This window comes from Physella acuta, unplaced genomic scaffold (genome assembly GCF_028476545.2).
Source record: "Physella acuta isolate Inbredline_101_S28 unplaced genomic scaffold, ASM2847654v3 ptg000532l, whole genome shotgun sequence".
Taxonomy (NCBI): domain Eukaryota; kingdom Metazoa; phylum Mollusca; class Gastropoda; family Physidae; genus Physella; species Physella acuta.
The window spans coordinates 310,493-454,671 of record NW_026732051.1 but is presented as its reverse complement, the minus strand read 5'-3'; the positions used below and the strand labels follow the sequence as shown (position 1 = coordinate 454,671).

Genomic DNA, 144,179 nt, shown 5'->3' with positions numbered 1-144,179 from the left:
GCACATCGCCTCTAGAGTCTAGGACAAGTGGAATCATTTTATCTAACAGGGTTTTAAACAAGTATAACAACAATAAAATGAAATTTACTCAACCATTCCATTGTGCATGCAAAGACCTCTACCAAAAAATATAAAATGTAAAATTTATAAAAGTTTCATTTTAAAAATAGTACATTGCTGACTACCAGTCACTCTGTTGCCTTAAATTGATCTCTATTGGTAATATGCCTTGACAGCAATTTATCATTTGTTTGGTGGTGTTTTTTCCCATTTCTTTTCAGCAACTTTCCTGCTTTTTCTACATGTGTAAATATTTATGTCGAAAAATAATTAAGCTCAACCTAACATCAACCAAAGAACCAACTTGTACCAGAGCTATAAAACCTTACAAACACAATCTCACAAGTCTGCTCATGTAAGTCTGTGCTGCAACAATAACCGAGTTGTCTCCCTTGTTTCTCATGGCAGTTTCCCAAAGGGCAACAACTTTCCTTGTTGTTTTTTCAAACACAGGGATGAAATCTAAAAATAAACACAGGGATTCTATATTTATAACAAACCAGAAAATGAAATCAATACACAGGTATTAAATCTATTAGCACAAATATTAAATCTATATAATATGTAAATGTATTCATTAATGATCATTTTCAAATATTTCAATGCAGATATTCTAAGTTCTTTGACAGCAAATCCTTTACTGCCAATTAGAAAGTTAATATGTAAATATTGTGAAAATGATTTAAAAAATCATCAGCTTATGTTAGACCTATCTAAGTCTAACTAATTCCACTCATTTTGTTAATAAGCAAGACTCACCATTGACAGTATGGCTATTAAAGGCAGGATTTAAATGTTTTCTCAATACATGGTGCTCCTCTCCATTTAGAAGAAGTAAAAACCCGGGAACAATATTTGCCAGCAGACTGTTTGTGGAACATTCATAAATCAAATTTGTTACTATTTGACAGGTTGGATTTTAAGTTAAGATTATTTTGGTGTTCCTGTAGTGACCACTCGTACAACTACCACAGAATTCACCAGTTCCCTCCCTATATGAAGACAATGTTTGCCACACCACTTTACACAGCTAACATCCTAGCTTTGAGAATGTAAATTCAAATATAAAAGTACCCAAGGGATAAATCAGCATAAACAAATTTCTACAATGTTATCTATTAAAATTAAAAGCTTTAATTCTATAATTGTAAAATACCTTTTTACAATTCAGCTGTATTAGTGACTTCAGCATATTAAGGGATAGTGTTGTCAGCACTATGCCCAGCCACCTTTACTTTCCCAATTGTGAGTCAGGTACCTATCAGAGCAGGGAGGACTTTGAACTCAAGACTTTCAGGTAGGCTGTCATATGAAAAATGACTCCCTAAAGGTAGTAAGCATCTGATGGATTTGAACCAGAGTCATTTGGTATTATAGTCACGCAGTATTCCATTTGACTACTCAATATCACTCTCTTATTACATAAACTATAAATATTTCTGACCTTTTAAAATAAATGTATTAAAAAGTAATTTTTATTGTAATTACTTTCATTGTGAACATACCTGGAGGAAGCATGGATGTAATTTTTGCTGTTTGTAACCATGATATATCTCGCCATCTCCGGGTCACCTACTAGTACCCTTCCTTCTCCACCTAAAAAGTAGAACCGGATAATTCTGGATTTGTACTCTACCATCCAACTGTAAATTTATTTAAAAAATTATTTAGGCATTTTTATTTTATTTTAATATTACATTGTATTTTAATTATAAAAAATGTAAATATCACACAGTTAAATTAAAGTGGTCAGGTTTTTAAGCTAGTTCAACGACTAAGTTAAGTAGGCTTAGGTCATATATTAAAAGATATTGTTGATGACGCCTACATACTTAATCGTGTTGTTCATGGCCTCTTCGTGTAAGGCTTCTAGCATGTTGCCAATAAACGGTTTATATGGTCTTCCGGGAATCTAAAATTAAATTCAATAAAAAAAGTGCTGTCATAACTTATCAAAGAAGTGATTAAGGTATATATTATAGGCCTATATCCGATATCCGCCCTATTTTTAAATTATTATAAGGGTAGAATTTACATTTTGCCATATTCGTCCATCAACATTAATTTTGTTTAAAATTATTTCCCCTGGGGTTTGACCCCATTCCCGTCAACAGACACACACAGGAAAAAGGCAAAACAATGTGTACCGAATTGTCACCAAATGAATTTACCTTTCTGATGGGGGAGAGAAATGGTTTGATGAATATTTTGTAGATGTACCAGGTAGCAGCAGCAGCAGCTAGATATGCCAGAGGGGATTCTCTGATGCGATTCATGTTTTGGTTACTGTTTTTAACACATTAACCTGTGAAGGAAAAGTATATTTCTACAGTCTATCCACTATAGTTAAAAAAATTATAGGCAATAGCCATAGGCCTAAGTTAAATTAGTTAATATATATTTATAGTTTATAGAATATATAGATGGATCTAGTATAGTAAGTATAGGTCTACACTTAACTACACTATTACTACTTAAGATTATTAAATTTATTAGGCTTTATGGGCCATAATGGCTAACATTAATAATATGAAATTAAGGTAATCTATTGTTTTAAGTATGTAAAATTGGCCGAGACTAGTAATGTGAAAAAAAGGTGACTCATTAAATTTTAGTAATTATTTCACATTTTTAAGAGGATTTGTTTTGAAAGTTACAAAAATGTTTCAAAGTTTCATTAACAAATGATTAATGTACCAATTGTATTAAAACGTGTCAGTAAAAATAATGACTAGCGATGTTTTTATCAGATGCAGCCAAGCTCATTTACTTTTAGCAGCCATCTTGTTTAAGTTTTTTTTTTTTGGTAAAATTATAGTTCGAGATTCAGGGGAAACCACACTTACTTACAGATGGACGATGTTTATAACAGCAAATCTTGCAAGCAAACACTGTATTTTTAAGTTAATTTCTGGCCTATATAGTAGTATATAGTATAGTATATAGTATAGGTGATATGTTATTTACTAATATTTAGCCACTGATTTTAGTTTATTAGGCCTATTCAGTTATCTCTAATATATTTGACACAAATATAATAATATATTTAATATATCCCAATATACTAAATAGGCCTAATACACTTCTATTAAAGCATTAACAATGACCAATGAAGCAAATTTTCCGCACATTTCTAGATCTAGTAGTATTCTAGTCTCGGCCGATTATACACTTATTTTAAAGCTAATGTAATTACTAACTAGATCTAATTAATAATTATCTAATTACTAAAACGATAGTAATACTATAGGTATATACTAATAGGCCTAGAGCTATATACTATATAAAAAGTAGTGTCGATAGTTTACCAAAATTTGTAATTAAATAATAAATGATATTAAATAGGCCTAAAACAAATAATAAAATATTTTAATATAGATCTTTTATATAGTATAGATCTAGTATATAAATAATATATATTAGTTAGTGTGCCCCCAATCATCTTATTCTAAATTCTAATGAAGAATGGGTTATTTAATAGGCCCCCTAATTTAGCCCTATTAATTTAATAATTTAATATTATTATTATTAAATTAAGAATGAAGAACAGTAAATTACTAAATATATAGATCTAGTAAATAGTCTCGTTTGTGGTCAAGATTATTATTTCATCTACTAGATCTAAATTATGTCGTATTTATAATCAAGAATTTAGAGCTAGCTTGGGCATAATACTAGCTCGGGTGCTTTCTTCAAAAACATTACCTTTGAACCCAAATAAACTTGTAAACAGGAAACACAAATGCGAAATTGAATGCGAAACTGTGTTAGCTGTTAGACTAGTTCAAAAACTAATATTTAGATCTATATTGTTTTGATTTTTGCTTAATTTTAGTAAAAGTTTTTTTTCTCTGCATTTTTCCTGATATATTATACCAATACAGCTTAAAATTCAAATGGAATTTATTTAATGTTAGTTTTTTAATAAAGTTATAATGAATATTAGGTCTATACATTTATTTTGAAGCGTTTGATTTCAGTCTTAAGAGATTGTAATTTTTAAGTTTTTCTGTTTACATTTTTAGGGTCTAGCCCGTAGTGTCGAAACGAAAGTAGAAAAATTTTAGTATTGTCCGTACTGTCGAAATTATTTTTTGCTATTTAAAATATTAGATATTGATTATAGTTATAAACGTTTTTGATTTCTTCAAAATATATCACAAATACAATATGTAATTTTGTGTATTAAAAAAAAAATAATCGCAACGTAAATCGGTGTTACAAAATAATCGTACGTGTTAATACTCGATTATTATAAGGGAAAAAAATGTCTAAAACAAGAACCAAAACAAAAAATTACTAAAACAAATAAAATTTTATATTCCTTCGTTTTTGAATTTACAAAAACTGAAATCGTCATTTAAAAACTCAGTTAATGGCATTTTTACAAGCTTTTATTTAACTTGATTGCTCGTGCTATTTCTCTCATGTCTGAGTCAGAGTTTCTTTCAGGCATCTCTTCTGGGGGGGGGGGGGGGATTTAATGGATTTTATATAAAAAAACATTCTTTTAACAGTGTCCGCTTCCCCCCCCCCCCCCCCCCCCAGGTGAAAAAAAGTCTGGAAGAAACACTGGCCTGGGTGGAAACTTTGCTAACAAAAAACAAAAGTATACCCGAACCGATGGGGTTAAACTTGAATGTCACTTAGGTTAGATCTGATAATGCAATGTGCCACGAACTTTGACATAATTAGAGGTGTTTCGTTCCTTTTTAAAATTAATTAAATATTTCTATGGCCTATAGTGCACACTTACTTATAATTTAAGGCCTATATATAATAAATATAAGCCTTTTTTTAAAAAAGAAAAACGTAAATAGTAACAAAATATATGCGTGCACTATAAAGATGTATGGGACGGAGTGGTCTAGCGGTAGAGTTCTGAGGTGGATTGTAATGACTGACGAGAAGCCGCGTTGGTTGTTAACAGCCTTTATTATGTACAGACGCCATGATGCAAAGAGAGAAAGACGGAAGTGGCGAGAGACTTATATACATAACAACATGTAAGGGACATCACTCAAGATAACAATATAAATATAATACTAATACAGAAGAGTGAGTTCCCTTGACCTCACAATTATTTCAATCTATTACATCCCTTTACCCTTAGAACACAATAACACATCTCTCAATAGAACAATTGATAGTATCCTAAAATCACCAATTATATTGTAACATGAACACTATGGTAGATTACATCCTTACAAACAATGCACAATATGCCACAACATAATCAAGATACAAAACAATAATGTCAAAGTCCTTTTGACCTTTAAAATCATAGGTCTAACTTATTTGGGACTTTGTCCTGTTTGACCTTCTCAGTGGCTTTTGATTTGGTGACTCAATATTCTGACCATCTGGATTCTCTATCTCAGGAGGTCTAGGATTTAAATCATTAACTCCAGAATTTACATTTTCTGACTCCAGACAACTTGGTTCACTCATATCAACAGAACTTGGTTGTGGAACAAACTGAGTTGGTGTGAACTGTTCAGATTTGGTGGGATTGACAGATTCACACTTATTATCTGCACAAGTTATTTTTAACTTTATAAGGCACAGGTCCTGTACATTGAACAATTTGACCTGGTATCCATTTTTCCTTTCTCCCATAATTTCTTAGATACACATTCTTATTTACACCAAATTCTCTTTCAATGCATGAGTTGTCATGATTTAATGGAACTATTTTTGAATTGGCATCTGAAAGTATTAAATGGCAAAAAATCTTTTTTTTTTCTTTTGATGTTACCCTTTTAGTTTCTGTAAGTGCTAATGATGTTAGCAAAGTTGTTTGATGATCACATTCCTTCTTACTAATGTATTCTCTTTAAAACATTTGAAATTGCCATATCACCATAATCCTTTATTAAGTTATAAATACTTTGTTTAGGCAACTCTGACTGATAATGGACTGCATCTTCTCCATCTTTTATATTATCTTCACAAAGGGTTTTAATTTCTTATTTTATATGGCCTTAAGTCATCATTCACAGACTCTTCAGGCCAACCATTCATACAGTGCTCATATACTTTTATTAAGCACTCATCTTTTTGTGTTTCTCTCTTAATATCATTCACATTTATATTGGAGTTATCCATGATAGTGAAGAGAACAAATACATCTTCTGGTACATAGCTCAGGCTTTGGTTTTTTAAAGGTAATCTACTAAGACTATCTGCACTATTCTCAGATCCAGGTTTGTATTTCAATTCATAATTGTATGCAGTTAGTGTGATAGCCCATCTTTGAATTCTTGGTGAGGCATGCTCAGGTAGGGTTTTGTTTTCTCCAAATAAACCTAGCAATGGTTTATGATCTGTAAAGATGGTGAACTTCCTACCAAACAGAAACTTATGAAATTTCTTAACACCAAAAATGATGCCTAAGCCTTCCCTATCTAACTGAGAATAATTTTTCTCAGCCTGGTTCAAAGATCTACTGGCAAAAGCAATGGGTCTGTCACCCTTCTCATCCATGTGGGACAAGACTGCTCCTACACCATCTGGTGAAGCATCACATGTCAATACAAGTCTTTTCCCTGGGTCATAGTGAGTTAGTAAGGTGTCAGTAGACAAAGCTTCTTTTGCTGTATTAAAAGCAGCTTCTTGTTGTTTACCCCAGTGCCAAGTTGCATTTTTCTGTAGCAGCTTGTACAGTGGTGATAGTTTACCAGACAGATTCCCTATGAACTTTGCATAGTAATTTATCAAGCCCAAAAAAGCTCTTAGTTGTTGGGTATTTTCAGGTTTGGGTGCTTCTTTAATGGCTTTTGTTTTCTCAGGTTGAGGTCTGATACCTTGCTTGCTTAATATATAACCAAGAAAACTAATTTCTGTCAGCATGAATTGACATTTATCTTTGTTTATCTTTAAACCTTTTTCACCAACAATTTTCAATACTTTATCAAGTGTTTTAAGATGTTCAATGTCATTCTTACCAGTTATGTACACATTGTCAAAGTACACACAAACATTTGGAATATCCTTAAAAATACTGTCCATGACAGCTTGGAAAATTCCAGGGCTAGATGATATGCCAAAACATAGTCTTTCATATTGGTAGAGTCCTTTATGTGTGTTTATTGTCGTATAGACTTTTGAATCTGGATGCAGTTCTAGTTGAGTGTAAGCATGACTAAAGTCTAATTCAGTGAATTTGTCTCCTCCTGCCAAATTCAAAGAAATTTCCTCAATGTTAGGTATAGGGTACCTATTTAGCTCTATTTGCTTATTCAGTGTAGTTTTATAATCTCCACAAATTCTTATAGAACCATCCTTCTTTAACACTGGCACAATGGGTGTCGCCCAATCGGAATAGTCTACCTTCTTTATAATGCCATTAGATTCTAATCTACTTAGCTCATTTTCAATTTTATTCCTCATTGCATAAGGTGGAACTCTAGCTTTGCAGTATCTTGGATTTGTATCTTTAATGCTTAACTTCACTGTTCTATCATTTATGTGAGCGGGTGAATGGATTATTTATTTTGTATTAATATATTTGTTGCGAATCTGCGAGTGCATGGTGGTCCTATGGGGATCAGACACGGGGTCCCCTTCCGTCCGAAGCGGACAGTATAAATTAACCGGTCGGACGATTTTCTCCCTCTTTTTGACCCACGGCGAGATGTAGGTCGGGTCAGGTTTCTGCGTGGCGCACCGCACGCGTGGAGGTATTTGTTTTTTTATACTTTATTTTTATGTGATTTGTATGAATGCGACTGCCGATGTGTTCTCGTTTGATTTCTTTTTTCGTCTAAAACGAGATAGTGAGCATCGGCATGTCTGGTATGCACGTGGTGTGTTATTCTGTTATTTTGAATTAAAATGTATTTTTGATGTTTTCTAAACCCTTGGCGTGTGTTTCGGACCACGTGGTTTAGGCCAGTGTGTTTAGGAGTGTTTTCCTAAACTAGTATGAATGCGTGTGTGCATTTACCTGATTGTTTTATGATGTTGTTATTGACTAGGATTGGCTTAGTCAATAGTCAGTTGGTTAGACAGTAATTAGATTAATATATCTTAGTTGCCTCGAGTTTTAGGTTGTTTAAAATTAATGTGTGTGCTGTTTCGTGCAACGTCGTATTGAGTATCGCTTGCTTTGTGTCTGCCTTCATTGGGGCCTTAGCGGAGTGTGTTAACTTTAATGTTATCAATATGGATATTGTTTAGGTAGACCAATGGCTTCGGGCTTCCTTGTGTAGGAAAGATTGGTTCTACGATGAATTTGTTTACACGTTATTTTTAAGTTGCTAGTTCTTCTTTAGACAGTGGTTAGTTGTTTTTGAGAATTGCTTTTAGAATTGTATAGTAAGGATTAGTTTTACTCGAGGCTTTAGCTAGATAGTAGTAGTAGGTAGCATTTTGAACTTGTGTATATATTTATGTATATATCTGCCATTACCATGCATTTTTCTTATGTTTTCCTTTTCTTTTTCCCCCCCCCCCCTTCCAGTGAGGTTGCTTGGGCAACTTGGCTGGGTGTTTTGTTATATATGAATTGTGGTGTAAAAAGTTTGTTGTGTACGTATTGTGTTCTACGTAATGTATTGTACGTAGTGGTTTTACGTAGTGTTTTGTTTGGTGTGGACTTTTGGATGTCGAGAATGGATGAAGGGAGGTTTCTGTGTGTCAGGGCCTGGACCATCCTAGACATCATAAGTCGGCGCAACACCAGCAAATGGTCAAACGTAATGTTTTGTTTGATGTAAAAAGTTTGTTTCGTTTGGTTCTGTTTTGTGTCAGTTTTTACCTATTCTTTTTTTATAACTTTTGGTTCCATGCAATAAATTTTATTAAAGTGTTAGAAGTTTTTGTTTTATTTTAGTAGCTTATTATTTAGACTAAGGTTAGGGTTTAACCACTGTGGGTTCTACCACGGTTGCACTGACCGGACAGTTAGTTAAGCCTAGAAGGGTAGATTTTAGGTATCCCCCCCCCCTAGCAGGGCTTACAAATTGGTAGCACGAGTGGGGTCAGTGCTTTAGTCTAGTTAAATTTTTGTTTTTTTGCTAGGGTTAGGTGTAGCTTAGTTAAATTTTTTGTTTTGATAGGCCCTTTATGGAACCATATGTGTTTAGTTTTTGTTTAGTGTAGGAATTGTTTGTTGTTTAAACACCCAGTCAGGTTGGCGGAGAGACGTGCCTCGACTAGCCTTCAGTGTGCGTGGCTGGACAAGGCCCGGTGTGTGGCACTGGACCTGGCGTGTGATGAAGATGGCGGCCTCGTGTGGTCTAGACTGGACAACACACACGGGCGTGGCGCGGATCTGGTGTGTACGGCAGACCGGTGAACAACGAGAGGCCTATGACGTCAATTCCTTGACCCACAAAGAGGGCTACTGGACACCCGCCCCACAGGTGTGTCGAAGCGGAGGCACGATCGTTGGGGGCGGGTAACAGTCGGAGAGCCAGTGGGGCAAGGCGGTTGCGTCACCACCTGGCCCAACCAAGCGGACGCTCCCCACCAACGAGAGGCCAATGACGTCAATTCCTTGACCCACAAAGAGGGCTACTGGACACCCGCCCCACAGGTGTGTCGAAGCGGAGGCACGATCGTTGGGGGCGGGTAACAGTCGGAGAGCCAGTGGTGAAAGGCGGTTGCGTCATCTCCGGACCAACCAAGCGGACGCTCCACCAGTGTGCCTACGGTGACGCAAGACCAGAACACGGTGTGTTGTGTAGTGGACGGGATGGACAGGCAACGTGTGCCATTAGTAGCGGGCGGGTCTAGGCTGACCCCCCCCCCTTGTCCTTCCGGATGAACGACCGACAGGACTATAAAAAAGATAGTAGCGCGGATCAGCCCTCAGTAAAGGGAACACTATCATGGTGCCTTGAGTTTTTTTTAGGAAGCACAGAGACGCAAGATTAATGTTATTGTACATTGTTTTTTTTGCATTCAAGCTTATAGGCTTGGTGTGAGAGATGGGTGCATGTTTTATTTTAAGATTGTTATATGCATTTTGTCTTACAGGGTCTGTAAGATTTTAAAAAGGGGTGAATGTGAGCGGGTGAATGGATTATTTATTTTGTATTAATATATTTGTTGCGAATCTGCGAGTGCATGGTGGTCCTATGGGGATCAGACACGGGGTCCCCTTCCGTCCGAAGCGGACAGTATAAATTAACCGGTCGGACGATTTTCTCCCTCTTTTTGACCCACGGCGAGATGTAGGTCGGGTCAGGTTTCTGCGTGGCGCACCGCACGCGTGGAGGTATTTGTTTTTTTATACTTTATTTTTATGTGATTTGTATGAATGCGACTGCCGATGTGTTCTCGTTTGATTTCTTTTTTCGTCTAAAACGAGATAGTGAGCATCGGCATGTCTGGTATGCACGTGGTGTGTTATTCTGTTATTTTGAATTAAAATGTATTTTTGATGTTTTCTAAACCCTTGGCGTGTGTTTCGGACCACGTGGTTTAGGCCAGTGTGTTTAGGAGTGTTTTCCTAAACTAGTATGAATGCGTGTGTGCATTTACCTGATTGTTTTATGATGTTGTTATTGACTAGGATTGGCTTAGTCAATAGTCAGTTGGTTAGACAGTAATTAGATTAATATATTTTAGTTGCCTCGAGTTTTAGGTTGTTTAAAATTAATGTGTGTGCTGTTTCGTGCAACGTCGTATTGAGTATCGCTTGCTTTGTGTCTGCCTTCATTGGGGCCTTAGCGGAGTGTGTTAACTTTAATGTTATCAATATGGATATTGTTTAGGTAGACCAATGGCTTCGGGCTTCCTTGTGTAGGAAAGATTGGTTCTACGATGAATTTGTTTACACGTTATTTTTAAGTTGCTAGTTCTTCTTTAGACAGTGGTTAGTTGTTTTTGAGAATTGCTTTTAGAATTGTATAGTAAGGATTAGTTTTACTCGAGGCTTTAGCTAGATAGTAGTAGTAGGTAGCATTTTGAACTTGTGTATATATTTATGTATATATCTGCCATTACCATGCATTTTTCTTATGTTTTCCTTTTCTTTTTCTCCCCCCCCCCCCTTCCAGTGAGGTTGCTTGGGCAACTTGGCTGGGTGTTTTGTTATATATGAATTGTGGTGTAAAAAGTTTGTTGTGTACGTATTGTGTTCTACGTAATGTATTGTACGTAGTGGTTTTACGTAGTGTTTTGTTTGGTGTGGACTTTTGGATGTCGAGAATGGATGAAGGGAGGTTTCTGTGTGTCAGGGCCTGGACCATCCTAGACATCATAAGTCGGCGCAACACCAGCAAATGGTCAAACGTAATGTTTTGTTTGATGTAAAAAGTTTGTTTCGTTTGGTTCTGTTTTGTGTCAGTTTTTACCTATTCTTTTTTTATAACTTTTGGTTCCATGCAATAAATTTTATTAAAGTGTTAGAAGTTTTTGTTTTATTTTAGTAGCTTATTATTTAGACTAAGGTTAGGGTTTAACCACTGTGGGTTCTACCACGGTTGCACTGACCGGACAGTTAGTTAAGCCTAGAAGGGTAGATTTTAGGTACCCCCCCCCCCTAGCAGGGCTTACATTTAGTAAACCTGAGTTACCAAAAACACATTTATTTTCAGATATAACTTTATCTAGTGAAGTAAGACTAGATTCTTTTACATTCTTCAATGAACAAATACTCTCCCAATTTAACTTAAGATCACTTAACCAGTTCCTACCTAGTAATGGCGGTCCATTTCCTTCAACCACAAGAAGAGGAAGTTTAACACTTTGACCATTATAACTTACATGAACCATACACTCTCCTATTACCGGAACATTGTCACCAGTGTATGTTGTTAGACACTTGTGACACGGCTGTAGAGACACTGATCCTCCTGTGACAGCGTCAAAATCTTTCTTTGTGATGACTGTTAGTGATGCTCCAGTGTCAAGTTGGAAGCTGATGCTCTTACCGTTGATATTAACTTGTACATTGATGGGAGCATGACTTATTGATTTCACAGAGAACAGGCTGAAATCCGGCTGCGAATCAATTTGAGCATTTTCACAGGTAGAGTGGTTCATTGGTTGGGTTAGGTAGTCTTGGTGAGAGTTAACATAGTGCTGCCTTTGGTTGCGGTACTGTCTTGACTGGCTAGATTTAGCAACAGACGAAGACTTTGCAAGGCAGGCCTTGGCAATGTGACCTTGCTTACTGCACTTATAACAAGTTGCTAACTTGAACTTGCTGTCATCTGGTGCTAGGGCCTTGTCGTGGCTTGGCAGCTTGCGTACCCTGACGACCCCCAGAGCTATACCAGCGGGAGTGTTAACTCCTGGCAGGTTCAACCAAGCTGGGAAGGTCTGCGCGGGTAGGGGTCAGACCAAAGCTAGCACCCTGGTCCTCCAGGTTGGGGGTTGAGCATAAGGTCAGCAACCTTATCTCGTAAAACAAATTACCCGTGTAACGTTAACCTATCTATCAGCCAAATAGAAGGAGAACGTCCCCGGATTCTTTTTTCGGGGTCATATGCAAATGCCTTACGGCCTAAGTGGATGAACACTTAACACAACGCACCACTAGGGCTCGAATTTAATGTCTAGGGAAGCTAGTGATACCATTGTAATTAACACTCATCCAATCTACATACGACCTTTTAATCAGCGAACTCAGAAGTGGCAGAACACAAGGTTGAACTAAATAAAATATTTAATGTATAAAATATCAAAAACCAACTTACACAATGTAGGAAAAAACACTATCACTGATTTCTACACTGTCTAAAGAACAGCTACAGGCCACACAACACTGCTGTAGTTTCTAGAATTACTGAGCGACAAGTAATATTAAACTAGAAGACTAAATCACTTTAAGAAAGCAAGGCACACACAGGTCTTAAGTACTCTCACGTTCAAATGGTCAGAGTCTATAGCCGGACAATATGGACGGCTGCTAGACTAAGGTAAAACTGCCTCGTAGACTGCCAGGTCAAGATAAACTGCCTCGTGTTGCGAGTGTGCAGTGCAATTATAGACTTCTGTGACAGGGGAGGTTATCCTCAACTCATGTCGCCATTGGTTGGGATAATCATCTGATCAGAATCATTCAATCAGATTTTAATGGAAAATTTCTATGTCTCAAACACCTTAATAAGTCAGTGGAAAAACCCCAGGTGTTACACCATCATTCCATATAAGGAATTATACAATGTCAAAATAAAAATGACTCGACCTAAGTAGGTCACACCCGCTACAGAAACGCAGACAGAGAGAAACAAAGACAGCTCGGACCAGGGGAAAAATGGATCTCCCGATGGAGAATTTATGAAGCCGGGTGGTGAAAGCCAATATGTATTGGAAACCACCAGGTCGACCACCATTATTTCCACTAGGACCACCATCAATATTGGAGCTTGGAATGTCCGCACGATGTTCGAAGCTGGAAAAGCAACCCAAGTAGCAGCAGAAATGAGACGCTATAAAATAGCTATCCTGGGTGTCAGCGAATCAAGGTGGACTGGCTCAGGACAAAAAAGGCTGATATCAGGAGAGCTACTGCTGTACTCAGGTCATGAGGATGAAAATGCACCACATACTCAAGGAGTTGCACTCATGCTATCAAATCAAGCACAAAGGGCTCTCATCGGATGGGAGGCACACTGCCCGCGGATCATAACAGCTACCTTTAAAACTAAAATAAGACGAATAAACATGGACATAATACAGGCCTACGCCCCAACAAATGACAGCAAAGAGGAGGACAAAGACGAATTCTACAACAGGCTAATGACCATTATCCAGAACCGCCCAAGAAGAAACATCCTTATACTCATGGGCGACTTCAATGCTAAGATTGGAAGCGACAACAGAGGATATGAAGAATGTATGGGACAGCAGGGTTTAGGTGAGATGAACGAAAACGGAGAAAGATTTGCTGACTTGTGTGCCACAAATAATTTAGTCATTGGCGGTAGTCTCTTTCATCATAAAAGGATACATAAAGCTACTTGGGTATCACCCGACCTATCTACAGAAAACCAGATAGACCATATATGTATCATAAAAAAGTTCAGGAGATCACTTCAGGATGTACGCGTCAAGAGAGGAGCTGATGTTGCTTCAGACCATCACCTACTGGTAGCTAAAGTAAAACTCAAGCTGAAGAAAAACATGTTGGAAAACAAAAGGAAATACAGGTACAACACAGGCCTGCTAAAGGACCCATCTAAACTCAACGAATTTAAACTTCATATGTCCAATAGGTTCCAGGTACTACAAGAACTAATAGAAGAAGAGACGATAGAGGAAACATGGGAAAAAACTAAAAGTATATTAACATCAACATGCGAAGAAGTGCTAGGCCCTATCAAAAGACAAGCGAAGGAATGGATATCAGCAGATACCATGAAAATTATTGAAGAGAGAAAAAGAAAGAAGGCAACATTAAACAACAGCCGCACACGGGCTACGAAATTAAAAGCACTGGAAGAATACACCGAAACGAACAAAAATGTAAAGAAACACATAAGGAAAGACAAACGGAGCTATTTGGAACTGCTGGCAAGAGAAGCGGAAGAAGCACTGTACCATGGTAATATTAGGGACGTGTACAATACAATTAAGAAGATATCTGGTAAGTACAGTAAGCCAGAGAGGCCAGTGAAAACCAAAGATGGAAAGACAATACCTGATGCGGAAGGACAGATGAAGAGATGGGTAGAACATTTTGAAGAACTACTGAATAGACCAACACCAGAGTGCACGCAAGACATACCACCAGCTGAAAGTGACCTCCCTATAGACTGCAACCCACCTTCAAAAGAAGAGATACATAGAGCTATAAAGCAGCTGAAAAATTGGAAGGCTCCAGGAATAGATGGTATACCGGCAGAAGCACTGACAGCAGATATAGAAACTAGCACCACACTACTATACACACTCTTCAAGAAAATCTGGGAAGATGAACAAATACCAGAGGAGTGGAAGGAGGGACTACTCATAAAGCTTCCAAAGAAAGGCGATCTTAGTGCATGCTCTAACTATAGAGGGATAACACTTTTGTCCATCCCAGGCAAAGTCTTCAACAGAATATTATTAAACAGAATGAAGGAAGCCATAGATCCCCAGCTTCGAGATCAACAGGCGGGCTTTAGGAAGGAAAGGTCATGCATAGACCAAATTGCTACCCTGCGCATCATCATTGAACAGACCCAAGAGTGGAACTCATCTCTCTATATTAATTTCATAGACTATGAGAAGGCCTTTGATAGCCTGGATAGGCAGTCAATGTGGAAATTGTTGAGACACTACGGGGTGCCACAGAAAATAGTCAACATTATTATGTCTTCATATGAAGGTCTCAAATGTAGAGTAGTGCATGGCCAACAGACTACAGAGGCCTTCCCAGTACGGACCGGAGTAAGGCAGGGTTGCCTACTTTCACCATTCCTGTTCCTACTGGCCATAGACTGGGTTATGAAGATGTCAACAGAGAAAACGCGAAACGGTATACAGTGGACACTGTGGAGCCAGCTGGATGACCTGGACTTTGCTGACGACCTGGCCCTCCTTTCTCACACACAACAGCAAATGCAGGATAAAACCAACAGGGTTGCAAATTTTTCTACAAGCCTGGGTCTGAACATCCACAGAGGGAAAAGTAAAGTTCTCAAAGTCAATGCATCAAACAACAACCCTATAACACTGGCAGAAGAAGCCCTAGAAGAAGTGGATAGATTCACCTACCTTGGAAGTATTGTTGATAAGCAGGGTGGGACAGAAGCAGACATAAAAATAAGGACGGGTAAGGCAAGAGCAGTCTTCAACCAACTAAAAAATGTTTGGGGTTCGGGAGATTTAACCCTTAGAATAAAAATCCGGATCTTCAACACACTAGTAAAACCTGTTTTACTCTATGGAGCTGAGACATGGAGAATAACTGCTATAAATAAGAAGAAAATACAATCATTTATAAACGCATGTCTCAGAAAGATCCTGCGAATTCGCTGGCCTAAAACCATCAGAAATGATGTTCTATGGCAACGGACAAATCAACTGCCAGTGGAAGTAGAGATCCTCCAGAGAAAATGGAAATGGATTGGCCACACACTCAGGAAGCCTGTATCCAGCATAACAAGACAGGCCCTCACCTGGAATCCACAAGGCAGGAGGAAGAGAGGCAGACCAAGAAAGACCTGGAGACGTGACCTGGAAGAAGACACCAAGAAGATTGGATACACCTGGGGACAGTTGGAGAGACTAGCCCTGGACAGAGACGTCTGGAAAGCTCTTGTCAGCGGCCTATGTCCCAGTAGGGACGACAGGCAAACATGACATGACATGATGAACTTGAACTTGCACCGATGAGATGCATGGGGACCTTTGCATCGATGACATTTTTGATAATTATTACTAGATTTAGATCTAGGATTTGAACGAGCAGGCTGTTTAGCATAAGTTGGAATGCTCTGATGGGGTTGATGTTTATTGACTAACCTGCTGTTTACTGCATGGATCTCTGAAGGTGCTAAAGATCTCGCCGCATCTGATGACTGCTGGAATGACATTGCAAGTTGTATTGCTTTTTCCAATTTTAGATCTGACTCGAGCAGCAACTTTCTTTGAATATCAGGGCTGTTTACACCTGTCACAAACTTTTCACATAGTCTGTCAGACAGCGTTTCTCCGAATTCACAAAATTCACTTAAATGACGTAAAGCAGCAACATATTCTGATATTGACTCGTTTGGTTGACGAGTCCTACTGTCAAATCTAGCTCTACATAAAAACTTTGATGGGGTAGGCGCATGGTGGTCTGTTAGCAATTTGCTCAGCTCGTTAAAGCTCTTGGTAGTTAGACTAGCTGGTGCGCATAAGTCCTTTAGTAGCCTAAATTGTTGAGGCCCTATGACTGTTAACAAAACAGCTCTCTTTTTGGCTTCTATCGTCACGTTGTTTGCTTCTAGGCAAAAGCTTAACCTCTCTAGGTAATCTTGAATGATTTCATCATTCGCATCAAATTCTTTTATTTGGCCATACAGCGCCATAATTCTAGAAATAATTAGCTAATAAGCTCTAGCAAACCTCTTTTTTGCGTAAGTAGGTGCTCTTTCTAGTAGATGTTTATCCTTCGTCGCCAAATGAGGTGGATTGTAATGACTGACGAGAAGCCGCGTTGGTTGTTAACAGCCTTTATTATGTACAGACGCCATGATGCAAAGAGAGAAAGACGGAAGTGGCGAGAGACTTATATACATAACAACATGTAAGGGACATCACTCAAGATAACAATATAAATATAATACTAATACAGAAGAGTGAGTTCCCTTGACCTCACAATTATTTCAATCTATTACAAGTTCGAATCCGGGTTCAAGTCAGTAGAGTCCCTGAGTCCACCCAACTCTGATGGGTACCTAACTCACGTTAGGGAAAGTAAAGGCGGCTGGGCATAGTGCTGACCACACTATCTCTTCATATGCCGAGGTCACAGAAACAAGTGAACTCTACTCAGTGGCGTAGCGAGGTCGGGTGTCACCCGGTGCGGCACTTAATGGTGTCACCCAACCAGAGGCGTTGAGACCCTCCCCGGGGACAAACTTTCAAGTTTTCGATTTGCACCCCCCCTCTCAAGTTTTTCTCTATATATTTTGCTATTTTTTGCCTTGGTGTTACCCACCTAAATGGTGTCACCCGGTGCGGTCCGCACCCCTGCCCCTGCCCCCCCCCCCCTCGCTACGCCCCTGACTCTACTTCACTTGCCCCATAGACCGTCAGGTTTGAAAGGGAAACTTTACTTTACTTACTAAAAAGATGTAGATCTAGAACTAAAACATAATGACAAAAAATTATTAGCTTTAAACATAATATTGCACCATATTTACATAACTGTTCGTGACTATATATACACCCTTCTCCCATGCATAATATACAGCGATCCATGCTCTATTTATATTATATATATTTGGTTTATATAAAATGTGGTGCATTAATTATTGTGTTTAAAGATAGTCATTTTATTTTATTCTTTTTTTAAGACAGTTGTTATACTTTTTTATCAGTATTATTCAACAAATTTAATTTATATCAGTCTCATTTTGTTGCGACCGGGCACCCAAAAACATTTCAAAGTGCAATATTTAACTTTAATTGTGTTTTTCAAGGTTTCTAATTCTAATCTAAATTTAGATGGGTTAGCTGAGCCTAGTTTGAAGTCTTGAGTAGCCTATATGTTAAATGGCCCACTCTCCTGTCACCCAGAGTTTCTTCCAGGCATCTCTTCGGGGGGGCGAAGCCCCCCCGAAAATTTTTTACCGCCCCCCCGAACGAAATAAAATTTATATAATTTATATAGAAAATATATACTTTTAACAGTGTCCGCCCCCCCCGAAGAAAGTTTACCGCCCCCCCGAAGATTTCAAGTGCCCCCCCGGAGAAAAAAGTCTGGAAGAAACACTGCTGTCACCTGTCTATATAAAAAGGTTGGTTATTGGGCGTTTGACTGCTATCCGTAGGTCTTGAGTTTAGATCCCAGAATCAAGTACTTAGGACGTATCTGAGTTGACTCAGATCTGATGGGTACCTGACTATATTTAATAAAGGTCATAGAACCGACCACATTATTATTATCACTTCTTATGGGTCTTCAATGGTCACGGAAACAGGAAAACTCTTCTTTGAAGTATGCCCTACTTACTGTAAGGTCCGAAATGGTATTTCCACGTGCTTTATTTTTCTGTAAAATGATTATTATTGTAGTTCAAATTGAATTTCTCCGACGAAGTTTAACTTAGAAATCTTTTTATTTTTTAATAAGGGGTCATCCATAAATGACCTCACGCTTCCCCCTACCCTCCGTCACACATCTTCACAAAAATCAAGACCCCCCCCCCTAAATGACGTCACAACCTCAGTCTACAACCCACCCCCCCCCCCCCCCCCCTTAAAATTGCTGTAGAATTTTTCTTATAACATCGATATTTTTCCAAAATCTTGTCAGAACTAGATGTATGTCAACGGGAACAGGGCATTTCCACCCTGTCAATTACCCCCTGGATATCCCCCCCCCCCCGACATTACCCCCCAGAGTAATTACCCCCCTGTCAATTACCCCCCCTGTCAATTACCCCCCGCCCAGTAGGACATTACCCCCCCCCCCCGGACAGGGTTAGAGTTAGGGTTAGAGCTAGGTTTAGGGCTAGGGTTAGGGTTAGGGTTAGGGTTAGGTTTCAGGGCTAGGGTTAGGTTTAGGGTTAGGGCTAGGTTTAGGGTTAGGGTTAGGTTTTAGGGCTAGGGTTAGGGTTAGGGTTAGGGCTAGGTTTAGGGCTAGGGTTAGGGCTAGGGTTAGGGTTTGGGTTAGGGTTAGGTTTTAGGGCTAGGGTTAGGGTTAGGGTTAGGGCTAGGGTTAGGATTAGGGTTAGGGCTAGGGCTAGGGTTAGAGTTAAGATTAGGGTTAGGGCTAGGGTTAGTGTTAGAGCTAGTTTTAGGGTTAGGGTTGTGTCTAGCTTTGGTTTTGGTTTTGTGTGAAGTTTTAGGCTAAGGTGGATTCTTAGGTTTTGGTCTTTTTCTTAAGGTTTGGATTAAAGTAGTATATAGGTATAAAATTCTAGTTAGAGTTAGGATTTTAACTTGAAAGGGGGGGGGGGGGTAATTCCCCCGGGGGGGGGGGATTGACAAGGGGGTAATTGACGGGGGGGGGCGGACACTGTCGAAAGTATATATTTTCTATATAAATTCCATTTTGTTTGGGGGGGGGGGCGGTGAAAGAGATGCCTAGAAGAAACTCTGCCTGGAAGAAACTCTGCCTGGAAGAAACTTTGTTCTTGTATTTGTTCTCTCTGAAATTGATTAAACCATCATAAAGAAGTCGCAACCCACCTTGCCGAGCTTTGACTTACGTTGGTATTGTTTTCTGTACTATTGTCATCGTGGATTCTGGGGCTAATCGCTTAAAGTTTGTCAATATTAGTGAATGAGGCTGACCAGGCGAAATTTTGTTTTTCTCTGGGTCACGAGTAAACTTTTCTTCGTCAGATTCTTGTATCTTACCTTGCATCAGAGTGGATGTACTTGAGAAAGTTGGCATTGGAGTAACTCAGCCTTTTAGAGCGGCAAATAGATTGCGGGGGTGAACATGTACAACACTATTTTAGTTAACGAGTAATATACTTGACGTGTAACTAACTAGTACCTACTTATAAAGTTCATGAAGTCTACATCGGTGTTAGAGCCAGAAAGTATTTTATTACCGGTTTACTAACAAACATTAGGGTACTCTTGTAAATTCCCTAAATCTGACATCCTCACCTACTTCTGTAATAAAGGTGATCCACCTCCTCCAAGCAAAAGTTTGAAATTAATCTGATTAATCCTGTCATAAATGAAGCTCTCGTTGTTCATGAAGCGCCGTAACTAGCATCCCTTTCTGATATTAGACACTTGCCCTAACCCCCCCCCCCCCCCATAAACCTCTCGTACATAAAAACCACACTGGTATATTAATCCTTTGCTTTTTATTAAGCACCTGTCAGTGTCATCAAGCCATACATATCTTGCAACATATTACAGCTCAATTAGTTGTACAAGTCCATGTAGTACTTTCAAGCCTATTTACTAGTGATTGAGACATTGTCGCCTGTGCTGGTACCCTACATTTTTAAAAGCTTGTCAGTGGGATATATATACACTTTGCTACAGAGGCGTAGCGAGGGCGTGGAGTGCGAACTAGCGACGTCACTGCTTTGCTATACTTTAATGTATGTGTTAACTATATATATGAAGATTGATAATGTGCATAATTATTTTTTTTAACCTCCCAATACAGATGCATAAAAATATGCAATTTGCAATTCTCTTGAATTACTTTTACTAATACTAGTGTAAATCATAGTAAATGCCAGACATGTTTACTTCACTGTGAGATGAATGCCCTTCCCCCTCCCACTACAAGAAAATTACAGGTGCACAAACTGGCTACTTAAATTTATACTGTAACATGAAGCGATAGTTTACTTGTTTAAAATTTTTATTCACATTAAAAGAATACTTTTGATGCTACAATTAAGTAGTAGATCATATAGGTTACAAGTGGACAAGTAAGTAGATAGATAAATCAATATTATCAGATTTCAGTATGCTCAATAACTAGACAAAATGGAATCAATACATACAACCTCCACAATAAATAAAAATTTGATGGCAACAGACAATCTCTAATCCACATCTTAATCTAACAAGTTTTTAATATTATATGACTGTGTGTAACTAGACCTTAGTTTCACACACAAACATAAATATATGCATATATATATATATATATATATATATATAGATAGAAACACATATTTATAAACAAATACTGCGTAGCAGAATATCTCTACATGAAAGCCAACCTAGTGAAAAAATTGAATTTGCACATTCAATCGCTAAGAAATTCAGCAATAGTATCCAACACCTCCACAAAGACTCCAACTGCCAGATTATCCACAAGTTAACCAGCCCTTTTTCAGTGAGTACAGAAATGTTATAAGTATAAGCTTTTCACCAATAAAGTACATCAGACCAAAAGGGTGGAATTCAGTGGACCCTCACTTAGCTGGAGGTCTAGATATTGAGGATGCTATACTCTCACATTGACAACAACATGCCCAGTCCACGCTAAGCAAACTATGATGAACCTTCTTAATATAGGCTTAATGATCAACTGGAAAAAACAGAAGAGATAAGAATCAACAACAAACAGGAGTTCCACTTAGGATACAAGAAATGACTATTTTGGAGCAGGATCGCTTCACACATCTAGGATCTGTTGTAAGAAGATGGGGGAGCAGATGAGGACATCAAAAGACATATCAGCAAAGTATCCAACATCCTCCGCACAATATGGATGTCAAGAGCTGTCTACAGTTTTCCAAATATGACTGTTGAACAGCAATGTAAAATCTGTTCTCCTCTATGGTTCTGAGACTTTCAATAATGAATGGCTGTGTAGCAAACTGAACATCAGGTGGGCTGAAAAAATAACCATCTGTGATGTTCTAACATCCATCTTGAAGAGACGCCTTAATCCTCAGGCTGGTAAATCCTGGGAAACAAAAAATACACATTCTGTAAGAAAATAAAGACAACTGTTTAATCTTTAAAGAGACGCCCTCCACCAGTTGCTGTTATGGTGACATATTAAAACTGAAATATCTTGAGTGTGGAAATTGTACTAAAATAAAGATTGTCTACAAAGGTCTACCCTTTATTTCAAACATTTGTTTGACAATGTGGCTTTGGCAAACATGCTGACTGATATAGCACACATTTTGAATTAACAGTAAGATATCTGAGTTTTTTACATTTAGAATCAATAGTGTCCACATATTAGTTCATGTATGAAAATATCTTTTTTAGTTTAGTTCAACTCATATATAGCCCTACTAAATATTAAAATAAAATAGCATCAAAATTTTTGTTTAGTTACCAGTTATACTGTGATAGCACCTTCCAGCAAGATTTCACTGTTTTATTAATCCAGGTTCGCTGCAGACAAACAAAATGTTTTGGTTAACAAATTAAAAATATCTGTATCACATCACTTAAGTTTATTTAGCCTGCCGGTCCATGGGGCAAGTGCAGTAGAGATAAGCTGTTTCTGTGACTTCAGCATATGAAGGGATAGTGTGGTCAGCACTATGCCCAGTCTCCTTTACTTTTCCTAACGTGAGTTAGGTATCTATCAGAGCAGCTGGGTGAACTCAGGGAAGTTCTGCTGACTTGAATCCAGATTCAAACTTGAGACTTTGGGTTATACCGTCTTGCTCCATAGCTAAGCCACACCATCACCTTACATAATTTGCTTTAAATCAAATGTTTGCACCCCACTTCTCATTGGGAAGTACATTGCAGTACAGTTGGTGCTTGTTTAGTGTAACCTTAAATTCACAATGATAAATAAACAAATGATTTATAAAATATAACTATATACAAATAATACAGTGTATGTGAGTAGCAGAACATTGGATAACTAACCTGATAGTCTCAAGTTCTAATAATGGGCTCTAGTAACTGGTTGGGAAAATAAAGGTGGCTGAGCATTGTATTGAACTTGACTACACTATCCCTTCCTATGCCAAAGTCAGAGAAACTCATGATCTCTCCATCTGTCCCATGGACCTGAAAGGAAGCTTACATGTACAAATAAAAAAAAATTAACAAAATACAATCACAACAGTTCAGCTCTACATAATGGTTTTTAATTTATCATTCAGCTTTATTATTCAGTGTTACATTTTTTACTGTTATAATGCAATTAGTTTACCAACAAAAGTCTGTACAATAAAATTCACCTTTAATTAAATCAGATTGGAAATTCTTTCATATTTACAATCATACCTGGTTTGTTTCAACCTATCACAGCACTTGGTTTTATTTTTTACTGTAATCATAAACCCATAAGCACAAAACACCTGCAAAACAATGACAAGATCAGTTTACTTTATTATACTACAGTATAAATGGTACTTAAAAGTGATACTAATAATATTACTAATATCTTAATTTAGTTTACACTCTTAAATGGAATACTTAAAATTTAGAATGTAGTATAGTCCTCCACCCCACAGAAGTCACATAAAGGGATCTGAACAATTAACTCTTAAATAAAGTAACATACATGGTAGTACTCTAGCCACTTGAATACAGAGGGTTGTAAATCAGTTGATTGCAGTGTTCTAGAACATTGTTGGTATCTTTGTCCCTGTGTCTGTCTTATTCCTGTCTCCATGTTGAGAGAACCTGAAGATTAAAGTTTTGAAATTAGTAAAAATTTAAATAAAGTGCTTACGTCTAAGGCCCAATGGCATCGCTAGATCGGGTGTCACCCAAGTAACGAGGTTTATCTTTAGTCTGTTAATAATACAGTTGGAACTTGGATGTAGCAATGTTTTCTCTATAGTTAATAGTTAGTACTTTAGTACCTTTACGACATGGTATCACCCCCACCCTCTGGTAATAATTGTCAATTTGTACTTAAAAGACTATTTAACTTTAATTAATCATTAATGGGACTGGCAAAACAACATTTTTCTTCTGTATATTTTGCAATTTTTTGCCTTGGTGTCACCCCCTTAAATAGTGTCATCTGGTGCAGTCTGCACCCCCCACCCGTGCTATGCTAGCTAAGGCAAGGGTTATCAATAAAAATGTTATAAATAAAAAAAAAATATTAATAAATTAGAAATTAATTATTAATAATGTAATATTAATTATTATAATTAATTAGGCCTATTATTAAATTAATTAATAATAAAATACGCTCAACTGGAGGTGAACGTGAAACGGGGAATAAAATACGTTAAAATAGAGATGTAGATGTAGATGTAATTATTGTGTAATTTACTAATCAGTGCCAAGATCTATTTTATTTTCTACAAAAAGATCTAGAGATCTAGATTCTAGATATTTCCCACCAAATCAATTAATTATGTTTTCTGTTGGATCTTGTTTCGGTATCGTAAATTATTTAAGTAAAATAAACAACGATCTTAGCTGTTCGACTACTTAAAAATATTTCAGCGGGATTTTCGACAGTACGGCCAAGTTTAAAATATCTGTACTTTCGTTTCGACACTACGGGCTAATCCCCATTTTTATGAGAAAAACGTCACCACTACTTGTGGCGGAAACATTCAAATGTAAAATCGACAACAATAAACAATCTGGACCTATTTCAATGAAAACTAGATCATCTAGAATCTAGATCTAAATGAAGACTAGATTTATTGATCTAGTATATTAACTTCTAACTTTATACTTTAAAAAATGGCTAAAAAGTTATAGATCAATAAGTAATTTTCAAAGGCCGCAGCGTAAAACAAAAAATATGTTCAGGTAAGCAGCAAGCACTCGTGACTCAACTCTCACTCAAAACGTCAAAAGCAGTGCAGTAAAGTAAAGTAAAAGTAAAGTCTAAAGTAAGCCGAAACTAGAAGAAAATCTAAGTTAAAACTGTTAAATATTAAATAGATCTCTAGTATTGTCTAGTCTAGATCTAGTAACTTAGTAACTAAAAATTTAAAATTACTAAAATGGAAAAGTGGAAAAAACAGTAACTTGTAGTGAGTTAAATCTAGATCAATCAATATTAAATCTAGATACTAGAATAACTAGATGAGTAGATGACTAGACTCTAGTCTAGAGACTCTACTAGACTAACTAAACAGTAGGCTACTAAAATAACCTCACCAAAGTTAAATGTTCTCAGTGAATCATAGATGTAACAAATATTAACTAGGAATAATTCATAATATCATGATTTTTATACCGTAGATTGCACAAAGTTAATAAAATCAAAATGGTATTAGTCTGTAATCTGTATCATTCAACATTTAAATAATTAATTCTATTGCTGCAGTCGATTATTTGGGATTAAACGGGATAACTTGAAATCCTCAAGACGACGAAGTGCTTCTTGTCCAAATTTACAGCAGGCAGCAGATGATGGTAACTTTGATGGAGAGTATTGCAGAGTTAAGGATGTGGATGATTCTTTCATCATCATTGATCAAGGTTGGTCCCCTTTATGCACAAATATAGATTAACGTTTTAAAATTTTGACTGTCTACTTTGCTGCATGTTATTATATACAGGATTATTGACCAAACTAAAAAAAAATGTAATTTTATTCATCAATAGATTTTGGAAAGAATGATAAGGAAAACAAATCAGAACGCATTAATTCTCAAACAAGTGCAAGTTACAAAGTACAAAAGAAAAAAGAAATAGTCCCAAATGGTAAGAAAATACTTATTAATTTATCACCTAAAGTGTTTTATTCACCTGAACCTTTTTTTTTTAAATACACTTTCCTTACTTAAACACTGGTATATTCATTTTCTAGTACATTTCCTACACGTTAAGCCTGATGTTGTTATATATATAATTTTAATAGCTTTACCGCAGGCCGGAACTGTGCTAGATTAATTTCAACTAACTATCTGTTTAAAAAAAAACATAACATAATCTGCAAACCAAAATGGTTGAAGATTTATTCAAACTAACTGTCTGTTTAAAACAATGTTTTTTCTATTTATTTTTAGAATTGATATCCATGGATGACTACCACAGTAAGCTGGAAGAATTAAAAATGTGGCTTCACGAACAGGTTGCTAAAAACTTTGATTCATTGAGCTATTTTGACAATATGTGTTATTTGAATACAGTCTCTATAATAACAAAAAAAGTGTTATAATAGAGATTCTGGTGTTTGCACATCAAAAACCTGTAGTGTTAATTTTTGTAGATAAAGTATAAAGTGTCTGACCAACAGTCCTATAGAGAGCATATTTATATTTTAAAATATTTAAAGTCTTTCTGTTGTTGGTGCTTGCTTTGTTTAATTATTTTTATTCTGTGTTACAGGAGAAGAAGGATCCCAGTCTGATGAAGTCCCCCAAGTTAAAGTCTCACTTTAAAACATTTATGAAGCTGTGGAACAAAAAGAAGCTACCAGCTAAATACTACAACAGAGATGCTGAAAATGTTGGTCCCAAAACTCTGCAAAAACTGGCAGGTCCCTCTAATATGTCTGTTTGTCCTATGGGAGAAGGTATTGTGGCATGTGAACCAGTTTCTTCTGTTAGTTCAATAGGATCAACTACGGATTCTCCATTTTCAACTTTTGGAAAAGCTCCGGAGAATCCTTTTTCTAGTCCGGCATTTTTAGCACAACAGGTTTGTGAACAGTTACAATTATTTGTATAGATAATGTTGCAAGCTTCAAGATTTTAATAGTTCTCATTTTAAAATAATTTTTTTCTAATCATTACAATCTACAGGTAGATTTAACACAGATGAATTTCACAGCTAAAGAAAGGAATGCTCACACACATCATTATGATCATGTTCATACACATCATTATGATCATGTAAGTTAAGAAAATATGTTTGACTTCCACAATTTTGATGAGGAATAGTTAGGGTTCATCTACAGATTATTATTTTTTTTTACCTCTTCCCTACATTTGTCACGAAAAATAAGTCCGATTCTTTCTCTCTTCTCCTCCCCCCCCCCCCCCCCCCCCCCCCCCCCCCAATGATATCACTCTTTTGGCCTCAAGTTTGAAATTCCATTTTGAAATGGCATCATTCTAAAATGTCAATTAACTTACTACTTAGGGTGCGTTGATCAACTTTTATAGCAATTTAAAAATCAAAAAGTCTTCAAAAATGCAAAATAACTGCTGAAGTTGTATCAAAAGTTTCATTTTAAAATGTGTGGTAGTATGGTAGTGCATTTGACTGCTAACACAAATGTCTAGAGTTTGGATGGTTTGATGTCAGTTTAAACTTGAGACTGTAGGACTTCCCTGAGTACACCCAGCTCTGGTGGGTACTCGACATGCCAAAGAAACAAACTCTACTTCATCGGCCCAATGGAGGTTTATTTTGCAAATGCAAAATTATTTTGTCACACTTTTTTAACCACATCCCCTCATTATACACCCTGGAATGTGAAGTCCTGTATATTCTTTACCTTAGTAGCATTGGCCTGACTCTGGTTGAGTAATTGAATCATACCATCCCATTTTTTTATGGTTAGTCTATAAAACTGCAACTTGGGTGCTATTCATTCAGCTCTACATGCTGGTATCATTGTGTTTGAATCTGAGTTTTTCAACGTCTGGGAAGGAGGAAGTGTCAAAATCATGGTCTTTTCCCTACTAGCATTTAGGTGATCATGTCATTAATGTAGAAATCAAATGTGTATTTGTACTGTTTTCATTTTCAGAGCCAGTCATGTAGCACAAGCCCTCAGAAATTTGCCACTATTTCACGCTCGTAAGATTCTAATAGTTAACAATTGCAAAAAGCCTTAGCTAACATTCAAGTAAAAAAAAAATGACTGTTTGTAATTTAATTGTCAGCTACTAAGCAACCTTTTAACATATATATATATATATATATATATATATATATATATATATATATATATATATATATATATATATATATATATATTAGTAAATCAATGAGGTAATTGTAACAAAGAATTGTGTTTGAACCCAGGACTCCAGTCACAAGCCTGTACAAGTTCTCTGCCCAGCCCTGGCTTGCCAGAGATGCCACGACAGTTCAACGTCCTGTCTTCAGTCCAAAGTGCCCAAAGTTGTCACAAGATCTACGCAAGTCAAACTCTTTCTCAGTTTCCAAAACTCATCCCAGCAGTTGCGTATCAGGTAGGTTAAAGGCTAATCTGTATTTGGTTTTTTCATTACACATTTCGTTAACTTGAAATTTTCACTATGCTTTGTAAATTTTTTAGTTGTTTTTTCTTCAATGTAGGATGTTTATTAAATTTTACTGAAAATAGCATGTTATACTTATTTTATCTTTAATTTCATTAGCAGGTTAATATATCTGAATTATCCATCTTAAAAGTTAAAATTTAAAAAAAGCAACAATTTCATCATAATTAAATTTTTAGCTATATCATTTACATGTTGAACTTAATGTCTTGACAGCTGCCTCTGATGGGGATACTGACCACATGCGCGAGAAGTGGGTCGCAGGTTGGAACAAGCTCACTGAGCAAAGTCCAGTTTACGAGACTGTCCTGGACGCCGTCCCCACCACTTCCATCTCACCAATTTACTCCGAGATCACCGGAGAAGTTTTCCAAGAATCCGACTACTGCACCCTGTCCAAGTACCAGAACTGGAAGACTTCAGACATCAAACAACCAGTTGTGAAGAAGTCAACTTTTAACCGGCGGAGATCGAAGAGCATGGAGGATATATACACCATGCCAGTGAAATATGAGAGAGAGAAAACCAAGCCAGTTCTGTTTGAAGAAAAACCTGACATTGCATTTCCACCACCGGTGCCTGAGAAACGTTTTAGTCCGAAAAAGTTATTCACTACAGTTTTAAGTCCTAAACCTGTAACGTTAGAAAAAGAAAAATTTATTCCCGCAGTTGTCGAGCCTATGTTTTTTGACATACCAGGCGTGGGAGATGAAGGCAGTGGCCAGAAAAGACGTTCCCAAGAGAGTGTGGGCTCGTCTCAGCAGGAGACCACACCTTCAAAGAAAGCCAAGGGTAATGTGAGGCCAAACTGTGCTGGAGATACTGTGGAGTTTCAAGACGAGGGGGAGAGCAGTGCAACTAAGTTGTCTATCCTGACAGGAAGTCTTAGACCCACCACTAGGAATAAAGTTAAACATGACGACAGTCTGGAACTGCAGGCGGAAGCTAATAGTTTTTCTAAAAGAAAAGATGATGCGGAGCTGGGTGTTCTACAGGTTCAAAAACTGGAGGAGTCGCCCAAATTCCCACGGAGGAGAATTAAGCGGCGGTCGTCCAGTCTCAGCACAACCCCAGGTAAGGGTTTAACATTCGGCAAGTTAAACATGTCCTCACCCAAAAGAAGAGTTTCCTTTGCCAAAGATGTCAAGGAAACTGAAGGCAACTCTGCAGTTAGAAGGAGATCTTCATCACGATCCGTTGTGCCATCCCCGGTCATTATTACCAAACAAACGCTGGACAGAAAGGAATTTGAAACTTTTTTGTCCACCCACACTTCTCCGCCTAAAAAATCACCATCAAAATCACCAGTTAAAACTCAAAGTCCGGATAAAATATCACCAAAAAAATTATCTTTCTCTGCACCTGTTATTAACTTGAAGAAAAGAACCGATGAGAAATTAAATGAAAATAAATTTCCATCCCCTCCACCAGCGGAGGAAAGGTTATTTCCCTTATCCCCCACAAGACAAGTTGGCAGACGGGTGTCTGGAAAGCCGTCTGCCTCCCCTCAATCTTCTGTCAAAGTGTCTGTAGATCAAACCCTCACACGGAATACCAGAACTGAGGGGAAAGCCAATTCTCCTTTAAAAACCTTCAATAATGACTACAAACTATCTTCGCCTGTAAAAACTAACCCCACCAAAACCCTTTCCCCTCAAAAACTTTTCAAAAGCCCATCGATCAAGTCTTCTCCTCCTAAGAAACTATTTGAACCCCAACTGTCCCTAGGACTCCCTAAAAAACTGATATTCAAACTTGGAGAAAAGACTGCAGCCATCTGCGCTAGTGAGATGAGTGAGAGTGAGGGCTACTCCAGTGGGGATGACCTTTTGAACCCACAAACTGACCATGTACTGACCAAGATGGATACACATCCCTCAGCTTGTTCAGATCCTGACCTAAATTTTACTCAAGATATGTATGGCGAAAGTAATGATGTAAATATTAACAACCAAAGTTTGTCCCTTCTGACTGAACAAATTGAGGAGTTTACAAGAGATATGAACACAGAATTTGAGGATATGTTGCAGAAGCTACCCCCACCAAGTCCTGAATTAACCTATCAATACATGAGCACCAGCCATAACATTTCAAAGCAAGCTAATTGTATCAACAAAACTAATTCCTTACATGATAAAATACCTGACTCCGTAAATCTTCAACAAGCTCCTGTTTATAACTTAACACCCAGTAACATAGTCTCCGGCCACTATGAAAATAAACCTGCTTTGTTTCAAAAAGATGTAACAAGTACGCAACTCTCCACTGCTATTGATGAGTTTGAGCTGGAAGCTAAATTATGGAATGAGAGAGTGGCCTCCCCTGGCAAATCTTCCTTATTGAAAACCTTTAATTTTGTGGCTAACTGTAAGTCACCCTCTACCTCCCACTCACATAAAGCTGCAGCAGGAGAAATGTTTTCTGAGAAACACAGGGCTGAGACACATGCTGGTCCAGGTTCCAGCCCTGAAAATGTGGCAGTGAAAAAGTCTGGTTTAGAGAGGCTGGAGAGCATTCGAGCCAGTCCAAAAATTGTAGATAACGATGGCTGGATCACAGAGAGGAGGAGGAGCAGTAGAGGCAAGCTGAAGCAGTCCTTTAGGTCGGCTTACAACAAGTACTTGCTCAGCTCATCTGTCCTGGATGATACTTTGTCATGCGAGGATAGTATCCATGACTCTGTGGATGATACTTCGTCCTGTCTTAAAAACTATGTCCATGAATCTGTGGATATTTCGTCCCATAAAGACGTTCATAGTTCTAAGGATACGTTATCCAGTAAGGACATCATCCATGGTTCATTAGATGAGACACATCCAGAAGCTAAGCCGCAGCAGGAAATAAAACCCACCCCTGTGTCGGAGTACACACAGGTTTACAGAGTGGCATCCACTGTTGTCACGTCTGTCCAGTTACCACAGGCCAGACAAGAGTTCTGCTCCATTAAACAAAAGTTACTTCCCTTGCCAAGCCCTGTGAAAGCCAAGCCAGCCATTCTACCTAAACCTGCCAAGGTCTTATCTCTGGCACAAAGAAAGCTGAACGTGAACAATTCTGGCACCACAACTTCTGCTAAACGGAGAAGCTCGGTTGAAAAGAATATGAAATCCCGCAGGGAATCCAACGCCAATTTTATCCAGAGAAATATCAACGCTGTGAGGAGAGATTCCAGCGTGTTAAAAAATTCACCCAGACAATCAATACTCACAGCACAAAAAACTGACAAACAGCTGAGCAGGGCTGGTAATGTTGTCAATGGAGACAACAGTTCCCTTGGCAATAAACGTAGGAGCAGAACGGTCACCAGCGACGCAGACTCGGCTGTTCGTAGAAGAAGCAAAACCAACCCCGCGGTGGAAAATACAGCCACAGCCAGACGCAGAAGTAGGACCAGCCAGGAGAACAGGGTCCCAAGTTTCTCCGAGAGAAGGAAGTTCTTCCAGCAGCTTCAGGTGCAGGCTGAGCCCAAACCTGCCTTAAAGCCAGGTTCCCTAACACAGCACAGAAATAAAATTGCTAATGTTGTTCCAGTTACTTCCCCTGCTAAGGCTAGCTCACAGTCAGGATTTTCTTTAGCCAAAGGGGAAACACAGTTGTAGAATTTTCCAATTTTTTTTTTCATTTACTGGGATAGTATATTAATGTTTTATTAATATTTTTTTTAAATGTATGATATTATCGTACTTGAGGCATGCAATAATAGCTTGTGTAAAGAAACTGGAAGAAATTGATGCGTAAAAACTTTATTTTAATGTCTGTTAAGTTTTTTTCCATTTAGTAGGATAGTGTATCGATGATTTATTTCAAACACATTTGTTTTTAAATAAATAGCGTTACCCCCCTTTAGCCATGTAATAATTGCTAGTGTAAAGAAAAAGGAAGAAAATTATATGTAAAAACTTTATTTAGGGGAAAAACTTTCTGTACCATTAATTTATTAAATAGATATTAAGATATTTTTTAAAACTTTTTTGATATGTTACAATGTAAAAACTGTATAGGTTAAAGTTATAGTATTGAAAACTAGTTTTTAAGTGTTCAGCTATTTGAATGCTTTATTCCAATCCATGCTTTTTTTTTTTTATTGTAAAAAAAATTTACAATAGTTATTTGCTATAAAACAAATAACTATTGTAAATTTTTTTTATTTCTTAACAGCAGCTCATGGCAACATTCCCATGTTTTTTATACACCTGTATAACACACAATTAAATAGCATACAATGCACAATTAAATCTCATATAATGCACAAATTAAATGAAATACATCACCATTCCTGCTAAAAAATAGAATAATTATAAATTTTATATGTTCTAAACTTTGCTCAAGTAACATAGCTATAGTTTATAATAATAATTATTTCTTTACATTATTATTTCATGTTTTTTTAGTAACAAGCCTACATTTTTCTTTCTAGTTTGTTTTATATCTGTTGCACTTAGTGTGCTGAGTATAGGATGGAATGCATGAAATGGCCTTGAAATTGTTTATCATCTAATGACATCTAAGATGGGTCTAGACATAGGAAGGTTTTGATTGGCTGATTTGAAATGAGGCTGGCTTTTATCTTTGACAATCCTTCTTCAATGTCTTTTGTTACTAGACAAGCTGTTTAGCCCCCGCTAGTTTCACGTTTTGTTACATTTTTTCCTCTGATTCACATTATTATCAAATGTAATTTCACATAATAATGTTTATTTATTTGTCATTATTTTTTTTAAATTTTTTTTTAAAAAATATTTGTTCCTGTTTTTGCATAATTAAGCTACATGACTAATTTAATATATTTGTGTGTGACTGTTTATTTTAAATAATCACACTAAAAAAATATTTGATTGCAATATTAAAAATATTAGTTGTGCACATATATAAATTTTTCTGTTTTTTGCATGATAAACTTTATTGAGATTTTTTATTTTTAATTTGGAAAAATTTGAAAATATGTCAAAATTTCCAAAACCAATAGAACTTTTGTTGGTCAGATTTTTTAAAATTAAATTTTATTTAATGCTTGTGTAGCATGCTTTTGGTAAAGTGTAAATTAAGTATTTATTTGAAATTTGTAATTTAGTTTCAGACAATGGTCACCTAGAATTTACAGTTCTTATTGATTTTCTATATTGACATTTATAATTTAAAGCTTGAACAATTACTCATTAATTAGTAGCTACTTGAGGACTTTGTTCAGTGTTAATGTGACTGGTTATTGATATGATAATTATGACAATAGCTCTGTTATGTAGTGATTGATTGCCTCCCATGTGTACCATATGTGTCAGCACACACCTCTAAAATTAAAACTGGCTTCCTCAGTTGCAATTTTTAAGTACACACCTCTAAAATTAAAACTGGCTTCATCAGTTGCAATTTTTCAGGACACACCTCTAAAATTAAAACTGGCTTCATCAGTTGCAATTTTTCAGGACACACCTCTAAAATTAAAACTGGCTTCATCAGTTGCAATTTTTCAGGACACACCTCTAAAATTAAAATTAACTGACCTCCCATTGCAATATAGATTAGGACACACCTCTCAAATGAAATGGACTGCTCTCCCTTACTTTAACAAAGTTCAGGACACACCTCCCAAATGCAATTGTTCTAGTGGCTGACCTCCCCTGATCTAGATGATTAGCCAGCTGATTATCTGTGTATCAGATTATCTTGTAGACACTGAAGTCATGTGCTGAGCTTATCTCTGTTCAAACAACACATCACAGGACTTACTACTGGCTTACACATCTAGTAATTCAACATTACTCCACTACAGCATCTATGTCTACCATTGTACAACATTTGCTGCTGAATTCATCTCTCTTGCTGTTGTTGTTTGTCCAGTTTAATTTACAAGTAACATATACACCTAAACACTTGGTAGCTTTGCTTTATCTTGTTTCATTTGTTAGAAACTATGACTGATTTTTTTTCTATGCTTTTCTATGCTATTTGTAACCTTGCTAGTCTTTATTTAATCATTCACTTATAGTACTGCACATTTTATAATTTTATTTATACCCCCTCCCTTCCTTTCATCACTGTACTGCTATTATTGCTAATGATTCCTCACTTTAAACCTAACCCTATGGGTTAAAGTCTTTAAGCATCTTTTCTTATGATATACCTGACTAGAAAAAGTATAAGTTATAAGGAGATTGCTGTGGGTAATATAAAGGATACTTATGTACAGATGTATAGACCTAGTCACTGCATGTAGGAGTGGCATTGTTTTCTTTACTTGGAATCTGTAATCCATTTTTCTTTTCTTTCATTGTTTTTGTAGACTAGAACATTAAAATCATTTCAACTCTGCTGAAGCCATTGTTGTTTCATTAAAGATATTGGTGGGCATCTGTAGTGCTGAGAGGCTAACTGTTATATTGTTTTAAAAAATCATGATGGACAGTGTTTTTGTATTGAAGATTTTGATGGATAAATGTATTTAATATCTTGATGGACAAATATTGAATATCTTGATGGACAAACATAAAAATATCTTGGTGGACATTGTATTGAAGATCTTGATGAACAGTGTTTTTGTATTGGATATCTTTATGGTAAATTGTGTTGTATTGAAAGCATTGATGGACAAGTGTTATACAGTTGTTGGAGATCTTGATTCACAAAATTGTGTTGTATTGAAGATCTTGATTGTATTTGTATGAATGTGTAATCCAACTCCTTTGTTAAAGATGTTGGTTTAAGTATGCTGGCACTTGTCTGTTTAGACATCACCAGAAAACTTTAAGATGGTTGATTGCCTTTCTACTCGTCATGATAACTCTATTTTAACAACACTATATGCATCCAATGATGACTGTTGAAAATGCGTCTCTTGCAGTTACGAGTTGGCTCATTATGAGCCATATGCCTATTACAATGTTGCATGGTTTAGTAAATGACATGCAAGGATGGATGGTTCAGACATGGCCATTGCAATGTTGGATGGTTCAGACATGGCCATAGCAATGTTGGATGATTATGTATATGCCATATGTAAAAATGGTTGGATCCATATATGCCCCTTGCAATGATTTATGGTTCAGTATATGCCCCTAGCAAGGACTTATGGTGAAGTATATGCACCTTGCAAAGATTAATGGTTCTTTAATGTGATTTATCCCTTTGAGAACCTGCTAGGTATAGTCGAAACAAAACAAAAAAACGATGGTGGTATGGACGTGTCAAACTAGCCAAGGCCCTATCAAAAACAATAATGCACGGTGTAAGGAGGGTGAGGCAAAAACGTCATTAGAAGATGGAGGACGTCAATGTGACAGTGCCGTCCGTCTTCGTCGTCGTCGTCGTCCCCCCCCCCCCCCCCCCACGGAGAAAATGGAAATGTCCGAAAGAAACACTGCATAGCAGTCTGCATTGGACGTCAATAAATGGACTTCTTCGTTGCGTGCTTTATCGAATTTACATCACTAAACATGAATGTATAGCATTAAGGGGGGGGGGGGGGGGGTGAATTCGAGCATCCACCCCAGGAGTAGAATCGTCTTTCTCAGCATATGAGCGGAAGAGTTAGTACAGTTAACGACACCCAAAGTTGCCCACCCCCACCCCCTCCTGCGATAATTATCTTAATTAAGTCAAGGCTGCGATCAGAAACGTTGGACAAACACAATCAGCTGGAGCTACTTGCAAGTGTTATCAGACAAGTCGTAGGTCTGTTCGTGACTGGTTGATGGCGAAATGTTAGCGCCTTAATATGGGACATATTTTTCCGTGATTAAATAGGTTTTCTTTATTATTATTTTTAACTGATCCTTACTTGAACAAAGCCTTTTTAAAATATGTTGTGTCCTTGGTTTAATAGCCTTTTGATTTTATTAATGGTTTATTTGTCAATCTAATGGTAATTTATTACAATTCATTGAAATTAGTTATCCTTGCTTAATTGAATGGGAGAGGAGTGGTTTTTTTTGGGGGGGGGGGGGGGTATTGCTTCTGGTACATAGAGTAAATAAACGTGTTTTTTTCTTCTTAGTCTTTTGTTTTCTTTTTTGTAAACTGCTGTCACGTTTTCCATAATTTGATAATAGCCTGTCAAAATATTGTGTTATGAAACTTACTTATAAACAATAGGCAAATTATGTGACTGATTGTTTTCCTACTTACATTTTGCATGAGCTTTCAACACAATTAAGTATTACACGTCAAAAAGTTATGCGCAATATGACCCGTTGACACCTCCTGCCTAGAATGATTGAATTTCTGATCGGTTTCTCTTAGTGGATTTCATTCCCCGCACTCATAAGTAGGCTACCTCATTAGATAACCATAAATGGGAAGAAAAATTACGTTTATTTATTAATTTTAATTACTACCACGTGAATGCCACGACACATTTTATTAGCTCCCCACTCTCCAATGTAGAACACAGAGGCGTAGCTAGAGGAGGGCGGGTGGGGCGGCCGTCCCGGGCGCCGACCTAAAGGGGGCGCCAAAAGAGGTAGAGAAATAAATTTGAAAGCTCATTATAAGCTGAAGTATCGAATTTCACACTGTCAAAGCTACGAAAAATTAAACGACTACAAGGCTTCACACACTGATTTAACAACTTTGTGAAACCGATATAGAAATTGTTACAGGATAGTAACTGGTAAGAAGTGCCACAAACCTTTCCAACTGGGGGGAGGGCGTTTTTTCACAGACAGGAATAACTATATAGAAATAGGGGGGGGGGGCGCAAAATTGATAGTCCACCCCGGGCGCCGGATTAGGTCGCTACGCCTCTGGTAGGACATTGTCATAAAACTTACAAACCCCGCCCCTACACGTCACATTTAGATGCGTGGCGCTTTATGTTGACGCCCCCCCCCCCACACACACACACTTACACACACCCCACTCCCTTAATCTTATTAGCGATGCATCGTTGATGACGAGACTGCCTTTCAATGGAGATGACCCAACTCTAGAATGTAATTTACTTCATTTTAATGAACAACTTTAGCCCACCCGGCAAATTTTACACTCGATTTAACTTTAACCCCCTAGTCCCTGCTACACGCATCAACACAATTGAGCAAATAATTCAATTCTCCGCCAGGTGTAATGTGGCAGACGTCAAGCATCGTTAACGTAGTTCAAGTGTCCTCACGGTATGTCTAGCCTCAGCCTAAATAAAAAAAACACCATCTAACAGAATTGTCTGGAATTTTTTTCCCCACAGAAGTAGTTCAGCCACATTATAAGTGGCCTATAATTACATAACCTACATGGGGGGGGGGGGATAGGGGTGGGGGCCTCACGGTGGATGCAAGTTGGCTAAAGATGGCCCACGTAATTTTAGGTTTTATTGATCTTCAAATGTGAAGATATTTAGCATTGAGTTTGGAATTATTACTTTTTTTTTACACGACTACATGTCTAAGTAGGTTTATTTATAGAGATAGCAAAGTAGGTCCCAAATATATTACTATTTCCTTGTTGTTTTTTTTTTTTTTTTTTTTTTTTTTACTATGGCCAGGAGTCCGCCAAATTCGAAAGCAAATCGTTTTAAAAATAAATTTTCTTCGACTGTCATTCGTATGTGTGTGCGTGTCTGCTTCTCTTGTTGTTGGGAGTAAAATTGACACATAAGACATCAAATGTAGGTCAATGCCGTAGCAGTCTAGTCTGACGGAGGAAAGGGGGGGGGGGGGAGAACTCTACGAAAACAGACCTATAAAAGTTAATGTCTTACATAATAGAAAATTTAACACCGTCTGTCTAAAAATACATCCAAACATGACAATGATAGGCCGTCTTTCTTTACCATTCGCACCACGTGAAGCAACGATTAATCAATCATAGCCTTATAAATGTGCTAGCCCGATCTAGACAACATCAAATCAACGGCAACCTATTTTCTCCCAGTGATTTGTTGATTTTGAACAATACTCTTCGTTACAGTAAAAATACTGTCTGAATATGGGATTATCTGAAGCTACTTCACGTCATGTGATAGGGTTTATTATCCCACGGGCTCAACATTTTTGATAACACAACCGTATGGCCAAATAATCGCCTATTATTCGCCAATCTCCCGGCAGACGCGAAAGCCGGGCGGCCGACCATGAACTATGCATTCTAACCCCTGACCCATATTTATCGTCCTTGACACGGGGCAACCTTACCTGGAAAATCATGTGATGGCTGGTGATTCCCCTTTGATTGTGTGAATGGGGCTAAAAATAGAATGTAGGAAGTTTTAAACATGGTTCGGGTTTACAAAACTGGCGAAAAAAGTCATAAATATGTGGGCTAATTCATACAATAATTATTAAATAGCTTGATACAATACTTTATAATTTAAAAAAATAACGACGTAAATTAGACAAATTTATTCGATTTAATAAAAACCCTTTGCCGTTTTTCTTAGACCCCCTCCAAGGTCAAGTCTATTGAGTTTGCTGACTGTATTTTTTGCCATTAGTAGGCCTACTTGAGTAGAGTCAGTCCCATGCCCATGTGTGACTCTGTATATATGGGCAGAGAGTCACACGTTATGAAAAGACAATCAGAGTTGTGTGACGATATTTACGTGACGATGGGGGTTCAGTCAAAGAAATGTGACGTAACTTACATATTTTTAAGGGGAGACAAGAAAAATGTCATTTAACGATAAACTGAAAGTATTTCACTATTTTAGTGGACATGAGTGACGTCATTTATGTATTGAGGGAGGCTTGTAAGTCAGCTTAAAAACACTATTTAAACTATTTACGTAACACTACACTTCAAACTGCATATTCTGTGTTATTAAAACATCTATCCAGAACCTTCAAAAAGATGACAGTTGATCTAACATAAATATAACTGATGTTCCTTGTTAGGCTCGATCCAGCAACTTATTTTTCCTTCAGGTTTTCATGATAAAATTGTAATTAAACGTTTTGTAAAAGATCAGGGTTCGGCAACCTGCGGCTCGCGAGCCGCATGCGGCTCCTTGGAAATCAAGATGCGGCTCTCCAGTTCCTTGCACAAATATTACTAGTTAAATTATTTCGTTATCAAAACTCGCATCAAATATTATACTGTTAAGAAACAACTTTAAACCGGATAAAAACACTCAACAGTGAGAATAGGTGAAGTAGAGAGTACACGGACAGCTGACAGCAGCTTGGGCACTAGTCCAAGCTTCACAGCCGTGTTGTGGACAGCCACGTGGCAACAATTCTATGCTTGCCACTGCCCAAGTGCCAACTTTTTTGAATATCGTTATATGGGGAATTTTATTTAGAATGCATTATTCTACTTGTTAGTATGCATTAGTTTCACCTAAGTGATTATTGTTTTATTATTGTTCTTAGCTACCTACGGTCGAGTCGGATACTGGACGGTAAGGTACGGGTTTACCCTGCGTTCAGTGGGGTGGAAGATAAGCCTGGTAAGAACCAAAGGACAGAAGCTACCGATACACTTTAATCAAACCTATACCCAAGCCAGTTAGAAGGAGTTTGCCGTGTTGAGGCCTGCCTGGCTAATGAGAGACACCCTCTAAGCCGGTGATGACCGTAAACAGCTTCTAAAGTGGATAGTGAGAGTCCTATAGTTATATTATTTGATTATTAATTTTATTACTCTGGCGAAACATGTGTATGTTTTTATATGAATAAATATTATTTCGTATTTAAATCTATTTATTTTAAATAGCAAATATAATGTATTTACCTAATCCTAATATTAAAAAAAAAACAAATATTGAAATAAAAATGTTAGTGGCTGGTTAAAAAATAGAAACTTTTGAAATGTAACTTTTGGCTCTTCCGTCTCAAAAGGTTGCCGACCCCTGTATTAGATCTATGTATAAGTAAACCATCTTAAAAGAATGAAAGTAAGAAAGAAGTATTACTATTGTAAATTTGTATCAGTCCTCACAAGTCGATGATGAAAACTGTAATACTAAAGCGAGCATGCAAGGCAAACTGACGCTGTAAATTACATGTCTGAGGCGAAAAAAAAGGTTTTCATGTGATATTAAAAAAAAAAAGTTTTAATGTGACGCGAGTTAGATTCTAACTTAGAAATCATCTAGAGTACAACCTTAATCTTACACTAATCACTTTAAGCTGTAAATATCACGTAGTGCTTAAAACTCTCGTAGAGGTGAGATTCTGGTTATTGTTCTTAAAACTGTGACGTTAAGTTCCCTAAGTGCCCTAGTTCCTGTGACCCAGGTAATGAAGGGATAGTGCGGTCAGCACAACCATCATGTTATCCGGTTTGTGCCCAAGATAGTGTGGTCAGCACCAGAGGCTTGGCGAGGGGGGGGGGGGATGCGGACCGCACCGGGTGATACCATTTAGGGGGTGACACCAAGGCAAAAAATAGCAAAATATATAGAGAAAAACTTGATGGAGGGAAGGTGCAAATCGAAAGTTTGAGGGAAGGTGCAAATCGAAAGTTTGAGGGAAGGTGCAAATCGAAAGTTTGAGGGAAGGTGCAAATCGAAAGTTTGAGGGAAGGTGCAAATCGAAAGTTTGAGGGAAGGTGCAAATCGAAAGTTTGAGGGAAGGTGCAAATCGAAAGTTTGAGGGAAGGTGCAAATCGAAAGTTTGAGGGAAGGTGCAAATCGAAAGTTTGAGGGAAGGTGCAAATCGAAAGTTTGAGGGAAGGTGCAAATCGAAAGTTTGAGGGAAGGTGCAAATCGAAAGTTTGAGGGAAGGTGCAAATCGAAAGTTTGAGGGAAGGTGCAAATCGAAAGTTTGAGGGAAGGTGCAAATCGAAAGTTTGAGGGAAGGTGCAAATCGAAAGTTTGAGGGAAGGTGCAAATCGAAAGTTTGAGGGAAGGTGCAAATCGAAAGTTTGAGGGAAGGTGCAAATCGAAAGTTTGAGGGAAGGTGCAAATCGAAAGTTTGAGGGAAGGTGCAAATCGAAAGTTTGAGGGAAGGTGCAAATCGAAAGTTTGAGGGAAGGTGCAAATCGAAAGTTTGAAAGTTTGTCCCCGGGTCGCTACGCCTCTGGGGGGTGACACCATTAAGTGCCGCACCGGGTGACACCCGACCTCGCTACGCCACTGGTCAGCACTATGCCCAGCCGCTATTTTTTCCTTAGGTACCCATTAGAACTGGGTAGACTCAGGGACATTCCACTGCCTTAAACCCGAATTTGAGACTTTCGGGTTAGCAGTCTAGCGCTCTACCACTACGCCATGTCGTCCCTTAAAAACCGTAAAACTATAGCTGTCAAACCATCGTAGTTATAAAACTCGCATTAAAATTCTTTAAACTCTAATGCTGTAAAATTATTAGCTGTAAAACTCTCGGCTGTTAAAATCTCATAACTTAAAAGCAGATCTTAGTTTTGATTAATTTAGTCCTGATTCGTCTAATTAGATTCGACGTAGCTTTACCAATTATCTCCCGAATTAGGCCTATATTTTTTAAATACAGTTAAATTGAGTTCTAGATAAATGTGTAACCGTAAATACGTAAACAGTATGTGTCTCAACGTGTATGTCTATTGACATACACTGATGTGTTATGTGGGTTCTATAACCATACTTGACAGTAAACTCTCTTGTATGACTTGAAACTTTATTAACATGATACTGATACATCAGAGGCGTAGCGACCCTTTCAATTTGCACCCCCCCCCCCCCAAACTTTCGATTTGCACCCCCCCCCCACCCTCAAACAATTTATAATGCAAAAATGCAGCTAAAATGACATTTTAATTTTTTTTTTCCAACCCATTTTGGCACCCCCTAAGGTCGGCGCCCGGGGACATATGTACCCCCCCCCCCCTCCCGCCCCCCTCGCTACGCCTCTGTGATACATTCAAAAACAAGTTTTGCCATCTTAATTCGGGGTGGGGGGGGGGGCAGATGCGTGGCGACCCCTCCCTACGCCCGGGGACAAATTTTCAATTTTTACTTTTATAATTCAAAATAGCAGCTAAAATGAGCTTATTTTGGCGCCCCTAGAGTCGGCGCCCGGGGACATATGTACCCCGGTCTCTACGCCTCTGGGGGGGGGGGGGGGGGGTGGGTGGTAGGAACATTCAGGGCTGTAAAGTAAAACTACCAGAGCCATACAAAGGGTAGTTGTGTCTGCGTTATCTAGGCAAACACCTTTATTTAGGAATAAAAATAATGTCAAACCTTGCCATACGTGTGGTTAAATTCCACTTGATAGAAATATTATTGAGTGTCATTTTAAGTAGTAACAATCAAAGATGTAAAAACATAATAAATAGGGCCTAATACAAATATGAAGACATTTATATTCACAATCCATGAAATACTCGGAAAATAAGAAAATAAACGAATCTTCGATCAGCGGTAAAAGCGTAGCTGGCGAAAAATGCGTGTGAAATTTCGAGTGCGCTCAAAGTTTTAAACCAAGAAAGAAAATTAGTTTTAAAAATTTTTTAGTCGTTTATCAACAGATCGTTACGACTTAATTCTCTTTTTCTCCAATTTTTGTTGAATGACTTTTAAATTATTTTTAATAGTTTATTAATTTTAAATTTAGAATCTTGCGTTGTTATAGGAAAGGAAATTACCGGTGAAGTTGAAATGAAATCGCTGCATTATAAAAAAATTGGATCAAAACTGAGTTATAAAATTTTCCACAAACCAATCTACAGACAGAAAATATTGTGAACAAATTAAAAGCTTTTAAAAAAAATAATGTCGAGTCAAATGTGTTGAATCCCATGTTGTGTCACTATGTTTGTATGAATTATGTCCCGATTAAAAAAAAAAAGCAAGGAGTTGATAAAAGCAAAGGGGTCGGCGTGGTCGAGTCGGTAAAAGCTCATGGTTGCTAAACCGAAAAGTCTCGAGTTCGAACCCTCGGGCAGATGAGGCTCGTTAGCTGGGGACAAGCCACTCTTCTAGGAGAGATAACTCCAAAATTAAACAACTGCTGCCTTGTAATTTGTTCTTGGTTGGACAAAGGCTATGGAAGCAAATCCAAAAAGAAAAGCAGGCTGAAATCGGAGTCAATGGCCTCAATGGCGCATAACCAGTTGACACGTAAGGCTTAATTGTGTTGGAGGCGTGGTCGAGTCGGCAAAAAGCTCATGGTTGATAAATTCGAACAAAGTCTCGAGTTGAAACCACTGGCAGATAAGTCTCGATCCCCTTCAACACTAATAATTAAGAACGAAGAAGAAGAAGATAAAAGCAATAGTTGGGAGAGTTCACTTAACGAAGTAGGCCCTAAGTGGGTATGTGGTTTTCAGCTAGACCAGCAGGGGTCTCCAAACTACGGCCCGCGCACCGAATGCGGCCCGCATTCAAAAGAAACTGAATATGTAGCATTAGGTGCAAATACCATTCAAGCAAATGTGGCCGGTTGCCCAGCAAATGACCTTAAAGACAAGTTCAAAGAAGGGCGGGTGGGTTTAATCAGTATTTGCCCAAGGAAGACTTTCCTAATATTAAAACTTTTGCATCAAAGTACCTTTCAAATTTTAGAACAGCATACAAAAATTTTTTAAGAATGAAGTAGGCCTACATGAAGAACAATTCAACAACAAACTTGGACCTCGAGTGTGCTGTCGGTCCCCGACAGTGTTTCTTTCAGACTTTTTTCTCGGATGGTGGCACTTAAAATGTGTGTGTATATATATATATATATATATATATATATATATATATATATATATATATATATATATATATATATATATATATATATATATATATATATATATATATATATATATATATATATATATATATATATATATATATATATATATATATATATATATATATATATATATATATATATATATAAATTTCATTGGGGGGACGATCTGGGGGGGGGGGGGGTGGTCTCCGCCATCCCGAAGAGATGCCTGCTGGAAGAAACTCTGGCCCCCGAACTTATATTTGATAGTTAATGCGGCCCTCGGGCTGAAAAGTTTGGAGACCCCTAAAGGGGATTGGGGGACGGGACGTGAGCCGGAGTGTAGATCTTCTCTGTGTATGCTTTTCTGCTCTCTCTCTCTCTCTCTCTCTCTCTCTCTCTCTCTCTCTCTCTCTCTCTCTCTCTCTCTCTTTCTCTCATATATTTAAAGAATTAAGATTTAGAAAGAGATCAGATTGAAAGGTATACGAACTTGTCAATGGCTGTATTTGAACTGCTAGTTGTAATTGTAGGGGTGTCTGTGTGGTGGTCTAACACCCAGCTTACACCACAGCATTATATATGTATGTAATGATTTACTTGTTTCATTTCTTACATTTTTATTTTCTACTGATAAAACGTATACATTGTTGGAGTTTTAAAAATCTCTTTTGCTGATATATAATACAGTTGCTTTCATACGTTGTTTCAGCCATCGCAGTAATTGGTACCTTAAAAAATGTATAAGCTGTTTCATTAAAGTGTATACGCTGTTTCTTTAAAGGGTATAAACTTTTTCACTAAAATGTATAAACTGTTTCATTAAAATGTATAAACAGTTTCATCAACATGTATAAACTGTTTTATTAAAGTGTATACTCTGTTTCATTAAAATGTTTCACAACTGTTCAAATCAAGCACAAAGAAAAATAAATAAAAACCAGTCGAAGCAACGTATTAAATAGTAAAGGAACAAAATTTACAATAACCTATTTTTTACAAGCCGCAATTTGCTTTTTGTTTTTCGAAATGAATTAATTCAAGCGGCCATACCTTATTTTAAAATTTCATTGATTTGTTTGGAAACTAAACAATGGCCGCACCAAACTTACATTCAACTTCAGTCAAATGGCATTTACACTGTATGAAGTTTGAAAATATTTTATTTTGATCTAATTTAGTTTCTTACGGCGAATTAATTCGTCCCTACGCATTATTCGAAATTAATAGATTTTCTTTTTGACATTTAACGTCCTTAAATTTTATGTCGTGTTTACCGACTTCAAAGTTAAAAATAATAATTTTGTCGCACTAACTAGAGCGTAAACTGCGTCATCAAAGTTAAAATATACATTTTCACCTAAAATTTTGGACGTATTCCAATATGTTTTGTAAGAACTTTCATCAAATTTGACATGCAAATGCGCAGCCTTTCAGAAAGCAACGTTTTATTTTATCTTGATAATCGGCAGTTTCTCGCCCAAAAAAAAATTGAGCACCACATTTTTTACAAATGATTTATATAATTTTTAATCTACTTGCTTCGTTAAAATATGGATTCGTGTTTTTAACAGGATGTGTGTTACGTGGCACGTAGGTGATCACGTCACAACATGTCCATTAGTGATGCGCGTGGGACACAGCCAAGTGAACTCCGGTTTCTGAAGAAAATTCTGGACACTTGTGGCGCCTGACGTGGTAGGAAAAGTACAAAACTGTTTCTCAAGTTTCACACGTAGAGGCCAGATGTATAACTTAAAGTTTATCACACAAACTACGGCATTTAAATCTTTATAATTCTGGCCTAAATCACAGAAGTAAGTTCAACAAAGTTCTCCGGAGTCGATACAAAAAGTATTCAATAGATAAAATTTAATGAAAAATTAACTTTGGCTCCATAAAAGGTTTACAAAAGTTAATTTAGCCTTTTGGAACAAACTATAGTGGATTACTGGTAATCAAATCGATATCTCTTGCAGATATGTGTTTCTTTATCATGAAATAAATCGAAAACAAAAAGCTTACTGTAAAAGAGAGAATGTTTTGCAAATATTCAGCTAGCGTAATACAATTACATTTTGAAAGATTCCAATATTATTAAATTTAAGTTTGTTATTGGAGATTTTTTTTAAAAGAACTAACATTATACATATCTAAATGCATTTTAAGTACATAGAAACTAAACGCCTTACTGGCCGAACAAATTTACGAAACATGAGACGGAATTTATGGTTATGTTTATGTTTGTTTTCAAAGAGTCTTCCACATTCACCAAACTCCAAACATCGTCTCCCCATGCTGAACCACTATCACGTCCCAAGCTACTGTTTAAGGTTCGAATCTCATTGCAATAAATACCAAGAAAAATCGTCTTAAAACTTGGGTGGGGGTCGTCTTATAAGGTTGGTTAGTCCGTTATTGTACCGAAACTCTAAGCGGGGCAGTTGCCCTACACTGGAAAATAAAGTAATATTTAAAGATTATACAACAAAGCGATTTGAAGAACTTCTTCACTATGCTGAGTTAAGAAGTACGGGTCAACTTATTATGCGCCGTTGACTTCGATTTCACCATGTTTTTATTTCTGGATTTGCTTTCAAAGCTTTTGACCAATCAAGAAGAAATATAAGGCAGCATTTGTATGATTTTGTAGTTTTCACTCCTAGATGGGTTGCTGTCCCCAGCTATCGAGCTTGGGGTAGGGACTCAGGACTTTTTCGGTTTAGCCTAAAATGAGCTTTACCGACCCGACCACCCCAACCCCTTTGAAGAGCAGCAACAACTATTTAAAAAACACTAAAAGAGCTTTGTGTGTTCAAGTGTGAAGCGACCATCAATGATTTACTAGCGCTCCATGTTCGTCTAAATACCGAAAACTCAGACAACCATTTGTTTACAAGATACGCATTTGTTGTTGAACATGAGTGGGTATAATCAAGACGGAGTAAACTACTATATAGAGGTTACAACTAGAGGTTAAAGGTTAACAGGTCAAACAATCGATACCCGAGGGAAGAAATGCACACAATGTGACGACCTCAGAAAACAACAAGTCCACTTTTTCATGGATACAATTTATATTTATTTGGTTTAACAAATTAAATAGAAGAAACTATTTTAAAGTCATTTTTATAATTGTATGTAGGCCTACTTCAATGTCAATTGCTAAGAAAATAAATAAAATGAATTATTAGTATCACAATAAATAAAGTTAAGGGAAAATGTGCAAGTTGTTGTCAACATCACAAGAATAAATTATATAATTTGTACTCTCTTTGTATTCATAACTTTGTGATATATTACTATATTATGGAAATTATTGAGTAAAATATTAATTTTGATAATGGATAACGGGGTGGTAAATGTAAATGCGACAGTAAAAGTGTAGTGTATGTTGCTTTAAATATACCTGAAACAAGCAACAAAAACATACATCAAACAAATATAATAATATAACAAACGACATAACCAAATACACGCACCACCACCCACACATCAATCAAATCACCACACATCAGCTGTCAATCACAGGTCTGCATCATCAAAAGATTTACGTCACATTCTGCTTCAATGTTTCTTAAACAACTGAAGCCGATTCTTGATTTTTCTCATACTAAACTGACGTACATAACTTTTATTCAACACAATGCTAAAAATGTTAGTTTTGAATCTCTGACGTCAAGAAAACCGGAATTATCCACTTTATAAACGTTAAAAAATTGCTTAAATCAACGAAATTATGTGTTTACTTATACCTATGACGTCAGAGCAACACAATAAAAGAGCCGCACCGCTTTACGTACATGTTACATCAGTGCTCCGGCAGTGACGGATTAAATCTGACCAATGGGGCTGCAGGCGATGACGTGGTCACGTGATGGTGATGACGTAGGGTCTTCACTACCCGAAGACATGGCCGAGTTCTCCTGGAACAAGAGTGAAGGCATCAGTGGTCTAAAATAGACGGGATTCATGTTACATTGCACGCAGTCCTTTTTACCATCTCCATCACCATTTATTTATATTCAAAAGTCTGTATGAATTATATAAGGTGTCCACTTAAAATATAGACGAATATATAGGCATATAGGCATATATATATATGTATATATATATATATATATATATATATATATATATATATATATATATATATATATATATATATATATATATATATATATATATATATATATATATATATATATATAAACAGACCGACACAATTTTATAAGGGCAAAAAATTAATTTGATATAATATCATCATCAGACATAATGTATCTAGTAGCAGATAATAGTCGTGTTAATATGTGCCCTATTGATGTCGCTTTGTTTGTTTTTGTATCATCACCTTGAAATATTAGTAACTTCATTAACTGCTCTCGTAACAGACAACTAAAACTTTGTTTTGACATTGTTTACCAACACAAAACCAAAACAACTATGTGAACTCTACTCACTGTGTTGTTTTAGTGATACAAATCTCGTTGTTTATTTAAACACAGTCACACTATGGCAAGGCCGACTTTATTAAGACTTTTTGACGCGTATAAATGGAGAGACATAGATATTGCTAGTATGTTTACACAGACAGACTTTTAATAAGGTAAGACTTTACCACGTTTAGACAGACATTGCTAGGCGAGATTTTCAGATACAACTTTATTAAGACAATATTCAGACCCAGACACATGATCATACGTAGGAACGGTAAGACATTCAGACAGACACAACTTTATAAAGATAATACAGACATATGGCCAGACTTTCAGACAGACAACTTTTATATTGATTCTAAGCAACTTGAAATGATATTGGTTATGCTGTTTCTATTTTGGTAATTTCTCCTTCGACATACGTCATATAGTTCTATTTTTAGAACTATTTCAAAGGACTAATCTTCGGGGCCAAGTAAAAAACGTATCCACCAAAAAATCACCAAGTCACATGACCTCATGTCACTCACTAATTTAAAACACATTAAAACCTTAAACAAACGAACACGCATGCTAGCAACATGATTCAAATGCAAAATTTATTGCTTCAACCGTTCCCTGCAAGGCGAGGTAACTCATGGCTTCCATTAGTTCAGATCCAAGAGTGATCTTTCCCTGAACGGAGGCGAAAGTGACATCACACGTGTCGTCTGCAACAAGGTCTCACGAGCATCATGTGGCTGTCCTCCCAGAGTATCAACAGTGCCATGCAGCTGCTTGTGAGTTCATTATAATTTCCATTCTTCTCTCCCAATTGCGCCATTTTACCATCAATCCGTAGCTGCTAACACAGTTGTAGTGGCGCCATTTTAAGCCATAATTTCCACCCTTTAACTATTTATCGCGAGTTTATTTTTCACATGTTTTGGATTATATATTAGCTGTTTCTGACTGGATTTATTTCAAAAATTGAATTCAAAATTTAAAAAAACAAAACTTTTTTTTGAATTTTCAAACTTTTGGAAAAAGACGAATAGAGAGAGATCGGGAAGCGGATCTATAAAATATTTGGGTAAGACGCTTTGTTAATATATTTCGTGAAATCTGGATGAAAATGTTTGCGAAAAAAATATTTTTATTGCGATAATTAGTATCCGTTTACCCGCCTAAAATTTGAATTTTTCGGAATTATGTGGTCAAGTTGTGAGCCTTGTGATTTCTTCTTGAGCATGCCGGGTTCAAGACTTGATGGTTTCATCAGGTTTCGAACCGCCCCTTCTAGCTCCGCCATGTCTTACGGACCCTCCACCAATAATGGAGAGGTAGATTGTCCTCGAGTTTACCTTTGTCTACTGATCACGATTACCCTACTTCAACTATCCCAGTGACCCCTCTGTCCTTACAGTTGACCCCACTTCCAGCTTTGAAAAGTTATGACCCTAAAAATGTAAACAGTCTTTTTAAAGCAAGACAACAATAAGAACTTTGTTACTATACTCAACTTGTTTAATTTAGCGTAAAATTTGTGGGTTTTTTTAATTATGTTGTATATTTTTAAGTATACAATACGTATTTTAAGCATTTTAAAGATGTTTTTATTAAGAGTATCAATATTTCAAATAAAAATAAATTCCATGTGTGTGTATTTATCATCTTGGAATTGCATGGTTGGATGATAGAGCACGACTTCAAACTCAAAATTATCGAGTTCGGATCCCCGGACTCAATTTTGTAAGACGCCCCAGCTCTGATGGGTACCTGACTTGGGTTAGGGAAAGTAAAGGCGGCTGGGTATAGTACTGACCGCACTTTCGCCTTTTAAATGCCGAGGTCATTTAGATGAAACATCTGCTCAATTTGTCTTGGGCAATGCTGGGGAAAGATGATGATGATGTTCAACCATGTAGACCAACATAATGTCGCCTTCCCAGAATAAGACTATTTGTTTTCGAGATATATACACCGTTATGTACGAAATCCAGTAAAGTATAATGGTAAAAAGAACTGTGGAATTATCTTCTAATTATTACACAATAATTCCATTTCACCAAGTTATTAATATAGAAATGTTAATGGAAAACAAAACTTTTAATCTTTGTTGTGAACACTTTGGAAACGTGGAGTTAGAACAGTCTGGTTCTAATGTGGCGATGTGTGTCACTAAGTCTAGCCTATCCCTATTCGCCCTACCTTGAGTACTAATTTTAAATGGCTGGTTCATTGTGAAATTAATAAAGGGATTAATATTGAGGTAAATAAATGTTTACTTCGGGCAATTGAAAAAAAAATTCTATTGATCTCCGCAATGAAACCATACATTTGCTTGGAACAAAAAGAAAACAAATACATCTATCCAATTTTAAAATCTATTTTAAAATATAAGTATATATTTTAAACTTTAATCGTATAAAAGTAGTTAAAAGCTTTAATGATAGGCCTAAAGTTAAAAGAATTATTTAAGATTTAATGGTTCTAGTTTTCATTCCGTAGTTAAAAGAAAAACTAAAAATAAGATTTAAAAGTTTCATTTTTTCTTAGCCTAGTTGTAGTTATTGGTAGAAGATAACCTAAAGCAGGTAATGTCACAGCTAACAATATAATGGCTAATATGAGAAATTAAATTAACCGTAAAAAAATTATGCGGCTTTTTTTTTAATAAGGTAAATTTTAAAATTTTATTTAAAATTCTGAAATGTAAAAACCTTTACTTTATGATATAGATTTCCAAATGAACTAAGAATTCGAAAATGTATAAACATTTTTTTAAGTTAGCCTACATAAAAAGTAAGAGCTGCGGTCAATGTAGAAATCTTTTAAATACTTACTGAGAGACTTTCAGAGAATAGATGTTTATTTTTATAGCTAAAATAAAATTAAAATTTTAACATCAATTTTAATGCATTTAAATAACTATAAAGAAAAGCTTGGGTATCTTCCTAAATATTAATAAATGTATCCAAAAGATAATAAAGTAACACGCTTTTTATTATTATTTAAATAGTATTGTATTATTATATATTTAATGAAAATCTTTTTTTTTCTACTTTTTATGTGCATTATTACATAAAAACTTGTTGTTGTTTTTTTGTTTTTTCCCCCTTACTTTTTACTTTCTCGTATATACGAAGTATAGAGAAAGTATTGTAATCGTGCAAAAATTTCTACAGTGAAACCTTGCATAGAAATGTGCAACTCTAATTCTAATATTCGGACTGAATGTGTAAGGGCGACTATTGGCGACTAAACTTCTATTCATAATTTTTAAAATATGAACATTTTAAAATATTCACATTTTAGCAAGCGTACGTATTCATATACGGTCTTTTTTAAGATGTCCACTTTCTAAACACTGCAAGAAGTGTAAATTTTGTAAGATAGAAAGTTTACAAAAGTAGACACCAACAGACATTTTTAAAAATGTTTTAAAATGTTTTTAAAAAATGTCCATTTTCTAAACACTGCAAAAAAAAGTCAGACTTGTAAGAGAAAAAAAGTTTATCAATGTAGACGCCAACAGATTTTTAAAAATGTTTTTAAATATTTTTTTAATTTCCACTTTCTAAACACTGCAAATGGTGTTAGACTTGTAATAGGATTACGTTTACAAACGTAGACACAAACAGATATTTAAATTGTTTTACTTTTATTTTTTTCAATGTTTTTTCTTTTAAATGTCCACTTTCTAAACATATAAATGGTGTTAGACTTGTGATAGAGTAAGGTAGACACAAACAGATTTTTTTAAGTTTTAATTTTTTTTTTAAATGTTCTTGAACCAAAATGAAAACCGTCTTTGTCCTACAAATTCATCGTTCTCTGTGTCCAGTGTTTCTTCCAGACTTTTTTCTCCGGGGGGGCACTTGAAATTTTCGGGGAGGGGGGGGGGGGGCGGTAGACTTTCTTTGGGGGGGGGGGGCGGACACTGTTAAAAGTATATATTTTCTATATAAATTATATAAAGATGCCTGGAAGAAACTCTCTGTGTCTTACCCGAACTCCTCACCTCACCCGTCTTCATAATTCCGTGTACCAGTAAAAAGTCTGGTGTAATGATTGAAAAAAAAATTGGTTAGAATTTAGAATTAGTTTCTAAATTAATATTAAGGGAATGAGATTTGGATATGCTGTTTAGCGCTCCTATTTAGTTTAGAGATTTAACGAAGTATTTAAATGAATGGGTATAAGACGAACTGTAGCAAAGTTATCTTGAGTTAGGTCACATTATCTTGAGTTAGGTCACATTATCTTGAGTTAGGTCACATTATCTTGAGTTAGGTCACATTATCTTGAGTTAGGTCACATTATCTTGAGTTAGGTCACATTATCTTGAGTTAGGTCACATTATTTATTATCTTGAGTTAGGTCATTTTAGCTTATTATCTTGAGTTAGATCACATTATCTTTTTATCTTGAGTTAGGTCACATTATTTATTATCTTGAGTTAGATCACATTATCTTTTTATCTTGAGTTAGATCACATTATCTTGAGTTAGGTCACATTATCTTGAGTTTAATCACATTATCTTATTATCTTGAGTTAGGTCACATTATCTTGAGTTAGTTCACATTATTGATCGGAATTGACAAAGACTGTGATGTATATGATGAACAATGCTGAAGTAGCTAATTGGTTCGTAATATTGCGGTTGTTTACACTGAGTGTGTGTTTGTGAATATGTGTGTGGGTGTGTGCGTGTTTTTTTTTTAAATTAACTTTTGATATTCTTGGAGCTATCATGACTCGCGCGCTTAGTGTGTGTGTATTACATGTTTGTGTGTGTATTACATGTTTGTGTGTGTATTACATGTTTGTGTGTGCGTATTACATGTTTGTGTGTGCGTATTACATGTGTGTGTGTGTGTATGTGCTATGTCCCCTCTACGCTGCTCAGTCGACAGCAGTGCAGTAGTTGCAAACCTGCCGCGCAGTCATTTTGTAAAATTCATGCATCCTTCTATACGTTTTAGAACACCGCGCACACAAAATACAAGTTGCGCACTAGTTCTTCCCTAAACACTGAATGTTGAATGTATGTGCGTGATTGTGTCCGTGCGTATGAGTTGTGCGTGCATGCATGTTTGAGTGTTGTGTGTTTGTGTATGTGAGTATGTGTATGAGTGGAAGCAGTTAAATACTTTTATATATGCCGCTCGCAACGACATAAGCGCCTACTACTCTAATGGTCAATGTAGTGGCTTTGCTGAGCACCTGCCTAATGTTTTTTAAAAAAAACATTTCTTGCATTATGTTTTCATTCTTATTCTAATCTTGTAAGTACAAACTCTTTATTTATTTCTAAAGACTTTTCAAACATTTTACCCACCTTATAAGGTGTGTTATTAAGTAAAGTGTCGTGTCCAAAACTTTAAAAAAAATGAGTGTTTCATCAGGAAAATTATTTGCAATCTATAAGAATAGGCCTACATATATATATATATATATATATATATATATATATATATATATATATATATATATATATATATATATATATATATATATATATATATATATATGTTTCCCCTATTTGCGTAAACGAGGTTACATAAACTTTTGGAAAAATTATTTCAAAATTATTTTTCTAAATTTTTGTATGCATTGAAAGTAAAATTAAAATGATAGTTTTAAACTCATACAATTTTAATTGACGCTTTAGTGTATGAAAAACATAAAATCCATAATATTTTTAAAAATTTAAAAATCATATTTTTAAAGTTATGAAAAATTATCCTTAATTTTTATTTGACAACTATTGGATTAAAAAAAAACAACACACAAAGTTAATTCATAAAAACAATTTAAAAAATAAATAAAAAATAATAGTAGTAGAAATTTGTGAGTAAAAAATTTTTTTTCTTGACTCTGGGATGGGAAAATAACAGAAACATTGAAAACGAATCGCCGTGAAAGGCTTATAGTTGAATATCTAGTTCCCTAATATCTAGTTCCCAGATCCATGTCCTTGCTATACACCAGGGGTCTCCAAATTTTTCAGCCCGAGGGCCGCATTAACTATCAAATATAAGTTCGGGGGCCAGAGTTTCTTCCAAGTATATCATTGGGGTGGCATTTTTCCTCAGCCACCTACAACAAACATTTTTTTCCGTGGACTTAAGATCTCCGCGGGCCGGATGAGATGACCTCGCGTGCCGCATCCGGCCCGCGGGCCGTAGTTTGGAGACCCCTGCTATACACGATACGGGGAGCATTAGTGATGCACACGGCGTGAGTACGGCAATAAGCTGAGGGTCACACGAGGGAGGCGTCAAAATTTGGGTAACCCGAGGGTGCCATGGTGGTGTGGCGTCACCAGGATTAGCGTCACAGCCCCAGCGACGCTTGGCATATTACAAACGCCTTGTGGGTGTCGAGATATGAGAAAAGGCGTCGGCTTATTTGTGTGTGTGTGTGTGTGCGTGTGTGTGTGTGTGTGTCAGTGTGTTAGTGTGTGTGTTTGTGTGTGTTTGTTAGTTATAGGATACGTATCTCATTTCTTAAGCATGTAACCAATAGGAATAGTAGACACGTGTGAATGGGCTGTACCGGAATTAGGGGTGGGATTATCGGAGTAGGATTATCGGAGTGAGATTAGCGACGTGTAGAGTACACTCCTGGATTCGCCTAAAAAACTTAATCCCACCAGAGCCGACAACGCCTTTAAAAAGTTATTTATGGTATCTGAATACGTTTTTATGTGATAATTTCAAGTTTAAGAAAATTAATTATCACACCTGCTGTGGCATAATTACTAGATGAAGCAGCGTTTAGAGGACACATGTGATGTGAACTGTATCGTCTTTAATGTGACCCTATCTGTATAGTGTTGCAGATCAATCACATCCGGCCTGTGTTCTTTTCCGGTTGGGCACTTAACATTTTCGGGGAAGGGAGTAGGAGGGGTGGGGCGGATTACATTTTCCGGGGGGGGGGGGGGTGGGGGGAGTGGAGGCAAACACTGGTAAAAGTATATACTTACTTGTATACTTACTATTAATGTACATTCTATTTCTACATGCTTAGGGGGAAGGGTATTGCAGAAGAGATGCCTGAAAGAAACTCTGCATGTGGCCCTGGTTGCATGGTGTTGTAGATCAATCACAAATGGCTGTTATAGCCTACAGAAACATTGGTAATATCAGTCACGTGACCGAAGGTGCAGACTTTACTGTTTAATTTACATTTGCTGTTGAGGGGGGGGGGGTGTGGACAGTCGGACATGAGTATTCACTCCCCGGAAATAGCGTTGTGAATAATATATTGGTACTCTGTATTAAGATATTTTATTAGAACCAAAAATTAAAAACCTATTAGTGCCAAAATAGAGAGCGCTCTGTATTCTTTTATACCTTGTATTAAAGTCCAATTGTAGAGGCGCTCTGATTCAAGATCATCCTTGTATTCAGACAAAGATCCAGAGCCGCTTTGTATTAAGTCATTTAATTATGACCATCCTTTATTAAAGTTAGTTTCGTTTTCCATTTTGTTTTTGTTTCGTTTGTCTCTATCCTTGCGTATCAATTGATGGTTGATGGACTGGATTGTGATCACACAGCTGTGGAAGTGGGGCAATAAAATACTGTATTTTTACTTTCTCGTATATACGAAGTATAGAGAAAGTCTTGTTATCAATGGAATTAGTAAAAAAATCTCCAAATAACTTCCAATAAGGTGGTATAAACAATGTTGATGTCACCACGCCTACATACGTCACTGTTCACAAATGACTTGACAGTCACAATAATTACAACCTTTTATTGTGAGCGTTTAAACCGCTTAGATCTCCCCCCCCCCACTTACCCCCAACGCAATGTAGTCACAATGTAGTTGAGGTGGGATGTTGAAGTTGGGGGGGGGGGGCGTCATTATAAGGAAAGTCTGTTGGTAATGCCCCCCCCCCCACACCCTCACGTAATGGAGTCACAATGTTTGTTATTGAGGTGATATATTGAACTGTGCGTGTGTGTGTGTGTGGGGGGGGGGGGTCATTAAGTCATATCGAAAGCCTGTAGTAATGCCCCCCCAACCCCATCCTCACGCAATGCAGTCACAGTCTTTAATGTTGAAGTTAGGTAGCAGCCACTACCTCGAGAGCCTGCCCCCCCCCCCCCCCCCAACCCCACCCCCACCCCCACACCAACCAAAAATGTTGCTGGCGTGCAAATAAAACACAGCAGCACCTCCCCGAGTCGTCTGCTGGCTGTTTGTAAACAGACGTAACGCCATGACACCCTCTCCGGCGGCGCCACGGTTCAGCGGTTTCCTTTGGACCAGATATTTTTACACCATTTTTATTGGCACCTCCTTCGCGACCACAATCGGCCCGCTATACATACCGCTATATATACCGCCGTGCGTGCGAGATCCGTGCACGGTTCCGCTAGGCAAGCCGCTAAGCAGGGGTGAATCTCGTCCACAAGTACCGGCTCCCTCACTGCTCCTGTATAACAGCAATCATGCGTCCAGCGCTAAGAGCCTACGGGTTGTTAACGGGTCATGGGTCTGGACGGGTCATGGGTCTGGAGGTGATGGTGCAGATATACGGACAGATACGGTCGTCCAAGACATGCGCCGTTGTTCCAGATGTCATCAAATGTCAGTGTTGACATTTGAATGAGGTGGCTTGTCTGTTACTTTTTTTATCGTGTCCGAGGCGACGAATCATGAAGTGGGGGGAGGGGTGGGAGAGTGTGGGGGGAGGTCAGGAGTTCATTGTCTTGTCAACTAAAAGAGACCTACACAATCATCTTTTTTTAAAGATTATGTCGAAAAACTCCATGTTGGCATTTTCGGGTCGCAAGTTTAGCGTGGTGGTGGGGGTATTGCTAGAGATCTATAACCTAAATGTACTGGTTTCCAGGCCAGGGCGATACATTAAAAAACTAAACATCGATACTGTGCGGGGGTTACATTAAAATTTACACGTTACTTGACCACAACAGTATACACAAAATCCCGAGCTTACCACACAAGTAAAATCAAGTCCTCCATGTTAACAATACTTAACTTATTTTTTTTAAGGAGCAAACATTTTAAACTACTGATTATTTTAAAAGGGGTTAAATTTTTAATGTAAAATCTTTTATTTGTTCTATTTATTTCACGCATAAAACGCGAATTGAGAGGTTATAAATTTAAATGTTGTCATGAAAAAAAAAAGAAATAAAAATGCGATACTCGGCCTATAAATTTGTCGATATGTTGCCTACGTTGTATCGTACACATGCATGTTTAAACGAAATCGAGAGCAAAAAAGAAAATGTGATTTCCTTAAATGACACTTTGTCTAGCTTGAAAAGCGTCAAAAAGCGAATGAATGGCCCTGCATTAAATATCAGAGCGGTGCAACAGACCATGACTACCCCGGCTGAGGCCTCACAAAAAGAAGGCGAAAGGAAAAAAGAGCGAAGCGTCCGGTATTTGTTTCGTAATCGCCGCAGCGCTCGCATCTTCGGTATCGATACCGGGGCTCGCACTGAAAAATTAATTTCGTTCATCTGTAAACGCTTGCGAACTGGTATACACCAGTTTTAAACACACGCCATAACGCTACTGGAAAAACTGGTAAATTCCGGTTTAGTATATTTAAACGCTAGCTGTCTGAAAAGGCCGTCTATGTTCCCCCATCCCCCTCTTTTGTTTCTGTTTTATCTCTATAAAAAAAAAAAGTCAAAAGAAAATTTTATATTTTATCCTTTGAATAATTTTTTTGAGAAAATAAGGTCGGGTAAAGACGATTCAATGTCAGACGAAGTTTTCTAAGGTCATTCCATTGACCGACCTTAACATACATTAAAAATAAATACACCTACGAACTTTTAAAGGACGGTAAAGAGGTTACCTCCAACAAGGGTCAAACATAGGCACTGATTTATTTTTCAGCTTATATAAATTCGTTCAGATGTGAAAACGGGTAAAAAAAATTGTTAACATTCTCCCCCACCCCTTTGGTTTCTCCCCTCATCCCCCACCCCCCAGTACGAGATGACGTGGATAGCCCTTCTACCCCACGAGTGTACCATGTGTTTGTTAAAGTAATATTTATCCTTCAAAGAGAAATGACAATGCAAAAGTTTTGTAGATCAAACCACATAAAAAAAATTATTTTCAATGTGGTTTTTAAAAATTGTTTTACACCTAATTGTAGATTCAAACTTGCAATATCCAAGACTATCTTAGCATTGGATAAGTGTTGAGTGTGCATGTTTGTTTAATGAATGATCTAGAAGGTCGGACGCCATTGCTTGTCACGTGTGCGAATGTTTAGGGTGAGCAGGTCAAGAAGGTCGTTCTGACAGGCGGTTAGTGGTTATGTAGTTAAAGTCACGTGATTTACAATTCCTTGTTGAATTGTTTGTAATTAGTTACAATCATGTGATGCAAGGGTAGTTAAAGTCACATAATACATAGTTACGATATAATGATGCACAGATATTTAAGGTCATGTGATGCACAGGTAGTTAAGGTCATATGATGCACAGTATTTAAGGTCATGTGATGCACAGGTTTTTAAGGTCATACGATGCACAGGTTTTAAGGTCATATGATGCACAGGTTTTAAGGTCATATGATGCACAGGTTTTAAGGTCATATGATGCACAGGTTTTAAGGTCATATGATGCACAGGTTTTAAGGTCATATGATGCACAGGTTTTAAGGTCATATGATGCACAGGTGTTAAGGTCATATGATGCACAGGTTTTAAGGTCATATGATGCACAAGTGTTAAGGTCATATGATGCACAGTATTTAAGGTCATATGATGCACAGGTTTTAAGGTCATATGATGCACAGTATTTAAGGTCATGTGATGCACAGGTTTTAAGGTCATATGATGCACAGGTTTTAAAGTCATATGATGCACAGGTTTTAAGGTCATATGATGCACAGGTTTTAAGGTCATATGATGCACAGTATTTAAGGTCATATGATGCACAGGTTTTAAGGTCATATGATGCACAGGTTTTAAGGTCATATGATGCACAGGTTTTAAGGTCATATGATGCACAGTATTTAAGGTCATATGATGCACAGGTTTTAAGGTCATATGATGCACAGGTTTTAAGGTCATATGATGCACAGGTTTTAAGGTCATATGATGCACAGGTTTTAAGGTCATATGATGCACAGGTGTTAAGGTCATATGATGCACAGTATTTAAGGTCATATGATGCACAGGTTTTAAGGTCATATGATGCACAGGTTTTAAGGTCATATGATGCACAGGTTTTAAGGTCATATGATGCACAGGTTTTAAGGTCATATGATGCACAGTATTTAAGGTCATGTGATGCACAGGTTTTAAGGTCATATGATGCACAGGTTTTAAGGTCATATAATGCACAGGTTTTAAGGTCATATGATGCACAGGTTTTAAGGTCATATGATGCACAGTATTTAAGGTCATATGATGCACAGGTTTTAAGGTCATATGATGCACAGGTTTTAAGGTCATATGATGCACAGGTGTTAAGGTCATATGATGCACAGTATTTAAGGTCATATGATGCACAGGTTTTAAGGTCATATGATGCACAGTATTTAAGGTCATATGATGCACAGGTTTTAAGGTCATATGATGCACAGCTATTTAAGGTCTTATGAGGCACGGATATTTACTACTCTCATGTGATTCGCTATTCCTTGTGAATTAGTTTCAGTTGCATAATACATAGGTAGTTAAGGTTATATAGTGCACAGGTAGTTAAGGTCATATGATGCACAGGTAGTTAAAGTCATATGGTGCACAGGTAGTTAAAATCATATAATGCACAAGTAGTTATGGCCATACAATGCATTGGTAGTTATGCTCAGATGATGCACCGATTATTTAAATTCATTTAATGCACAGGTAGTTAAGGTTATAAGATACACACGTAGATAAGGTCATACGAAGCATAGGTAGTAATTCTGATACGAATAACATGTTTTTAAAGTCATGCGATGCCCATATAGTTAAGATCATATTATACATAGGTACTTAACTTCACATGACCGTCGGTAATAAAGGTCACTTAGTACACAGGTAGTTATGGTCATAGAGTGCGTAGGTAGTCATCGTCACATGGTACACAGGTACCTCAGGTCGCATGCTGCCCCTGTCGTGAGGTTCATGCTATGGACAGCTGAGTGAGGTTGACGCTGGACGGAGCAGCAAAGGTGAGCCCCCAGGCAGTAGTTTTAAAAATGTTTGACTTCTTTGTTTATTTAGAAGTATTCTATGATCTACTCATAACACAAACACAACATAGAAACATTTGTTCGTGCAGTGGCGTAGCCAGGATCGTCTCAAGGGGGGGGGGGGCTTCCAATTTTTACCCGGGGACAAACTTTCTATTAGCACCCCCCCCTCAGACTTTTGATTTGCACCCCCCCCCTAACCCACCCACCCCCCTGCCTACGCCACTGTGTTCGTGTTTACATTTTAAAAAAGCGATCAATATATGGTTAATTGTAATGTTGGAAGGCAATTCCTCCAACACAGTTAATTATTGCGTGTCACATTATTATATGTTATATATGCTGCTTTTGATTTCATAGCCTTTGTCTATTCGAGAACAAACTACAAGGCAGAAGTTTTTTTTATTTTAATTTCAATTTTTGAGCTTTCTCTCTTTGATGGGTTGCCGCCCCTAGCTATTGAGCCTCATCTACCCTGAGGTTCGTACTCGGGACTTCTCCGTTAAGCAACCATGAGCTATACTGACCCGACCTTGATGAAAACCTTGACCCGTCAGCTAACGCTAAACCGATCGGGTCCGATTTCTGGACTTGGTGTTTAGTCAAGCAGTAAGTTCAGGTGTTAAAGTACTGCTGCTAACTGCACCGTAAGCCTCAGGTAACCAGGAGAGTATTTACCCAAGTAAGGGGGTGGGTGGGGGGGATGAAAGAACTCCTCTCTTTTCCGTAGGCGTCATTAAGTGTGGTGGATGAAAGAACGCCTTTATTTTCTACTTTTTTTTTAAGCCTAATTTCACCACATTTTTTCTTTTCTTTTATGAAATAAAAAATACTATAAAAATACTACTAGTGCCGACTTAGCTACGCATCACAGGCACAAATCAATACCATTGTTTGGAGTTATGGCTGGTTGAAATACTCTGAGGTGCCGGTGCTTTGATTCCCTTTACATGATCGTCTATCTTTACAGCTTTTCTGCACTAGATTATATAGAACGGTTATTAGCCCCCCCCCCCCCCCCCCCACTCTCTCCCTCTCTTTTCAATGCACCAGCTAAAACTAGTTGGACGCAGATAGGTGGGTTAAGGCCAAGGTTTGACGATATGAAACGTGTTTAGTTTTTCGACCTAATCTGGTTTGGTGTATTACGTTAGGGGGAGAGGGATGCCGGTTGCTGCACGCCAAAGTTTAGTTGTGGAGTTTGGTCAGGGTCATACCTACGGCATCACCGTGATTTGTCTAGCATCGCCAAATGTAAACATGGCAATAGCCAGGGGCTTCTGTAGGAATAGGACATTATCCCAACTACACCTCCCCTCCCCCACCCAGACCTGGACATTACTATCCACTAGATAAATTACCCCTTGTCTATTACCCCTCTGAGTATCAACCACCATCCCTTCGCCAAAAGCTACATCAGGACATTACCACGCTTCTTGTAAATTTAAACTAAATCTAATAGTAACGTTAAAAAAACCTCTGATTGAAACATAATGTTAGGATTAAGGTTTTAGATAAGGTCAAGGTACGAGTAAGGGTGAACATTAGGGTAAAAGTAAGGGTAAGATTAAGGGTAATGCCTAAGACTAGGGCCGGGGCTGAGCCTGGGGCTGGGGCTAAGGCTGGTCCTATCCCTAACCCTGGGCAAGGGGCTAGGGAATAGGCCAGGGTTAGGGATAGTTAACGCCGTCCGCTCGTATCAAATCTATAGTTTTTGCAATTACCGTTATCCAACCGTAACACTGACCTTAATCTTAATCTTTGCGTTAACCTGAACCACATCCCTGAACTTGACCTTATTGCTGACCCTCACCTTAACAAAAACAAAAACCTTGACACGAAATTCTGTCATTTTTACAAAACCCACATATTATATACATATATATGAATATAAATGAGCGTACATGAATGAAATACAACCCTTGTGTAAATACCCTCTCCTCAATCCACGCCTCGCCCCATGTAAAGAGAGAATTCCGTCTTTGCTTACGTTCGTAGAATCATCAGCATTACAGTCATGTCGATAACTCAATCTCCAGTTTAAATAGTTTTTCCTATTTTTTATATCCTTTTTTTATTGACATTAAAATAAGTAGGCCTACGCTGTGAAATTAATACGTTTGTTAATAAAATTAAAAAATTACAATGCAGAAATTGCAGTAGAGTCCCCCCCCCCCCCTCAGGTACTAATATAGCTGATTGGGCGTTTGGAGTATAGGGTTCTAGTAAAGTTAAGTTCCCTTTTCGAACCTGACGGTTCATGGTACAGTGAAGTAGAGTTCACCTGTTTCTGTGACTTCGGCATAGTTTGGTCAGCACATTTCCCAGACGTATTTACTATCCCTAACATGAGTTAGGTACCCATCAGAGCTGGGTGGACTCTGGGACGTTCTTCTGACTTGAACCCGGATTCGAACTCGAGACTTTCGGGTTAGCAGTCTAGCGCTCTACTTCTAGGCCAAGCCGTCCCATTTTGAGATTTCTAAGACTTGTTTAATGCCATTGAAACGTACGCGGATAAACTAGTATGAACCGGATTCGAACTGAGATTTTCGGGTTAGCAGTCTAGCGCTCTACTTCTAGGCCATGCCGTTCCATTTTGATATCTCTACGACTTGTTTAACGCCATTGAAACGTATGCGAGTTTTGAGCTGGTCTAAAGTGTCAGCACATATATATGTTTACATATACCTCTCTAGACAAAACTCTACTAGATCGTGCTAAGCTCAGCTTGCTAGTCCACAGTAGAAAATATTTAAAAGCGAAGCGGTGCCTAAGCAAACATACGGACTAGCGGATGGTGTTTGGAATAACAAATAGGAGATTCGGCCCCAGCTCCGCCCGCTACACAATTTCTGGAGAGAGCGACCAGAATCGAATGTTTTATTTACTAGCAGTGGCCCGTCACACAATACGGGCAAACTTTTAAAATTTTTATATTTTTGTAAAGACACTCCGGCGTTCTTTAATGATGTTTGTCTTCGTGTTGGGGATCTTTTTACACAGTACAAAAGTGTAGCCTTGACCCCCATGCTCTACCCTTGAGAGATCACGCATCAATTTTTCAAGGTGACTTTGAATGACCTAGATTGAAAATTTATAAATCCTTGGTATTATATTTTTTATACATATATATATATATATACACTTTTTTAAGAAAAAAAATGCCACCTTAGGCTAACGACCAAATTCCATAAAGCTCTGCAAATAAACAGGATAAAAAAATCACAATGTAGGTTTGGGGGTGTCGTGTATGAAAACGTGCGATATTTCAATCAACTGGTTCTGGGACTGAAAGAACAAATTCCGTCTAGAAATTCCGAAGCTGTTAAACGCGAAATGACAAGTTAACATCAAGGTTGCTACAAAAACACAGTCAGTGAAACGAGAGTTTATTAGGTCACGTGGTTCAATATTTATGTATTTACAATATAGAACTGGTTCGGCTGACGTGTCCTTACGTACCGCCTGTACTTGGAGACAGTTGGCCACAGTACAAGCCACTTTTGTCTCTACGTTCCCTATTTCCGGATAGCCAGTTTTGGTTGCTAAACCGAAAAGTCTCGAGTTCGAATCCTCGGGCAGATGAGGCTCGTTGGCTGGACAGCCACTCTTCTAGGAGAGACAACTCCAAAATCAAACACCTGCTGCCTTGTAGTTTGTTCTTGGAAGCAAATCCAAAAAGAAAAGCAGGCTGAAATCGGAGTCAATGGCGCATAACCAGTGTACACGTATCCATAATTGCAGTGTTTCCTCCAGACTTTTTTCTCCGGGGGTGCACTTGAAATTTTCGGGGGGGGGGGGGGGGGCGGTAGACTTTCTTCGGGGGGGGGGGGACACTGTTAAGAGTATATATTTTCTATATAAATTAGATAAATTTCATTTCGTTCTGGGGGGGGGGGGGGGCGGTAGATGCCTGGAAGAAGCTCTGCTTAATTGTGATGGAGGCGTGGTCGAGTCGGCTAAAGCTCATAGTTGATAAATTCGAAAAAAATCGAGTTCGAACCCTCTGGCAGATAAGGCTCGATCCCTTCCAACACTAAAAATTAAGAACGAAGAAGAAAAAGATTTAATCTGATATTTCTAGTTCATTTTAATTGGGCTTTTAACCAGATACAAAAATAAAAAGTTTGGTTTTAATACGAAGTTTTCGATTATTAAAGTTCTTGTGGTGTTAGTTGGTTGTCATTTGAAACAATGCAGTTATTTTTCATTGATGTTTGAACTAGTCCTCTTCGTCTCTGTAGACATATGTTACTTCGTTGTTTTAGTCTTGTCTGCTGCAGTTAACTTCGTTGTATGCTGCGTCGTTGTCTTGATGCCAGTTTTTGAGGTGCGTTTTTATCTGCTTTTTGTGTGGTAAATATGGATTCCGCATCCTCACAATATGAGCATTTGTATGTTAGGGATTTTGGGTGTTTTTTTTTTTTTTTTTTTGCAAAGTGTTTGAGCAAGTTTTCCTCTATTGTAAGTTTACACATTCGACAATTTAGGGTGTCGAAGTGTTGTTTGACCAAATGATTACTCCGTGGTCCGAAGAACAAACAGGAGCAGGCAATTGTTGAGTTGGTTTTCAATCCGTGTTTTGGACGGGGTGGTGGTTGCCGACTCGTTGTCACCTTCATTGACTTTAGCTGCTTTTGATGTTTTCTCCGGTTCTGGGCTGTCCTCTTTCTTCTTTTTGGTTGTTGATGTTTCCACGATTGTTCGTTGTTGTGAGATTATTTGAGGGCCGGGAGTTTGTAGTTATTCTACGGTTGTTTGTTAGTGGGATTATTTGAATTGTAGGTTCTATTATACTGAATGTTTTTAGTGCCTTGATGAGAGTGTCATTGTCAATTGTAGGTGGGACCCATCTAAAGGTTCCTTCGATTCGATTCTTGTCGTAAACTGCGTAACTGAGAGAGTATGGTCCGTAGGTCTTCGTTGTCATGTGCATCGTGGTAACATCGATGGCATCGGAGCTGAAGAACCATGTGTCAGCTCTACAGTAATTGAGAAGTAAAATGGGTATGTCGCTGATGAGCTACCTAATGACGTGGCTCCAAAGGTTAGGTAGACCTCTGCTATTGACAGTGACTTGCATCATGTTGGCGTTGAAAAGATCCGGACAGTCCGGTGGTGTAGGCAAGGGGGGGTTTGGGGGGGGGAGGGGTTATAACCCCTCTAATGAACTCACACCTCTCACACCTCTCTCTCTCTCTTTCTCTTTCTCTTTCTCTTTCTCTCTCTCTCTCTCTTTCTCTCTCTCTCTCTCTCTCTCTCTCTCTCTCTCTCTCTCTCTCTCTCTCTCTCTCTATATATATATATATATATATATATATATATATATATATATATATATAATTTTATGCATATGGAAAAATATTTGAACCCCTCCCATGATTAATTCCTGGCTACGCCACTGGGACAGTCAGTCATCCTTAGACAGGTGTAAGGCGACTGTTGTTCCTGAAATGGATGGGGCCATGGTTTATATTAAGCTGCTAGTGTCGTAACATTAGCAGCTCCTCTTAACAGATTTCGCCAGAGGATTAAAATAAGTGGGCGCAACCCCACTGTAGATGTTGCATTAGCTCTAGTATGTCATTGCCAGTGTACAGCGGACGGAGGAATAGTTATTGTTCAATTTCGCTCAACGTCCCGGCAAGGCCAACTTTAAAAATGATCCTGGGACAGGGGTCGGCAACCTTTTGAGACGGAAGAGCCAAAAGTTACAATTTACAAAATTTCCAGTTTTTAAAGAGCCATAAACATTTTTATTTCAATATTTGCTATTTTATTAGGATTAGGTAAATAAATTTGATTAGTTTTTTTTTTTAAAATAGCTTTAATATGAAATAATATTTATTCATATAAAAACATACACCTTGTCATGTTTCGCCAGAATAATAAAATTAGTAATCAAATAATATAATTCTAGGACTATCCCAATCCACTTTCGAAGCTGTTGACTTTTTTTTCATTACTGACACCACCGGCTCAGGAGGTGTCTCCCATTAGCCAGGCAGGCCTCAGCACGGCAAACTCCGACTAACTGGCTTGGATATCGGTTTGTCATTTGGTTCTCTCCAGGCCTATCTTCCATCCCACTGAACGCAGGGTAAACTCGTACCCCACCGTCCAGTAAAAATGAAATTATGTAGCTAATAATATTTGTGCAAGGAGCTGGAGAGCCGCTTATGGACATCAAGGGAGCCGCATGTGGCTCGCGGGCCAAAGGTTGCCGACCAGTGTCATGGAAGGACCTCCTTGCTGATCAATGTGCCTCCTGTGCCAGATTTATTTTGTATATTTTTTTTTTTTTTTTTTTTTTTTTTAGATCTAGATCGAATGAAGCATACTTTTATTTTGTGTACGAAAGAATTATACTGGTAATGTGCTGTTGCACCATATTTGCTTAATCTAAAGTTTTGCATGTCTACAAAATAAAGCTTACATTATTTAAAGTTAATAGTTTTCTAAAAATGAAAGTATAATATATATATATAAATAATATGAAATATAAAATACTACAAATTAATAAAGATGCACAGAAGCTTGTTAAACAACATAGGAAATAACAATCCGCATTTTGCTAAACATTACTAAAATAAAGTATAAAATTTAATTGGAACAAAAATATAGATTACTTTTCTTGTTCGCTTTAATATTCAAATGGGAAGTAACTGTCTTGAGTAACACCATACATTTTTTTTTTACTTTCTCGTATACGAAGTATAGAGAAAGTATTGTAATCTCGACGTTTTACACCTCCCTGAGTCGAAACAACATAGTTTTGCAATTTTGTCCGTATGTGTGTGTGTGTGTCTGTAAAAAACGATAATTTAAGTACCGTTACAGCTAGGTTGATGAAATTTGATACATAAGTATAATATAAAATTTGTATCAATTTTTCAGTGATTTCCCATAACCGGAAGTGGAACTTATTCTACTTTCAATTTTTCTACAGCCTATAACTTGAGTACTGTTTCAGATAGATAATCGAAATTTTACATATAATTAAAATATCTAATTCTCTGCCTTTAGTCAAAATATGAGTACTTTCCGTCAGTGTTTGTTCCAGACTTTTTTCTCCGGGGGGGGGGGGGGGGTGGGGGGGCGCTTGAAATTTTCGGGGGGTGGGGGGGCGGACACTGTTAAAAGTATATATTTTCTATATAAATTATATAAATTTCATTTCGTTCGGGGGTAGTAGTAATTTACGCTATTTCCGATTTCTCAAAAAATGCATATGAATTTATAAAGTACTAATAATATTGCGTACTATTATACACAAATTGTTTGGCGTTCACTAGGTGCGCTATTCTTTTTTCTACGAGATTCTATTCTGTTTTTAAAAAGTTTAAGTATATAAAAACTGATTAAAAGTCGTGTCTATATCTTGAGTAGCCATCCCCGTAGTGTTATTTAAGAATATTCGAGAAAGTTTAGGGGAGATCACTCCCGGTTTATTTGGAAAACTTTAGCGATTACACTAACTAATAACAATAGTAAACTCACCTTCCAAACCTGACGGTCTAAGTGTCAAGAGAAGCAGAGTTCACCTGTTTCTGTGACCTTGGCATATGAAGGGAAAGTGTGGTCAGCATTATACTCAGTTGACTTTACTTTTCCTTAACGTGAGTTAAGTACCCATCAGAACTGGGTGAACTCAGGTACCGATTACTGACTTGAACCCGGATTCAAACTTGCGGCTTGCGGGTTAGGGGTATAGCTCGCTAAGTCTCTCCGTCCCCTTACTAATAACAGTCACAACAATAACGTATATTCACCGTCTATTCCTTTTTCCTGTACTTGACTCTGATTGATGTCACAAAGTCATTATGATTGCACGAATTATGTAACCCAATCAACTGTATTATCAGCTGAAAGTCAAAACGTTTCCATTCATTTATCGAACTGATTCATCAAGTGTATCACCATTTTGAACGTATCACTGCCTGTAACATACAGCATTATTGACTGTATCACCACATTGATTGAACCACTGATTGTGTTAACAGATTCACCCAATCACTGATTGTGTCACCACATTGACTGAACCACTGATTGTGTTACAGATTCACCCAATCACTGAATGTGTCACCAAATTGACTAAACCACTGATTGTGTCACCGAATAGCTCTCGTCAATCTATATTGCTAATGATCCTAAAACCTGTTGAATAACGCCTTAATATCCCCCTGTCCGTAGAAATCTCATTATCTCCCCTGTCCCTAGAAATCTCATTATCTCCCCTGTCCATACAAATCTTAATATCTCCCCTGTCCGTAGAAATCTCATTATCGCCTCTGTCCGTATAGATCTCATGATCTCCCGTCCTTAGAAATCTCATTATCTCCCCTGTCCGTAGAAATCTCATTATCTCCTCTGTCCATACAAATTTCATTATCTCCTCTGTCCGTATAGATCTCATTATCTCCCCTGTCCATACAAATCTCATCATCTCCTCGGTCCGTAATATCCCATCAGTTTAATTATCTTAGTGTCCATAGTATCCTATACGTTGAATTATCCCCACTGTTCGTAATATCCCATAAGTTGAATTATCCCCGATGTCTGTAGTATCCCATACTTTGAATTATCCCACCGCCTCACTATTGTATTATCCTACTGTTGGGATAAATAGTTGTTGTCGAAAGGTTCCTACTCTATTTTGGAAAACTAAAGAAATAAATGAACTGAACATGTTTAATGCTGCACCTGCCTGTCCATTTCTTTCTTTTTATTTTTAAATAGTTTCTTTCTATCGTAAATAAGCAGGGAAATTGAGAAAAATTTAGTTAAAAAAAACTACCACAAAAACATTTGCAATTTATCATGTTTTTTTAGAAAACAGAAATTTAATTATGAATCTGCCCACGCATGCTTACTCGTGTAATTGACCTTGAAAGGCTTAACGTTACTCGGCAAAAAGCATTGATTTTTGTGAAGTTGTGTAAAATATAATAAAAATGCTTAGCAATTTTTTTTTTTAAATAAATAAAAACACCTAATATTACGTCTCCGTTTTTTTTTTAATTTGACGAGAGATTTCAATACGTAGGCCTTATACTTATGTATTCACTCCTATTGATAACAAATACCAAGAAGTATACTCGGAAAAAATTGAAATATTTTATAAAAATGTTAAAACTAAATAGATGTAGAAGTAGCCATTTTGAAAAGACTCGTTTAGCTTTGTATTGAGATCTACTTTTTGAGATCAAATAGAACCGTATCGGATGAACGTTATATTTATCTGTGCAAAAATTATGAGCATTATCACTAAGGTGTGCAAGTCCATGCATTCTTTACATATAATTTAATATTCAAGAAAATTTAAATATACTTTTATTTTTAAATAGTTGATAAAATTTCAACCACAGTCGACGAAAAAATACTTGGTAATTTTAACCCTTGTTTATTAAACAATCGTTGGAGTAAAAATCTACATTAACAACTCCTCACAGAAAATAATGTGACTAAATAATTGAATTATATAACATTCTATTTCATTGTACCGCCTTAATAAGAAATTGTACAATTTAAAAAAATATATTTAAATGTTCATTTCTATACCGAAATAATGTAACACCGTTTTCAAAAGTCGCAATAAAAAGTAAGTTACAATATTTAATTAAGTATTATGATATTCCTTTGTGGATGAAGGGAATGGAGAAGGGGAGTGGGAAGCCTCCAATGTCTTTCCTGTTGTAGATAATGAATTGTGATTGATGTGATAGGTGTATCCACCCTACCTGAAAATAATCCCCCTTCGACAGCCGGGTCTTCTAATTTAAATTGGAACATTTGTTCACTTCTTGTATTTTATCTAACGATTGGAGCTGTAATGTAAATAATGATGTCATGTTCTTATTACATCCTGTCATATAGCCTTTAGTGTTTCATCCGCAAATTGTTTTTAAGATTCCGGGGCAGATGAGGCTCGATAACTTGAGACAGCAGCTCTTCTAAAAGAGAAAATTCAGAAATCAAACAATGGCTCTCGGGCAGATGAGGTTCGTTAGCTCGGGACAGCCACTCTTCTAGGTGAGACAACTCCAAAATCAAACAACTGCTGCCCTATAGTTTTTTTTTTTTTTTTTTTGGATGGTCAAAAGAGATGGAAACAAATCCAAAAAGAAAAGCAGGCTGAAATTGGAGTCAACGGTCAAAATGGCGCGTAACAGGTTAACACGCAATACTTAATTGTGTAGGATGAAATCTTCTACAACCACTACAATTAAGAACGAAAAAGACGAAGAAATAATTTAATAAACCCGCTTCAACTACCTCCACCAATTTAGTACATAGTTAGTTAAGATGATATATAGGCAGTGTTTCTTCAAGACATTTTTCTACGAGGGGGAGGGGGGGGGACGACACTTGAAATTAAATTTTCGGGGGGGGGGGGGGGGGAAGAGGAGCTGACACTGTTAAAAGTATATATTTTCTATATAAATTTTATATCGTTCGGCCGGGGGGGGGGGGGGGGCTGAGTACCCGCGAAGAGATGCCTGGAAGAAACACTGTATGCAGGTGAATGATCATCATCTTTTAGGTACTACATTGCGAAGTTGTGATTTTTTTGTTTGTGTTGAGTCGATATCTGCCATGAGCTCCTGGTGTGTTTTGTTTTTCACTTGTCCATTTTTCTTTTGTCTTGAAAAAAAATTGATAAAAAAATAAATTTAAAAATCCCTGTACATTTAACTTTAACAAAACAAAAATGTTGACTGATCGTGGGTCCTAGTCACATGACCAGCTTTCATCTCACGTGGTAATCCATGACGTCACATGACCAGCTTTGATGTGCCTAAAGTAGATCACTGATGTATCCCTAATGGAACCCGGCCCGGTTTGAAGTGGGGTGGGGGGGGGGGGCGGAACGGAGGGAGGGGACTGAAACGATGTAGATAAATCTACGTAAACGTGTTTTGTTGAAGTTACCCAAGTAGAACATTATGTTAAATCGTGTGTTATATTTCCCCCTCTGAGCAGCCGAATCCCCACCCCATCTCCTTTTACCCCACAGCTATTGTGTAATACGAGCAGAAACTATAAAATATCCCCCCCCCACGCCACTCTGTCGTCATCTGTAAACATGCAATGTGTATTTATATGAGCAACGCCTGTTGAAGCCCCCCCACGCCTACCCCTCTCCCCGCCCGCAATACAACAATCTAGGTCATGCGTAAAACAACTCATTTTTTTTTTTTACCTTCAACGCCTTCCAGGTTAACGCGACCCTAGTTGAACCCCAGAAAGGTGAAATCGTTCGACCTTTACGGGTCACTGAATTGCACCCCAGATATTTTAGAGGACATTTCATTTTTAAAATCTAATTTTATCTTCCACGCAACTTGTTTTTTCGCCACACGTAGACGAACCATAAAAACGTTTCATTGCATATTCCACCCTCTGCTTTGCTTTAGTTTGATCTCATCATTTCTCGTGCGTGCCCAAGACACAAGGGGCAGATGAAGTAGAGTTCATCTGCATCAGAGACCTCGGCATATGAAGGGACAGTGTGGTCAACAATATGTCGTTGTTTTCCATAAAGAGGTTGGGTACCCATCAGAGCTGGGTTGACTCAGGAACGTTGCACTAATTTGAACCCGGATTCGAGACTCACTACCACTAGACCACACCGTTTAATCTCGCTTCGTTAATAATTCTGTTTATAGTGAATGTAATTAAAAATAAGTAATCAAAAACATTGCTCTGAAATATGATAGTAAACAAGCTTAATTCTGGCTTTGATAAAATTGTAGGTGTTGAGGTACAGCTGTAGACGGTGTGCATCAGTGGCGTAGGCAGGGGGGGTTAGGGGGGGGGGGGTCATAACCCCCCCCCCCCCCACATAGACCCCTCGGTATACATATAAAGTATGAGGGGGGGGGGTGCAAATCGAAAGTTTGAGGGGGGTTCAAATCAAAAGTCTGAGAGGGGTGCAAATCGAAAGTTTGTCCCCGGGTAAAAATTGGAACCCCCCCCCCTTGAGACGATCCTGGCTACGCCACTGGTGTGCGTTAGAAACTAAACCTTAGATATAAAACCACCAGGCGAAGCTGCGCCTTGCATCGTGGGAGTATGTTGGTTGTATAGAAATAACAATGTAAACAGAAAGTGATATTTCAACGCCAAGGGTAGACAGAGGTACAGGATATAGTCCGAGTAAAGACAGAGCAGTTAGTAACTCATCGGGATCCGAACCTACCATTCCACGCGGCACCAAATCGCCTCACCCTCCATGCATCCAGTCAGACGTGTAACCACTTAGCCAATAGAGATAGTGTTGAAGTATTACAATTTTCCATCAATTTACAATAATTTTTTAAAAAATCATATCAAAATATTCTGCACAAGCTATATGCCATGCTTAAAGTTAAAAAAAAAAGAAAAACTCAAGTACTTACCGCTGAGGATTTAATACTCAGGTCTTTTATGAAAGCAAATTTTGCTGGGTGATTTAGACAATCCCTTAGGGAAAACCTTAGTTGTCAAAATATGTGCAATAGATTTGAACTCCACACAAAGAAGCAGAATTGAAATATAATAATTGGCTCCATAGTCTTATAGACGATTGGATAATTGCGTCTTGGAATTCAAGGTGCAAGTCTTGGTCAGTAAGTTAAGAAGAGATAGATGTTGTCCAATGTGTCAGCCCCTCCTCCTTCCCTCCCCACACAGCTGATGTTCCCAAGAAAGAGGCAATACAACTTGGCATCAGCTATGTCGCAGGAGCTGCCGAAATAAAACCACAATCGGTAACCCCAGTGCCTAAGGGGCACCACTCCCAGTTTGATTTTAGTTATCTCTCCTAGATGGGTTGCTGTCCCCAGCTAACGAGCCTCCTCTGCCCGGGGGTTCGAACTCGGCAGTTTTCTGGTTAGCAACCGCGCTCTTTCCTATACCAATCACACTGACCCCTTGGTAAATAAACAATCACAATAAACTAGACGTCAGCTGGACTGCTAACCCGTAAGTCTAGAGTTCGAATCCTGGTTTAAGTCAGTAGACCGTCCCTGAGTCGACCCAGCTCTGATGCGTACCTAACTAACGTTAGGGAAAGTAAAGGCGGCTGGGCATAGTGCTGACCACACTATACCTTCATATGCCAAGGTCACATAAATAAGTGAACTCTACTTCACTTGCACCATAGACCGTCAGGTTTGAAAGGAAACTTTACTATTCAATAAGGTATTAGAGAGACTAAAACTAGAATATACAATCTCCACATGATCGAAAACATAAGTCTTACAAGCTGGTCAGTGTATGTCCATACAAGGCTCATTGCAGGCATAACATTTTGTTTTTCGTTTTGTTTTCTCAAGATTTTTCATCTACATCCGGCTGACCTCTAATTTTCACTGACCCTCACAACGTTTTTTTTTAAATAAATATTCCCCAGTCCCTCTTATTTCTCGGTGTTAGTTCGCCATTTTTGCTGATCACTAAAAAATGTAATCGAATATTCTCACACAACCCAAATTTTGGGCTTTGGACATTTGGTCGGAGACAGTCAGTGGTTTTAGACTTTCAGTGAGTGTACACATAATCACCATTCTTAAGGATCAACTGTCCCCCAGTATCGGTTATGTATATAAACAATTTATGTTATGAAAAATAGGCTCCAGTTGTTACTGGTCCTTTGGGGTCGGCGTGGTCGTGTCGGTAAAGCTCATGGTTGCTAAACCGAAAAGTCTCGAATTCGACGAGTCTCGAGTTCGGCAGATGAGGTTCGTTAGCTGGGGACAGCCACTCTTCTAGGAGAGACAACTCCAAAATTAAACAACTGCTGCCTTGTAGTTTGTTCTAGTTTGGACAAAGGCTATGGAAGCAAATCCAAAAAGAAAAGCAGGCTGACATCGGAGTCAATGGCCTCAATGGCGCATAACCAGTTGACACGTAACGCTTAATTGTGATGGAGGCGTGGTCGAGTCGGCAAAAAGCTCATGGTTGATAAATTCGAACAAAGTCTCGAGTTCAAACCCACTGGCAGATAAATCTCGATCCCCTTCAACACTAATAATTAAGAACGAAGAAGAAGAAGAAGACTGGTCCTTTGGATGTAAAGTCATGTGGAAATCGTTTTCTGGAGGATCTGATTCTCGGGGTTTCCAATCTTAGACAGTTGCTGGAACTTTAAATGTAGGATAACGTTGAAACCCGCTTCTAGAAGATTCCATCGTCGAGTTCATGATCTTAGACTGTTGCTAGCTCTTAGGATGTTCAGTAATATTAATACGATCTTCCAGAAAATTCCATTGTTGTGGATCAAGATCCAATTTAGTCTTGCTTTTTGACAAAGCACGAACTATTTTCTTCAGTTATTCATGTTCTTATCAGACTGATGATGAACCATTAAGTGAACTTGAATCAATACACATTGATTCAAGCGTAAAACAGATCGGGTAAATTTTTGGTCTGAGCGAACAAATCAAGAATATAAAGTTCCGAATGTGTACGTATAACACATCTTGAATGTAACAAATGCTAATTGTGTCACCAAATTGCTTTTATAATCCTCGTCAATTTATCATACTAATGATCCGAAAGCCTTTAGTAGAACGCTTTAGAATCCTTATGTAAGTAGAAATCTCATCATCGCACTTACCGTATTATCCCATTAGTTGAATTATCCCAATTATCCCACTCTCCGTAATATAACATGAGTTGAATTATCCCACTATCGGTAATATCCCATTACTTGAATTATCTTACTGTCGGTAATATCCAATTACTTGAATTATCCTACTGTTGGTAAAATCCCATTACTTGAATTATCCTACTGTCGGTAATATCCCATTACTTGAATTATCCTACTGTTGGTAATATCCCATTGCTTGAATTATCCTACTGTTGGTAATATCCCATTACTTGAATTATCCTATTGTCGGTAATATCCAATGAATTGAATTATCCTACTGTTGGTAATATCCCATGACTACAATTAATGTGTGCAAGATTGTGTCTTTCAATCAGACGCTTAGTTGTACACTCATACGCTGAACACAAGATAACGCTGCGTTCTTACTTAACAATCTCACATGTTGACCAATGCAAATATAAACTTAATGAAAGATTCACAAAACGTGAGCCCTTAAAATAATGCCGCTTTTATATTCGTGCGTAGTACGTCAAGATGCGTAGATTATGGACTATTTAAGTCAGTAATTGTTTACTAGACAAATAATGGAATTGAACTGGATGAAACCTACACAATAGAAATAAAATGTATAAAATGGAAGACAAAAAAACTTGAAGAAGTTCTGCTGAGAAAGCAATGATAAATTTTGCTAATGTAGGCTGGGTTTTCTGTTCATGAAATATCGAGGAAATGTAGTCTATATTTTGTTGATGAGCTGTAGTATAGGTCTTTTGTTCATCAAGTATTGTTGAAATGTAGTTTATATTATATATATTATATATATTATATTTATATTATAGGTCTTTTGTTCATACAGTATTGAGGAATTGTAGTCTAGATTTTGTTGATGAGGTGGAGTACTGGTCTTTTGTTCCTCAAATATTGATAAAATGTAGTCTAGATCTTGTTGATGAGGTGTAGTATACTAGTATAGGTCTTTTGTTCATCAAATATTGATAAAATGTAGTTTATATTTCGTTGGTGAGTTGTAGTCTGGGGTTTCTTTTCATTAAGTATTGAGGAAATGTAGTTTATGTTTCGTTGATGAGGTGTAGTCTAGGTTTTCTGTTCATTAAGTATTGAGGAAATGTAGTCTATATTTCGTTGATGAGTTGTAGTATAGGTCTTTTGTTCATTAAGTATTCAGGAAATGTAGTTTATATTTCGTTGATCATTTGATGGGGTGTTGTCTAGATTTATTGTCCATAAAGTATTGAGGAAATGTAGTCTCAATCAATTGTGAATACAATTTGTTCATGATACAGTAGATTATTAATAAAAAAAAATTCTAAATGAAATGTATTCTTTCTTTGTTGTTTCTTATGGAGTAAAAAGAAATAAAAAAGAAGAACAGAGAAACAATATCATGGTCGACCCCAGGAACTTATACAGACATATAATTAAACTCCTGGAGGTAATTCTATCCACCAATGACTTATATATAATTAGTTCAATAAGTTGTTACCGCATGTAACAAACAAATTCTTGAACTATTTTTTAAAAACATTCTCACGTTACCTTTATAAAAAATTCTACAAAATAGACCAATGAATAAAAGGACAATCGAAACAGATGAATTATAATTTGAGAGCAATAAATTGGTAAAGAAGAAATGTAAACAAAGTAAAGACCCTAAAACAACAAACTCACAAAGTTGTATTTACCCCAAATTTTAAAATAAAATTAGACTGTTGCACACTGTTTCTAAACTCCACTAATTTAATCATTTTAATAAAAATGATTAAAAGTTCAGCAAGTGTTAAAACGCACAAACAAAAACAAATCCTTTGCGTTTACCATTTTTGTTTATTCATTTTTCTGTTCTGTGAAAGAATTAAGACACAAATTTTTTAATGTTTACAAAAGATGTTTCAATCTGTCTTACTTATTTAGGCTCTATCTTTTGATATTTAGCTTTCTTGCGTGCAAAATGTCCTGGCAAGTTGCAAAACAAGATTGGTGCAAGTTTTTTTTTTCTTTACCATCGACCTTCTGGATGTTTTTCAAAATTTGTTTTTAACTTTAGCTGTCACGTGTTTTTTTTTTCTTATTGTGGTATCTAGTTTACACATACAACTTACAAAACGTGGGGGTGGGTAAAAAAAATAACAGTTACGGTTTTCTATTGAAAAAAAAAAGTATACTTTTATGTAAATCAACATCACCTCTGCGCGAAACGCCTAGAGGTCAAAGTGAAGCGTAGAGGTGAGCCGAGCGTCCTTTACGGGCTGGTGGTTTGACCTAGTGAAGGGGACGTAAGTCGTTACAAGGGGAGGCAAGAACTCTAGCCCTGGGATATTAGATAGGAAAGCGTAATTATTCAGCATTTCGTTGAACCCATGGATCTGGTTTAAGCTGGAAAAATAACTCAAGGCTGGGTTAATGTGGCTTTAGGGTAATCTTTTTAATGCATCACTTGCAATTTTTTTTTCTATCGTTCCCACCCTTGATAGAGAGATTTTGTTGGTTATTAACTGATGGAGCCTGTTTTTTTTTTCTTTTTCTTTTTGGCGTAAAATAGCCGGCTAGTTGAGGGTAGCTGAGTTACGAGCTTTCCTTAATTATGGGTTTAATTTTATTTCTGTGGAGTTTTCGAAGCAGCTTATGTAACACAAAAGTAAAGTTCGTGTTATTGAATACAAACGTAAACATAATAAAGCATATTCTTTTATTTAGGTTATCTCTCTTTATCAAGAGTTATTTCCCATTGTCATATTCGTTTATAATTTTTTTAATTAAATTTTTTATGAAAATTAATTTAAGTTTTTAAAGACATTTCCCATTGTCATATTCGTTTATAATTTTTTAAATTATATTTTTTATGAAAATTAATTTAAGTTTTTAAAGACATGAACGTGGATCAGATTTTTCAATATCCTGTTTACTTCGCTTTTTTTTTTGTTTTCAAAAAAAATTTCTATCGAACTTTAAAAAAAAAAAAGGATGTTGTGAATTTAAAAATTTCACACAAAACATCTCAGAAAAAAGATTTTTCGCTTCAGTGTCTGTGATGCTCCAATTCATTTTTTATTTAACTTTAATTCTTTCTTTTGTTTTCACCTTTTAAAGGTTTTAATTAATATATTTTAACAATTTTTTCTTGCAGAGGTGCGTCCATTTTGAAACTTGCTTTTCACTGTTTGATACTTTTAAAATCTAAGTCATTTCGTTTTCCTATTTGACAAATTTAGGGTTATTAAAAACTATTATTAAAAACTATATGTCGATTATCTGAACAGCGTTACTTTGTTACGAGGTCAGAATAATCGTTTCAATATGTGTTATTAAGGCTAGAGAGGAATTTTTTTTTAAAATCATGAACAGTTAAAAAAAAATCAGAATTCAAATATGCTTTCTTACTACCACTCCAAAATAGTTTAAAAAAAATAATTATAAAATGGATCTTTTAAATAAAAAACTTATAGTAAATTAACTGTGCACAACGTAATGAACAAGTAATTAATTAACGCGTCAAATGTCCACTCAAATTTTAGCATGTCTCAGATTGTTTTCTTTTAAGTCTAACTGCGTGCTGTTAAGGTGGTTTGGTACCACTGCTTAAAACAAACACAATAAACAATTACCAACGTGGTTTAATTAATAATTGTCATTAATTAAATGCAACAAGTAGCTGTACTGATTATAGAGGATTGTGTTATCAAAATTATGTTGTTTTGGTGTTTTTTTAATCTCTGAAGAACAAATATTGCAGGTTGTTTTATTATTTGTTTTAAAAAACTTTGGGAAAAAATTTCATCATTTTTTTTTGTTGTTTTTTGGAGGGGGGGGGGGGTGGGGTTTATGAATTATAATAAGGACACAGATTACCTAACCTATTTCTTTCTTCTTTTTTTGTGATGACCGTTTTCTTCGAAAAAGAAAGAGTGACAGGGGAGGTAACAAAGTTAAACTAAGTGGCACGCTTCTACCTCCCGTTGTATAAATAAACTTGGTTAAAAAATATTTCCGAGGAAGTTTTGCATAAAGTTTCGTCTTTTACTGTGTGGTTATTTTAATGTGTTTCCTTTGAATGTATAATAAATATGAGAAGCCAAAAGTAATGGATCAGCCATGTAGTCCATATCAGGATAATCCACCCTCGTTCGTGCTCCAGAAATTTCTCGAACTTTTCGTCTAATTTGAGGCTGCTGACGTGTCGTACTTAGAGAATGTTGTCTATCATATGCATGACTAACAACCTACCCTGTCGGCTTGCTTTCATCTAATTCCTTTTCTTCTGAATGGCCGTGACGTAGTGAGGACACTGATGGGGTTTTGGTATGATGTCACCAGTGACACCGGGTAGCAAAACAAGGTACCAAACAAGGTAGCACAACAGGGTAGCATTCGGATTGGCTCAAAGTGCCGTGGTATGCAAAACTGAACAGAATTCGACGCATTTATGTCATTAATAGTCATCCACGCTAAATTTGACATTCGCCATCCACGCTATACTTGACATTCGCCATCCACGCTAAATTTGACATTCGCCATCCACGCTAAATTTGACATTCGCCATCCACGCTAAATTTGACATTCGCCATACACGCTAAATTTGACATTCGCCATCCACGCTAAATTTGACATTCGCCATACACGCTAAATTTGACATTCGCCATCTACGCTAAATTTGACATTCGCCATCCACGCTAAATTTGACATTCGCCATCCACGCTAAAGTTGACATTCGCCATCCACGCTAAACTTGACATTCGCCAGTTCTTCTGCTCATCGTGTTTCATGAGTATTCAAAGCCCAGCACTGCAACCCAGTGGATGTCGCCTGAATTATAGAGGGAAAAAATCACAAAGTCCCTTTTCACAGACGCACGAAGTCTCTATCAACAGACTCACAAAGTCCCTATGAACAGACTCACAAAGCCCCTTTGCACAAACCCACAAAAGCCCCTTTCAAAGACACACAAAACGCCTTTTCCAAATATCCACAATCCTGAAAAATAAGCAGAAAATGGTGTTGCAGTGTCCTATACTCTCACCAACCTTGTTGAAAAATGCTCTCTGTAGGTAGGCTACTGTTTTTATACCCATTATTGGTTAATACCACCCCACCCAGTTCATTGCATCCCGTAATTCTTCATTAATTCCGTCTTAATTAACACAACAATCACAACTCCCATTAACTGTGTTTGTGGCCAACAGATTCGTGCCCATTATCTTTTGCTACAAATCAACTATAGTACATATAACATTTTCATCATTCCCATAAAAAGGACAAAGCAAAACTTATTTGACAAATCATTTTAGAAAAATAAAAAATAATAACCTCATTTATTTAAGAACCAGCTTTTATTGATGCAATAAAAATAAGAAAATAAAAAGCACCGATATTAATATTTTAAAAATTATAATCAAGTTATAATTAGTAAATCATCAGTAGCTGGTCTCATGCTAGTTATTGGAATAAACATTTCTGTACTGGTTCCCTTCTTTTGGAATTTGCTTTGCTGATCTTAAGCATCCGGGGCCTTTGTACTGATCAAAGGGGTTCCTGTGGCCTCATGGCTTTTCTCAGCAAAAGATAGCGTTGTATCTGTGAAAATAACGATGCTTTCATTTAGAATTTCTATACAAATCAGTGGGGTTAATAACTGGTCCCACGCCAACTGTTTGGTATTCGGAGAGTTTAAACTTTAAACTGATTGGACAATAACGATGGAGCACAATAATATTACTCCAATCAGAGCTGGGTGGAATTGAGAAAGTCAGGTACTCATTAGAGCTGGGTGGAATTGAGAAAGTCAGGTACTCATTAGAGCTGGGTGGAATTGAGAAAGTCAGGTACTCATCAGAGCTGGGTAGAATTGAGAAAGTCAGGTACTCATTAGAGCTGGGTGGAATTGAGAAAGTCAGGCACTCATTAGAGCTGGGTGGAATTGAGAAAGTCAGGTACTCATCAGAGTTGGGTAGAATTGAGAAAGTCAAGTACTCATTAGAGCTGGGTAGAATTGAGAAAGTCAGGTACTCATTAGAGCTGGGTAGAATTGAGATAGTCAGGTACTCATTAGAGCTGGGTGGAATTGAGAAAGTCAGGTACTCATCAGAGCTGGGTAGAATTGAGAAAGTCAGGTACTCATTAGAGCTGGGTAGAATTGAGAAAGTCAGGTACTCATTAGAGCTGGGTAGAATTGAGAAAGTCAGGTACTCATCAGAGCAGGGTGGGATTGAGAAAGTCAAATACTTATAAAAGCTGGATGTCAGAAGTCATAAGTAATCGAGCTCGATATATGAACTTAATTTTTTACGCATTCAAACTTTCTACCACAACATAGAACAAGAAAGTTGGTTTCTGTTTATTTTTGTCTTCCCCCCCCCCCCCCGGTTCAGTATTTAACAAGTAACTCATTAAGTTGTCTCTATATAAGGTTTGGTCGCCATTAGGATTTAAATATTCCGAAAATAAAATCTGGGGTGTGCGCAAGCAGTAGAAACTGATGTGGAGGGAATTGATAAAGACAAAGAGGATGAGACAGACATGTTTTAGGACGACATATAAGATAAACACTGTGAAGACAGACTTTACGCGTGAGTAGGCCGACAAACACGGCAAAGGGAAACATCACTATAGCTAAAGAAAGCAGACGGCCACTGCATAACCAGACGAGAGCATATGCCGCAGCAATCAATACATACCAACACGTGAGGGCCACTGACTAATCCACACACGTGCCCAGGCTATTTATAGCCCAACACAGACCTGTGTTGTTTACTAGTTTGATAGCAACAATTTTTTTTTGTGTTGGCATGCACCGTGTTGGTGTGAAGTATAGGCATCTAAATGAGATACGTTGGCTGTTACACGTTTTAGGCACGTGACACTATCTCAACAGCCTCCCTCCCCCTCCCTCATTTGCCTCGACTCTTGGGTTCGGGAAGATAAATGTACTAATTTATAGTACAAGAAGAGAACAAGTGGTACATTACTGAGCAGAGGCGTAGCGAGGGGGGGGGGGGCGGTGCGGACCGCACCGGGTGACACAATTTAGGGGGTGACACCAAGGCAAAAAAGAAAAAAATATAGAGAAAAACTTGAGGGGGGGGGGGTGCAAATCGAAAGATTGAAAGGGGGGGTGCAAATCGAAAGTTTGAGGGGGGGGGGGGGGGGTGCAAATAAAAAAATTGAAAGTTTGTCCCCGGGAAGGGTCGCTACGCCTCTGGGGGGGTGACACCATTAAGTGCCGCACCGGGTGACACCCGACCTCGCTACGCCACTGTTACTGAGTATAAGGGAAGGGGGGGGGGTGAAAGTTGATGGTCATTTTTTAAATTATTTATTTTATGAGCGATAGAAAAATAGAACCAGAGGCAGTGTGCGGGGGGGGGGGGGGGTTAAAAGTGTGATGGTCAAAAAAAAAAAATTAAATGAATGACCGTGATTCAGCCAATGACAGCGTTTGTTTGATTTGAAGAGTCCAATGTCTACCTCTTACATACCTGGCGACCATAGATTGACGGGTCAATTGGTCAAGACGGCTGCGGGTGACGTCAATTGTCTATCTCGTGCATCGTTCCAATGACCCGAACCTGCAGAGATGTGAGACAAAAAAAAACACATCAGCTGAAGCCCTCGGTCAAGACGTGTGATCACGAGAGTTGGTCATCTGTTGAGTAGATGGTGATGGGGGAGGGGATGGTTGGGTGTAGAAGGATTCTTAGTGTAGTTGTGTATTTTAGAAATGTGAACTACATAAGTAATGTCTTAGCCGCACGGGCAATATCTTATCGTCTGAGGTGAACGTCCTAGTGGCAAATACATTATTTATTTTAACCTGCGTTTTTAATGCGTTTTAGTAACAATAGAAGCTGAAGTTCTCGAAATATATATATATATATATATATATATATATATATATATATATATATATATATATATATATATATATATATATATAGCCTATATGTATTTATAGATCGAGCCCAGCTAAGTGGCGACCATGAACCGGTCGTGTAGTATAGGCCAACTAACATCTCAATGTCCAACATCACCAGGCGCTGTTTTTTAACCTCCCATCGCCTACTATAATATCCCTACACTCAATGACAATGTACCTCAACTACGGTCTATCACCCTCTTGACACATAAAAAAACACGCAGATAACAATTTTTATTTTACTTTAAAACTCTCTTCCCCTATCGTGTTATGCGCTGATAACAGAAAATCTGATAAAGGGGGTGTGTTATGGTCGGTCTATTTACCGTGTCAATGAAATAGTGATAATGACAAATAAATTTATAATAGTGGGTACCGGTGAGTGTTGCAGTATGATACGGGACATTACATGGATCATATTCTAAAGATGTTTGTTGAGCACGGGTATTTTAACTTTAAATACGCCATACTTTATGTTGAAGTCGAATTATTCAGGCTAGATACCCGCCTATGAAAACTATGAAATGGCCATCGTAAACTCAACATTTTAGACAAGTAAAGCTACAAATAGCCTCCGCCCCCGCCTCCTACATCATAATCATGTACAGTCATATCCTAAAATAGAGGCTGATTTTCCTATTGTGGATAAAACTATACCCAATCATCGCAACATGGTAAACCCATTACAATTTAAACAAGACCGCCTCCAATCAAACGTCTTAACTCAAACATCGCGACAGACTAATCCACTATCAAACAAAGTCCTGTCCGACCAGCTAGCCGGTGTTGCCGACGTTTGAGAAGCGGCGCCGTCTTGGCTGCGGTACTTGACTGGTCAAGCTGGCTCAAGGCCCGGGGTCGTGCTCGGACAGGGCCTGGGGCTACCCGTTTAAGACAAAAAGTAAATCAATGGAAATGACCAGTAATAAATCTATGGAAATGACCAGTAGTAAATATATCAAAATGACCAGTAGTAAATATATCAAAATGACCAGTAGTAAATATATCAAAATGACCAGTAATAAAGCTATGGAAATGACCAGTAGTAAATATATCAAAATGACCAGTAGTAAATATATCAAAATGACCAGTAATAAATCTATGGAAATGACCAGTAGTAAATATATCAAAATGACCAGTAGTAAATATATCAAAATGACCAGTAGTAAATATATCAAAATGAACAGTAGTAAATATATCAAAATGACCAGTAGTAAATCTATGGAAATGACCAGTAATAAATCTATGGAAATGACCAGTAGTAAATATATCAAAATGACCAGTAGTAAATATATCAAAATGACCAGTAGTAAATATATCAAAATGACCAGTAGTAAATATATCAAAATGACCAGTAGTAAATCTATGGAAATAACCAGTAGTAAATCTATGGAAATGACCAATAATAAATCTATGTAATGACCAGTAATAAATCTATGGAAATGACCAGTAGTAAATATATGGAAATAATCAGTAATAAATCTATGCAGAGGCGTAGCGAGGGGGGGGGGGGGGGCGGCGGGGGACATATGTCCCCGGGCGCCGACCTTAGTGGGGGCGCCAAATCGAAAGTTTGAGGGGGGGGGGGGGGTGCAAATGAAAAGTTCGAGGGGGGGGGGGGTGCAAATCGAAAGTTTGAGGGGGGGTGCAAATGAAAAGTTCGAGGGGGGGTGCAAATCGACAGTTTGTCCCCGGGCGCCGGGAAGGGTCGCTACGCCTCTGAGTCTATGAAAATGACCAGTAGTAAAACTATGAAAATGATTTGTGGTAAAATCTATGGAAATGACCAGTAATAAATCTATGAAAATACAGTAGTAAATCTATGAAAATGAACAGTGTTTGTTATTAAAATGATCATTAGTAAGTCTCTGTGAAAACTGCAATTAGTGAATCCAAAAATCCGGTGCACTTGTTGGGACAATATTCAGTAAAATAACCCGTGCCGAAAAGGTTTAATGAAGAAATTAATTTTTTAATTTTTTTTAGAGATGTTTCATTCATACCCCCCCCCCCCCCCTCCTTCCCTACCTCCCATACTAATACGGAAACCGTTTTTTTTTAATATTACGGTGGCTAAGCTTATTGAAATTTAGATTTACAATAGCTCATTCATATTCTGGTTATCGTAAACGTGTTAAAACAATATAGGCCTATTTTTGGTCGCTAATTTTTTAGCGCTAGCAATGCTCGCCAAAACCGTAGCTCTTAGCAGGGGCCCGACAGACAAACAATCAGGAAGCGATACTGTACTGTTATGTCGGCGTTTTCATAATTATGAGACTAGCTAAATTTATTGTATACACATATTTTTATAAAGTTGGGATTGCAATTATTAAATTTTGGCCTACATCTTTAGTAATGATTGCTTCAGAACGATGTGATTTAATTATTTACGCGTGTGTTATACTTATAAAAATAAATAAATAAATGATCTTTTGAACACATTTTATTTCAGCTAGCTTGTCATTTTAAATGGCCAGCGTTCACACGAGCCAATTAGTGAATTGGGTCGGTTCATAATCGGCGCGCACTCAATACCCTATCGGTATATCTGCTGACCAAATTCTAAGAGTTGTCGAACTTGATGGCCTTGAACAAAGCGAGATTCTTTTCGTGTTTAAATTTAAATGGTGGATTTCTAGGGGCAGGGGGGGGGGGATATTCCAAGATGAGAATAAATTTGCATAAAAAATTACGCACTTTAATCTCGTCACTGATAATCCAACATTATTGCCGTATGCGTATAAAATGTTCACAATTAACGGCTAAATAGCAGTAGCCTAAACGTACGGAGAATTATGCGTACCGGTACTTCAACAACAAATGTAAAATAGACAACAGTTATTTAATGTCTAGGATTGAAAAGTTAAAAAAAAATTGAACAGTCTGGCTGAATTCATTAAGGCAATAGTTATGTCTATAACAGTATAAGATTTAAGTGTAAAATTAAAAAATTAATACTTTCCTTAAAAGTACATCAAAAAGTAGATATGCGGGTGTGCTTTTTACATTTTGTGGTTTTTCTTTATTAGGATAATTTTATTAAAAGTGGTGTAAAAATAATTAAAATACAGATGCCGACTATGAAATAAGTCTCCATAAATGTATGGGTGTCTAGTCTACTGCAGTGCTAGGCTTACTGATACTCACTGACCTTGTGATTTTTTTTTTATTGTTAATGAAGTTACGAACTTAAGTAGCCCGCCCCCCCCCCCCCCCCCCCCCCCCAAGTGCCATACACATTTTTAAGTTAGACTGTTCGGTTAGAAAACAAATAATTTGTCGGAACATAGGCCTATTTTTAAGGGGGAAATTAACCATATTTGGAAGTGACAAATTTTAACTTTGGCGAGGGATTCGAGTAGGTAACGATGTTTAGTAATTTTGTTTTCAACCTCAAGTTCAAGTTACACTCCACCTTTTCACCAAACCCGCGGCCATAAAGTAAAGTATTGTTGACAGTGGATTAGCCTAACCTACTCGTGTTTACATACGTATCAGCCAATGAAAAAGCAGCAGTAAATTTTCCTCGTTATTAGTCTTCAAAACGTGTTTACATAACTAAAAATATTATATTAAAAAATATATAACTAACCTTGCAAAAGTATGAACAAAATTTTATTTGCAAATAATTTCAATTAATTCATTCATTTACGATTGATTTCCTCGTGCTTGTGAAGTGGTTTGCGCAGTGCATTGTGGGATGTCGTATAAAAGGGTTTGACACGCCAAAAATTTTGTAGTTCATGGCGGACTGTCTATCAGGAATTTTCTCTTACTAACGAGTACCAAACCGAGTGTGAAGGTATGATTGCTGTGGGTACCGATCCCCAGGACCCCCAGCTTGCAACAACATATGATAATTTCCGAGGTACATCGTTGGGAGATGAGGTAAGAACGCTTTTCAATCCATTTGTTTATTTCAGTCGAGAGCTATTTTATTTGACGAGTTCAGTAAGTCGTGCCGTAACCTCACTTCTCTTGCCGTGTATTTTACATGAGACGGATCCTTCTGAGTGGCCATCCGCAATCCATATTATTATTTACATCATACATGATCTCAAGTACGCCTCACTTGTTTTCATTTCATGAAACGAAGTTACAAAATAATTGCCGTATTTAATTAGTTCTATTCACAGAACGACAATCGCGTTCCGGTCGAATAACCGATGTTGCAAAACCCAAATAGTGGGCGTCTCTAGCTTTTATAGACGACGGACGGCTAACTACAGGCAGCCAATCACGTTGCGAGTCCGGTAGCCAATGAGAATCGTCGAAGGGTTCACGATTGTTTGCCGTGTTGCTGATAAGAACCTCTCACGAGCTGTCAATGTAGCAGTTTAGCCTAAGCTAGCCTTAGCATACTCTGGGATCTGATTTTTTTTTCCGCGGGAGGTTTTGTTTTATTAGTAGGCCAAAGCTTTGCAAAGGGACTTAACCAGTTTTCCATGAGACTTTTATTATAATGGTATTCCTGCTGTTATTCCCCTTGCTAGAAATTAATTTATTCAGCCAGTACAAATATATTATCTTATTTAACTTTTTTGTTTTTTAAATAATTTTATTTTAACTATCATGTTTATTAGACACAGACTAGAACTATACATGCTAAATTTTAATAGTCCTCTTATATTTAATCCAGATTTGGCATATGATTAAAGTTTAATCAAGCTTTAAGTGAATAGGAAATGATTGTCTCTTAATTATGTCTTAATAACATTTAGACTACATTTTAATAACAGCATAAAACAAACTGAAAATTTTTATAAAATAGAACTTTTGTAATATCATAAGCTTTTTTTTTTACTCATGCAATAAACTTTAATTCATTATGTAACTTTTCACTTCAGACTTGGCATTAGTTTATGCTTAATGTACTTGTGTATTAGCTTTGTAAATAACTTTAAATGTTTTATTTCCTTCCTTTCAGTATCCCAAATTTAAATTAAAAAATCATTTGCTATTTAATCAGTTGTTTTTTTTTCTTTCTTTTCCAGTTGCCCTCCCTTAGTTACGATTTGGGCGACCTGAGCATCTCTTCAACGGAAATAGATCAATTCCTCCAAACGTTTAGCGAGCTCCCCGTAGCTCCTGATGCCCAGATGCATGTTGAAAATGAAAGCTCACACCTATCCCAGCTTGCAGCGTGTGACCTCACCTCCTTCTTCTTTGAAGATATTCAGAGACCTCATGATATTAATGTGTCACTGCCTGTGGAGCAGCAGCATGCTCAGACCATATTTGGCTATGACTCACATCAGATGTACTATCAGGAACTTACTGAAAATGTTACGCCACCCCACTCAGGCGGCGTCACCCCACAGAACATATCCCGGGCTGCCTCCCCCACGTGGAGTGAGAGCAGTGGGAGCATGAGCACGAGCAGCGTCTCTGGTCAAGCCAGCGCGGAGAAGCCAGCCGCCAAGAGCAACAATCCCATTCCAAGGCACAAGAGACCATCCCATAAGCGAGCGGAAATTAAACGTAGGGATAAAATCAAGGTAATATCAAGTTCTCATTACTATTGTTTTTGTAATCCTGCTTCTTGTCGTTTTTCCTTTAATAGTGTTATTCAGTTTGAGAATTATTAATTTATATATTTCACTCGATATACATAATGCAATTATCAATTTATATATTTCACTCTATATACATAATGCAATTATCAATTTATATATTTCACTCTATATACATAATGCAATTATCAATTTATATATTTCACTCTATATACATAATGCAATTAGCAATTTATATATTTCACTCTATATACATAATGCAATTATCAATTTATATATTTCACTCTATATACATAATGCAACTTTTTTCGTATTTTCAAACATCAGACATGTCTGGATGATATTAAAGAATACGTCCCATCCCTGCGAGACAAAGGAAAGCTCAGTGAATCTACCATATTAACAAAAGGTGAGAATAAACAGGTTTTCTTGGTTATTTGCTATGTTTAAGGTGTGTTTTACGGTCACTCTTTTGTCAGCTTCTTTATTTCAGACATGAGGTAAGCTACAGCACTGTGTTTCATTTTCCTTACAGGTTTTGTTTTTTGTATTTTAAACCCGGATAAGTTCTATCCGTGTTTTTATGTTAGTGGGTTGCTTGAGCTTAGCCCACTAATCCCATAAAATGTGGCACAGTTGCTGTATGTTTTTTTGCCATTTCTTGTAATTAGGCTAAGTATTTTATTACCATTTGTGTTTGGTAAGTTTCGGATGCTTGTTATTGTTACATTTTGTTGTGTGTTTGTGTACATTGATAAGATATATCGTGGATGCATTTCTCGTGGTCCATATTGTTAAGTTTGTTAGCTGTGCCCATATTAGAGGGGCACTTGACCCTTATTCTGACCAGTCTCCCTCTTTTAGCGGCTGAATATGTTCACCATCTGAAAGACGGTTACTTGGAGCGAGGGAACAAAGCAGCTGAACTCCGGCGGCAGATAGAATGTCTGAGCACAGAAATTCAGTAAGTTTCGATGTTGAGCGGGCTGGGCAAAGACACCCTCTCCATGCATCCACTCAACTGTGTGCTTTTTCAGCCTGTCTGCCACGTAACCTCTGCTTCCCATAATGCAGAGCAGGAAGTTTAGTGTAATCTGGTAGACCCATGGTAACTATCTGTGTGCCTAGTTGATTACAACTTAGCGCTACACTCTAAGCTGGTCAATATTCGGTATAGATTTTTCATTATATTTGTCTAGAAATTTATAAAATAACCAAGATGTAAACTAAAAACAAACAAGGTTAGCATGTATGTCTGTGTCTTATATATTTATATATTTATATCTGCTTTCTAAAACTAATACTGCAGAGTGGTGCCATACATTAAGTTTCTTGTTTTTTGTACTCCCCATACCCGTTTTTATTTTTGTATTTTTGATGAAACCAAAATTTTTTAGAAAATGATACTAAATTTGGACTAAGTACACTAAATATATGAAATTTGGTGTACAAGAATCTTGAATGTATGGCTCTCTGCAGTTTCGTGTTCTAACTACCACATTTTTTTTATTACAGGATAGTTCATGGAAATATAACAAATATATAAATTTTAATTGTTTACTATGCGCAATTTATATTTTATAATCTGTTATAATTACTTGATTTGATTGTATACCCAAGAAATTAACTAACTAATATTTTGAAATTTTTCTGATAATATTCAGGTACTGTAGCAGTAAGGTTTATTTTATAAATTTAACCAATGTCTTAACTTGTAGTATAAACATTTTAATGATAATTAAAGTAGGGTCTGTAAAAGTTTATACAGTCCTAGTTTTTGAAAAAAAAAATAACATAATTTTAGATTTATTTTCTTCTGAAAAAGTTAATTTCATTTGCTGTGCATAACAGCAAATTTTACCACTTTAGAAACTAATTGCTTGTATTATGTACAAGTAAATCAAAATTTTGATTTAGGCCTTAATTTGAAGATAAAACAGGCACTGAATAAACTTTTCTTCTATTCTCTCTATCCTTAGTTTCTTCAATGATCAAAAGAACGTACATAAAACAGTTGTTGTTCTTCTTTACAGTTCCTTCCAAGAAAATCTGCCTGCCACTGGTCTAAAGGAAGAGGCTTATGAAGCTAGTACACTTGATGACCTCTACCAGTCTTGGAGAATGGAGAACTGCCAGCACTCCAACAAATTTTTTATTGTATCCTTTTTTAACTGTGAAGTCTGCTTCTCTTTAAACTTAGACCTATTCAGTTAATTATACTCATTTTGAAATTGTAGGTGTCCATCTTTTGTGTCTACATCGCGACACACCTATTCAGTTAATTATACCCATTCTGAAATTGTAGGTATCCATCTTTCATGTTTGCATCTGGTGACATTTATTCAGTTGACTTATACCCATTTCAAAATTGTAGATGTCCATCTTTCGTGGCTACATCTCGCCACACTTATTCAGTTGATTAGACCAACCAGTGTTTGTACATTTATAGCACCTTAACCAGCGGCAAGTTTTCATCTATAACCTCCAAACTTTTTGAGACGTTCAAGGAGGTTGTAGGCTCAGCAACCAACTTCAGCTCCCTCACTGCCAAAACACAGGAATGGCAGAACAGATGTCTGGCATTACCAGTGATCAGGAAACGTAAGTTGAAACTTTGTTCTTTGATAAAATTATTCACAGTAGATTTGTGTTCAAATGAAGGGTGGGGTCCACATCTAGCTTAAGGTCCTAAATGACTAAGAATTTTACCTGTCAAATTTAGTCATGTGAGTGGGGATTATCCTTTTTGTTTTATTGACTTATTTGTAGTACAAGGGAAATTATTGGTCAGCTTCATATATGATTAATGCAAAGTGATAGAGTTTATCTCCACCTATTATTGCCCAAGATAGAGTTTCAAAAAACTGTGGTATATGATGGATAGCGTGGTCAGTGCTATGCCCAGCATCCTGAGTCAGGTACCCATCAGAGTTGGGTGGACTCATGGATGTCTTACAGACTTAAGCACAGAATTGTAAGCTCTACCACCCTACCACACTGCCCTGATAGAGAGTTGATATTTGTCAAATCCTGTTTGACTTTTAGTAAATTACTTCCTGTAATACTTCTATTTTTCCTAGAAAATATTGCATACTTTTTATAATTTGACTTACTATGTTCATATAATACCTCAATTAATTATGACTAGAAAATACAAATTACGTTTGAATAAAATTTTCTCTCTCTTGTACTAATCAAATTAGATCAGTAGCATTTTTTTAAATATCATGTTTAATTAACTTTATACAATAATGTTGAAACAGAGGATAAGCTACTAGTTGGTTGTTATCAAAATAATTTAAATTTTTCCACAGAAATTCTTGATGGCATGTTGGGACTGAGTCGCCAGAACAGTATTGTGATGAGCCCGGACAGGCTCCAGCTAGACTTTTGCTCACAGAACAGTTCACATGTTGACGACACCTACTCATGACACTTGTTCCTCACCCACTTATCATTGCTTCATTCTCATTTCCTTGTGTATTTGTGTGACGGAGTGACTGTATATAAGGAGTCTGTGTACATCTTTGGTGTCATTCACTGGGTAATTTATGTGTACACTGTGTATAGAGGGTGTAATTATATAAACTATCAGTTTAATTTAATTTTTCTAGTTTATTAAATTTTGTTAATTTATGGAAATCATCGGCCTTATGATGTTATTTAGTCATTGAGATTTATAGCTTAAAGATCTAGTGTACTTACATAAAATAAAAATAGCTAGATTCTTTTTGTAGGTAAATTTACCTCTTGTAAAGTCAATTTTTTAACTGGTTTTTATTGCATCTTTTCTTAAAGCTTTGAAGATGTTGGAGTTTTACAAATGAGTATACCAACAAAATGTGTAGATATCAATTCACATAAGCTAGAAACCTGCTGAAAACTATATAAATAATATGACGCTGTTCATATATCCAAGCTTTAATTAATTGGAACAGATTTTTTTTTTATTGTGCTTCTAATGTTATTTTAAATGTTTGTTATGATCTGCATTAATATTTTGGATTCTTTAGACTTAAATTTAGGTTGTCATTCTGCTAATGTATTTATTTTCTGATAAGTACATGAGTTTTAGAAAAGAAATATTTAGATTAAATAACTTTATTGCACTTGTTAATTTAAACCAAATTAATTTTTATGAATCAGGTTTTCTTTTTGCTTCTGATGTTAAATGAATTTTAAAATGTATTATTTACAGTGCCACACTTCCTACTAATAATTCATGCATTTGAAAATGGTGGGGATGAATGGTTCATGCTTAAAAAAATTAGGGGGGGGGGGCTCATTTATATTCATATCTGCATCTTTTCACTGCCTCACCATTCCCCACCCCTCAATAGAATCCCAACAGTAATTGTGATGATGAGTTAGGCAGCGCACCTGCCTGTAGAGTGTTTGTGTATCCAGCCTGTGTTAAGCCCTGAATTCCTGTAGATATTGATGTATATTTGTAAATAAGCTCTAGACCTCTTTTGGCCTACTCTCTCTTGTCCATAGTCATTATTTTATTTGATATGTTGAGCATTTTACCAACCTAAGAAGATGCATTTGAAACATTTTATTTTACAGAGTGTTTTATATATTTTACTGAAATCTTAGCTCCATTTGCAATAATGAAATCAGTTTGATAGTATACAACACTGTTTATTAAGCCACCTTAAGAATGCATTTTTATTAAGAATATTGTTATACTTCACATCAGTATATGTGAATGAAATATTTCTATGGCACAAATAGAATATGTGGCTGACATAAATGTTTTATGCAGTTTTTTTTTTCTAAATATTAAATGACATGCATTAGTCCTGAAAAGGATTCAACCAACAATGGCTTTGGCTTTATTTTGTTTGTTTGTTACTAACATTGAATTTTTTTGTACCTTTTTATTTGGTTGCATGGTACAGATGAATTAGAATTCACCTTTCTGTGATCTCTATGCATTATAGGAATTGTGTGATCAGCACTATGCCAAGCTGCCGTTATCTTTCCCTAATGTTAGTCAGGTACCCAATAAGAGTTAGGTGGACTAAGGGATGGGCTACTGACTCAATCCCCTTCAGGTGTTCTACAAAGTATTTTAAAAAAACCAGATCATTCAAAAACTGTCCATTACCTAAACCCTTAACATCTGTTGTGCTAAGGATGGACATCACATTTCAAAACTTACCTCAGAGAAGCAATTACTTAAGTGCTTATCTGATGGAGGTTACACTGTACAGTGGCACATTACTTTAAACTTTAATCACAGTATCAACATGAATTTCCAAAAGACAACAAAGTTTCCAACTTAAAACAATTTAATAAAGATATGAGCAAGTGAACAATGGAAGGAAAAAAAACAACACAAGTGCATCTCCATGCACAATGTTCCACTCAACAAAAAACAGTTTATAAATTAATTTTAGTAACTGCACATTAATCTATTAAATTAGCTTTTCAATTTGAACAAGAAAGTAACTTCTATTTAAATTATTTACAGTAATTAAATGTAAAAACATCAGGCACAGAGGTTAATTTGTTACCTGTCTGTATAAACAATTTGTTTTAATTTTTAGTACAGAGTAATTGGGGGTATCGTAGATTGCTTTAAAACAAAGTTGAACATGCTAAAAAAGTTTTTAGTTTTTGCTTAAGATGTATAAAATTGTAATGAGTATTTCTTTTAAAGACAACGTACATTTTTATCATGAATTTATAAACAATAAATACCTTTAAATAATTATATTACGTGTTTAAAATGCTGAATGCTTTAAAATATTTTAAAAAACGGATAAAAGTACTACTGTGTTTTAAATTGATAAAACACCTTTTTCTCAAATATTCTAAAACAATTTAAGTAACATTCTCATAGATAATCAATTGGATAACTCTGGTCTTCAGAATGACAAGGATGGGTTTTTGAATGAAAAGAAAAAAAGCAATATAGTACGAATTTCAAACAAATAGTTAATTGTAATTAAATCACCTTGCAGGCAGGCTAATTATAAATCTGTTTATAAAATGGACATTTTGGAATTTAATTTAATAGTGCCCTATGTTGCGAAAGGATGATGTACAAATATACAAGTGGAATGTTTAAGTTCTCTGTCATCTTGCGACTTACACATCAGAGACGTTTCAATTGTAACAATTAAATTTAATAAAAATAAAATTTCTGATAATTTTAGTTAATACTAACGATAAAATAAGTTGAAAAATATTACATTTTCGTGATGTGGAGAGGTATGCTCATGTGAAAAAAAATGTAACATTATTTTTTGGTGCTGTTCAAATAAAAAAAAAAAATTTCGTGTCAAGATTAATATAACAGATATTTGAAAATAAATACTTCTTTTCTTTGGCAAGTATTGTCAGTAGTACAGTGTACATATTAAATAACTGGGCCGAATGTAACAAAAACACAAAAATTTAATACTGTAATACACAACAGTGATTCATCAAAATTAAATAAATATGTGATTCTTAATTTTTACGAGAGAAAAATTACACAAAGTACATACTTCCCCATTCAATATAAACAAACTGACTTAAAGTATCACAAGAAAAAAGGCACTATGGAACAATAAAGAAAATTATTTTATAATTCATGCTACTGAAAGATATTATAAAAGTAGCAAGGGCCAATGTATATCATAAATCTTACAGAGATCAAAACAGTTGAAAGCTCTTGATATTACATTGCATAGAATTATTTCACCTGTGTAGAAGGGTAATGCTGTTATATGGAAGAAGGCTAACAATGAGCATTTAAAATGTGACCTCTGAGACCCTAGCTGCGTGGCAGCAGCTTCATTCTGCGGCAGATGAGGCAATTTTAACCTGGAGGAAGAAAACAAATTTCAGATGAAAAGGGAAGTAACTTGACCAAGAATACAAAATACTTAAATATGTTATATTTTTTCTAAAATATAATACTCTATATACATTAGAAAATAATAAGGGAAGCAGCTTTGACCAAGTATATAAAATAATTTAACTGAGAACTTAAATATATGTTACTAGATATTTTCTAAAGTACAACATCTTAAGTATTGTTGTTTTGCACACTGAAAGTTTTACTTATAGTAAAATTAAACATCTGCTCATGATGGTGCACTTATATTTTATTTAATGTTAAAAATTGACAGTAATTTATGTATGTTAAAGGAAATGTTCTGCTGATGCCAGTATATTTAAAGAGATTTAAAATATAATGCCTTGAACTAAAATTCAATTAAATCATGGTAAATTTTATGTTAAAAAAACATAAATATAAATCAGGATACTTATTTTCAATAACCTATCACAAACAGACATCACCATTAAAATGCTATTTATGCTTATGATGCATAAATATATAAAAAAGTCTCAATACTAAATATTTGAAAGTCTAAAAAAAACATAAATAAATATGTGGTGAACAGTCTCCTTACTAGTGAAGTAATTAATTTTCAATCAAGCCAAATATAAACTTACCAGACTGCCAGATTTTTTCAGATAGCCTCCACATTTCTCAATGATGAATTGGGTAGAAAGGGAAGCCACTAGGGAAGATGACATCCCAGTCGATCTAACTATTCCTTTGGTAACATGAGAGACCAGAGCAATTTCTGTTACCTCACTGTTTGAGCCAATGAACCCTTCCATTTTTGAACGGTAGCTGCCATAAATGACGCTCCAGAATGGGTTCTGTGTGGGGAGAAAAAAATAATTTTTAAAACATAGTTTGCCTTCAAATACTTCAAACAAGTTTCAGTGTTTATATAACTGCACCAAACATAAATGTAAGTATAACTTCTGTTTAGTTACATGCACAAATATGTGATAGCAAGCTTTGAGTGGTTGGATTTTGTTTTCTTTCTAAAGTAACTAATGTGCCTAAAAGACTCCCAGAAAACACTATTTATATGTACATGTAAAGACAGCAGTACCTACAACTATTTATGTGTACCACATAGAGCAAACATAATGATTTATCTGCTCAAGCCAAGGGCTGACCAGAAAAAGATGTGATTTTTTTTTTAGTTTCAGCACTGAAAAATTACAAACACCAAGGGGAGATAAAAAATTTTTTGATTATCCAGCGTGATGAACATTTTGTTTTTCAAGTTTTGTAATCATCACTTAAACAGCCACTGGAACCACTAGTCACTAAAGAAAAGTTAAATGTATTCACAGCCCACAACTTCAATGATGTGAGATGAAGGCAGGGAGTGCTGATGATTATATTTAATGTGAAGGCAGGGGGTGCTGATGATTCCATTTAATGTGAAGGTAGAGGTTGCTAATGAATCCATTTAATGTGAATGCAGGGGTCGCTAATGAATCCATTTAATGTGAATGCAGGGGTTGCTAATGAATCCATTTAATGTGAATGCAGGGGTCGCTAATGAATCCATTTAATGTGAATGCAGGGGTTGCTAATGAATCCATTTAATGTGAATGCAGGGGTCGCTAATGAATCCATTTAATGTGAATGCAGGGGTTGCTAATGAATCCATTTAATGTGAATGCAGGGGTTGCTAATGAATCCATTTAATGTGAATGCAGGGGTTGCTAATGAATCCATTTAATGTGAATGCAGGGGTTGCTAATAATTCTATTTAATGTGAAGGTAAGGATTGCTGATCATCATGTTTTCCTTTTTGTGCCAAAGACAACCCTGGGGCCACCATAGTAAGCTCTTTTGTCCGGGTCTCTGGCAACTAACTTGACAGGCCCAAAAGATAGTCCTGCCTTTGTCAGTTGCTTTTCTGCTGAGCGCCTTCATGTCTTGGCCTTCCCTGATTTTTTTTTTTCTGAGGCATTCAGTGGGGCTCCATTTCTGTGATGTTATTTAGATTTATTCTTAAAACATGCCCCACCCATAGTTTTGTATAACCAGCCTATGTTTCTCCTGATGTTTTTGTATCTGGTCTGTTGTGTTTATATGCACTTTATGTGGCGGTGCTGTGCACTAGTGTGAGACAATATATTCACATAAGCTTGATGTGCACTAGTGTGAGACAATATATTCACATAAGCTTGATGTGCACTAGTGTGAAACAATATTTTCACATCAGCTTGATATAATATACGCATGTTCATTTCCATATTATCTTCTTCTTCTTCTTCGTTCTTAATTGAGAATATGGTGGAGGATTTAGACAACAAGTCCAACTTCGTGAATGAACCGGACTGTGGTCTCCAGATCAGCAGGTGTCCCAAATAATTTTTCCCTGAGTGGGGTGAGCAGGGGCCAGTGTCTGACTCCGCCTGGCTATATAGAGAACATTCCTGAAGAACGTGCTTCATATTCTCCGGGGCCTTGCCACAAGGGCATATTTCGCCACACCCATTATGATAGTGTCAATATATTGGTTCTACACTATTTCAATCAATTATAACCTGTAAGTTAATGGAGTCTTGAGCTGCTAACTATGTGCCTATAAATGTATTACATTAAAGATTCTTTTTAAAAAAGCTTGTAAAACAATAATATAAACTTACTGAGAATAAGCTTTGAAATGATAGGGAGGAACTCAACTGAGGCCCTAAAAACATAAAATAAATACAAAATGTAGGTTATACATAATAAAATGTATAAAAAAATAGAATGAAAAAAAAAAACAATAAGTAAAGTTAACATCTTTTTGTGAAAAACATGTGACAAGCTAACAGTGACTTACCTAATTTCTCATCTATTTCTCTTGATTTGTCTAGCAAGTAAGCAACTATTTCTTGAACAAGGTTATCCTCCTCTGTTTAGTACAAAATTTTACATAGTACAATGTTTTTTGTGATTACTTAACTGAGGCCTTGGTTTAAAAAACTAATTTTTAAAAAAGCTTCCCCAGTGAAATTTGTTTACTACTGTATTGTATTATATAAGTCAAATATGTCCTATTCTCCTTTAAGATGAAAGTAGGTCCCATTCTTTAGGGGTCATCTATAAACAACATTATACTCCTCAGGGTGACAGTGTACACAGTTTTATCAGAAAGGGTAACAACACACTTTGTTTTTTTAAAAACTATTGTAAGAAACTGAAATTCAGTCGCCATTTCACATTTTTATAAGACAGTAAATTGCAATAGAAATTAATCATTAAATATATTACAAATAAATGCTTTAAAAAAAAAAACTCACTGTAATTTTGAAAGACGGGGGTAAATTTAGGTGTGAAGTCAATTGGGAAGGGCATGTCTTTATGTGACAATTGGAAGAAGGGAGGTAAATGTTGTGAAAAGAACAAAAATCAACCTTTTTTCTTATCCTGTTCCTGAGTCAACTGGTCTCCAATCTTTGCCAATTTGTTTGCAGCCTTTTTAAATTCCTGCTTCTTATCACTCTCTGGGGAGTCATTTTCTTCTTCATCTCCATCACATTCAAAAGAAAATTCACTTTTCTGTACTGTAAAAGAATCTTTAAAAAATTTTAAAAATTAGCTTCACTGAAGTTTATATACATGTAAATATATATATATATATTTATGGATATATATATATTTATGGATATATATATATATATATATATATATATTTATGGATATATATATATATATATTTATGGATATATATATATATATATATTTATGGATATATATATATATATATATATATATATATATATATATATATATATATATATATATATATATATATATATATATATATATATATATATATATATATATATATATATTTATGGATTTATGGATTTATTAAAATGAGATAGCTAGAACTACCTATAATTTTAATCACTTGAGCAGTATAGATCAAACATTCCAAAAAATACAACAAAATAATTCTGTTAGTGTTAGTATGTCATTTACCATTTGCAATTTCGTTCATCACTTGCCAGATCTCATCCACTAACTCTGAAGGCAGCTCCTGGAAAGTAGTCATCTTGACCTAGGGAATAATAATGTGAGAAGTTATTAACGTAATCTATTTTTTAAATTATTATATGAGATGCTCCATATCAGATAGGCCTAGGTCTTTATTGTGGTACCTGATTTTAATGTTTAAAAAACAAATCTTCCAGTTAGTGTGGTCAGCACTAAGTCCAGCAGGCTTTACTTTCCCTAATGTGAGTCAAGTACCCATTAGAGCTGGGTTGACTCAGAGACATCTTACAGATCTACGCTCATGATTTGATCCCAAGACATGTGGATTAGTTGTTATACAATCTATCACTTCATATGCCTGGTCAAGCAAACATATGAACTCCACTTCATCTGCCCAATGGGTCACTAGTTCTAAAGAGGAATCTACTTTTTTCACCATATTGTACAATCTACTGTATATATAATACAATACAAATAACACGTACTTGCTGACACAGCAGCGATAAATATAATTCTTAGATTAAGAAATTCCCAATCCTACATAGCCAACTAGGAGATATTCATGAATGATCAAAACATTGGAATAATATAGTAAGATCTATGTCAAATAGACTCTAATTATAATAATAAAACTTTGGGTTAAATAACTGTAACAATAGTAGGCACAGAGGCCTTTTTTTTAAAACTGGCTGTTATTAAAAAAAATATCAAAGACAATTAAATAAAATAACAATTAAATAGCACTGAAATTAAAATAGCATTTAAATTTTAAAATGTGGAATAAAGAAATAATATTCACATAGTTATTATAATACATATTTGAATAGAATGAGAATAAAATAGATGCAATAGAACTGCTGTGATAACTCTGTAAGAGGTCATGAAATAGTTGGGTGTTTTTTTTTTAAACTTTGTTTTAAATAGATTTTCAGTGCCAGAGTTTTATTCTATTAGGAAGATTGTTCCACTAACTGACACCAGAATAGGTATTTAAACGACAATGGTCTATCCCTATATAAGATCTAGTAGGTCTATTTAATACATTTTATTGATTATAATTCAATCAGGATTATTGATTTAACAATGGCCAACAATAGTTTATTCTGAAAATAGATGTGTGTTAGTACTATTGATATTTTATGTTAAATGTTATAGTTAGAAATTAGGATTAGGTGTATGGCAGGACTTAGAATAGGGTTAGCATTGAAATTAGCAAGTAATATGTGTATTTAATTAACTACCAGTAACATAACACCCCTGAAGATTCAATTGTTATGCCATTATCTGACATATGTATAACCACATAACCCTTTAATTCTGTAAAGAAGATTGCTGTTGTTAATATGATATTGCCATTGATCTAGATTTATAGATTCTTTAGGCCTAGTAATTGATGCTATGACATGATTAGGCTAGAAGCCGATATTGTACATTAATATAATAGCCATAATGTCAATAATGCCAATAATATGAGTTCAATCTTGCATGGTTTATTAATAATTGTGTAATATTTTACTTTTACATTCTAACACTTTTCACTTTTTTTGTTCATCTTGTGTTTGTTAGCCTTGTTAATAGCTATGCCTAATGCCCTGCCTGTTATAACTGAGTCCACCAACCCCCCCTTGTCCCACTGCTAGTTGGTATCTACCCCACCCCCATCCCGTCCCACACCTGAACTGGGACAGCATGGTACCACCCCTCCCCGTCCCACACCTGAAATGGGACACAATGCATCCCCGTAGCTATGTGCAGGTTAGGGCGCCTGCCCCTCTCCCTCGCTGGACTGCCGGGGTTAGGCAGGGGTGAAGGAACACTAGGGTGAAGCTTGGGCCAGAAGAATAAATTAGGGTAGTTGAACGTTAGCCTTAGAACTAGAAGCATGTAGTGGTGTTGTGTTTTTGGAAAGTGTGGTAGGGCTGGTCCCTAGGGCCGGCCGCTATTAATGAACGAGTTTACTTCCATTACTCATGTGTATTAAAAGTCTTAAATCCTATGTGTGTTAGTGTTACTCAATCAGGGCTAAAACTGTTGCCTTAACACCTCAACCCTCACTGCAGTCATCAACTATGTCAAATTATACCAACCATACTGATGACTCGTTTCATAACACTGCCCCCTAAGCCTAATGTAACTATTTTGATAATTAAGTAATTAGGGCCTAATAATAATTAGTTTAGTAATTAGGCATACTTTTAACAATCAGACTTGACATAATTTTATATAGAATCTAGATCTTGATCTATACAGAGGCGTTGCGACCCATTCCTGCGCCTGGAGTCGACTATCAATTTTGACCCCTTGCTTCCATTTCTATTACAGTTATTCCTGTCCCCCTCCCCTAAGTTGGAAAGGTTTGTCGTGCTTCTTACCAGTTGCTTTCCCGTAACATTTTCTATTTCGGCGCCACAAACTCAGTATAGAAAACAGTTAAATCAGTGTGTAAAGCCTCCCCTAGCTACGCTACTGTATACTGATTGAGATTGTGGTCTAATTCTTGAAAAATTACGAAAAAATAGAATGGATCTTCTAGATCTTTAATGTAGAATTTTAGAAATATTGGTAATCTATCGTTTTGGGTACGTAAAATCGCCCGCGACTAGAAATGTGAAAAACAGGTGAATCCTTAAATTTTAATAATTATTTCACATTTTGAGGAGTATTTATGTTTTGAAAAATACAAAAATGTTTCCTTCTTTCATTTATGTACCTGTTTTTAAACAATTGAATTAAAACTTTTCAGTAATAAATGAAGACTAGCGATGTTTCCAACAGATGCAACCATGCTCATTTACTATAGCAGCCATCTTGTTTAATTTTTTTTTTATAGCGGATATAGCGCGAGACAGGCGGAAGTCACTCTATTTTACAAATGGCTGCTGTTTATATAGCAAATCTTGCTCGCAAACACTGCTGTTTAAAGTTAATTTCTGGCATATATTGATATATTTAGCCATTGATTTAGGTTTATTATTCATTTATCTATAATATTTGACACAAATATATCACAATATACTTCTACTAAAGCCTTGACAATGAGGTAACTTTTTCGTACATTAATAGCCGCGGGCGATTTTACGTACCCAAAACGATAGATTACCGAAATATTTTATTAGGCCTATTTCAACTATTTGTTTACTAGGCCTATTCTATTGACTCTACTGTAATAAAATAAAGTAATTAGGTCCTACTTTTAACTTTATTAAATCTAGAGATTAGATCTAGATTTCTAGATCTAAATCTAGGCTAGTCTAGATCTAATAAACTTTAACAATAACTTACGTGTGTCCTGTTGTGTGTGTGTACGCAATGACTCCGAGTGACGTTTAAAAAAGTCTGAAAAGTTTAGGCTAGATTTTTTTTTTATTATTTTAGATCTAGATCTGGTCTCTATGGATCTGTCTAGCTAATTAATAAAAGACACAAAATATCGGTATCTTAGGGTGTTCCTGCAGGGTTAACGAGTGATATCTAGACTCTAGATCTAAATTCTAGATCTAGAAATCTAGGTCTATCTATCTGTGTGTAGGCCTAACATACAGTAAACTGACCCTACACAACGTAAATTTAACAATTCGCATTTTTTTAACGTGACAATTAAATCAATTGTGTCAGTGTTCAAGAGAAAAACAAAATAGACAAAATCACTATATAAATCAATAATATAAACTACGTTAGCAAAAACAGCAGGAATATAGACTATTGAACTAAAAAGAATCGCAAAAAAAAAAAAAAAACGATTAGGCTACGATGAAAAGTATAGGTGTCGTTGCGTCCTTATGCTCCATTATGGGTCCACATGAATGTAGTGTTTCTTCCAGACTTTTTTCTCCGGGGGGGGGGGGGGGGCGGTAGACTTTCTTCGGGGGGGCGGACACTGTTAAAAATATATATTTTCTATATAAATTATATAAGAGATGCCTGCATGAATGAATGTTGATGAAGACGGTGCAGGGTTTCTTTCAGGTAACCCTTGGGGGGTGGGGGGGGGGGGTTAATACCACACCACACCCACCCAATAACGAACGAAATCCTGCAGACTTACGTCAGATTGATGTACAGACATGGGAAAGAAGTTAGCGGACAAGTCCGAATGGGAAATGCTGGTGAAGCAGTCCAAAGCCCTATTTGGGTTGTATAACCACAGGGATGGATACGGCGTTTCTTTAAGACATATTATATTTTTTCCGGGAAGGGGGGGGGGCTACGACACTACACTGGTTAAAGTATATATTTTATATAAATTATATATTTTTCTATTTCGTCCGGGGTTCCCATGACGTGCTCCAGAGGTGGTGGGGGGGAGCATCAACCCCTAAAGAGATGCATGAAAGAAACTCACGATGTAGATCTAAATAGGGCTAATAATAAGATCATATCAGCAGCCGCGAGCCTGTCTATTAAAAACTTGTGAATACTAAGAGGAATTAACCAAGCTTTGATGATTTAGCGAAAATATTAACTGAATTGTTCCCCTTAGACTTATGTGAACAGAATAATTAACTCCATCTGGCATTTTAATATCGGACGGGCGCCATCCCTACATTTTCACTATTAAATGATATCGCAATGAATCATAACGAGTTTCCTTGAATTCCTTTATTCTGAGATCGTTAAAATAAAAATAAAAACTTGTAATTGAAATGCGAAATGACAATTGGAACACCGGAAATTCATCTTGACTGCTAAGTCTAGAGTAGATCTAGTTTTGTTGTGTACGCCTGGACCTATCCTAATACTAATACTAGATCTTGATTCTAATTCTATTCTAGATTTAGATCTCGATCATTTATGTGTATAGATCTAGATCTATAGAAATCTATAGTTATTAGATTTATAGGCCAATAAAATAGATCTGTATAATAATTGTAAGTAGGCCTACAGATTCTAGAATAATCTATCGTTTTAGGTGCGTAAAATCGGCCGAGGCTAGTACTAAGTTACGACTAAGTAACAGTAGTACTAGGGTAAAACTCCTTTTCAGCGTATTTTATTCTCCGTTGCTTGTTTACCTCCAGTTGAGCGTATTTTATTATAACAACCGAAACACACCAAAACATTAGGAAAACACGATTTATTTTTTGTATTGTATTTCTGTTTTCACAAATGAATAAAATGAATGTTTAAAAAACACGACTTATTTATTTGTATTGTATTTTTGTTTTAACAAATGAATAAAAAACAACAAAGAGACTGACTGAAGTGCTTTGTTTGTTGGTTACAAAAATAGAGATGCACACTTTGTACAATTAAGTGTTCCAATTTCAACTAAACTGAATAAAAGTATTAAAAGGCACAATGATGCTGCCGAAAGTGGGCCGAGGGGGGGGGGGGTGGAATTTGGTGAGGGATGGCTTGGAGTGTTAGAGAAAGTGTGACAACTCACGTTGTCATTTTAAAAAAAAATAATGTTAGAGGTCGTCCATAAATGACGTCACACTCGCAGGGGGAGGGGGGGGGGGGTAATTTTGTGACGGTGTGTGATGAGGGGGGGGGGGGTTCAGATGGTGCTACGTCATTTTGGGGGGGTCTTGCTTTTTGTGACGACACGCTTTTTTACGATTTTTACCTCCCCCCTCCCCTCCGTTACACGTCGTCACAAAAAGTCAGACCCCCCCCTAAAATGACATCACACCTCAGCCTACAAACCCCCCCCCCCCCCCCTCAAAATTTCTGTTGAATTTTTCTTAAAACATCGATAATTTTTCCAAAATCTTGTCAGAACTCTGTCAACATAGAGTATTTTGATCAATTCAGATTACAATTTATTAAAACCGTTTTCTAAAACGCGAAAAAACGGCTAAAACTTGTTTTTCTAACATTCCTTTTTTGTAATGCAAAAAAGGGACGTCACACCATCTGAAACCCCACCCCCTCCACCTCATCACACATCGTCACAAAATTGCTGACCCCCCTCTCCCTTACGAGTGTGACGTCATTTATGGACGACCCCACATCAATTTTTTTTTAATAGTCAGAAATTTACTCATACAAAAAAGGGAAGGATGGTAGATTTACTATGAATTTAAATAACATACAACTCTATAGTAAATTTTTTTTTTCAGTTTTAGCAAAACTGTCAAATTAAAAAACACAGTTTGTACATTTATTGCATAAATAAAAAAATATAAAACATAATGATAAACAGTGTATCAGTTTCACCATGAGACAAATGCCTTTTTTTAAAAAAACACAATACAAATAAACAAGTCGTGTTTTTTTAAATATTCATTTTTATTCATTTGCTAAAACAAAAATACAATACAAAAAATCGTGTTTTCCTAATGTTTTGGTGTGTTTCGGTTGTTATAATAAAATACGCTCAACTGGAGGTAAACAAGCAACGGTGAATAAAATACGCTGAAATGGAGTTTTACCAGTACTAGAATAGTAATGTGCGAAAAAGTTGTTTAAGTTCAAGTTTGGATACGGACAAAAGTCAAAACGCCGACACGGACAAAAGGCCGACATGGACAAAACGCCGACAAGACAAAAGGCCGAAAGCTAAAAGGCCAACATCCAAAAAGACCGACACGACAAAAGGCTGACTGCTAAAAGGCTGACAAGACAAGGCAGGCCTTTTGTCTTACACCCGAACAAGTTGCCTGAAATTTTTAAGGCTAAGGCTTTCATAGAAGCTTAGTATAGGCTACTTACTACTATTTAGAGAATCTAGTATGTAATGTATGTTGTGATAAAAAAGTGATATATTTGTTGTGTCAAATGTTGTTATATTAGGCTATAGGCCTAGATAACTGAATAATAAACCAAAATTTAAAAAATCAATGGCTAAATATATCAATATACGCCAGAAATTAACTTTTAAACAGCAGTGTTTGCGAGCAAGATTTGCTATATAAAAAAAAAGTAAAAGATTTGCTATATAGTAGGCCAATATATTAATATAAACAGCGGCCATCTGAATCTCTAACTATAATTTTACCAAAAAAAAACTTAAACAAGATGGCTGCTAAAGTAAATGAGCTTGGCTGCATCTGATGTAAACATCGCTAGTCTTTATTATTGAAAAGTTTTAATAAGATTGTTTAGGCCTAAACTTTTAAACATTTTGTACTTTCAAAACATAAATTCTCCTACAAATTTGAAATAATTACTAAAATTTAATGAGTCACCTTTTTTTTACATTACTAGTCTTGGCAGATTTTACTAACTTAAAACGATAGATTACTGATTCTAGATATATTATAGGCATAATATGATAATAATGAGTCACATTACTTATTATCAGCCTCGCTCGATTTTACTACGACGACGTACCTTAACTCTAACTGAACTCTAAACTAAAATCATGATACTTGATAGATTAAAATTAGATAGGCCTATTTATTAGATTTAGATTAAGGCCGATTGATTAGGCCTACCAAATAAAAATAGGGCCTATATGAATAATTAGGCCGATTTTAGCCGGAAAAAGATATGCATACTACCGCCTTCCTTCGTGTCGTTGTTTTCGATGGTACTGTGCATGCGTGTGTTTACAAACACACCGCAGAATCTTAACCCTAGCGCATGCACAGCTTTTCCTAACCCTAGCGCATGCACAGCTTTTAAGGTCACTGCGCATGCACAGAACTCTTGAATTTTGTATCTTCTGCTGACCAGATGGAGACGCTGGGGCGAAAAAAAATTTCCGAGTAGTCACTTCGATATTATTATTAATACATGGTTTTATTATTCACATCTAAAAAAAATCGATCTAATCTATGGTCTAAGTCTCACTACTCTTAAGTCTCCAAACTGTCCTTTATAAATGCTAGATTTACTCACTTCTGAATGGATGAGTCTTGGTAAATTGCAAAATCACGAGATGGTAATTTCGAAAAGAAAATGTGAGACACACCTGTTGAATCGCAGTTAAATAGCGCAGTTAAAGTTAAAATAATGTTAAAGAATAACTATCTCATATGGAGCTGCGTGCAGTTACATTTAAAAACATTAGGTCTACAAGGAACAAATATTATTATATATTAGATACTATTACATTCAATAAATAACATTGAGTAAGATTATTTGTAAATAGTAGTAACCAACTTCATCTGTCTGTCTGTCTGTTTCTCTTTCTCTCTCTCTCTCTAATGTTTTATATAAGCCTAAATGTATGTATAGGCCTAATTAAATAATTTTTTTCCTACCTCTACAGTTTTAACATTACAGAATGGATACAGATGCCCCTTTGACTAGTGTGCCTGAAGACCTGAAACGCTTGGTTCGTCTGATTGTCAGGGGGTTCTACTCCATGGAACATGCTGTTGTCATTGATATGTTGGTCAGGCATCCATGTGTGAAAGAGGACGACTTAGCCGAGTTGCTGAAATTTGAACGCAAACACCTCAGGTGGGTTATATACTTGGAAAACAATAATGAAGGATAGGTAGTCTCTTTCTGGTGGGGATATATTTACATTTTAGAATTCTTTAAAAATATCTGTTGAATCGTACATAAAAGTTAATGTAGAAACACACACATGTGTATATATATATATATATTTATATATTAACACTTTTTTATGTTATAATCAATATTAGCACTATATTTAAGTTTCCGATAAATGCTACTTGTATTTGATTTTTAAGATTTTAATGAGTCTTCTTTTTAAAATAAGAAGAGTTTTTAAAAATCTGAACTTTTCAATAGTTTTTTTTTTCTTGTATGTTTTTTAAATGATGTATTTTTATAATGAAGTCAAATTGTGCAAGTGCAAGCGACAGAAGACACAACACTGTACCATTTAGTATTTTCTTTAATATTTAAATTTCTCTTCGCTTCGTGCATATTTAAAATAATTTATCAATATATATGATTCTTGATTATATCCAGGTCAGTGCTAAACATGTTAAAAACTGACAAGTTTTTGAAAAGTAGAATGCGAGTTGAAACAGACGAAGAAGGGCACACAACTAGACATACATTTTATTTCATTAATTACAGGTAAGTCATATAGTGAATGAGTTATAAAACAATGAACAGTTGATGACTGGAATTTTTGGAAGCTTAGTTTAAAATGCTTGTTTTATATTTATGTTGCACATAAGAATATCTGATATGGTGATTGTAATTAACAGTGGAAATATTTAGTTTGTGTGGTGGTATGGGATATGGAAATGGTTCTTGTGGGAGATGGTGTGGTGGATGTAGATGGTGATTGATTAAATGGTGGATGTAGATGGTGATTGGTTAAATGGTGGATGTAGATGATGATTGGTTAAATGGTGGATGTAGATGGTGGAAGATGGTATGATGGATGTAGATGGTGGAAGATGATGATTGGTTAAATGGTGGATGTAGATGATGATTGGTTAAATGGTGGATGTAGATGATGATTGGTTAAATGGTGGATGTAGATGGTGGAAGATGTTGTGGTGGATGAAGATGGGGATTTGTTAAATGATGGATGTAGATAGGGGAAGATGGTATGATGGATGTAGATAGGGGAAGATGGTATGATGGATGTAGATAGGGGAAGATGGTCTGGTGAATGCTGATTGTGGAAAATTGAGTGGTGTATGTAGGTGGTGGAAGTAAAATGAGTGATAGCTAGAGTGGATTAGATATTAAAGTGGATAGAAGTGCTGGGCGGCTGTGATATCTATCTTGTTGTAATTCTCACAGTGTGTTTGTGAATGTGGTCAAGTACAAGCTGGACCACATGCGGAGAAAGATTGAGACAGATGAAAGAGACAACACAAGCAGGTCCTCGTTCAAATGTCCAAACTGTCAGAAAACGTACACAGACTACGAGGTTGGGGAGTTGCTGGATCCCTCCACTGGTGAACTTGTCTGCACTTTCTGTCAAGTTACGGTAAGTCTATGTTTGTCAAGTTATGTTTGTGTTTGTCAAGTTACAGTAGGTCTGTGTTTGACAAGTTACAGTAGGTCTGTGTAATGTATTTGAACATGTCTGGGTGTGATCTGACCAACTATTCTACTGAGAGACTTCTATTAAAAGAAATATTTTGGCAGTAGAGCGCGTGATTAATAACCACAAAGTCTTGAGTTTGGTTTAATGGGTTTGGTTGTATAAGTCCCAGAATCCACCCAACTGATGGCTTGTAAACTAAAGAGAGCTGGTCATAATTTTGATTACACTAACAAGGTAGATGAACAAGTTTTAGTTTAATGATTAATGTTTCACTAGGGCTTTGTTTAATGATTAATTTTTCACTAGGTTGAGGAGGATGAGAGCTCTGTGCCCAAACAAGACGCCAGAACATTACTAGCACGGTTCAATGAACAGATCAAGCCCATCTACGAGCTGCTCAAGCGTTGTGAGGATGTCAGGTTGGCGCCAGAGGTACTGGAACCAGAACCAACAGATCTCAAGAAAGTCATGAAGTAAGTCACAAGTCATTTTTTTTTGTGTCATAAATAAATAAGAACTTGGTTCCACATAATTTCTACAGCCTCTGGGAAGTTATTACCAGAGACTGTGGAAATTATGTGGAACCAAGGTCTTAATTTATATATTTAAAAGTCCTACTAAGTTGTGAATATTAATATTGAATAACACTTGTAAAAGAACAAAGATCTACATTTTCACTTCAAATTCATCACAGTAAACACATAAAATAAATTTTTGAAAATTGACGTAAAAATTATTTTGTTATTGTACGAGCTTACAATCCTGTCGTATTCTTTCAGTAGGGGCAACGCACCTGTGTCACACAGGCAACAGGACGGAGACAGGACCGTATGGAGCGGTGACGCTACCCGTAATGTTGACTTTGGCTACACGGAGAACCGCGTCACCATTACCATGGATGACGAAAATGCTGGGAAAGTGGAAAAGAAAGATCAGCCGGTTTGGATGACCAAGAGTACTATAGATGGAACTTCAGCCATTGATACAAGTGTTTTAGAGGTGAGATGCCTGGTTTATCAGTAGAGTTTTTAATTAACTACGTTTAAGAGATGATTATACACTTGTTAAGAGAGTTCTTTAGAACTGCATCCAAAGTTCCAGCAGATGTATATGTTTTATAATCGGAGTTTTATAGACTATAGCCATTAAAAAGATGCATTCACCGAATTGTCTCGTCTGCCATGCTTCAGGTCAGAAGTGTAAACACTACAACTATTTATATCCAAGTGTATGAAGTGTTTATGTTTCTGATCACGACAGTTGAGGTGATTTGGGTGCTGTGTTGAGTGGTGGGTTCGGATCCTGTCTGGCTAAAACAACTCAGTCTTTTCTAGGACTATGTTGTGTACTTGTGTCTACATTAAGCATTGTTATAATTAATTATGTGTATATTTATATTAACCTGTTTCCTTGTTTAATCTTTCCCTAGACCAAACACGTTGAAACTGACAAACGCGGCAAAAATGTGGGGGCTGATGACATATTACAAACTCTACTGGTCCACGAACCAAAGGCCGGGCCGTCACGGTTCCCCGCACCTGAGTCTAGCGGGGAGTCAGACATGGAAGATGTCAAGAATGGTGATGGTATGTCTTGTTGTGCAGTTTTCTTCTTGACTAATACTTTGGGTTCTTTCCTTTTTGTATTGACTCCTTTTAAGTCTTCACCTTTTTGTCAACTCCACTTTTAAAATCATGTAACAACAATTGCTACTTTCCTATACTTTTGTATCAACTATAATATAGTACATAAACTGTAGGCCTCCTCTAAATGCTCTTTATTTCTTTTATATATAAGTAATGATATTAATTTATTTACATTGCAAAGGCTGTTGTAATCTAAAAATTAACCTGGTCGTATTTATTATAATTTGATAAAATGTTATCAAATTTTGTTCCTTGATCCTTTTGTTCAGTCTCTTCTGTTTATTTAGTCCTCATCTAATGTTTAAAAATATTTATTTTGTCCTTGTGCTGTTGATTTTATCCTCATCTGCTACTCATTATTTCCTTATCTTCTGTTCATATTGTCCCTATCCCCTATTTTTTGTTTCTCCAGAAATTGAGGAGATGGACAGTGATGAAGATGAAGATGCTGGCCCCTTGGTTACCATTGGTTTAGATCGGGTCCCCTACAACAACGTCACCTCTGAGATGGTCGCAGCCATGACCCCGCTAGAGAAGGAAGAATACATTAGAATAGGGCAGCAGTTGTATGAAAATATGTATGATTGATGCTGAGTGGAGATATAGACTACTGATCCTATTCATCAATAGCTGATGAAGATTGTTACCTCAGTTGTGCTCATGATAAATTACAGGAACGGCAAGGATTTGAATAATGTTGCGCCATGGAGTCTTCTTGCCTGTTGTATTTAGAATTTTTTTTCTGGCTAAGTTGTTTAATGCCATTGAAGTGATCTGCCAGGATAATTACTAGTACTTCTACCATGAAGGGACAAATGCCTAGTTTGATGCAGTGATGTATGCATGTTGGCCTGCATACCTGCCTAGCTTCATTAATCATTGACCTTCCATTGTTACAGATTTGCCTAGCTCTGTAATTCATTGACCTTTCAAACAAAAATGATGCACAAAAACAATACCACACAAGACTTCAAACATCCACGACCATATCTGGATGTAAGCTGAAAGAAATCTGTGTGTCAGTGGTGTAATTTTCACAAAATTAAACAAAACTTATTCCTTCAAGAATTTGTTTAATGAATGATGATGTTTATGATGGCTATGGTTGATTATAACATCACAGTATTACATTCATCAGCTTCCAGGAACTCTCACTGATGCTTGGAGTGAGATTTGTTTTCTTGAACCAGAGGGCTTGTTTTTATAAGTTCCAACATTTTGGATAGTTATGAGTTGTGCTTGTTGACAAAAGTTATGCCAAAGCCTTGTCATCTACTTTAAACCATATTAAATATTAGCGCAGTTATGTATATTGCAAAGTGCAAGGAAAACTAAATTTTTTTAAATGTTGGAAACAAGATCTGGGATTATAAATCTTGGAAAACTAGTTTAATTTTGTAGTTAAAGTGGAATTGTAGAATTAATTGCCATTTAAAAGATGTAGCTTATGATGTGGTTTTATAATTACAGCCTTAAAAGTTGAGATACAGAAAAAGACATTCACTGGAGCAGCTAATTTTAATCAAAACCTGATCAAATTTAATTGGTCTAGCCTTAATTACTAGTTAAGGAGAAAAAATTTATTTTTTTTTACAAAAATGAACTTACACGAGGTATACACCGGTTGTTCTAAACTGTTTGGTAATTTTTAAAATTGATTTTAATAAAAATGTTTTACAAAATGTGTATAGTTTTGAAGTCAGTGTTAATTCTGGTATATTAGTTATGTTTTTTTTTTTTTTTGTAAAATTTTATTTATTTCATCTTGCCAGCTGTTGGGTTTTTTTGTTGTCGGATATGTTTTCCTGAATATCAATCAGTGTTGTAGAGTAACCTGTAGGTTTTCTGTGGCAATCAGACTACATGGCATCTCTTTCCCTATTTGACACGGGTACTGAATTAAGCTGACTACGTGTGCAAACAATATTTGTTCCCAACAACTTTTCAACAACCTGATAGAGGTACTGGTTGAAAGGTCAGGGACATACCAAAGATCAAACTCCTGTGATGTCCAGAAACCACTCATCGTATTCTAAAGCCACATGACAACCACGCCCCAGTTATTAGCATTAATATGGAAGCTTAAGAAGGAACTTGTTTAATAAATTATTTGTTGTTCTTTAAATAAGCAGTTTAATAAAGTTGTTCATTAATTGAGCAGTATTTTAATTAAAATTGTTTTATTTTCTTATAATTGATTTCTTTCTTTAACATTGTTTTAGAGCATCAGTCACAGCTAAATTAATATGCTTGTATGTTTAACCAAATTTCTTTGAGAGATATGGTTGGCAGTAATCTACCCAACAATGGATCTAGGTACATGATGAATAATATTATGTAAGTTTTTAAAAAAATATTGTAAACAAATTAAATGAACAGAAAGCCTGCAGAAAAATCTCCAATGAAAATTTATTCTGAGAATAAACAACATGTAAGCCATTGAGTCTATCAGATGCATCTATATACAACACAAATCTCACAAAAATGCTAGAAAAATGTGGCTAACATTTTAAGCAAGGTTTATAATCCCCTTCCCTGTGACTTAGGAGGGGCAAATGTAAAATATGTTAAGGCATACTAAAAATATCATTCAATTGCTGATCTAAAATCTTTTTTTTAAAAAGCGCTCCTAATTTTCTACACATCAAAAAGTTTGGCAGTTGATGAATGTAATCTAAACTGATGTTCAAAATGTGCATTAAAAATGAATACAAATATGTATTTTAAAGCAATGTTAGAGATAAAAAGCATTAGATAGAATGAATGACAGCTGCGATGTGGTGTCATGCACATGTCATTAGGAAACTATGACATCTGAAATTGTTTAAGTATGCCAAAAATATTTTTAAAACTACACATATGAACCAGTAACTAAAAAACACTTTCTAAAAAAATGAACACGTAATTAAAACATAAATATTAACAAAAGTTGATATGGATTAATTTAATTGGCTGTATATTATACAAGAACTTAAATATCACAAAATTGGTGACTGGTCAAACAAACAAAAAAAAATAATGGATTTAGTGATAAGTTATACAAAATTTCATTACCAATAATTTAGGTCTACATGGTTCTAATGTTTAATAACTAATGTAGTATCCATATTACATACAATTTTATATTCATTTTTCCAAAAAAGTAAATTATTAAAAAATGTGTTAATTTAAAATTAGCTTTAAAACACTTGGCTGAAAGTACTTACATAACTAAAGAGCAAAAAAAAAAAGGAATTTAACTTTTAAAAAGCAGGTTATTATTTTTTTTACTAAGTAATCTAGTATTGTATTTTTAAAAGTTCATTTTAATTTATAAAAACTAAATTGTAAGAACTAACTTCTTATATAATTATAAGACCTTATTATATACATTAAAAAAAAAAACCAATAGTAAGGACAAATGCCAGAAAAACATTTGGTCCAATCCAACATTTCCACACCAAAAGCTGTTTAAAAAAGTGAACGGCACTGGATACCAGTAACATAAACTTGTATGTTAGAACAGTAGGTAGTTTGATCAATTAAAACAGTGACTCAACTTAAAAACTGAGTCACCAATTAATACAATGAGTTACCACTGGAACATATTCAAGAAAAAACATATTTTGTACATAAGAAAAACAAAGAACACATCTTTTGTACCCTTAAAGCAATATGTCACCATATAAAAAGTGAGTCACCATTAGAAAAATGAGTCACCTTTGTAGTAGACTCCACATAAAAAATACCCCATTAAAAAAAAACAAAAAAAGAACTAATTCTGCATGCAAATAATCTCCGACATTCTCAATAGAATGCAAGTATCATCATTCAGACTCCTACAAACAAAAACTCAGACATTCTGTTTCAACATCTGACTCTTTAAATAAAAAAAATTGAACAGGAAATATATAAAAAGCCAATAAAAGAAACATCATAGGACATGCATCCTTACTTCATCAAGACAAAACTAAATTTGTTAAAAACTTAAATTAAAAAAGCAATAAAACAATTCATGTTTTGAATGAACTGAACAGTGTTGAGCAAGGGTCACTTAAATTATTTTTCTGATGTAAAATAAACAAAATTCTTCTCACACCAGCTCTAAGGGCTTTACCTTGAATGCCACAAAAGTTAAGTGCAAGTTGCATCTAAGTATGAAGTTCAAATTTAAGTGGCACCAAAATATTTAATAATGAAAAAACACATTTCTTTTTTTTTCTCAGATTTAGCTCTTTCTAAGAAAGTAAATAAATGGTTAAAAGATTAACTCAAAAAGACAGTCAGCAGAAATATCTTCTTTTCAAAAACTGTTGGTTTTTTATAAAAAAAAAGGATTACATAAGGTTAAATAAAAGAAATTTTATATCATATGATATTTAGTTGTTGTGAAAAAGTTTGAAAAATACTGATAGAGTACATCACATCCACAATTTCTACAGCTTAAATATTGACACTTCAGTCTTACCGAGTCTTTGTTTACACAATCTCAAATTAAAAAACAATTAGCCAAGGTACAGAAATGTATCAACTGGGTGGAATCTTTATTAACTCCCCCTAATACACCTACACAGGGTTGGATTGATTTCACAATGCCTCCCGTATGAACATACAAACATGAAAGACCGCCCCCTTTTGGACTTATTTTTGGCTAGGCCATTGAATATGGCATGGCTATGCCACTGAATTTGGCATGGCTATGCCACTGAACATGGCAGAAAGTTTGAAATACATTGGCAGTGTTGACTACTGACTAGCATAACATTTCTTGGCACACACTGGTCTATGCAACTCAGACAAAAATATTTTCAGATATGTCGGTTTGGTTATGATATGGTTTACATTCAATCAATATGTAAAACATTGATGCATAAGGTTTCTAGGTTAATTAAATAAAAACAAATAATTATATAAGCTTAGTTAATTAATTAAAAGGCTTAATTTAAGGCAAATTTATTTATAGCAGAAAAAATATTTAGTTCAGATCTGAGAGGCAAACATTTCTATGAAAAAGAATTGCATCTTATGATAATAGTGGTGAAACTTTTACTCTGAACCCGAAAAAAAAAGTATTAATAAATAAAACAGGACTGTTACACTGAAGCCAAAGCTAAGCTCTATGCTACAGCTTGATTTGTTTCTATTGGCTGTAAATATTGCACAACAGCAGTTCAATACATTGGTTCAAGCATAGAATAAATTTCAAGATAAATAAATGGGGGCTTGTTGTTGCACCGTGTGTCGAGGGATGATTCATGACCTCACAATTTGACTCGCAATTAGTGTTACATTTTATTATGTATTTAAAATTCAAATAACTCTTTATTGAAGACAAGTGCAATTTTCTTGTGCGAAGTGTGTTAAAACATTTGAGGCTTTATATAAATATCCAGCTACTAAAACCACTTCACTAAGTTAACATATGAGATCATGTTGGTGCCAATGCACCACACTGAACACAAATATAATTACAAATTCTATGAGCACATTACAAGAAAGAATCCAGTATAATTGTTTATTGAAATACAAACAATTATCTACATTTAAAAAAGTTTTTTTTTTTTTTGCTATTTTAACGAACATTAAAATAATTATTTGGCAACAAACGAAAGTCGTTTTATTTTAATAATAAACAGTTTTTTTACATGAGTTGCTTGCAGATAAATAATCTTAGTATGAGCACTAAGCTGGTCTTATAGTGAAAGACTTGGTATGCAAGGTGTTAGCACTGAATCCAGTATCCACCCACATCCATAGGGCTTGGCCAGGTATTTGTGTCACAGACATACCACTGGCAGGGGTATAAATAGTATCAATTTTTTTTTGTTAGGGCTCTTTGTTCATTGATTGCTTATCATAGCAACCAGATGCAGCTTGGCAACCAGCACAGCGTGGCAACCAGATGCTGGTTGTGGCATGGCAACCAGATGCTGGTTGTAGTAAAGGATGGTTGATGCAAGGCTGCTTTTGGCACAGCCAAGGCTACCAGTAGCGTAACATCCAAGATTTATAGAATGCAGTAAAGTAGTCACAGAAAAAAATGCTTGTAGCTTTAAGTGACAAAGTAAATTGAAATTGATCAGTAGCTCATTCTAATTTTTGCTAAGGCAGTGTACAATTTTAAAATTAGCTGCTTAAACCTAGTAACAAATTATTATTTGATTTTCAATTCTGGGTAGTTAGTGGATATAGCAAGAAAGAAGAATTTCAAGACAAAGTAGCTTAGGCTAGTGAAGAAAACCCATGATTCTGTTCACTATTACTAAAGAGATTGGCTTAGGTTAGGAGAGAAAGCAACAGATTCTGTTTAGACTTTATCAGTAACCCCTGCAACTCGAGGTTTGTGGTTAGGGGAAGACAACTTAACCTGCACCCATTCTAAAGCGTGGGTTATCCTCTTCAAGTGTCGTGAGTCAGCACCTGTGATCTGTTCCAGCTCACTCTCTTTCAGCTTGAGCATCTGGTCGAGGGTGGTGATGTTGCCGTCTGTGAGAGGCTTGAGGTACATGGGCAGGCCAATGGAGATGAGGAAACTTTGGACAGATGAGATCTGCAGGTCACAGGCGTGCTTGCATGAATCACTCAGGCTCTCATTTTGTATCTGTAGCAGGGGGGATAATACAATTAGTTATGTGGTATTTGCAGCAGCATAGAAAGCACATGGTGAAAGCAATTAAATAAGATTTTAAGGTAATCTATCGTTTTGGGTACGTAAAATCGCCCGCGATTTGTAATGTGAAAAACAGGTGACTCCTTAAATTTTAATAATTATTTCACATTTTGAGGAGGATTTATGTTTTAAAAAATTCAAAAATGTTTCCTTGATTCATTTATGTACCTGTTTTTAAACAATTGAATTAAAACTTTTCCGTAATAAATGAAGACTAGCGATGTTTCCAACAGATGCAACCATGCTCATCTACTATAGCAGCCATCTTGTCTAAGTTTTATTTTTATAAGCTTTTAGCGCCAGATTCAGGGGGAAGCCACTCTATTTTACAAATGGCTGCTGTTTATATAGCAAATCTTGCTCTCAGACACTGCTGTTTAAAGTTAATTTCTGGCCTATATCGATATATTTAGCCATTGATTTAGGTTTATTATTCATTTATCTATAATATTTGACACAAAAGTACGACAATATACTAATATACTTCTATTAAAGCCTTGACAATGAGGTAACGTTTTCGTACATAAATAGCCGCGGGCGATTTTACGTACCCAAAACGATAGATTACCGATTTTAATAATCATGCTGTATGGTTTTAAAGTAATATTCAATTGAAATGTTAATAGAAGCATTTTAAAAAATTTTTGAAAGAAAAAAATACAAATAGATAAATAAAAGTAAACTATTCATTGTTTATAAATTTATAAATTGCCACATGCTAATATAAATTAACATCCACAACCATGGCAAAAACATATTTTTTAAAATTATGCAGTAGATAAATAGATAATATAATTATTGTTTTAAAGTCAAGAAGTTCATGATACAAAATATTTTGATTGTTAAAACAAAACAAAGGCTAACAGTAAAGTAAAAACTCTATCTCTCATTCCTTGATGCTTGACTGCTAGTTAAAGCCAGACTTAACAGCCAACTTACACAAGGTCTCCCCAGTGCTCTCAGCTGTTTCTCCCTGATTTGTTCTATCACAAGAGCCATCGTGTCCATCTCTTGACGCAGTTCTTCAGAATAGCGCTGGACCAGAAGTGGCGGGATTCCACAATGACCAATCTATAAATATAAAGAAATCCTATAAATAAAATACAAACATAATTTCTTAGGATTAATCTATGAATACAGTTAAAAAGAAATCATAGAACTGTTATACAAATCCAACTTCTCATAAAAAGATTTTTTTTTTTGTTTGGGGTTAGGGGTGAGAGAGGGTTTCAAATGTTTTAGAGTCTGGTGGTAAAGTTCTCACTATAAAAATTTAAATGGTTGATAAGCAGCATAGACAAACTAGAAATTAATTCATATTTTATTCATAGTATGCTAGTGACTTGGCTTTAAATGACTGATTCTTTTACACTATAAACTGGAGTTTTCTGTGTATTTATGATTCTGGCTCACAGTTGCTCAACCTTGGTGTCTATATCCCCCAGGTGTGATAAGGTTAAAGTTAAGATCTTTTTTCTAAAACAAAAGGAAAGACTTACAGCTGTACTGTAGGGGATCTGTGTCAGGTTGATTCTCTCCGCGCTGAGCTTGGTGGTGACCAGAGGCATCAGTGACCTGGTTGGGCTCTTCAGCTGACCAGAGCTGGCATCAGACTTCTCTGGCGTCTGACCCCTGCTGTACAGCGTGGCCATGCCGGGCGCTTCCGTGGTTTCAGTTTGTTTGGCCCAGTCCGGCACCAGGGGTGGGTTGGGCTCTGTCTGGAGGGTGAGGGAGACTCCTTGGTTGGCGCTGGAGTCTGTTAGGGCTAAGGTTAGCGGCGAGGCAGCTGTGAGTCTGACAGGAAGTCCTGTAGCAGCTGGAGCAGGGGACGGCAGCTGGGAGGGCGTGGTTCTGCCTGCGATGCTGGAAAGAGTTCTTTCGTAAATTGGATGTGAATACTGTTGCTGGTAAAAGTAAAACGGCTGGACTCTGTTTGGGCTGGCTTTAGTCATGTACCCTGGGGAAGTGATTGAGCAGTCGATGAGGTTTGATCCCGCGCTGTTGTTGCTGTCGTCGTGGTCTGGGCTGAGGCACGTGGTTTGCGTACAGGTAGAGCTGCAGGACATCTTAGAAGACTTGCTGTCTGACCTCATCGTCGTGTTCACGTAGTGGCGGTACGGGAAGCACTGGGGGCAGGAGGCGTAGGTGGCGCACTGCACACAGGAGCTGCTCTCACAGAGGATGCTCTCGTCGCACTGCTGGCACCCTGAAGAAGGAACGCAGGCTTTACACACCACACTGCTGGGCATCTCCAAGTGAGGGGAACCCCCTGTCATTGTCTGGATGGGGGTGGAGAGTTTCCTGCTCTGGTTGGTGCCACATGTTATTGCTATCACTTCCTGGTCTTCTTCTGTTAGTGACACCCGGTCACCGACGGAAGGTTTTTTATCACTTTTAGCCACAAGCCCGGTATTACCCACACCTTTGAATGTTTCAAGGGTGGGGGTTGAATTATGATTGTCTGCGACGTTGAGCTCGGTGAGTGTGCGTGAAGCGGACATGACGTAATGAGGGTGGCCGTGAGCGTAGTGGCTATGCCCGCCGACCTGGTGGTACCCGTAATATCCGGAGGTGTAGGGCACGGGCATTTGTTGGAGGCTGCCATATTGGAAATGTCCGGGGGCATAGGGGGAGTGTTCCAGCCCATGAGAGGTGTGTCCTGTGGTGTAGTGAGAGTGAAGCTGAGTTGGGTATTGTCCTGGTACGTAATGAGAGGTCCCGCCTGGACTGCTGTACTTGCGAGGCTGCTTCGGCTTCCCACAGGACCGGCAGGACGAATGGGACTTAGGGCTAGAGTGGTGTCCCCTGTCTTTCCTTAGCTCCCCTGCCCTGTGCCTGGTCTGCTGCTTCAGTCCTTCACTGCCAGTGTAGCAACCAGAATCACAGCTAGAGTTGCCTGCTCTTGATGAAGGTGAGTCCATGTTGGTTATTGTGGGGGTGTGAGCATTGACTTTATCTGAAATGTAACATAAAAAACCTTTTAAATAAAGATATTGCAAAAAGAAGTTTACTTTCGAATTAATTCTAATTAAAATAATATGAAAACAAAATTCCATTCAATATTTTCATAATTTTGATCATAAAAAAAACAAGACTGAGATAATTATGATTTATAAAATAAATTCATAAAAAACGACACTTTTTTAGTATAAGTAGGCTACATCTCATAAAATAAAGATACAATTCAAAACTTTAAGAAACAACTAATAGCTCATGAAGAAAAAATAACACAATTTCTAAAGCAAAAACAAATTTTCAGAGAAAATTACAAGAGAAACATTACAAATATTACCATTCCAATCTCCCAGGACTTTGGCTGCAGATAAAAGTTTATTCCTCTGGTCTTGGTCACTGATGTGTAGTGTGTCAAGGTCATGGTCATCCAACTCAGAAAATATGTCAAGGTCATCATAACCATTGAGCAGAAACAAGTTGGAAAGATGCTGAGAGCAGAAAAAGAACAAAACAATAAGTAAATCATAGTTACAGAATTATATAAAGTTATTAAAAATATAACTATAAAGTTAAATCTAAAAAGGACTTTAACAACCTTTGTTGAAATTTTGTTGGAATAATTTTACCAAGCTTAAAGCTGTTAAGTGTTAAAAAATTCCATTATTTTAACCTTATTGTTGAAGTGTATTGTTTTCAAAGTCCAATAAATTGTTACTCACCCCTAACCCTATCCTTTGCAGCAAGTCGTCAACAGATTTTGGAATGTCTTTTTGGCCACCAATAATTTGGCCATTGGTCGGCGTTTTATCTGGCTCAATGATAACCTCCACATGTTCAAAGCGGAACTTCCCTCGCTTGCCATTGACAACACCTCTCCACACACCAGACTGAGCCATGTTCATGATGTTGACTATCTCTCCCACCTGATAACATCAAAATAATTCATGTAACTTACAGAGCACAACCAATATAGATTTCTTACTTTTCCTACTACAAAAAAGAAAATTTAAGAAAAAGAAAATTTAAGAAAAAGAAAATTTAAGAAAAAGAAAATTTAAGAAAAAGAAAATTAAAAAAAAAAAATTTAAAACAAAATGAAAACCTACTAATCATAAAGGACTTTTTCAAAGTTTTTACCTGTGCTTTATTTATAATTATTAATTAGTTCTCAGAATTATTATGAAAATAATACTTTTGAATTTTAAAATTAGACATTTGTTTCTTTTTTAAAAGTTATGTTACGTTAAATAAAAACATCTATTTACACCTAAAAATGTATGAATCTATCACTATCAATTAAAGTAAACAAAACCAATGTATAATTTTTTTTATTATATGCTTTCTTAAAATGTCATTGTTTCATTTAAATCTAAAACTAAATATTAACATGAAAATGACTATGAAATAATACCTTTAATGGGACAAAATCATCCTCATCTGGACCAGGTGTGTAGTCCACAATTACCTTTGCTTGACCCAGGTAAGGGCCGGCATAAAGGGGGGTTCCCACTGGGGCTGTGGAGATATATAACACTTTATAGCTACTTGAACCTTCAGTAACACTTTATAGCTACTTGAACCTTCAGTAACACTTTGTAGGTAATTTATTTAACCTTCAGTAACACTTTATAGCTACTTGAACCTTCAGTAACACTTTATAGCTACTTGAACCTTCAGTAACACTTTGTAGGTAATTTATTTAACCTTCAGTAACACTTTATAGCTACTTTATTTAAACTTCAGTAACACTTTAATTGACTTTATAGCTTTTTTATTTAAACTTCAGTAACACTTTATAGCTACTTTATCTAAACTTCAGTAACACTTTGTAGGTAATTTATTTAACCTTCAGTAACACTTTATAGCTACTTTATTTAACCTTAAGTAACACTTTATAGCTACTTTATTCAACTTTCAGTCTGCAAACACAATGCAAGTTATGCAGTTTGTCATGGTGTAGAGTAGTTCTATTTAAATTATCATCTAGAATTTTCTAGATCATGTATCAGTTGATTAAAATGTAGTTTTTATCTGCCTATTTGAATTATTTAAAAATTAGTTAACCTGATTATTACCTAAATAACAATTTTACTGACTTTAGTGATTAAGTAATAATGTGACTGTGGCTTAGTTATTGTTTTATCGAACAGTTACCTAATTAAGAATTTTTCCTACTTGTTGCCTAATTATAAATTTTCCTGAATGTTGTCTGGTTAAAAATTTGACCTGTCTAAAACAAAATTTACCTGATTGTTGCCTAATTAACGGGGGTCTTGCTATCACAGCTTCTTTCACTTTTGTGGATTTCTGGGAGAATTAACATTTTTGTTGAGTTTAAATCAACGTGATTGTAGAATAAAATTTTTTCTACAAGACAAAATATTACTGTTCTCATACGGTGAAAGCAAAATGTATAATAAGTAGATCTACACATATGTTAATTTAATCATAACACAAATGTGAATAAATTACACTCAACACAAACCTTGTTATCTCTTCCTTGAAATGTTTTAGAATCAGGTTTTTTCAAACTCTGGAAAAAATAGACAAAAATTTACTTTCAAATCATGATAACATGTATAATAATTTCACTGACAAAAATGAATGATATTATATATGTATTAAGTTAATTGTTTAATTTTTATTCAAAATGTTTTAAATTAAAGAGATAACCATAAGGCTTACATTTTCTGTATCGTCATTTTCTGAGGATATCCCATCATCCCCTATACTACAGCTTGCACTGCGGTGACACTGAAATAGTTCATTGAAAATAACATTTATTTCTAATTTTGTTTCACCTCCATGTGGCAGCGTGGCCTAGTGGTAGAGAGCTAGACTGCTAACGTGAAAGTCTCTAGTTTGAATACAGGTTTAAATAAGTAGAATGTTCCTGGGTCCACCCAGCTCTGCCGCGTACCTAACTCACATTACGTAAAACAAAGGTGGCTGAGCATAGGGCTGACCAAATTATCCTAGCTGAAATCGATGAACTCTACTTCATCTGCTTCATGTGTCTTTGTCACAAACAGGAAAAGAGATGATGATGATGATTCACCTCTATTCAACAGGTGGGTTTACTAATTTCAAAACAGTTAGGTCATAAATGAAAATGACAGATTAAATTTATTACAGACATTTGTCAAACACCTGATTTACTACGTATTAAATAATGAGTCTCTTCTTATAAAAAAATATTTAATAAAAAAAAATTATGTTAAATGGCATAAATTAGTGATAAATCATCCCATTATAAGTAATAAAGTAAATAAAGGTATTTAAAGAGATGAAGTCTAGTTTTCCTGCACTCACCTTTATCCTAGGGTCCAAGGTGTTCCCACTCTTCTTTCTACCTGTGGCAGGTGAGTTGGTGTCACTGCTCATAGAGACAGTTGAGTTGCTGTTGTAGGTCGCCGAGTCCCCCGGCCTGCGTGACATGGGGTCGGTGCGGAGTGGGGTCTGGGACCCACATTCCATGGACTGGTCTGACCCAGAGGACAGGAGGGATGTCCTGTGAGAAACAAAAAATGTATCAGTCTTACTTTTGTCTTATATGGGAGTCATGCAATGCTACCCTGATCAGTGTTTCTCAGAGGCGTAGCGAGCGACCCTTCCTGGCGCCCGGGGACAAACTTTCGATTTGTACCCTCCCCCCCCTCAAACTTTTGATTTGCACCCCCCCCTCAAACTTTCGATTACTTTTTCCAAACCATTAGTCCCTCCCTGCCCCCCCCCCATTGCTACGCTTCTGGTGTTTCTTCCAGATTTTTTTTCTCCAAGGGGGGTGGGGGGAACGACATGACACTGTTAAATGTATATATTTTCTATATAAATTCCTATTCGATTGGGGGGGGGGGGTGGACTCTCTTTGTGGAGATGCCTGGAAAAAACACCTCCCCTGATATGGCAATTGTTATCAATGTAGCAGGTAAGAGATCTTCCACAGGACTTTAAAACATCAAATGTAGATGATAAAATTTAAATGTTGTAAAACTAATAAAAAGAGAAAATTAAATATAATAATCAAGCAGCATCTAATTATGATTGATAGTTTAAAAAAATAATTGATCAAGCTTTGCCATGAAAATAATAAACAAAACTCCAGTTGATTTACAGTTAAGTTATGAAAGTTTTGATGTTACACAATGCTCACTTTGATGAAGTTTTTGGCACAAAGTTGATAGTTTAAAGCAGCATAAGCTTAAAATTGATAGCTTAAAACATATTGTTTAAGCATTGTGATGAAAATAACAAACAAAATTGCAGTTGATTTGTAGTTAAACTATGAATGTTTTGATATTACACGATGCTTACTTTGATGTTACACGATGCTTACTTTGATGTTACACAATGCTTACTTTGATGTTACACAATGCTTACTTTGATGTTACATGATGCTTACTTTGATGTTACACAATGCTTACTTTGATGAAGTTTTTGGCACAACGTTGATGGTTTAAATCAGCATAAGCTTATAATTGTAAGTTTAAAACATATTGTTTAAGCTTTGTGATGAAAATAACAAACAAAACCACAGTTAAAATTATGAAAGTTTTGATGTTACATGATGCTTACTTTGATGAAGTTTTTGGCACAACGTTGATAGTTTTCCCTGTAAGACGCTCTCTGAGGGCTTCAACCTTGTTGAGGTTGTGATGGTGGTGATGGTGGCTGGTGGCTTGATGGTGGCCTGGGCTGTGGAGCTTGGCTAAAGACGACTGGTCAGCCTGCAAGGCCATCTGTGGAAAACAAAATATTTAATTACATTTTATTTATCAGTTTTAGTTCTCTGGCAACAGTTTTTGAGCCCACCCAGCTTAAATAGGTACCTAGCTTTAGTTGGGAACAACTAAATTTAAAGGTATAGTGTTTATCACTCAGTTCTTTCATATAATATGGCTACAGAAACAGGCAAACTCTACTTCATTTACTATATATACTAGCAGGTCTTAAAAAAGTCATTCACCTTTGTCATAGAGTCAACTTTCATGGTATGCATAAGCAAAATCATAATCAAACTCATAATTTCAGTTTAGTTCTCAATATCAGCTAGCCATTAATTAGAAGGTAATAGGGTTGGTAAGTAGGTCACCAACCAGTTCTATGGCTCATGCAGGTTTTATTGAGCCGTAGAACTGGTTGGTGACCTACTTACCAGCCCTATTAGAGAGTGGCGGATACAGAACAGACCTACTCCAAGTCTCATGCAACAGGGTCAACAAACCTTCTGTCCAGGTGAACAGGCAGGTGAGCAGGAAACAGCACGGGTCAAGGCCATCTTATCCAGCTGAAGGTCATGCTGAAACTCCTGCTGTGGACGGAGGTGCGGGACATCCAGCTGACCCAGACTGTGGACCCTGCGCTGGCGACAGATCTGGTGGTCACACAGCAGCTCCTCCTCTGTCACCTGGGGGCTGGTCTGGCACCTTTGGGGGTCATCTGAGGGGTTAGAACGTTCACATGTTTACTGACTGTTTGTTGTTTTGTTATTGAGCTGAGACTTGTGATTGGTTCAATAATACTAGCCTATTCCTTGTTAACAGTGTTAGAGGAGCCAGTGGCGTAGCGAGGTCGGGTGTCACCCGGTGCGGCACTTAATGGTGTCACCCCCCAGAGGCGTAGCGACCCTTCCCGGGGACAAACTTTCAAACTTTCAATTTGCACCCCCCATCAAGTTTTTGATTTGCACCTTCCCCTCAAGTTTTTCTCTATATATTTTGCTATTTTTTGCCTTGGTGTCACCCCCCTAAATGGTGTCACCCGGTGCGGGCCGCACCCCCCCTCGCTACGCCTCTGAGAGGAGCCACAAGTTTAAGTCAACAGCTAGCTATGATACATGAGAGTTTTAGAAGCCCCACTAACAAGGGTTTCTTCCAGACATATTTTTGAGGGGAGGACTCTTTTAACTTCATGTGAGCATACATTGGATAAAGTATATATTTTCTATATAATTTATGTTTTTATTTTATTGGGGGTGGGGGTGGATGTGCTCAATGGGGTGAGTACTTGTTCAATGGTTAGCTAAAACTATGTGCATGAGATAATGACATAGGAAGGTACAAGATGTGCAATTCCTGTAGTCCTAAATTAATTGTGTTGTGTTGTGTTCACTAAATTTATCTAGATTAAGTCATTTTGTACTTTTTCAACGGTAATGTAAAATCATGAGCATGTGATAATGACAAAGAAAGGCAGAAGATTGTCAATTCCTAGGGCCCTTAATAAATTGTTTAAGTTGTGGCTAAATTGATCTAGATTGAACCACTGAACAACACTGGACTGTAAAAAAAATAACCTATCGCTACAGTGAATCCATGTCTTTCATACTAACTTTAAATTTGAAAACATTTGATACATTAAGGTGCAGGACTTGCCATACAGGAGGTGATTAAATAAAGAACTCACCAGCAGAAAAGGTAGAAAGGGATTTTGTTGGTTTGTTTCCTTTCTTTTTCTTGCCAAGGCCTTTTTTAGAAGGTGTTTCCTGGACAACAAAGGTCAAAGTTCAATGTCTCTAGTATTTGTGGTATTTCAAGTTAAACTAATTTGATCATAATTTTAAAGCAATAGAAACATGACTGAATATCACATAGAGTATAATCTAAATTGACTTGTTTTATGTAAACTTTAATTAAATGCAGGTTTTAAAAATACAAACTAATTAATTGCAAAAAAGGTACAAAAAACAACTAGTTGGAATTTGTTTTAAGATTTTTGTTGTATAGCAAGACAAGGAAAGAAATGTAATGTTTATTAGGGAAGATGGAAAATATTTTTTCCTTTGATTTATGTCTCTCTTTGTTTGATGGATGTCTGTCTTTGTTTGTCTATTGGATGTCTGTCTTTGCCTGATGGATGTCTCAGTCTGTCTCTGTTTGATGGATGTCTGCCTTTGTTTGATGGATGTCTGCCTTTGTTTGATGGATATCTGCCTTTGTTTGATGGATGTCTGCCTTTGTTTGATGGATGTCTGTCTTTGATGGATGTCTGTCTTTGATGGATGTCTGTCTTTGATGGATGTCTGTCTTTGATAGATGTCTGTCTTTGATGGATGTCTGTCTTTGTCTGATGGATGTAAGACATAACATTGATCTAATGCCCTAACACCAACATGCCAGCTAAGAGCCAAGTGTCAGCAGTATAAAAATAAAATACCACCTACACAAACATTCTCTTTACCATCCTCCAAACCTCCACGGTTCAGCCTCCTCTCCTCCTCAAACTTCTGCACCTGTTGAGATAGATGAGTGAGATCAACTGGACTGAGGCAATAATATATTGGACTGACGTAACAATAAAATGGACTAAGGTAATAATATATTGGAGTGAGGCAGTGTTTCTTCCAGACTTTTTTCTCTGAGGGGTGGGGGGGGGGGGGGGGGGGGAGGACGGGACACTGTTAAAAAATATTTTTTCTATATAAATTTTATTTTATTTTCTTGGAAGAAACTCTCGACTGAGGAAGCATTAAATTTGACTGAGGTAACAATAAAATGGACTGAGGTAACTATATAGGTCTGGGTAATAATGTTTTAGATAGGGGAATAAATATATAGGACTGAGGCAAAAGTGTAATGGACTGTGGTAACAATACATTAAGATGAGGTAGAAATTTATTGGACTGGCAGAAATAATTGGACAGAAGGTAAAAATTTATTGGACTGAGGTAACAATGTAGTGGACAAGGGCATAAATATATTGGATTTGGGCAGAAATATATTGGACTGGGGCATAACTATATTGGTCTGTGAGATACATATATTGGACCGAGGCAGAAGTGTAATGGACTGTGGCATTAATACATTATGCTGCGGCAGAAGTATATTGGACTGAGGTAACAATACATTCCATAGAGTCAACAACAAATTGGACTAAAGTAACAATATATTGTGAAGTGACACTTCAACAATAAGATTAAAATGATGGGATTTTTACCACTAAACACAATACATTTCAACATTATGATTAAAATGATGGAGCTTTTACCACTAAAAAAGTTTAAGCTTAGTAAAAATATTTAAACAAGATAAACAAAGACTGTTAAATTACACAGACAATTAAAAAGCAAAATGAAAACCATTATCTTAATTAAATTCTGGCAAGACGCATATTAAATTACTATACAAATATACAATTTCACTTTTAAAATGTCATGTATAAAGGGGAAGTAATGATTTTTAATGCATAATCATTATATTTTCCTGCAGAACATTCTCGAGAAATCTACTAAGGGTTATTATCAATTATTATTTTGTGGTTTAGAATTTTAAAACCACCATGACAACCATTAAAGAAAAACTGAATGTGGAAATGTCAAGATTATTTGCTATCTCTCTAAATAAAAGGAACTATTTCGCTGAGCAGTTAAGGATTTCTTCCCTCCCCTGCAGTAATAAAATTACTTTTATCCAGAGTTTCCGTTCTTTTTTGCCGGCTGTTATTTTTTTTATATATTTTTTTTTATTTGATGTTGAAGACTCCATCCATCGTCACTAAGTTAAAGGTAGTCAAGATGAGCTATGTTAAATGTTACATTTCGTTCGTGTGTAGGGGAGAGGGGTGGGGGTGAGGGGGGCGCTATAAGACCACCTAGGTAGTTCACATACTGCTCGCCATGCTATTGTAACTCTCCATGTATCAACATTAGCCAAGATGGTGGTCTACGGGTTTTCCCGAAACACTTGTACACAAACCAAATAAACTCAAAGGGTTGATCCTTCGCTGGGTGACGTCACAGTTCAAAGGTCGCCGCGAACGTAAACACAGAAACCTACATGGGGGCCGCGCATGTTTTTTTTAATTGCTTGATTTGTGCGTCTGACAGTGTGCACGCGGAAACAAGCAGACGTTTGTTCACGTCGGTGAGTATTCAATGAAAGAAGCAGCCGTCTTGTGCAGAAAATACATCAGTTTGATTCACACAAGAGAAAAATGGCGGTTTTTTTTTTTCGTCGCAAGATTACGGTGCCCATGTGCAATGAAACAAGCAAGAACAGATTTTTGGTGCCCATGCCAGAAACAATTACAGATCTTAGATGCCCATTCCCTTGCAACAACAAATCGTTGGTGCCCATGCCCCATGAAACAGTAAGAAAGTAAAGTTCCCTTTCAAACCTAACGGTGTATGGGGCAAGTGAAGTAGAGTTCACTTGTTTCTGTGACCTCGGCATATGAAGAGGACGGTCTACTGGCTTGAACCCGGATTCGAGACTTACGTCCAGCTCTCTACCGCTAGACCACTCCGTCTTCCCACGAAACAAGAAAGAACAAATCGTTGGTGCCCATGCCCCATGAAACAAACAAGAAAACTGTGTACCCATGCCCCATAACACAAGCAAGAACAGATCGTTGGTGGCCTAGTGCACGTTATTAAACCAACGAGGTTTCACCTCATCAAACGTGCGACACGGCCGCCCTGGCATCAGGTTTCAGTTAATTGGTAGCAACACAATTTGATGCGATGATTACAGCGTCAGATGAGTTTAGGCCATGCAACAACGTCAGGAATGTTCAACAACACCAATCAGAGCCAAACACAAAACTTAGACAAAAATAAATAGATCTAGGCCCTATCATTAGTATGAAGAAATAGCACGTCGACAGGGGGCCTGTATCTTGTCTTAACCTTTGCACGTGGGTACAACCAGACAACATTGACTGCTCATCTTACCCAGCTTAACGTCAACAAATATGGCGTCAGTTCCGGTCTATTGTGTTTTGCTTGTGGCCACGTGTTGGCGTGGTGTGTGCGTGCTGGCACGGGAGGAAGGGCAGGCTCCCCTCCCCCCCCCCCTCGCCACACAATGTTGTTTATCTAAACATTTCATTGGTTACGTCAGCTATTCTATTGGGGCCGCCTTTTTTATTCATTACTTTTTATCCTTAGTTTTCTAACAGAGTACCCTTTTCGAATCTGATGGTAGGTGGGGCAAGTGAAGTAGAGTTCACATGTTTCTGTGACCTCATTCGAAGGGATGCTGTAGTCAGCCGCCTTTACTTTCCATAATGTAAGTTTGGTGCCCATTAGAGCTGGGTGGATTCAGGGACGTTCTACTGCCTTCAACCCGGATTCGAACTCGAGATTTTCGGGTTACAAGTCTAACGCTCTACTGTTAAAGTTCCCTTTTCAAACCTGACGGTCTATAGGGCAAGTAAAGTAGAGTTCACTTGTTTCTGTGACCTCGACATATGACCCTCTACCATTAGGCCACGCTTTCTAACAGTTACATGAACTATACCGCGTCGTTCTAAAATGGAAAATTCAAATATATTTACATCTTGCCGATGAAGATAGTATTTCCGTCTTTATTTAATACCTGATATACACTCAGAAGTTTAAAAAAATGGTATTAAGTTAAGCAAAAAAATAATTTATAGTATAATCGGTTTTTATAATCCTTACAATAAATTTAATTTTAGAGGGAAACATTTAAAACAAGGAAAAAATTCCACGGCTTTATTATTTATACTGTTTTATTATGGCCTAGATATGTTTTTTTTAAACGCTTGATCACAACACATGGGAAATAACTGGTGCAAAGGGAGGAAACTAATTTGAGTAAAAATCAAATTATCGCAAGGGTCACATTTTACGAATGGCTTCTCTTTTGTAACACGGGTGCCATGATGCCGGGTTCAATATGTGTAACAATTTTTAACTTGTTAACGTTAATGAGCAGAGGGAACGGAATGGGGAGTGGGGTGATTACGTTTTAAATTAATGTAGGTGTAATTCCCATATAGCCAGATCGCTTGCAACATCGTATTCCTCCTTGTGTGGTTTAGGAAGTCGACATTAGTGGTTCATATATGAGGATAAGTGTGGACCTTGCACTGCCGTAGTTTCAGAGTGTTCACGGACTGCTTGTCAAGAAACGAAAAGAGTGCTAATTAAAAACAGATAATAATTTAACCCTTTTAGGCCCGGTTTTGTCAGGTAAAATAACAAGGAAGAAGAGAACAGCAGCAAGAACAGGTGTAGTTTTACACTGATAATTCTGTGCTTGTCTTTTTTAATGACTTAAAAGCCGTTTGCCCGACTTAATGAAATCATTATTTTTTAATTTTTTATTTAAACAGTGAGAATGCAATTATTTTGTGTTTTCATTCGTTTGTAATGTTACTTAACATTTTTAAACAAACTGAATTTAATAACTGGAAATGTAGTTTTAATGTATGTTTTTATGAGCTCTTTCATCAAAGTAATAAAAGTGTATTTTTTAACATTATTTAAACGTATAATTGTTAGTCAAACAATTCGTCTTATTTGGACATTTGGTCTAGATGTTTGTGATCAATCGGCTATTGGTCGAACTGTTTTCGGCCAATCGGTATACGGGCAAACAAATGCATCATGTGCAGTCAAGTGTCTAAAAATTTGTTTTGTTTTTCTTAAAAACCATTTGAATGTAATGCTAAGACAAGTAGCCTGGTTGTGCTATCGCGGTTGGTGACTTACAGGTTGATTCTGCCCGTATCAAATGTTTAAAGTGATGAAAAACGAATACAGTTGTGAGATAACTCCGCATTACTCGCGTCTACCCAACCAAAATGAACACCGTGTTGGATCGTAGCGTAAAAACAACACAGCCCAATGCACGTGCACGAAGCACTGTCAATACAAAGTCACGTGACGTATGTTGATGCTAAAGCGGGCGCATAAAGTGGCAGTGGCCCAAATGTGCCAGACGAATATGAGTTTTAGCTTTTGCTGGAATCTGTTGTTTAGCAATCTAAAAATGGCGCTTTTAACGTGCCCGAAAAATGACAATTCCCTTTTGATTGTTGTTCCCCCTGGGGATCATAGGACCGACACGACACATTCACAGCAACTCAATTTACAGAAACTTTCTTGATATCAGACCGTAAAATTCTAATGCCTTTTTTTTTCAATGGCCGAGATGGTAGCCGAGCTAGTTATTTTTTTTTTTTGAGGTAGAGGTAGTTGTTTTTAAAGTAATTATAGTTCCATTTATTGTTTATCTAGTAATACTCTTTGATTTTAGTAAGTCCAGAATTCTTTTAACAATATTTGTTATCAGCATAACTTTAGATCACTAAATTATGTTGTTTATTATACCTGGTTGGTGCTTTTTTTTTTTAATTTGGAGATACTCGTCCCAAAGAGGTGTGGGGGTGGGTGAAAGATGCGGTGTAGAGAGAGGGAATAAAAACCACCACGACTACAAATCTCACAAAGACTACCACAACCAGCATACACGAAAAGACCACTACGGCCACCAATCATACTGAGACCACAAAAGAAGACCGCCACAACCACCTAATCACAGATAGACCACCACGATGCAAAGACCACCACATCCACCAATCCACAAAAAAACCACCACCAAACAAAGGCCACCACGACCACCAATCTCACAAAACACCACCACCAGACGAAGACCACTACGACACAAAGACCACGACGACACAAAGACCACCACGACCACCACGATACAAAGACCACCATTACACAAAGACCACCACGACCACCACCAGACAAAGACCACCACGTCCACTAATCTCACAACAACAAAAAACACCACGATACAAAGACCACCACGACCACCAATCTCACAACAAAAAAAGCACCACCAGACAACGACCACCACAACCAGCACTTACCACAGCCAGCGCCGTCTGCGTGCTAATCTTCCCCTCCTTGACCAGTATCATCAGCGCCATCCTATCCTCGTCGCTCATGCTAATCTCGTAAGCGTTTAGATCACCTGGAAAGTCGAGGTAATCTGAACTTGTCAATGAGAGGATGACAGGTGTGTGTACAAGACCTACCCGTTTATCTACCCGCTTTATCGCCCCACCTGACACAGGTAGAGATATAACATTTCCTCTTTATTCTCACTAATAGCGTCCCATTATCATACCGTTTTTTTTTTCGTGTTTACAGAAAGGTTCAAGCAAAAAACCCATTACATTTATCAACTATGCCATCCCCCCCCCTCTCCCTATCATTCACATTTTTTGTTGTATATACGTACTTGTACATGATATAGGCTACACGCTTGTATTTGAGGTAGTGTCTACATAGTTGTACGAGCAATAAGGCGTGTAAAAGCGTGTGCAATGAAATACAAATATGTATGTATAGCCTACTGCACGTTTGTACACAATGTTTGCAACACGCATGTACAAAGTGCATACTACATTACTGTATTAAAGTGAAACCTAAAATTGTGTGCACAATGTACATACACGCTTGTACACACCTACAGTATACGCGTGTATATAATGTACCATACACGCTTGTACACAGTGTAGCCTACAATCTAGTACACGCTTGTATGTACATAATGTAAAGCATTCGTTTGTATGTACACAATTTACCCTACATGCCTATGTACAGTCTGGCCTACAATCTTGTAAACGCTTGTGTAAACACAATGTACTCCACAGGGTTATACACAGTGTAGCCTACACGCTTGTACACTGTGTACTCACTAGTACACGTCTACTACCCTGATGCTGCCTGTTTGTACACAATTATGCCACACGCCTGTACACTCTGTACCAGCCAGATATTCCCGTATACCGTGTAACACACACTCCCGTACACTGTGTACTCCCACACTAAAATACATATGTACCCACTTGTACACGTCTACTACCGTGACTCTGTACACTGTGTACCCCCCACTCCAGGTGTACCCCACACTCCCGTACACTGTGTACCCCCACACTCATGTACACTGTGTATCCCCCACACTCCCGTACACTGTGAATCACCACTCTCACATACACAGTGTACCCCCACATTCCTGTACGCTGTGTACCCACTTGTACACGTCTACTACCCTGATGCTGCTTGTATGTACACAATTACGCCACACTCCTGTACACTGTGTACCACCACACTCCTGTACACTGTGTACCCCCACACTACACAGTGTACCACCACACTCCTGTACACTGTGTACCCCCACACTCCTGTACACATATACCCACTTGTACACGTCTACTACCTTGATGTTGCTTGTAAGTCCCCTTCCTACTGGAGCGCCTGAGGCCGATGTTCCGTAGAAATCTGCCGAACACAGAGCCACTTTTTTTCTTGTCTTCAGTGCCACCTGTCTGCTCTGTCAAGTTGAAAGGGAAACAATCCATGTTAACCTCAAAGCGAACTTGATTAGAGCTCAGCACATTTTTTTTCAATCATTAGAATAATTTCAATACAATAATCATTGCCAAAACAAAACTTAAAAACGCGAAAAAATAATATAAAAAACAAGCAAAATGTAGTACACTTTAAATTAAAATGTTTTTTTTTTTTAAATATTTGGCTTCATAAAAATAGTAATAATTACGTTGAGAGAGTTTTTTTAAATTTAAATGTATCATATTTTAAAATAATAAAAGCTTTGCAAGCTTTGTTGTAGATAAACTTGTTTAGTAGGTTATATTAGGTTATAATGTTATGTGGATGCAGTAGAGAGAGTAATGGTTTCCGGAAAGCTATTAATATTTTTTTTAAATCAACCATTGTAGCGCAAACATCATGCAGGAAGCAGTAGTCTCCGAAAGTATCCAGATGGAGCTAGTGAGGTACTGTTAGAGTACTAGACTAAAAACACAAGTTTTAATTAGCGTTGGTGCTAGAGATTATGGCTAAGTGCTGATTGGTGCATTTATAAAAGCGAAAGGTTGCAGGAGAGAATACACTAATAGCTTTAGCAGATACAATGGCGTCAGCATTTTACTGGGTGTTTTATTTGAATCCTTTTTTGTGCGTTTTATTTTAATCTTTTTTTTTTTGAGCGAATGTTTTTCTTTGTACTTTGTTTTTTTACATACTATAACAGAGGTTACAAAATTTGCTTTTTAAAAATAATTGTTTGATTTTTAAAAATTAATGTTCCAAAACTATAAAAAATATTTTTTAAGCATGCCCTTTTAATTTAGATGCAAGTTGTTAACGCATGCGCGTTGCAATCGCTATGTGCATCACTTCAATTTTTTATTTTTATTTTAGAAAACCGTTTCAAATAATTGTTATTTGGAGGAATACATACATTAGTACAGGCTCAAAAAGCAATTTATTAATTAGTGAAAAATAAAAATAAAAGAAATAAATAAAATCAACCAAAATGTGTGTACCTTTGATAATTTTTCGAGGAAAAAGACAACATACTCCTAAGATTAAAAAAATATCGTGTTGAAAATTTAACAAAAAAAAGGGCTTTTAAAATGATGATATGAAAAGAAAAAAAAATGAAGCGACAATGCAGAAAAAAAGTGTGGAGCCGAGGTGAAGCTATCACAATGTGAAGCTATCACTATGTGAAGCTATCACTATGTGAAGCTATCACAATGTGAAGCTATCACTATGTGAAGCTATCACTATGTGAAGCTATCACTATGTGAAGCTATCACTATGTGAAGCTATCACTATGTGAAGCTATCACTATGTGAAGCTATCACTATGTGAAGCTATCACAATGTGAAGCTATCACTATGTGAAGCTATCACTATGTGAAGCTATCACAATGCCAAAGTCTATTTGTTGTTCCTACACCGCCTCCCCCAACATACACACATATCCCCTTACAATCCCTTAACGATTCACCGACACGTTTTGTCGTCCAATGCGCACATTCTGATTTTTCACATGTAGATATACAAAATGCGTTGCTTACTTATATACATGAACCAGTTCGCAATTTAGCCCACCTCATCATGTTTATACATAAGCAGAATTACCTCAAGTATGTCTGGGGGGGGGGGGAGACAACCACCCGACCCTTGTAACCCCACTGTACTTTTCTTTCGTCAAACCTACACTATGTTCGACAACACTGAAGTCACTCATATGTATCGATATTACAGTAATCAATATCACCAGAGCAGGCTCCACCGTTAAGCTAGCTCTGGAAAGTGGGCAGAAATACTTCAGGATTATTCCAGTATTCGATACCACCCCGCAGCCTTCATTTAAAGACAACCGTAGTTGACAAGCCATGCGGTCAACGATTGTATCGTTATTTCAGTAATCGATACCACCAGATACCATAAACAGAACTGTAATGAAGGTCAGCATCGACTATCTTTATTCCAGTAATCGATACCGTCAGATAACATCAAGAGAGCGGTTTTGGAGTCCAGCGAAAGACTAATCAATTTAAAGATTTGTTGCGGGTTTTTTTCTTTTTGTCCACAGTCAGCTTGCAAGACGGCTCGTGGACGTATTTAACTGAAGCATATTCGAGTTTCATTATTTCATTGCTATTGATTACCGGGGCGGGGGTAGGAAGTGGAGGGTAAACCGTCATGGTTCAGAAACCAAAAAAAAAAATAATCATCTCACTGGGCATGATTAGATTGAGTATCGAGCTGGTCCATCTGCCTTCAACACGATACCCAGACTTGAAGAACTTCGAATATTAAACTTTGAGTATTAAATTTTTAGTCACGGTTGCTCCAACGTCGTCACAACCCCCCCCCCCCCCCCACAATTACTCCATATGCAACAATCAAGTTTCATCAGCTTCAATTAAAAATGTAATCACGTTGCCTAGAACTAATTCCAAGGAGCTTCGTGAAAACAACAAAAATGGATTTTTAAAGTAATTTTTTTTTTAAATTAAAAAGACAGCGAAATTAAACTTCTATTCTCGGATGATTTGTTAATTTAATATAGATCTATATAAAGTGTAATTTGATAGTTAATTTTAAACCTTGATTACATTTTGCTAATTGCTTTAGTAGAAGTGTAGATTCACTTAATGGGTTTCTGGGGCGGTAATTTCTTCAACAGGTTTCTTGCGTACCTCGAAACGTGGTATCATAGTACCACTGCGAGTTACAGAAAGGTTTCTTACGTATCTCGAGACGTGGTATTATAGAACCACTACGAGTTATAGAAATGTTTCTTGCGTACCTCGAGACGTGGCATTACAGTACCCCGAATAGATTAGAGCATTTCGTCATTTTGTGGACATCAAAGAAAAATTTAAAACGTCGAGAAGTAAAAGAGGAAATAGCGTGATAGCGTGGGCCATGTTTCATACTTCAGACTTTTTAACTTCTCATTTAAGATAATTGTTGGGGTTTACCAGACTTTTAAGTTCTAAGTTTGGATTATAAGCAAAGTTTTAAAATGTAGGTAAAGATTGTAAAAGACACTTGTTTAAATGCAATGTCGACAAATCATTTAAATAAAAAAAAAAAAAAAAAAAAAATTAAAAAATTGAAATATTATTGAATTTAATATTATTTGTAAAAAGTACAAGGATTCTTTAAAATTGATCCAACCATCGTATTAATTTGACTGACTGAAAAAGCGTAATCGTATAATTACTGCGTCTTTAAATGTTAATTTACAAAAAAAAAAATACAACAATTAATCCTTTTAGAAACTGGACGAGATTAATAATTATTAGATGACGTCATCACGTCTGGTTTATCGTGTCCAGAAATGCCCGAGTTATTGGACAGCGTCATTGGTTGCTAAGAGCACAAAGCGCAGGGCACATAAAACAGATAAAGAATTTTTTTTTAATGTTGACACACTATTAATAGCAATCCGATGTGAAAGAAGAAAAAAAATATAAACAACTGATCAACAACAAAAAATAATTGTTGCCACACTATTAATAGCAATCCGATGTGAAAGAAGAAAAAATATAAACAACTGATCAACAACGAAAAATAATAATCAACTCCCATTAACAACAACAAAAATATTTTTTTAAAATGGTTAAGTTTAGGTTAAAGGTTCAAATCTGTTATCAACACGTCCTCAACATGCTATCGTCTGAGCTTTAGTGCTTATTTCCCTTCAGTATGCAATTATTGGTTTTTTAGTGTTCCTAAACAACGGAAGAAAATTTCCGACACTGCCTAATAAATAAGACCACATAAATTCCGCGTATCTAAAAACTAGCCTGTTTTATTGCTTACACAAGAAATCGCGCCGTTCTAGTTTAATGTTAAACACAAAGATAACCCGTAAACAATCTAAATGGCCAGATTTTGGCCGTGACAAAGGTCAAATCAGGTTTTATAAAATAATCTTATTGTAATGAAATTCCTGATGAAACATTAATTAGCTGATAGGTGGTGTTACAACGCCCTACTAATTAACTTACCTCCGTCCATTGCGACATAATTCTGGTGCGCAAACGGGTCCGTTCTGTAAAAAAAAATTAGAACAAAAAATCAAACTTTTGTTTGAAAATAGTTATGACAATAGTCACATGTAAACAAATGTGGGAGGTTGTGTGTAGGAAGGGGGGGGGGGGCGTAGTTAAATTAAGAGATGCTTAACTAAGCAGATTTTTTACTTTTGATAATAGGAAATGAAAAGGCATGTGTGCTTACATTTAATATGTTCAATAAATTTTTGAGAAGTAAAAAATAAATAATTCAGCTCTAGCGGGTAAAAAATCAAGCCCTTAAGAAAACAATATCTTTTGATTATGTGTAGAAATGTAAGATTATAGCCAGTGTACATTCCGATAAGGGCGAACATTAGGAGCAAGGCATTTCAGGTGGGGGAGGGGGGGGGGGATTCAGCATTGCTTTTTCTTAAATTTACTTTTTAATGCTATTTTAAAAAAATAATATTTACTATTGGGGAGGGGTGGGGGGCGGTCACATGGGCGGTGGTTCTTTTTCCCGTAATTAATGTGCTATAACTTTCGACCTTCGTGACAACATGGCTTATGATTTAGAATCACGGCCATTAGAGCGTTAAACAGCTCGGCTTCGTAAAGGGTTAAACCGAGGCTAGGTGTACATTTGAAGTGAGACACACGACTAGTGTGGTTAGTGTCTGTGGGAAAGTAAGCGGCAGATAAACGTAGGCTAAGGTATGCAGGGGCGGATAACTAGGACTGCTACTTAACATACCACAACATTAGATCACTATGTCTCCCCAAAAAAGTGGATTGGATGGATATGTTGAGAGATTTGGTAGAGTAAAAACTGGCTCTAATTTAGAGGTTACGGTAGGTCATTAAATGTAAGGTTTGCTTTATCCACCATTTTGTTTCGACCACAGACGTAGCAGTAGATGGATAAAATAGAATTCGACAGAAGACAAGTTTCGAACATAAAAAGATGATGCAACATTCACTCTACTACGCGACCACTTCCGCTATTTTATATTGTAATTAATTACTGAACAACTCTGTCAAATATTGTTTTAAATACTTTTTAAACTTAAATGCTCGTTACGTACGGCACCTAAACTAAAAGTTTTACTATACACCAAAACTATACCAAACTTGGAGTACTGTTACTGCCATTGTCTGACTATGGACCCTTCCCAAGATAGGTGTGTTCACTATTAGGTCACTAGTAGTGTTTTAATCTCAGGTTTCGAGTTACGGTCAGAAATTAGGGCTAGGGTTTGGGTTAGGGATAGGGCTAGGATTTTGGCTAGAGATAGGGTTAGGGTTTGGGCTAGGGTTAGGGTTAACGTTGACAATTTTAGCTTGCTCTTTCCTTTTTAGGAAGATTCAACTATTATGGCATTTTCAGACATGTATAACGTACACCCTCAAACCCTTTCTCGTGTCTAATCCTATATGTAACCCTCGCCGTATAATCTATATCCTCAAACCCTTTCTCGTGTCTAACCTTATATGTAACCCTAGCCGTATAATCTATATCCTCAAACCCTTTCTCGTGTCTAACCTTATATGTAACCCTAGCCGTATAATCTATATCCTCAAACCCTTTCTCGTGTCTAACCTTATATGTAACCCTAGCCGTATAATCTATATCCTCAAACTCTTTCTCGTGTCTCTAACCCTATATGTAACCCTAGCCGTATAAACTAGGTCTCTATACAGACGTAGCTCAAGTACCTAATGCCCTAACAGTGGTGTAGTACCGTGATCTCTGACCTCTTATCAAAAGATGTACCAGAGCACGTGACTATGTTAGCACAAAAGCCAGTCCGTAAGACCAACACCAAAAAACACCCTGGGACAAACACCACAACCACCACGGGGTGGCCACAAAATGAACACCAGTACAAACAAGGACGATGGACTCTTTTAATAGTCCCGACCCTCTTCAAGCACCCGTGCATCGATCTCCGCGAGAAATCAATCGCTGGCAAATTTACATTCTCGTGCGGGGGTATTGGCGAGGGAGGAAACTAATTCCGTGACAGTGTCACTGTTTGGTCGTACTCACATGGAGGGGGCAGGGGGTGGGGATAAGTACCACACGAGTTATCCAAGACAAAAAAAAAGTTGCCAGTGAACGTTGGTACATCCTTTTAGCATAGTGCCAGAATTAAACGAAGCCCACTTTTTTTTAAAAAAAGTTTTGTTACACTTAATAGCACTGAAAACACAAAAACCTTTAACTGCTACTGTTTTTAATGGGTATGTCAGAAGGAACTGTGTGTGGGTGATTTAATAATTAGTTGCATCAGGTATTATAAGTTGAATACATTATGCCAATTCGGTAAGAGCTTAGGGTTTTGTGGAGTGGTAGGCTTGGAGCCTGTCAGGCTAAAACTGTTGTTTGTTCTAGAACTATATTCTGTACATCTGTCTAACCTTGACATTGAAATAACTCTCTTCATTAATATTTCTATTTCAGTAACAACGCCTGCTTGAAACCCCTCTAGAAGTTTTGTGAGACGGCGTAGGCGGTTTTATTCTGAGGCTAAAGTATGGTTTTAAAAATGGCGTAACTGTGGGGAGCGGGCAGCGGTAATTGAAATTGGTTAATTAATGAAACAACAATGCTTGCAAGCTGTGTATCAGGTGACTAATCTAAGGGGAGGGGGGTGTTCTCGTGTATGGTTTTTATACCAGGATTAGTATAATGAGTGTGTACTAGATCTCATCTATGAGGTGTATAATAGTTCTAGTCTATGGGATGTATACTAGGATTAGTATATTGGATTATACTAGTTTTGGTATTTTGGATGTATACTGGAATTAGTAAATTTGGTGTATACTAGACCGGGGGGGGGGGGCACTGGTAAAAGTATATATTTTCTAGTGCATGAATCTGATGGTGTTATGTTTCTCGAGGGATTTCTAGTGTATGTTGTGACGACACGTGTAAATGAAAGTCTAGCGTATGTGTTACCTTATGTGAATACACTCTACGGGTCTAACGTTAAAGCATTCGTGATCCCTACGAATTCATAATTTATCCCTCACTTATGTAACACATGGGGTGTCGACATTTTAGTTCAAGTGTAAACTACTCCCAGCTTAGCCCCGGTTGATTAATTAGGTCGCGGCCCTGATTAAAACCTTTGATAAGCCGTCTGTTGCTCCGCATTAATTATTGCCATTACCTAGCCCCAAATGACAGGTAATTAAGACGTATGACTGGCCGCGTTTATTTGCTCTGCGTACGGAGAGATTTCCCTGCTGAATACTGACAACTTCATTAATTCAGTACATTAGGCATAAAAAAGTCACGTGCTTCATTGATTATATATTGCCTTAAGGAATATTCATGCTTGGCACATATATAACTTCTTATGTTGCTAAAGAAGTTAATGAAAAGAGGGAGTTTTTTTTTTAAATATTGATAAGATCAAGTTCAAACATCAAAACATAAGGAGCCGTGAAAAGTTGAAGACGTTTCGTGGACGTTAAAAGATAATTTCGCCTTTATTACTATTATGAAGAGTGAAATGTTGCTATGGATGCTGGGCATAAGATTAATATACAGCGAATGTCGCTTCTGTAATTTTTAAATTGCTAATCGTTACAATAGAGCTGGTAAGTAGGTCAATAAACAGTTCTATGGCTCATGCAGGTTTTATTGAGCCGTAGAACTGGTTGGTGACCGACTTACCAGCCCTATTGTTTACCATAACCAGTAAATTTGGATGGTCCAGTGGCAGCGTTCATTATTTCTAACTAAAGCCTCGAGTTCGGAACAAGTGCTATACCCCCCCCCCCAACGAGAACATCAAATGATAGAAACGCTGCTGGGCATAATGTTGAGCACATTATGGGCATAATGTTGAGCACATTATGGGCATAGTAAACCTCACACACGAGTGTCACTTGTAACCCTCACACACGAGTTTCACTTGTAACCCTCACACATGAGTGTCACTTGTAACCCTCACACGAGTGTCACTTGTAACCCTCACACACGAGTCTCACTTGTAACCCTCACACGAGTGTCACTTGTAACCCTCACACACGAGTGTCACTTGTAACCCTCACACACGAGTTTCACTTGTAACCCTCACACATGAGTGTCACTTGTAACCCTCACACGAGTGTCACTTGTAACCCTCACACACGAGTCTCACTTGTAACCCTCACACGAGTGTCACTTGTAACCCTCACACACGAGTCTCACTTGTAACCCTCACACACGAGTTTCACTTGTAACCCTCACACACGAGTCTCACTTATAACCCTCACACACGAGTTTCACTTGTAACCCTCACACACGAGTCTCACTTGTAACCCTCACACGAGTCTCACTTGTAACCCTTACACACGAGTGTAAATTGTAACCCTCACATACTAGTGTAAATTTTAACCCTCACACACGAGTCTCACTTGTAACCCTTACACACGAGTGTAAATTGTAACCCTCACACACGAGTCTCACTTGTAACCCTCACACACGAGTGTAAATTTTAACCCTCACACACGAGTCTCACTTGTAACCCTTACACACGAGTGTAAATTGTAACCCTCACATACTAGTGTAAATTTTAACCCTCACACACGAGTGTCACTTGTAACCCTCACACACGAGTGTAAATTGTAACCCTCACACACGAGTGTCACTTGTAGCCCTCACACACGAGTGTAAATTGTAACCCTCACATACGAGTGTCACTTGTAACCCTCACAGAACACACCAAGTTCTTAGCTTGACCCCCAGCCCTCGAATAATTAACGAGGGACGGTCAACCCGTCCCATCTGCCAACCCGGACATAAATCTTGGCTAATCCATCTTCTAGGCCCGGGGTGGAGAGAGTGGACAGGTCGGGGGGGGGGGGGGGGGGCTGACTTGTAGAGTGCTCTAAGATTCTAGCTGTGATTTCTATCGCAATTCCTGGTCAAATGATTTGGCCGGGGAATAGATTTACGGGCCCTTTTATTAGCGGCCTCTTGCATAGGGCCATAGGTTAAAAGGTTGGCGTGAGATCAAGGAGCAACCCTGTGTTATAGAGGGGTGGGTTAAAGGGTTGATGTGAAACATTAAGGATTACATCGAAGGTCGAGAGATAGGCATAAAACAATGCAGACGCCAGAAATATGAACCACACAGACAAACTAACGCTGAAGATGGAGAATATTAAAGGCTTAAACAACACGAAAATAATATCGCCAGGAAAACATTGTATTGACACGTGGATATCATATCGCCAAACCGAAGTCAGATCGCCACATTGAAGTCATATGGTCAAAACAAAACGATATCGCAACACCAAAAAGGTATCGCCACACCAAAATGGTATCGCCACAACAAAATGGTATCGCCACAACAAAATGGTATCGCCACACAAAAATGGTATCGGCACACAAAAATGGTATAGCCACACTAAAATAGTATCGCGAAACCTAAATTATATCGCCACACCGAAATGGTATCGCCACACGAAAATGGTATCGCCACACCAAAAATATATCGCCACACCCAAACCACATCGCCACAAACTATCCTATAAACATTAAGATATCCTTGTATTTTAATCAACAGACTGCAATAAAAAGCTATTTTTAGAAAACGCGTCACGATAGTCGTGGAAGGAGGGTCAAAGTTTTAAAACGAATTCAC

General features: G+C 36.7%; 7 protein-coding genes and 1 long non-coding RNA gene across 12 annotated transcripts in view; 3 read left to right on the top strand and 5 right to left on the bottom strand.

The window, feature by feature from the left end:
* LOC131945232 (cytochrome P450 4d1) overlaps nucleotides 1-2,993 on the bottom strand; it is a 9,054-nt gene extending 6,061 nt beyond the window's left edge. The window contains exons 1-6 of one of the 2 annotated variants that reach the window (XM_059306273.1): nucleotides 2,232-2,993; nucleotides 1,893-1,972; nucleotides 1,566-1,703; nucleotides 820-926; nucleotides 404-522; nucleotides 1-18 (exon numbers count right to left, since the gene is read on the bottom strand). The exon at nucleotides 1-18 is cut by the window's left edge and continues 95 nt beyond it. In XM_059306273.1, the coding sequence (XP_059162256.1) occupies nucleotides 1-18; nucleotides 404-522; nucleotides 820-926; nucleotides 1,566-1,703; nucleotides 1,893-1,972; nucleotides 2,232-2,336 (567 nt within the window). In that variant the 5' untranslated portion in view covers nucleotides 2,337-2,993. Of the gene's footprint in view, nucleotides 19-403; nucleotides 523-819; nucleotides 927-1,565; nucleotides 1,704-1,892; nucleotides 1,975-2,231 lie in introns of those variants that run through there. The other variant, XM_059306274.1, reaches the window with a different exon arrangement.
* A 22,050-nt stretch (nucleotides 2,994-25,043) lies between these two features.
* Nucleotides 25,044-31,861, top strand: LOC131945228 (uncharacterized). Its single transcript, XM_059306266.1, has 9 exons — nucleotides 25,044-25,063; nucleotides 25,370-25,524; nucleotides 25,651-25,749; nucleotides 26,055-26,119; nucleotides 26,377-26,688; nucleotides 26,793-26,882; nucleotides 27,746-27,795; nucleotides 28,024-28,193; nucleotides 28,479-31,861. The coding sequence occupies exons 1-9, from the start codon at nucleotides 25,044-25,046 to the stop codon at nucleotides 31,859-31,861; spliced, it is 4,344 nt and encodes a 1,447-aa protein (XP_059162249.1).
* A 45,599-nt stretch (nucleotides 31,862-77,460) lies between these two features.
* On the top strand, nucleotides 77,461-93,309 carry LOC131945219 (MLX-interacting protein). Of its 3 annotated transcripts, none has more exons than XM_059306256.1 (7): nucleotides 77,461-77,481; nucleotides 87,972-88,475; nucleotides 88,818-88,899; nucleotides 89,355-89,454; nucleotides 90,524-90,647; nucleotides 90,959-91,091; nucleotides 91,805-93,309. In XM_059306256.1, the coding sequence occupies exons 2-7, from the start codon at nucleotides 88,077-88,079 to the stop codon at nucleotides 91,921-91,923; spliced, it is 957 nt and encodes a 318-aa protein (XP_059162239.1). In that variant the 5' UTR covers nucleotides 77,461-77,481; nucleotides 87,972-88,076; the 3' UTR covers nucleotides 91,924-93,309. The 3 variants fall into 3 exon arrangements, with proteins under 3 accessions (XP_059162239.1, XP_059162237.1, XP_059162238.1); XM_059306254.1 differs by lacking the exon at nucleotides 77,461-77,481 and adding an exon at nucleotides 86,650-86,865; XM_059306255.1 differs by lacking the exon at nucleotides 77,461-77,481 and adding an exon at nucleotides 87,300-87,442.
* On the bottom strand, nucleotides 80,412-86,698 carry LOC131945221 (uncharacterized). Of its 2 annotated transcripts, none has more exons than XR_009387122.1 (3): nucleotides 86,570-86,698; nucleotides 82,538-82,627; nucleotides 80,412-80,636 (listed from the first exon to the last, which is right to left on the bottom strand). It is a non-coding gene; the product is annotated as an uncharacterized LOC131945221 (long non-coding RNA). The 2 variants fall into 2 exon arrangements; XR_009387123.1 differs by having other exon boundaries at nucleotides 82,538-82,704; nucleotides 86,570-86,686.
* Nucleotides 93,310-93,769: 460 nt separating the features above from the next.
* LOC131945220 (uncharacterized) lies at nucleotides 93,770-102,838 on the bottom strand. Its single transcript, XM_059306257.1, has 7 exons — nucleotides 102,580-102,838; nucleotides 99,283-99,361; nucleotides 98,712-98,873; nucleotides 98,138-98,209; nucleotides 97,959-98,002; nucleotides 95,946-96,158; nucleotides 93,770-95,309 (listed from the first exon to the last, which is right to left on the bottom strand). The coding sequence occupies exons 2-7, from the start codon at nucleotides 99,353-99,355 to the stop codon at nucleotides 95,280-95,282; spliced, it is 594 nt and encodes a 197-aa protein (XP_059162240.1). The 5' UTR covers nucleotides 99,356-99,361; nucleotides 102,580-102,838; the 3' UTR covers nucleotides 93,770-95,279.
* A 1,201-nt stretch (nucleotides 102,839-104,039) lies between these two features.
* Nucleotides 104,040-112,008, top strand: LOC131945223 (general transcription factor IIE subunit 1-like). The gene is made up of 8 exons (XM_059306260.1): nucleotides 104,040-104,165; nucleotides 107,459-107,652; nucleotides 108,136-108,246; nucleotides 108,928-109,117; nucleotides 109,484-109,650; nucleotides 109,957-110,176; nucleotides 110,607-110,763; nucleotides 111,236-112,008. Exons 2-8 carry the CDS (start codon nucleotides 107,474-107,476, stop codon nucleotides 111,409-111,411), a joined length of 1,200 nt encoding a protein of 399 aa, XP_059162243.1. The 5' UTR covers nucleotides 104,040-104,165; nucleotides 107,459-107,473; the 3' UTR covers nucleotides 111,412-112,008.
* Nucleotides 112,009-114,078: 2,070 nt separating this feature from the next.
* LOC131945227 (SAM and SH3 domain-containing protein 1-like) lies at nucleotides 114,079-124,874 on the bottom strand. The gene is made up of 11 exons (XM_059306265.1): nucleotides 124,852-124,874; nucleotides 123,740-123,938; nucleotides 123,113-123,181; nucleotides 122,913-122,960; nucleotides 122,674-122,734; nucleotides 121,839-121,942; nucleotides 121,147-121,350; nucleotides 120,765-120,915; nucleotides 118,972-120,428; nucleotides 118,412-118,543; nucleotides 114,079-117,403 (listed from the first exon to the last, which is right to left on the bottom strand). The coding sequence occupies exons 2-11, from the start codon at nucleotides 123,902-123,904 to the stop codon at nucleotides 117,110-117,112; spliced, it is 2,685 nt and encodes an 894-aa protein (XP_059162248.1). The 5' UTR covers nucleotides 123,905-123,938; nucleotides 124,852-124,874; the 3' UTR covers nucleotides 114,079-117,109.
* A 124-nt stretch (nucleotides 124,875-124,998) lies between these two features.
* Nucleotides 124,999-138,554, bottom strand: LOC131945226 (uncharacterized). The gene is made up of 8 exons (XM_059306264.1): nucleotides 138,529-138,554; nucleotides 135,539-135,574; nucleotides 134,407-134,520; nucleotides 133,052-133,155; nucleotides 127,590-127,658; nucleotides 126,833-126,911; nucleotides 125,652-125,866; nucleotides 124,999-125,166 (listed from the first exon to the last, which is right to left on the bottom strand). Exons 1-8 carry the CDS (start codon nucleotides 138,536-138,538, stop codon nucleotides 124,999-125,001), a joined length of 795 nt encoding a protein of 264 aa, XP_059162247.1. The 5' UTR covers nucleotides 138,539-138,554.
* Nucleotides 138,555-144,179: the final 5,625 nt, after the last annotated feature.

Coding starts and splice junctions, on each gene's coding strand:
- LOC131945220 (XM_059306257.1), bottom strand. CDS start 99,355: ATGACTACTTTCCAGGAGCTGCCTTCAGAGTTAGTGGATGAGATCTGG. Junction 98,003..98,137: donor AGAAATAGATGAGAAATTAG/GTAAGTCACTGT, acceptor TTATGTTTTTAG/GGCCTCAGTTGAGTTCCTCC. Junction 96,159..97,958: donor CATTTCAAAGCTTATTCTCA/GTAAGTTTATAT, acceptor CTCCCCACACAG/AACCCATTCTGGAGCGTCAT.
- LOC131945219 (XM_059306254.1), top strand. CDS start 86,782: ATGATTGCTGTGGGTACCGATCCCCAGGACCCCCAGCTTGCAACAACA. Junction 86,866..87,971: donor GTACATCGTTGGGAGATGAG/GTAAGAACGCTT, acceptor TTTCTTTTCCAG/TTGCCCTCCCTTAGTTACGA. Junction 90,648..90,958: donor ACTCCAACAAATTTTTTATT/GTATCCTTTTTT, acceptor ACCAGCGGCAAG/TTTTCATCTATAACCTCCAA.
- LOC131945226 (XM_059306264.1), bottom strand. Junction 133,156..134,406: donor GACTTACAAGCAACATCAAG/GTAGTAGACGTG, acceptor TCGACTTTCCAG/GTGATCTAAACGCTTACGAG. Junction 126,912..127,589: donor ATGGTAAAGAGAATGTTTGT/GTAGGTGGTATT, acceptor TTTGTTGTCCAG/GAAACACCTTCTAAAAAAGG.
- LOC131945228 (XM_059306266.1), top strand. CDS start 25,044: ATGGAAAAGTGGAAAAAACA. Junction 25,525..25,650: donor TTTCATCATCATTGATCAAG/GTTGGTCCCCTT, acceptor ATTCATCAATAG/ATTTTGGAAAGAATGATAAG. Junction 28,194..28,478: donor TCCCAGCAGTTGCGTATCAG/GTAGGTTAAAGG, acceptor ATGTCTTGACAG/CTGCCTCTGATGGGGATACT.
- LOC131945223 (XM_059306260.1), top strand. CDS start 107,474: ATGGATACAGATGCCCCTTTGACTAGTGTGCCTGAAGACCTGAAACGC. Junction 109,651..109,956: donor GATCTCAAGAAAGTCATGAA/GTAAGTCACAAG, acceptor GTATTCTTTCAG/TAGGGGCAACGCACCTGTGT. Junction 110,177..110,606: donor TTGATACAAGTGTTTTAGAG/GTGAGATGCCTG, acceptor ATCTTTCCCTAG/ACCAAACACGTTGAAACTGA.
- LOC131945227 (XM_059306265.1), bottom strand. CDS start 123,904: ATGGAATGTGGGTCCCAGACCCCACTCCGCACCGACCCCATGTCACGC. Junction 122,735..122,912: donor TTCAAGGAAGAGATAACAAG/GTTTGTGTTGAG, acceptor TAATTCTCCCAG/AAATCCACAAAAGTGAAAGA. Junction 121,351..121,838: donor ATGATTTTGTCCCATTAAAG/GTATTATTTCAT, acceptor TGATGTTATCAG/GTGGGAGAGATAGTCAACAT.